The sequence below is a fragment of the Urocampus carinirostris genome, chromosome 19 (genome assembly GCF_059441175.1).
Source record: "Urocampus carinirostris isolate Australia breed hairy pipefish chromosome 19, RoL_Ucar_1.0, whole genome shotgun sequence".
Classification (NCBI taxonomy): Eukaryota; Metazoa; Chordata; class Actinopteri; order Syngnathiformes; family Syngnathidae; genus Urocampus; species Urocampus carinirostris.
This window is the reverse complement of record NC_142367.1, coordinates 23,941,036-24,085,214: the sequence shown is the minus strand read 5'-3', so window position 1 is coordinate 24,085,214 and position 144,179 is coordinate 23,941,036. Positions and strand designations below refer to the sequence as shown.

Below are 144,179 nucleotides of genomic sequence, written 5' to 3'. Positions count from 1 at the left end.
AATAAATTTTAAAAAATTAAGTATTTTTGAAGGGGCGTCGCTTTTTCGCGGATTTTCACTTTTCGCGGGTGGTTTTGGTCCCCATTAACCGCGATAACCGAGGGATTACTGTAGTAATGAATGCGTGTGTATTTATTTATTTTGAAACTATTTCCGTCCCTAGTGTATTGCAATTACGCTTCATCCCCGCTAGAGGGCCATCTCTCGCTGCTCATTGACTTAAAGGGGACGTTTGATGGCCAGCCCCTCTACTTTTTAGGGAGAGTAGGGGGCGTCTTCAAAACATTCCGACTTGCAAACCCTTTGGAGAGTAGAAGAAGTTTATTTATTTGATGTTTTTGATGTTTTTTTGCACTCGATTGAGACTTCCCGGGGTGCACGTGTGCAGCAGCAGGATGGACGGGATTGGGATGTGCCTTTGGATGATTTTGGGAATAACTGGAGCTCTTGGTAAGGTTCCATTTTGGAAACTTGATTTAACATAAAAGACGCCATCTTTTGGTTAAAATCATCTGTACAGTTTCTTTTGTTGCACGTGCAAGTATGTGTAATTCTTAGACGCGCTCAAATAAACTCATCCTTTTTCATCTTTTCGGGGGGGTTCGCCTTGGCTATTGGACTTTCCGTATTTCCCCCGTTTTCTGTCAGGACCAGAACGGAAACAGGACCCAATTGGGTAACGTTTACCACAGGTTTTATTGAAGGGAAAGAGGAAGGGCTGCGCCCATGATTTGGTGTTCGCTAGGACTGCTCTCGTACACAGTTTGTGATCTGAACACGGTGTCAGAGACGGAAAACAGGTCGATAGCCGGGACAGGAGAGCAAAAACGTGGTCGGGGTCAGAAACAGGTCGATAGCCGGGAAATGAGAGCAAGAACATGGTTGGGGTCAGAAACGGGTCGTAAGCCAGGACGGGAGAGCAGACGCGGTCGAAATCAAAAAGAGGTCGCAAGTCGGGACAGGAGAGCAGATGTGGTCGGAATCAAAACGGGAGGTAGCCGGAGACAAACGGCAGCAAAAAACGGGACAGGTGGGATTCAGGGTTGAAAAAGGCTTGCCTTGTATCAACAGAGGTTCGCAGACGGACTGACAACAGGGGACAGACAGGACTGGGAGTGGGTTTACATAGGGACAGGGAGCCAATCAGAACATGCGGCGGTTGGCGCCAAATGAGCTGGCATAGGTAAGTGACACATTGATGATGCGTGTGCACGTACGTGCATTTCTTAGATGTACTCAAATAATTCTTAATTTTTCATCTTTCTTGGAGTTTGGGTTGACATCTGGAGTCTACTTGAAGCAGATGTGGTCGGGATCAAAACGGGTCGTAAGTCAGGACGGGAGTGCAGACGTGGTCGGAATCAAAACAGGTCGTAGCAGGAGACCGACAGGAGCAAAAACGGGACAGGTGGGAGTCAGGGTCGGAAAAAGCTTGCCTAGTATACACTGAGGGTCGGAAACGGACTGAAAACAGGGGACAGACAGGACTGGGTTCAAATAGGGACAGGGAGCCAATCAGAATCCGCAGCGGTTGGCGCCAAAGGAGCGGGCACAGGTGAGTCAGATCAGGGATCATGACACATTGATGATACGTGTGCGCGTACGTGCATTTCTTAGATGTATTCAAATAACTCTTCATTTTTCATCTTTCTTGGAGTTTGGGTTGGCATCGGGAGTCTACTTGAAGCTGGCCTTTTTTTTAAACTTTTTTTTACCGTAGCGAGGGACAGCGGTGTCAAGAACGGAAAAACAGGTCGATAGCCGGGACAGTGGAGCAAAAACTTGGTCGGGGTCAGAAACGGGTCGTTAGCCGGGACGGGAGAGCGGATGTGGTCGGGATCAAAACGGGTCGTAAATCAGGACGGGAGTGCAGACATGGTCAGAATCAAAACGTCGTAGCCGGAGACCGACGGGAGCAAAAACGGGACAGGTGGGAGTCAGGGTCGAAAAAGGCTTGCCTTGTATAAACAGAGGTTCACAGACGGACTGACAACAGGGACAGACACGAGTGGGTTTACATAGGGACAGGGCACCAATCAGAACCTGCGGCGGTTGGCACCAAATGAGCTGGCACAGGTAAGTGACACATTGATGATGCGTGTGCGCTTACGTGCTTTTCTTAGATGTACTCGAATAACTCTTTGCATCTGGAGTCTACTTGAAGCTGGCCTTATTTTTTTTTACCGTAGCGAGCGACAGCGGTGTCAAGAACGGAAAAACAGGTCGATAGCTGGGACAGTGGAGCAAAAACTTGGTCGGGGTCAGAAACGGGTCGTTAGCCGTGACGGGAGAGCAGACGTGGTCAGAATCAAAACGGGTTGTAGCAGGAGACAGACAGGAGCAAAAATGGGACAGGTAGGAGTCAGAGTCGAAACAGGCTTGCCTTGTATCAACAGAGGTTCGCAGACGGACTGACTACAGGGGATATACAGGAATGGGTTCAAATAGTGACAGGGAGCCAATCAGAACCCGCGGCGGTTGCCACCAAATGAGCGGGCACAGCTGAGTCACATCAATAATCATGACATCAGGTCCCATTCCTCACATGGTTAGTCTGTGCCTTGTCAAGAAACATTTTGAATATCTATTACTATTTCAAATTTTTTAATCGTATTTTAACCATTGAGTGTGTCTATTTATTAGGTGTTTAAGGTTGTTGAAATTGCTTGAAATTAGTTTTACAAATTTGATTTGAATTCTTAACACCAAACAAACTGTCAGGACCAGAACGGAGACAGGACCCACTTGCGTTGCGTTTCTCACAAATTTTATTGGAAGAAAGGGCTGTGCCCACGATCCGGTGATTGCTGGACGCGGGAAGCAGGTTGTTCTGAATGCGGAAGTGGATCTTCCGCGGCGAGGGATGGTGGTGCCAGGAACGGAAAACAGGTCAGTAGCCGGGACAGGAGAGCAAAAACGTGGTCGGGGTCGGAAACGAGTCAAAAGCCAGGAAAGGAGAGTAGACGTGGTCGGGGACAAAAAAGGTCGAAAGCCGGGATGGGAAAGTAGACGTGGTCAGGATCAGAAACGGGCCGAAGCCGGGGAACAGACGGGAGCAAAAACAGGTGGGAGTCAGGGTCGAAAAGGTTTGCCTTTGTAATGTATTCATATTTTTGCTTATCCAGGTTCGAATATATGCACATCCAGAGGTGCGAGTACATGTAAGCAGTGTTTGGCCGTGCACCCCAGCTGTGCATGGTGCGTCCAAGAGGTAGGTTGGTCCGGGTTCGATTCCCAAAAGTAAACGGGTGTTGAAATAGAAGCTGAAACGTCATTTGCTGCCTTTTACCGTCAGGAATTCGGGAGCAGGGAGGCTAGCTTGTCCCGCTGCGACCGGAAATCAAACTTGGTAGCTTCGGGCTGCGCTCCTTCGGCCGTGGAGTCTCCGAACAGCAGATTGCAGGTGATCGAGGACCGTCCTCTGAGCAGGAAGGCGGCGGGGGCCACGCAGGACGTAACCCAGATCAAACCACAGAGACTTCATATTACTCTCAGGCCTGGTAAGCTAACTCAGAAATTAGCTTTCAACAGATTAGAATTACCTTGATGGGCTTGATCGATGGTCAGTTGGTCAGTCTTGTGCAGAGGTATTGTCAAGAACCGGAACAGGATCAGGACCCAAACGCGTGACGTTTCTCACACAAGCCTTTAATTTGACGGGAAATGGGGAGTCATGCACGTTAGGCAGCAGTCTGGCGTGGAATGATAGGAAGCCAGAGGCCGACAAGATCGATACCAATTGCCTGCGTTGATATTGGACAGATGGGGTCGATACCGGACAGGAAAGGACAGACAGGATTGATATTGAAACAGGATATCGAAATTAAACTGGACAAACTAGGCGGGAACAAAACAGGAAATCGATATTAAACAGGTCAAAATAAACGGGAACAATAGCGGACAGGAAATACCAACAGGAAACAGGACCGAGTCAAAACCCACGTCTTGCGGGGCAGAGGTTTGTTGACGGACCGGCAATCGTTTTGGTTTTGCTGCGATTTACTTTCATTCATTTCTGTGCTAGTCTTTTGGAGGGGAGTACTTACTTAATCATAGTGATATTCTCTTACCCATGGGTCGGCATCCTAAAATATTGAAAGTGTCATGAACGAGAACAGGATCAGGACCCAAATGCGTGACTTTTCTCACACAAGCTTTTATTTTACGGGAAATGGGGCGGTCGTGCATGTTAGGCAGCGGTCTGGGTGGAAAGACAGGAAGCCAGAGACGGACGAGATCGATACTAATTGCCTGAATTGATATCAGACGGCTGGGGTCGATACCCGACAGGACGGGACAGACGGGATTGATATCCAAACAGGATATCAAAATAAACAAGACAAAATAGACGGGAACAAAACTGGAAACCGATATTAAAAAACGGGACAGACAGGATTGATATCAAAACTGGATATCGAAATTAAACAGGACAAACTAGACAGGAATGAAACTGGAAACGGATATTAAACAACGGGACGGACAGGGTTGATATCAAAACAGGATATCGAAAATAAACAGGACAAACTAGACGGGAACAAAACTGGAAACTGATATTGTACGATACTGATGCGAGGCACCTGAGTATGCTCCTTTGGCGCCAACTGCCTCGGACGCTGATTGGCTCCCTGTCACTTTTTGAACCCCCGCCTCCATTTTACCGGTCGTCAGTCCGTCTGCGAACCTCAGCTTACGCTAGGCAAACTTTTCAACCCTGACTCGCTCCTGTTCTGGTTCCCATCTGTTTCCTGACCCCTTCTCTGATCCTGACCACGATTTCGGCTCTCCTGTCCCGGCTACTGACCCGTTTTTTCCGCTCTCGACACCGCCACGCTCGCCACGGAAATACCACTTCCGCGTCCGAGCAACCTGCTCCCCATCACCAGAGATCTACGGATCGTGTGTACTATCCTTTCCCTTCTTCCCAATTAAACTAAGAGAAACGCATGCAAGTGGGTCCTGTCTCCGTTCCGGTCCTGACAGTTGGTTGGTCTTCAGTCGTCGGGCTGAATTAGATGTTTTAAATTGAGGAAGAGGATAACCACCTGAGGTGAGAGCCAAACTATAGGAGGGCTTTCACTTTCTGGACCTTTGATTAGGCAGGATCAGCTTTATGCCGTCGTCTTTGGTTCGGTTTTTCATCGTGCACTTTGTATCACAAGTGACTGCCTTTTTTTGAACCTCCTTCCAAGACGACGCCAAGCGCTTCACGGTGAAGGTACGCCAAGTTGAGGACTACCCGGTGGACCTCTACTACCTCATGGATCTCTCCTACTCTATGAACGACGACCTCTACCGCCTGAGGACCCTGGGAAAGGGTCTGGCTGAGGCCATGAACCGGACCACTAGTAACCTTCGCATGGGATTTGGGGCCTTTGTGGATAAGCCCATCTCCCCTTATATGTACATTTCCCCCAAAGAGGCCATCAAGAATCCTTGCTACAGGTACTTCTCAAAAACTTCTTCTACTGAGTGCATTTCCTGGACCATTGATGGTTTTTGTTCTACGAGAACAGCATCAACACCACGTGCCGGCCTCAGTTCGGCTACAAGCACGTTCTGTCCTTGACGGATAAAGTCAGTCGGTTCACCGAAGAAGTCAGGAAGCAGATGGTGTCCAGGAACCGGGACGCCCCCGAGGGAGGTTTCGACGCCATCCTTCAGGCGGCCGTCTGCAAGGTACGGATATTTGGTTTTGGGAGATTTTCGATTCATCTTTTTTCAAACTGCCACCTTGTCACGGTTGCCCTCACTTGGCCCTGCCCATTTGGCGCCAGCTGCGGCTTGTTGCCTGATTGGCTTCCCTCCTATTTAAACTCAGTGCTCTCATTCACTCTTTATCAGTCCGTCAACAAACCTTTGCGCTGGCAAGACTTGTGTTTTGACTCTGTTCGTTATCCTACTCGTATATCCAGTGTCCGGTATCGGTCCCGCCTGACTCGTCCTGTCCGGTATCTTTCTCCAGTGTCCAATATCGATCCCGCCTGTCTCCTCCTGTCCGGTATCTTTCTCCAGTGTCCAGTATCCATCCCGCCGGTCTCGTCCTGTCCGGTATCTTGCTCCCATCGCCAGTATCCGATATCGATCCGGTCTGTCTCCTCCTGTCCGGTACCTTGCTCCAATCTCTAGTATTTGATATTGATCTCGTCCCTCTCCTTCTGCCTAGTATCTTGCTCCAGTTTCCAGTATCCAATATCAATCCTGCCTGTCTCGTCCTGTTTGGTATCTTGCTCCTGTCGCCAGTATATGGTATCGATCCCGACTGTCTCCTCCTGTCCAGTACCTTGCTCCAATCTTTAGTATCTGATATTGATCTCGTCTGTCTCCTCCTGCCCGGTATCTTGCGCCAGTCTCCAGTATCCGATATCAATCCCGCCTGTCTTGTCCTGTCTGGTATCTTGCTCTAGTCTCCGGTATCCAATATCAATCTTGTCTGTCTCTTCCTGCCCGGTATGTTGCTCCAGTCTCCAGTATCCGATATACATCCCGCCTGTCTCGTCCTGTCCGGTATCTTGCTCCCGTCTCCAGTATCCGATATCAATCCCGCCTGTCTTGCCCTGTCTGGTATCTTGCTCCAGTCTCCAGTATCCAATATCGATCTCGTCCGTCTCTTCCTGCCCGGTATGTTGCTCCAGTCTCCAGTATCCGATATACATCCCGCCTGTCTCGTCCTGTCCGGTATCGTGCTCCCGTCTCCAGTATCCGATATCAATCCCGCCTGTCTCGTGCTATCCAGTATCTTGCTCCAGTCTCCAGTATCCGATATCGATCTCGTCTGTCTCCTCCTGCCCAGTGTCTTGCTCCAGTATCCGGTATCGATCCCATCTGTCTCCTCCTGTCCGGTATCTTCCTCCAGTCTCCAGTATCCGGTATCGATCCCATCTGTCTCCTCCTGTCCGGTATCTTCCTCCAGTCTCCAGTATCCGGTATCAATCCCATCTGTCTCCTCCTGTTCGGTACCTTGCTCCAATCTCTAGTATCTGATATGGATCTCGTCTGTCTCCTCCTGCCCGGTACCTTTCTCCAGTATCCGGTATCAATCCTGTTTGTCTCATCCTGTCCGGTATCTTGCTCCAGCCTTCGGCATCCGGTATCAATTCCGTTTGTCTTGTCCTGTCCGGTATCTTGCTTGCAGATATATTGTGGTTCTGAAGAAATGACATGATTCACACTGAATTTATTTTTCAATGGTACAAGAGAAATTGAAAAATTAGCTTTGAAAGTCCTTAAAAAGTGCTTGAATTTGGCCACAAAAAAGGTGTACGAACCCTGTATGGCACGACCAGAACGGAATCAGGACCCAAATGCGTAGCGTTAACCACAAGTTTATTGATAGAAAGAGGAAGGGCAAGCGAGCCGCTCACACAATCGAATCGTGATCCGAATCCGGAAGTGGATCTTCCGGAGTGGGAGATGGGGGTCTCAAGAACAGGTCGATAGCCAGGACAGGAGAGCAGAAACTGGGTGGGAATGAAAAACGGGTTGCGAGCCAGGACGGGAGAGCAAAGGTGGTCGGGGTCAAAAACAGGTAGTCGGAGACAAACGGGGAGATCAGGAACGGACGGGTGGAAAAACGGGAGTGGGACAGGCGGGAGTCAGGGTCAAAATGCTTGCCTTGTAGAAACAGAGGTTTGCTGACGGACTGACAACAGGCGAGTGAAAGGACTGGGCTGGAAAAGAACAGGAAAGCCAAACGAGCGGGCACAGGTGATCCAAATTAGTCATCACGACACTGTATACAATTTGACTGTTCCTGATCTAAAGCTATTGTCGATATTTACCCTCGGAATAAAATTTTGTCCCGCACGTCCTAATCCAGGAGCAGATCGGCTGGCGTCCAGGCGCGTCCCACCTCCTGATCTTCACCTCGGACGCCAAAACGCACGTGGCCCTGGACGGTCGTCTGGCGGGGATCGTGCAGCCCAACGACGGACGCTGCCACCTCAATTCGGCTAAAACCTACAGCATGTCTACCGTCATGGTTAGCTTGCGCCGCGTGCGCTCGTCCCTCGCTCGTCTTCACGATGAAAGAGATTCCCTTCCGTCCACAGGATTACCCGTCCCTCGCTCTCATCACGGAGAAGATGTCGGAGAACAACATCAACCTCATTTTCGCCGTCACCAACCCTGTGGTTTCTTTGTATCAGGTCAGCATGAAACGATCGTTGTGCCGTAAGGTCGCCACGATTTGGCAATGAGACGCAAAATAGGGACGGAGAAGCCATAAAGTCGAGGTTCTATTCACTATCCGGTCACGTGACTCCAATGTCTTTTCCTTATGCCTGGGTAGTGTCAAGAACCGGAACTGGATCAGGACCCAAATGCGTGACGTTTTGTCACACAAGCCTTTTATTTTACGGGAAATGGGGAGTCGTGCACGTTAGGCAGCAGTCTGACGTGGAATAATAGGAAGCCAGAGGCTGACGAGATCGATGCCAATTGCCTGAATTGATATCAGACGGCTGGGGTCGATACCCGACAGGACGGGACAGACGGGATTGATATCCAAACAGGATATCAAAATAAACAAGACAAAATAGACGGGAACAAAACTGGAAACCGATATTAAAAAACGGGACAGACAGGATTGATATCAAAACTGGATATCGAAATTAAACAGGACAAAATAGACAGGAACGAAACTGGAAACCGATATTAAAAAACGGGACGGACAGGATTGATATCAAAACTGGATATCAAAATAAACAGGACAAACTAGACGGCAACGAAACTGGAAACCGATATTAAAAAAGGGGACGGACAGGATTGATATCAAAACTGGATATCGAAATTAAACAGGACAAAATAGACAGGAACGAAACTGGAAACCGATATTAAAAAACGGGACGGACAGGATTGATATCAAAACTGGATATCGAAATTAAACAGAACAAAATAGACGGGAACGAAACTGGAAACCGATATCAAACAACGGGACGGACCGGATTGATATCAAAACTGGATATCGAAATGAAACGGGACAAACTAGACGGGAACAAAACTGGAAACCGATATTGAACAGGACCAAATAAACAGGAACTATACCGGACAGGAGTCAAAACCAGCGTCTTGCGGGGCAGAGGTACGTTGACGGACTGACAAAGGGTGAGTGAGAGTACTGAGCTTAAATAGAAGGGAAGCCATCAGTCAAAGAGCCGCAGCTGACGCCACACGGGCGGGGCCAATTGGGCGCCATGGCAACCGTGGCATTTTAATTTTTGTGGTATTTATTTTTAGTATTGTTTTGGTCTTTCCGTAGTATGTTTGTAGTATTTCTATCGTATTATTTTTGTAGTGTTCCTTTGATATTTTGTAATATTACTGTCGTTGTATTTTTGTAGTATTTCTGTTGTATTTATATTGTATTAGAGTTGTGCTGCAGTAGAATTTTTGTAGTATTTTTATAAAACGTTTTTCTTTTGGCTTCCCTCCTGTTTAAGCCCAGTGCTCTCACTCACCCTTTGTCAGTCCGTCAACGAACCTCTGCACCCGCAAAACGTGGATTTTGACTCTGTACAGTATCCTGTTTGTTTATCCTGTCCGGTATCGATCTCGTCTATTTCGTCCTGTTTTGATATCAGTCTCCGGTCGCCAGTGTCTGGTATCGTTCCCGTCTATTGTTATGTCTGATCTCTGTCTCCAATCTCCTATATCTGTTATCGATCCTGTCAGTCCCGTTCTGTCCGGCTTCCTGCTTGTGTTTCCTGTCTGGTATCGTTCCCATCTATTTTGTTGTGGTAAATATTGATCTCCGGTATCGTTCCCGGCTATTTTGTTCTGTTTGATATCATTCTCCAGTGTCTGGTAGCGGTCCTTTCTAGTCTGTCCTGTTTAATTTTGATCTCCAGTGTCTGGTATCGTTTCCGTTTATCTCGTCCTGCTTGTTTTCGGACTCCAGTCTCCAGTTCCTGATATCAAACCTGTTAGTCTGCTTTTCCTGCTTGTGTTTCCTGTCTGGTATCGTTCCTGTCTATTTTGTCCTGTTAAATATCGATCTCCAGTATTGTTCCCGGCTATTTTGTTCTGTTTGATATCATTCTCCAGTGTCTGGTAGCGTTATCATCAAGTTTGTCCTGTTAAATTTCGATCTCCAGTGTCTGGTATCGTTTCCGTCTATCTCGTCCTCCTCGTTATCAGACTCCAGCCTCTAGTGCCTGATATAAATCTTGTCTGACCCGTCCTGTCCGGTATCGACCCCGTCTGTCCGATATCTGCTCGTGCAATTGGTATCGATCTCGTCGGCCTCTGGATTCCTGTTCATGTTTAGTTTTGTAGTATTAGGATAGTTGGAGTTTTGTAGTATTTCTGCTGTCGGATTTTTGTATTAACACTATAGATTTTATGTCATGAACCGGAACAGGATCAGGACCCAAACGCGTGACGTTTCTCACACAAGCTTTTATTTTACAGGAAGTGGGGAGTCATGTATGTTAGGCAGCAGTCTGGCGTGGAACGACAGGAAGCCAGAGGCTGATGAGATCGATACCAATTGCCCGAGCAGATATTGGACAGATGGGGTTGATACCGGACAGGACGGGACAGATGGGATTGATAATGAAACAGGATATCCAAATAAAACAGGACAAACTAGACGGGAACGAAACTGGAAACCGATAATAAAAAACACGACAGACAGGATTGATATCAAAACAGGATATTGAAATCAAACAGGACAAACTAGACGGGAACGAAACTGGAAACCGATATTAAACAGGACAAAATAAACGGGAACAATACCGGACAGGAAATACCAACAGGAAACAGGACCGAGTCAAAACCCGCGTCTTGCGGGGCAGAGGTTCGTTGACGGACTGACCAAGGAAGAGTGAGAGCACTGAGCTTGAATAGAACAGTATTCACAGACACAAACTGCAAACGGAGAAGTATGGCTTCTCCGACTGGTCTGTTATTACTTAATCTCGTGCGTTCTTCAACTCCTCCAAACCTCACTGGTCTATAAAAGACATTTTTGAGCGGCACTTGGGGGGAATGGAAATTCTTCGATTTATCGCCAATGTACAATGTTCTGACTCAGCAAAATTTTGGTTCGACGCAAAAAAATAAAAAGAATTAGACAGGATTCTTGGAAATGTCAAGGTACAATGTGAAAAACACAGTACAGTAACATACCGAGTGCAATATAGCAGAAGTATTCTTGGAATTCGATGTTGCCAAATACCGTGGTAGAGAATATAGCACTGTCAAAAATCGGAACAGGATCAGGACCCAAACGCGTGACGATTTTGAAATTCAACAGGACGAACTAGACGGTAAGGAAACTGGAAACCGATATTAAAAAGGACAAAATAACCAGGAACGATATAAGACAGGAAATACCAACGGGAGACAGGACCCGATTCCAATTGCCCGAGTTGATATCGGACAGATGGGGGTCGATACCCAACAGAATGGGACAGGCAGGATTGATAATGACACAAGATATCGAAAATAAACGGGGACAAACTAGACAGGAACAAAAACTGGAGAAAATAATAAACAGGACAAAAATAGGCGAAAACTAAACTGAAAACTGATATTAAACAGGACAAAATAACCAGGAACAATATCAGACAGGAAATACCAACGGAAGACAGGACCCGATTCCAATTTCCCGAGTTGATATCGGACAGATGGGGTCGATACCGGACAGGACGGGACAGACAGGATAGATAATGAATCGGGATGTCGAAAATAAACAGGAGAAACTAGACGGGAACGAAACTGTAGATGCAAGACGTGTATCTTGACTCTGTCTGGTATCCTGCTCTTGAATCCAGTATCCCGTATCTATCCCATCTGTCCCGTCCTGTCTGGTATCTTTCTCCAGTGTCCAATATCGATCCCACCGGTCTCGTCCTGTCCGGTATCTTGCTCTCACTCATCCGTTGTCAGTCCGTCAACGAACCTCTGCACCAACACATGTGTTTTGACTCTGTCCGGTATCCTGCTTGAGTATCCTGTCCAGTATCGATCCCGTCTTTCTCGTCCTGTCTGATACCTTGCTACAATCTCCAGTATCAAGTATCGTTCCTGTCTATCGCGTCCTGTTTGATATCAGACTCCAGTCTCCAGTGTCTGGTATCGATCCCGTCTGTTTCGTCCTGTCTGATACCTTACTACAATCTGCGGTATCCCGTTTCGATCACGCCTGTCTCATCCTGTCCGATATCTTTCAACATTCTCCAGTTTCCGGTATTGATCCCGTCTGTCTCGTCCTGTCTGATATCTGTCTCCAGTCTCCTGTATCTGATATCGATCCTGTCTGTCCCGTCCTGTCCGGTATCGATCCTGTCTGTCCGGTATCTGCTTGTGTATCTGGTATTGATCCTGTCTGTCCCGTCCTGTACGGTATCGATCCTGTCTGTCTGGTATCTGCTTGTGTATCTGGTATCGATCCTCTCTGTCCTGTCCTGTCCTGTCCGGTAACGAACCTGTCGGTCTGGTATCTGCTCGTGTATCTGGTATTGATCCTGTCTGTCCCGTCCTGTCCGGTATCGATCCTGTCTGTCCGGTATCTGCTTGTGTATCTGGTATTGATCCTGTTTGTCCCGTCCTGTCCGGTATCGATCCCGTCTGTCCGGTATCTGCTTGTGTATCTGGTATTGATCCTGTCTGTCATTACGTGTCTGGTAACGAACCTGTCGGTCCGGTATCTGCTCGTGTATCTGGTATTGATCCTGTCTGTCCCGTCCTGTCGGGTATCGACCCTGTCTGTCCGGGATCTGCTCGTATATGTGGTATCGATCCTGTCTGTCATTACGTGTCTGGTAACGAACCTGTCGGTCCGGTATCTGCTTGTGTATCTGGTATTGATCCTGTCTGTCATTACGTGTCTGGTAACGAACCTGTCGGTCCGGTATCTGCTTGTGTATCTGGTATTGATCCTGTTTGTCCCGTCCTGTCCGGTATCGATCCCGTCTGTCCGGTATCTGCTTGTGTATCTGGTATTGATCCTGTCTGTCATTACGTGTCTGGTAACGAACCTGTCGGTCCGGTATCTGCTCGTGTATCTGGTATTGATCCTGTCTGTCCCGTCCTGTCGGGTATCGACCCTGTCTGTCCGGGATCTGCTCGTATATGTGGTATCGATCCTGTCTCTCCCGCCCTGTCCGGTATCGACCCAGTCTGTCCGAATCACTGGCGTTTGTGTTAACATGCATGACTGCCCCAATACCGTAAAATTAACGCTTGTGTGAGAAACATTACGCATCTGGGTCTTCCTCCTGTTCTGGTTCTGTATTTGAAACAGTCCTTTTCTTACTTTCCCCATTTTCATCGTAGAATAAAAAAGAAAACCGCCAGCACTCTTGAAATGTGTTTAATTGTGTAATATTTAGTTCTTCCTAGTGGGAAAAAAAACTTTCATTTGTTAAAAAAATCTATGTATGAAATTCGCCAACTGCTGCATTTTGTCAGGACCAGCACAAAGGGTGGACCCAATCGCGTAACGTTTACCACAAGTTTTATTGAAAGGGCTAAGACCACGATCCGGAATTCACTGGGCGCGGGAAGCAAGTCGCTCTTACACTCGGATTTTGATCCGAACACGGAAGTGGATCTTCCGTAGCGGGCGATGGCGGCGTCAGGGACGGAAAAACTGATCGGTAGCCGGGACCGGGAGAGCAATGCGTGGTCGGGGTCGGAAACGAGTCGTAAGCCAGGACGGGAGAGTAGACGTAGTTTGGATCAAAAATGGGTCGTACGCCGGGACAGCAGGCGTGGTCGGGATCAAAACAAGTCGTAGCTGGGGACAAACGGGAGCAAAAACGGAAAGGAACAATACTACCGGTAATCTGAATGAAAGATCTAATGCTTTTCTTTTTTATTCTGCTTGACTTTCCATTTCATGCGCGTAGAACTACAGCGAGCTGATTCCCGGCACGACCGTGGGAACGCTGTCCAACGACTCCGGAAACGTGATTCAACTCATCCTGAAGGCCTACGCGGTACGTTTCCATTCAAACACATTTGTGGCTTTTGTTCTCTATTTACTTTTTTTCCTTTGTTTCTTTTTTCAGTTTTTTTTCTGAATTTTTCCTTCTTTTTTTCTTTTCCTTTTTTTCCTTTTTTTTCTCAGCTTTTCACTACTTTTTCATTTTGGTATTTTTTTTCTTTTTTGTTCTATTCCCCCCCTTCCTTTAAGACACTTTGTTTCTAATTTTACATCATATTTGGTCATATAGGGATGAAAGAAGCAAAAACAACCCGAAGAGCCCTTTAGGACCCGAAAGAGCCGGTTCCTATTAGTGAGCCGAGCCGAAGAAGCCGGTTCTCGAAAAACTTTAAAAACTCACACACGCAGCTTAGAGGGAAAATTGCGCTGGCTAGATTTTCTGCAGGATGGCATGAGTTTGTTGAAGCCAACTGTCTGGACAAAACCTTTAAAGAAATCCCCTCAGAACAGAGGGTCTGGGGACGGGGGTGCGGTTTTTGGTCTCAAAACGGTTCCCTTTCTGTGTTTAACATTTGGACCTCCTGCCGCAGAAAATCCGTTCCAAGGTAGAGCTGGAAGTTCTGGGTGTCCCCGAGGAGCTGTCCCTGTCTTTTAACGCCACCTGTTTGAATGGAGAAGTCATCCCGGGGCTTAAGTCATGCTCCGGACTCAAGATCGGAGACACGGTAAGTACGAGTAAATAGTAAAACTGAGTTCCAGGGAATGGATTCATCTACCATCTGTCAACATTCAGGAACCTATGGTGCTTAGCTCTTTTCCAGACCACAGAAATGTTGACTGAGTTTGGAATCATTCCCGATTCACCATATAGAAGACTTTTTTATATTATTTATATTATTAAATTATTAAAATATATTAAATCTATTTTTATATTGTTTTCCTTATATCCTCACTGTAAAATGTGGAACTAGAGTGCCACGTCCAATTTCGTTGTCACAATATATCCCATGTTGTAACAATGACAATAAAGGTATATTCTCATCGCATCAGCTACACCGCTTATCCTCAGTAGGGTCGCGGGGGTGCCCATCCCAGCAATCATCGGGCAGTGGGCAGGGGACACCCTGAACTGGTTGCCAGCCAATCGCAGGGCACACAGGGACAGACAACTCCCTCCCTCATTCACACCTAGGGACAATTTGGACCGGCCAATTCACCTGAAATGCATGTTTTTGGAACGTGGGAGGAAACCGGAGTGCCCGGAGGAAACCCACGCAAGCACGGGGAGAACATACAAACTCCGCACAGGAAGTCTGGAGCTGGATTTGAACCCACGCAGGAGGTTCCCATGACTTGAACTGTGCCGCCGTGCTGCCCTATATTTTTATTATATTATTTATATCATTAAATTATTAAAATATATGAAATCTATTTTTATATTGTTTTCCCTATATCCTCGCTGTAAAATGTGGAACTGGAGTGCCACGTCCAATTTCGTTGTCACAATATATCCCATGTTGTAACAATGACAATAAAGGTATATTCTATTCTATTATATTGTGGGAACCATGTTATTGGTACAGTCAATCCCCTATATGTCAGGACCAGAACGGAGACAGGACCCACTTGCGTTGTGTTTCTCACAAGTTTTATTAGAAGAAAAGGAAAGGGTTGCCCCCACGATCCGGTGCAGAAGCAAGTCGCTCTGAACGCGGAAGCAGATCTTCCGTGTCGAGCAATGGCGGTGTCGGGAACGGAAAAACGGGTCAGTAGCCGGGACAAGAGAGCAAAAACGTGGTCGGAAGCGAGTCGGAAGCCAGGAATGGAGAGTAGACGTGGTCGGGGACAAAAAGAGGTCGAAAGCCGGGACGGGAGAGAAGACGTGGTCAGGATCAAAAACGGGTCGAAGCCGGGGGACAGACGGGAGCAGAAAACAGGTGGGAGTCGGGGTTGAAAAAGGCTTGCCTAGTGTTAACTGAGGTTTGCAGACTTTTGGTATTGTTCCTGTTTATTTTTGTCCCGTTTGATATCGGTTTCAATTTTCGTTCCAGTCTATTTTTGTCTTATTTGTTATTTTCTCCAGTTTGTCCTGTTTATTTTTGATTTCCCGATTCATTATCTATCCTGCCTGTCCGGTATCGACCCCATCTGTCCGATATCAACTCGGGCACTTGGTATCGATCTTGTCAGCCTCTGGCTTCCTATCATTCCACGCCAGACCGCTTCTTAACGTGCATGACTCCGCATTTCCCGTAAAATAAAAGGCTTGTGTGAGAACGTCACGCGTTTGGGTCCTGATCCTGTTCTGGTTCTTGACAATATGCAAAAAATAGAAATCAGGGAAGGGGCAAATCCTTTTTTTTTGACATAAGCGAGTTCCTTTTTCCATTTCTGGTTTCCATTTTTTGTTTCTTCCTGATTTTATCTTAGCATTCTGTTTTTTCAACTTCCTCTCCTTACCACCCCAGGTGACATTTCTGGCCTGCACACATTTCTATTTCAAAGCCTGGTTTTCTCCTTATAAGGTCATCCCACCACTGCTTGTTTTTTGGGTCTGTACCAGATGACGATGTCATGCCAAATGAGTGATTACTCCACGTGTTTCTGGAGGCATTTCTTAGTCGAAACAACATCTGCCTTCACATTTCATTATTTGAATATATCCCCTGCAGAATGAATAACATGCATGATACGAATGTTTTCATACTGAGACCTAAACTGATATAATTCGTGCTTCAAAATTCTCGAATCCCCCTAAAATAGTTATATACTTTTCGGGTTCAGATTCTTTTTTAATACAGGTTGTGTCAAGAACCGGAACAGGAGAAGGACCCAAATGCGTGACGTTTCTCACACAAGCTTTATTTTACGAGAAATGGGGCAGTCATGCACGTTAACCCAAATGCCAGTGATTCGGCGATCGTTGGGCGTGGAACGACAGGAATCCAGAGGGCGACAATATCGATACCAATTGGAGATATCAGACGGATGGGGTCGATACTGGACAGGACAGACAGGATTGATATCAGGCACAGAAGACTGGAGTCTGATAACAAGCAGGAGGAGATAGACGGAAAGGATACCAGACACTGGAGATCGAAATTAAAAAGGACAAACTAGACAGGAATGATACTGGAGATTGATATTTAATACCAAACAGGAAACACAAGCAGGAAACCGGACGGAACAGGACAGACAGGATTGATATCAGGCACAGGAGACTGGAGTCCGATAACAAGCAGGAGGAAATAGACGGAAAGGATACGAGACACTGGAGATCGAAATTAAAAAGGACAAACTAGACGGAAATGATACTGGAGATCGATATTTAATACCGGACGGCAAAACAAAGCATGCAAATCAATAAACGTACAGTAGTTGTGGATTGAAAACAACTACTTAATAGAGAAAATATTTTACTTTTAACTCACTAGAACCTACGCACCCACAGAACGTGGTTTGAGGTCACAAAACTGGTCGTAAGCCGGGACAGGAGAGCAAAAAGGTGGTCGGGATCGGAAACGAGTCGTAAGCCAGGACGGTAGAGTAGACTTAGTCAGGATCAAAAATGGGTCGTAAGCCGGGACGGTAGAGCAGACGTGTTTGGGATCAAAACGGGTCGTAGCCGGAGACAAACCGGAGCAAAAACGGGACAGGCGGGAGTCAGGGTCGAAAAAGGCTTGCCTTGTAGAAACAGAGGTTCGCTGACGGACTGACAACAGGCGAGTGAAAGGGCTAAGGGGAACCAGGTGAGTGTAATGAGTAATCATGACAGAAAACAAGTGGAAAACAAATGATAAAGGCTCTTGAAACGTAGTTGTGGATTGAAAACAACTACTTAATAGAGAAAATATTTTACTTTTAACTCACTACAAACTCCGCACCCCACATTTAATGCCACCAAAAAGAGTAGGAACCCTGTTTTATGCAAGGAAAACGCTAATTGTTCAGTTCAATTGTTAGCCCCTTGACTTTCAGTGCAGCAAACTCTGTCCAGAACTTCAGTGAGGATCTCTGAATGATTCAATGTTGATCTAAATGACTAACGATGATCAACGGAATCCAGCCGTGTGTCATCAAGTCTCTGCATAAATGCAGAGGTCTGCTTAAAGCACAAAGAGCATCACGAAGAACGAGGAACACACCGGGCAGGTCCGAGAACCTGTTGCTTCTTGACTATATATTTTGATACGCAGGTGTCCTTCAGCGTGGAGGCCAGAGCACGCGCCTGCCCCAAACAGAAGAAGAAGAAGACCTTCGTCATCAAACCGGTGGGCTTCAAAGACTCCCTTTCCATCGTCGTCACTCTGGAGTGCGACTGCAAATGCCAAAATAAGGCTCAGCCCGACAGTCCCAAGTGTCACCACGGCAACGGGACCTTCCAGTGCGGCATCTGCGCCTGCCACCCGGGGCGTTTGGGTCCGCACTGCGAGTGCGCCGAGGGCGACTACGGCCCCTCCGAACGGGACCGCTGCACGCCGTCGGAAACGGGCACCGGGTCGGGGACGGAGTCGGTTTGCAGCGGGCGCGGGGATTGCGTGTGCGGACAGTGCGTTTGCCACAGCAGCGATTTTGGCAAAGTCTGGGGGAAGCTCTGCGAGTGCGACGACTTCAACTGCCTGCGCTACAAAGGAGAAATCTGCTCCGGTAGGTACAGGTTTCCTTTTTTGCCTTTTGGGTTGGAATTTATTATCAACGTTTACCAAATTGTTCAAATTACCGTATTTTCCGCACGATAAGGCGCACCTAAAAGCCTTTCTTTTTTTCAAAAGCTGACCATAACACAGTGCGCCTTATATATGGATCAATATTAAATCGCAAGGTCTCGCAATTTACGCAACAGCCGCCGACTATGCTGGGATTTCTTTACCGGCGTTTCATTGGCTAAGCAATGTGTCAATCATCAGTTGAATGGATCGCTATTGGCTAAAGTTATTCGGAGGTCAAGGGGAGGATCCTTTTTATCATTTACAGCAGGGGTGTCAAACTCATTTGAACTCGGGGGCCACACGATAGAACAAACATTCTGTCGGAGGGCCGGACGAGTAGATTAAAGCGTAAGAAAAAGAGAGATAAAGAAATAAGAGAAAGAGGGAGGGAAAAGATGAGAGAGGGCGGGACAAAGAAAGAAAAAGAGAGAGAGAGCGTGAGAAACAAAAGAGATAAAAAGTCGTGAGAGAGGGGAAAAAGAAAGGGAGAGGAAGAAAGAAATCCAAAGAGAAATGGAAAGACAGAAGGAGAGAAAAAAGAAAAGAAAGCGCACAGGGTAGGAAGAGAGAAAGAGAACAGAGAGAAAAGGAAAAAAGGCAGTTAGAGCAAAATAATTTAAAAAGACAGAGAGAGAGAGAAAGAAACAAAGAGCAACAAAGGAAGGGAAAAAGAGACACACAGAGTGAAAGAGACAGAGACAGAGAGCGGGAGAAAAGGGGTGGAAGAGAGAGAGAGAGAGAGAGAGACAGAGACAGAGACAAAGAGAGAGAGAGAGAGATACAACTACAGCGTCTTTGTTCGAGACACCTGACTTTGGCAACATCAAGTGGACCTATTTCAACCTGCAGCTTGTTTTTCTCTTGCGCTTCTCTGAGTGTTGTCTTGCGGGCCGGATTCAATCCCTTAGCGGGCCTGATCTGGCCCACGGGCCGCCTGTTTGACACCTGTGATTTACAGGCTGGCATTGGCTTGAACGGCAAAACAAAGCCTGCAATTGGCCGAAAAAGACGTGTCAATCATCAGTTGACTCGATCACTATTGGCTAAAGTTATTCGGCGGTCAAGAGGCGGATCCTTTTTATCATTTACAGGCTGGCATTGGCTTAAACGGCAAAACAAAGCCTGCAATTGGCCGAAAAAAGATGAATGCGTATAGCACGTGGTTGACGGCATACAGAAAGCAATTTTTTACTATTTTGTATTTGTAAATATTTTATTCTCCTGGATTTACTAAACTCACAGATATAAGAGGACCACGGCTGCACATTATTATTGAACACAACGACTTCGGTGAGCTACTCCGGCTATGCATTTTCCCAGTATCTTGTTTCAGACTGAACTCGATGTTTCTGTGATAAGCGGTGCAGATAATGGATGGAATGGAGTGTCTATTTTTAAATTCAACTCAATTCCAAGTGTTTATTGTCATGTATACAGTAAAGTTGCGAGCAAAAGAGAAAATAGAAACTAAGGAATGGTTGGCATTTCTTGAATCCCAAGACTTGAACCTTCCGAATGATATTTGAAACGATGCATTTGAGTGACATCGTACGGACACCGCATCCGCTTGTGTTCTCGACACTTATTTGCGTCTTTGCAAGCTTTGGGAATGTTAAGGAAAGTTCGAATCCCGGCTCGTTCGTGTTACATGTCGAAGTATGCTTGGGTAAGACACTGAACCCCGAATACCCCCAATAAGCAGGTTAGCGCCTTACATGGCTGCAAGGCCGCTATTGGGAAATGTGGAGCACATTGTAAAGCGCTTTGGGAAGTCATTGACTTGAAAAGCGCTATAGAAATGCAGATCATTTTATTTAATTTCCACACGAGGGCAGATTTATTTTCCCTAACAATTTAAATCGAAAACAGCCGAATTAGTGACGTTGGAGTCCGTGTGAAGCCTTTTTTCTAAAGTCCTTTAGCTTTCTCCTTTCGGCCAACTTCTCCCCGCACAATGGTGTGCCGGCTCCTCCCATGGGCGTGCCAAGGAAGCCCCCTGGGCTTCACCATCTCATAGACGAGCGTCCCGATGTCTGGGATACTCAAAACAACACCGAGCCTTTCTGCGTCATCAGCGTCTGGGTGTGCCGATTATCTTATCAGCCGTATGTCCCGTTCCTGCCGTTCCTGTAAACAACATTTTCCACCAGTGTGCCCTGACCTCGCACCACAGCCCAGTCAGTGAATATCTTTTGCATTGAATGTCATTTGTATTCAATCGTATAAAATCCTTTATAGTCCAATGATGTTAGCATTAGCATCCTATTAGCATCCAATCTGTTGGATGCGTGATAGGCAGCAAACGTCACTGCGTGGCGGGAGGAAGCGAACAAATCATCAACCACGGCGGACGAAAACACGGATAAATCACACATGAATGGAAAATGAACACTTGTTTATTTTGTAACGAAAAAAATCCAACATCGCATCGCATACAACTGGATTCACAACATGAAGCTCAACTGTCAGGACCAGGACGGAGACAGGACCCACTTGCGTTACGTTTTATTGGGAAGAAAGGAAAGGGTTGCCCCCACGATCCGGTGATCGCTGGTCGCGGGAAGCAGGTCGCTCTGAACGTGGAAGTGGCACTTCCGTGGCGAGCGATGGCGGTGTCGGGAACGAAAAAAACGGGTCAGTAGCCGGGACAGGAGAGCAAAAATGTGGTCTGGCTCAGCAACGAGTCGAAAGCCAGGAGAGGAGAGGAGACGTGGTCAAGATTAAAAAAAAAAAAATAACAGATCGAAGCTGAGGAACAGACGGGAGCAAAAACAGGAGTGAGTCAGGGTCGAAAAAGCTTGCCTAGAGTAAACTGAGGTTCGCAGACGGACTTACAACAGGTGACAGAGAGGAGTGGGTTTGAATAGGGACGGGGAGCCGATCAGAGTCGGTGGCAGTTGGCGCCAAAAGATTCACATCAATAATCATGACATCAACGTCACTTTGGTAAACAAGCAGTGGAGTTCTCTCCTTCTTAAAGTCAACAATAATGACATTCAAATCACACCACACAGAGGTTTTGGGGGGACAACTCTCTACTGTTAGCATCCATGAGTACTTCCACAAACACTAAGCGTATTGTGGTTGGCGTCACTTCACATCAAGTCACATAAAAGTCACATTTATTTGTAAATCCGAACCAATTCACAAAAATACCTCAATTGATTGGCTCCCGATCAGTATTTGAACCCAGTCCTGTCTGTCCCCTGTGGTCAGTCCGTCTGCGAACCTCAGTGTATACTAGGCAAGCCTTTTTTCGACCATGACACCCACCTGTCCCTTTAGGAGTCAGGGTCGAAAAAAGGCTTGCCTAGTGTTAACTGAGGTTGGCAGACGGACTGACAAAAGGGGACAGACAGGACTGGGTTCAAATACTGATCAGGAGCCAATCAGAACGGAAGTTGGCGCCAAAAGAGCGGGCACAGCTGATCCACATCGGTAATCATGCCATTTTTCAATCATATGACTTCCTGTGCGGAGTTTGTATGTTCTCCCCGTGCTTGCGTGGGTTTCCTCCGGGCACTCCGGTTTCCTCCCACGTTCCAAAAACATGCATTTCAGTGAATTGGCCGGTCCAAATTGTCCCTAGGTGGGAATGAGCGAATGAGTTGTCTGTCCCTTGTGTGCCCTGCGATTGGCTGGCAACCAGTTCAGGGTGTCCCCTGCCCACTGCCCGGAGATGCCTGGGAGGGGCTCCAGCTCCCCCGCGACCCTAATGAGGATAAGCGGTACGGCTAATGAGATGAGATGAGATCTACATTGTGGAGGTCCAAGGTGAAATTCCAGCTACCGGCCTCCTTGTGCAGAGTTTGCATGTTCTCCCAGTGCCTTTGTGGGTTTCCTCTGGCAATTCCGGTTTTCCATCACATTACAAAGACATGCTTATCAGGTTGATTGGCTCGTCCAAATTGTCCCTAGGTGTGAAAGACTGAATGGTTGTCTGTCTCTGTGTGAAAAGGGATGAAATGGATACGGGAATTTGAAGGAGACTGCGTTTGGGTCTTTAAAAACACGCAGTCACAACCGCATATGAACTTACCACGCAGCTCATCTGCTAATAATTATAGAGCAAAAACCTGAGGATTTTCGTGCGCGAGTTTTGAAACCCGAAGCTTCCAAGCAGAACAGAAGCGGGGACTGTCTTTCAGGGAATATCATTTTGTCATTCTTTGGGGTGGGTAACTCATCTGGGGATTTTCCTTTTTTGTGTTGCATCAGACGTCGTTATGTCACTGTTTCCATTCGAAAATTCAGAATTCGAATTTTCTGTATTGACATTGATAACAAGGTAGTGTCAGAACCAGAACAGACAGTAGACCCAAACGCGTAACGTTTCACTCAAAGCTTTATTGAGGAATCGGGGACGTTAGGTGCGGGGAAACAAACGACAGCGATCCAATGCTCGCTGGGAAGGAGAAGCAGGAAGACCTCGAGATCGGAGCGTGGTCGGAGGACGGAAAGAAGTCGGGCAGTCGGGACGGGAGATCGAAGCGTGGTTGGAGGAGTGAAACAAGTTGGGCAGCCGGGACGGGCGATCGGAGCGTGGTCAGAGGATGGAAAGAAGTCAGGCAGCCGGGACGGGAGATCGAAGCGCGGTTGGAGGAGTGAAACAAGTTGGGCAGCCGGGACGGGAGATCGGAGCGTGGTCAGAGGACGGAAAGAAGTCAGGCAGCCGGGACGGGAGATCAGAATGCAGAGGAGAACGGAAACAAGTCGGGTAGTCGGGACGGGAGATCGGAGCGTGGTTGGAGGAGTGAAACAAGTTGGGAAGCCAGGACGGGAGATCGGAGCGTGGTCAGAGGACGGAAAAAAGTCAGGCAGCCGGGACGGGAGATCAGAATGCAGAGGAGAACGGAAACAAGTCGGGTAGTCGGGACGGGAGATCGGAGCGTGGTTGGAGGAGTGAAACAAGTTGGGCAGCCAGGACGGGAGATCGGAGCGTGGTCAGAGGACGGAAAGAAGTCAGGCAGCCGGGACGGGAGATCAGAATGCAGAGGAGAACGGAAACAAGTCGGGTAGTCGGGACGGGAGATCGGAGCGTGGTTGGAGGAGTGAAACAAGTTGGGCAGCCAGGACGGGAGATCGGAGCGTGGTCAGAGGACGGAAAGAAGTCAGGCAGCCGGGACGGGAGAACAGAATGCAGAGGAGAACGGAAACAAGTCGGGTAGTCGGGACGGGAGATCGGAGCGTGGTTGGAGGAGTGAAACAAGTTGGGCAGCCAGGACGGGAGATTGGAGTGTTATTGGAGGAGAGAAACAAGTTGGGCAGCTGGGATGGGGGATCAAAGCGTCGTCAGTGGACGGAAGCAAGTTGGCCAGCCAGGACAGGCGATCAGGGCGTCGTCAGAGGACAGAAACAAGTCGGGCAGCCGGGACGGGAGGTCGGTGTGTCGTCATCAGACGGAAGCAAGTCAGACAGCCGGGACGAAAGATCAGACCGTCGTCGGAGGACAGAAGCAAGTCAGGCAACCGGGACGGGAATTCGGAGCGTCGTCTTCGGACGGAAAAAAGTTGGGCAGCCGGGACGGGAGATCGGAGCTTGGTCGGAGGACCGAAACAAGTCGGGCAGCCGGGACGGGAGATCGGAGCGTGGTCAGAGGACAGAAATAAGTTGGGCAGCCAGGACAGGAGATTGGAGTGTTGTTGGAGGACAGAAACAAGTTGGGCAGCCGGGATGGGGGATCAAAGCGTCGTCATAGGACGGAAGCAAATCAGGCAGCCAAGACAGGTAAACGGGGCGTCGTCGGAGGACAGAAACAAGTAGGGCAGCAGGGACGGGAGATCGGAGTGTCGTCTTCGGACAGAAGCAAGTCGGGCAGCCGGGACGAAAGATTAGACCGTCGTCGGAGGACAGAAACAAGTCAGGCAGCCGGGACGGGAATTCGGAGCGTCGTCGGAGGACGGAAAAAAGTCGGGCAGCCGGGACGGGAGATCGGAGCGTGGTCGGAGGACGGAAACAAGTCAGGCAGCCAGGACAGGAGATCGGAGTGTCGTCGTCGGACGGAAGCAAGTCAGGCAGCCGGGACGAAAGATCAGAGCGTCAAAGGAGGACAGAAACAAGTCAGGCAGCCGGGACGGGAGTTCGGAGCGTCGCCAGAGGACAGAAAAAAGTCAGGCAGCCAGGACGGGAGATCGGAGCGTGGTCGGAGGACCGAAACAACTATGGAATGGTTCTGTAAAAAACAAACAACGGGGCTGAATCCTTTCACATCTTTTTGTGTTCAAATCCAGCTTTAAACTTCTCCGCAACAGTATCTCGGACCTGCCCGGTGTGTTCCTCGTTCTTCATGATGCTCTCTGCGCTTTAAACAGACTATCACAGTGCAGGTGCATTTATGCAGAGACTTGTTTACACACAGGTGCATTCCATTTATCAGCGTTAGTCATTTAGATCAACATTGAATCAATCTGAGATCCTCACTGAAGTTCTGGACAGAGTTTGCTGAGTCGTTTCTAGAGCAAGAATGAAAAATCTTAAGATCTCAGTGGTATGTTTGGCTTTGTTCCCCAGAGTTTACAGACACACACCATGTATACCCCAAAGCGGGCAGATCGACATGAAAATACCTTTGCGGTTACTCATAGGCCCGACGTCGCGTAAGATGCTAAAAATAATGTTTGGACTGAAAACGGGAAGAAGCTGGGACATTTTTTTCCTTAAAAGTACGAAAAAGGGGAAGAAACGTTCCAGCCGGGGGAATTGTGACCATTACAGATCGTTTGAAGGGGGTTTATGCGGTTGCCATGTTTTGTGCAGCGTCCCTCTATTGTCTAAATGGAGACAGATGGCAAAAACATCATAAAAGATGACCGGATCCACAAAAAACCTTTTTTGGGGGGGTGTGGAATGTGAAGGAAAAAAAGCTTAAATCATAAGGGCTGTATGATTTTGTAAAAAAAAAAAAGTATTTAGTGAGTATTAAGTATTAAGTAAGTATTTGCGATTTTTCAAACCAGTATTGCAATTTTTCAGCAATTTTCTTTTTTGTTTTTTTGAAAGTTCATTTTCTGTGCTTGTCTTTTGGAGGAGAGCACTTAATCATAGTGACATTTTCTTACCCATGGGTCGGCATCCTTAAATAATGGGTTGTAAGCCGGGACAGGAGAGCAGACGTGGTCGGGATCAAAAACGGGTCGTCGCCGGAGACAAACGGGGAGATCGGGAGCGGACAGTTAGACAGGAACGATAACGGACAGGGAACACAAGCAGGAAACAGGACCTATACTTAATATACTAGATTTAAGACATTTGTGTTGTATTTAGATTGTAATCTGTCATGAACCGGAACAGGATCACGTTTCTCACACAAGCCTTTAATTTTACGTCCGAACCTTCGGGACAGTAAGAAACCACAAAGATACCTTTAAACATGAGCAGATGTGCTGTAAAAACATCCTTTTCAAGGGTCAGAGTGTAATATTTAGTGCCCCCTAGTGGCTCGACCAAAAACATCAATCAGTAAAAGTAAAAAATACATGAACTATAACAATAAACGGGACAAAAATAGACGGGAACGAAACTGGAAACCAATACTAAACAGGACAAAAATAAACGGGAACAATACCAGACAGGAAAAGCCAACGGGACAGACAGGATTGATATCAAAACTGGATATCAAAATTAAACAGGACAAACTACACAGGAATGAAACTGGAAACCGATATTAAACAACAGGACAGACAGGATTGATATCAAAACAGGATATTGAAATTAAACAGGACAAACTAGACGGGAATGAAACTGGAAACCGATATTAAACAAGGGGACAGACAGGTTTGATATCAAAACAGGATATCGAAATTAAACCGGACAAACTAGACGTAAACAAAAACTGGAGAGAATAATAAACAGGACAAAAATAGACGGAACGAAACTGAAAACCGATATTTAACAGGACAAAAATAAACGGGAACAGAACCAGACAGGAAAGCCAACAAGACAGACAGGATTGATATCAAAGCAGGATATCGAAATTAAACAGGACAAACTAGACGGGAACGAAACTGGAAACTGATAATAAACAACGGGACGGACAGGTTTGATATCAAAACAGGATATTGAAATTAAACAGGACAAACTAGACGGCAACGAAACTGGAAACCAATATTAAACTACGGGACGGACAGGATTGATATCAAAACAGGATATTGAAGTTAAACAGGACAAACTAGACAGGAATGAAACTGGAAATTGATATTAAACAACGGGATAGACAGGATTGATATCACAATAGGCTATCGAAAGTAAACCGGACAACCTAGACGTAAACAAAAACTGGAGAGAATAATAAACAGGACAAAAATAGACGGGAACGAAACGGAAAACCGATATTAAACAGGACAAAAGTAAACTGGAACAGAACTAGACAGGAAAAACCAACAGGACAGACAGGATTGATATCAGAACAGGATATCGAAATTAAACAGGACAAACTAGACAGGAACGAAACTGGAAACCGATATTAAACAACGGGATGGACAGGATGGATATCAAAACAGGATATCAAAATTTAACAGGACAAACTAGACGGGAACGAAACTGGAAACCGATATTGAACAACGGGACAGACAGGAAAGATATCAAAACAGGATATCGAAATTAAACCGGACAAACTAGACGTAAACAAAAACTGGAGAGAATAATAAACAGGACAAAAATAGACGGGAACGAAACTGGAAACCGATATTAAACAGGACAAAAATAAACTCAAACAATACCGGACAGGAAAAGCTAACAGGAAGGACAGGATTTATATCAAAACAGGATATCGAAATTAAACAGGACAAACTAGACAGGAATGGAACTGGAAACCGATATTAAACAACGGGACGGACAGGATTGATATCTAAACAGGATATCGATATTAAACGGGACAAACTAGACGGGAACGAAACTGGAAATTGATATTAAACAATGGGATGGACAGGTGGGATATCAAAACAGGATATCAAAATTAAACAGGACAAACTAGACGGGAACGAAACTGGTAAGCGATATCAAACAACGGGATGGACAGGATTGATATCAAAAAAGGATATCAAAATTAAACCGGACAAACGAGACGTAAACAAAAACTGCAGAGAATGATAAACAGGACAAAAATAGACGGGAACGAAACTGGAAACTGATAACAAACAACGGGACAGACAGGGTTGATATCAAAACAGGGCATTGAAATTAAACGGGACAAACTAGACGGGAACGAAACTGGAGATCAATATTAAACAGGAGAAAATAAACAGGAACAATACCGGACAGGAAATACCAACAGGAAACAGGACCAGGTCAAAACCCATTGACGGACTGACAAAGAGTGAATGAGAGCACTGATCTTAAATAGACGGAAAGCCAATCCGTCAACGAGCCGGAGCCGGCACCACACAGGCGGGGCCAATTGGGCGCCTTGGCAACCGTGACAATAGTAATGACATGTCTTTTAGAAATGCAAACTGGTATCCCTTCGACCTGCCTTATATATTTTCTCTTCCTCTTCCAGGCCACGGCGTGTGTAACTGCGGCTTCTGCCAGTGCGCCCCCGCCTGGCAGGGAGAGAATTGCAACTGCTCCACGCGTACCGATACCTGCATGTCCCACCTGGGCTTGCTGTGCAGTGGGCGTGGCCAATGCATTTGCGGCACCTGCGAATGCACGCAACCCGGGGCCTACGGCGCCACCTGTGACAAGTGCCCCACCTGCCCCGATGCCTGCACCATGAAGAAGTATTTCACGCGTTCAAACTGGATTATAAGGCACACCCACAAAAATGAGCCTTTTGTTGTATATTTTGCATATATAAGGCAAAATTTTGTATGCAAAAAGAAAATTAATCTGTGGTGGTGAGTGCTATTAGGGCTGCTGTGCATTAAGTAATCAATAGATCACTGGTGGTACAGATGACATTAGAAAAGGCATATGTCATGATACTATTTTTACTCACTGTGCCAGATTTGCATAGTGCCTTCTGATTGGTTACACAGTCTCCCCATCTTCATTTGTGCGTCAATAACGTCGTGGTTAAATGTCATGAACCAGAACTGGATCTGGACCCAAACGCGTGACGTTTCTCACACGAGCCTTTTATTTTACGGGAAATGGGGAGTCATGCACGTTAGGCAGCAGTATGGCGTGGAATGATAGGAAGCCAGAGGCTGACGAGATACCGATTGCCCAAGCAGATATCGGACAGATGGGGTAGATACCGGAAAGGACAGGATTGATACAGAAACAGGATATCGAAATTAAACAGGACAAACTAGACGGGAACGAAAACTGGAGAAAATAATAAACAGGACAAAAATGGGCGAAAACTAAACTGAAAACCGATATTAAACTGGACAAAAATAAACTGGAACAATACAGATTGCCCGAGCAGATATCGGACAGATGGGGTTGATATGGGACAGGACGGGACCGACAGGACTGCTATAGAAACAGGATATCGAAATAAAACAGGACAAACTAGACGGGAAGGAAAACTGGAGATAATCATAAACAGGACAAAAATAGAAGGGAACGATACGAGACAGGAAACGCAGGCAGAAAACCGGACAGAGTCAAAAACCCACGTCTTGCGAGGCAGAGGTTTGTTGATGGACTGACAAAGGGAGATAGAAAGCACTGAGCTTAAATAGAAGAGAACCCAATCTGTCAACGAGCCGCAGCTGGCGCCACACGGACGGGGCCAATTGGGCGCCATGGCAACCGTGACAGTTAAATAGATATACAGTACTATGTAAGCCTGTATAGTATTTTGTTGAAATACTTTGTTTTCCCCTTTCTCTAACATTTGTGGGTGAAGAAGAGAAGAGACAGTTTAACTTATCAGAACACACTATGGTGTCGCGTCCAGAACAAAGGGTAGACCCAATCGCGTAACGATTCTCGCAAGTTTATTGAGAGAGGAAGGGCAGCTAAAGGCGGGAAGTAAGTCACTCTCGGATTGTGATCCGAATACGGAAGTGGCTCTCCCGTAGCGAGCGATGGCGGTGTCAGGGACGGAAAAACAGGTCAGTTGCCGGGACAGCGGTTGGGGTCGGAAACGAGTCGAAAACCAGGACGGGAGAGTATTCGTAGTCGGGATCAAAAATGGGTCGTAAGCCGGGATGGGGAAGCAGACGTGGTGGGGATCAAAACAGGTCGACGCCGGAGACAGACGGGAGCAAAAACGGGACAGGCGAAAGTCAGGGTCAAAAAAGGCTTGCCTTGTATAAACAGAGGTTCGCAGACGGACTGACAACAGGGGAGTGACAGGACTGGGTTTAAATAGGGACTGGGAGCCAATCAGAACCCGCAGCGGTTGGCGCCAAATGAGCGGGCACAGGTGATTCAAATCGGTAATCATGACAGTTGTAGGATACTCCCTCAAGTTCATTACAATAGACGTAGACGGGATCAAAAACAGGTCGTAACCGGAGAAAAACGCGAGTAAAAACGGGACAGGCGGGAGTCAGGGTCAAAAAAGGCTTGCTTTGTATAAACAGAGGTTTGCAGACGGACTGTCAAAAGGTGACAGACAGGAGTGGGTTTAAATAGGGAGAGGGAGCCAATCAGATTCCGAGGCAGGTGATTCACATCAGTAATCATGACATATGCAAATATTGTTTCTTGTATCGTGAGCAAAAATAATGTGATCATAAAATGCCTTTTTGTATGTCATCTGTACCACTAGTGGTCGAGTGATCAATTGCTTGCGTTTGATTCCCTTTGCATGAACTTTTTTGTGATTTTGGTCAGCAATGTTTCAAATTGGGGTTTTAGGTGTGTCTTATAGTCCAGAACGGGAACTTTTATTAGAAATTCTATTTGGAATGTCTTCATTTTCTGTGTTTTTTTCATGACAGGGAATGTGTGGAGTGTAAACATTTCAAGAGAGGCGCTCTCTTTGAGGACAACACCTGCGCTCGCATTTGCAAGGATGAGATTATCCTGATGGAGGAATTAGGTAATGGATCAAATCAATTCCAAGAAGCATCAGAATGCCTCCTTCCTGATTTCTGAGTTTTTTGCATATATATCACTCATCGAGCTTTCAGATCATCAAACCAGTTCGAATAGCACGCAGAGACAACCCAAGGAAAAACAAAATGCCGTTTTGAAATGTTGATTCTATTTATTAAGCCACAAACAGGAACAGAGCAGGAACGGAGACGGGACCCAATTGCGTTTGTTTTACTCAGTTTTTATTGAGAAGGAGAACAGGACTTGCATCCACGATCTGATGATCGTCGGAAAAGTAGGTCGATAGCCGGGACAGGAGAGCAAGAACAGTAGTGGAAGAGTAGTGGAACTTCCGTGTCGAGCGAGGGAAAACAGGTCGATGGCCAGGACGGGTGAGCAAAACTGAAACAGGTCCAGAAAAGAGGTCGGCAACAGGTATCAGGCAGGAAACAGGACAAACAGGTCGATGGCCGGGACAGAGGAGCAAAAACATAAACAGGTCCAGAAAAGAGGTCGGCAACGGGAATCAGACAGAAAACAGGGCAGGATAGAGACAGAGAGTCACAAAAAGCTTGCCTAGCTGGGAGCATAGGTTTGCAGACGATCTGACGAATTTTTTCTGGAAAACGGGAGTTTTAAAAGAGTCCAACAGCCACTCAAACGTTGATAGTAATTGGCAATGAGTCTGCAAAGGAATTTTGGCCCATTCTTCTTTGCAAAATGGTTTCAAATCAATCAAGTTGAAAGTTTTCTAGCATGATTCTGATTGGCTCCCTGTCCCTATGTAAACCCAGTCCTGTCACTCACCTGTTGTCAGTCCGTCTGCTAACCTCTGTTGATACAAGGCAAGCCTTTTTTGACCCTGACTCCTACCTGTCCTGTTTTTTACTCCCGTTTGTCTCCGGCCACGACCTGTTTTGATCACGACCATGTCTGCTCCCCCGTGCCGGCTTTCGACCCATTTCTAATCCCGACTGCGTCTACTGTCCCGTCCTGGCTTACGACTCGTTTCCGACCACGTTTTTGCTCTCCGTCCCGGCTACCAACCTGTTTTTCCGTCCCTGACACCGCCATCGCTTGCTACGGTGCGAGAGGGACTTTCTTCCCACAACCAGTGAACACCGGATCGTGGGCGCAGCTCTTCCTCTTTCTTTCAATAAAACCTGTGGTAAACGTTATGCAATTGGGTCCTGATTCTGTTCTGGTCGAGACAATATCGTCCTTAACTGTTGGCGTCATATTCTCTTTTGCCAATTCTGTGCCATTTTACACCAAATGTTACGGCTGCCATCCCCCAAAAATTTTTGACTTATCAGTCCACAGAATGTTCCTCCAAAAGTCTTGAGGATAATCAAGATGCTTTTTGGCAGATGTGAGACAAGTCTTTGTGTTCTTTTGTGACTGAAGTTGTTTTCGTTTGGGAACTTTCCCATAGATGCCATTTTTGGCTGGTGTCTTTGTAATAGTGGAGTCATCAACACAGACCTTAACTGAGGCCAGTGAGGCCTGCAGTTCTATGGGTTTTTTTCAAGGTTTTTTTTTTGTAACTTCCTGGATGAGCCATTGTTAAAGTTTTGGAGCAATCTTAATTGGTTGACCACTCCTTGATTGGACTCACCTGTGCCCGCTCATTTGCCGCCAACTGCCGCGGGTTCTGATTGGCTCCCTGTCACTATTTGAACCCAGTCCTGTCAATCCCCTGTTGTCAGTCCGTCTGTGAACCTCTGTTGATACAAGGCAAGCCTTTTTCGACCCTGACTCCCGCCTGTCCCGTTTTTTGCTGCCGTTTGTCTCCGGCTACGACCCGTTTTGATCCCGACCACATCTGCTCTCCTGTCCCGACTTGCGACCTGTTTTTGATTTCGACCGCGTCTGCTCTCCCGTCCCGGCTTACGACCCGTTTCTGACCCCGACCGTGTTCTTGCTCTACTGCCCTGGCTATCCACCTGTTTTTCCGTCCCTGACAACGCCATCGCTCGCCACAGAAGATCCACTTCCGTATTCGGATCTTAATACGACTCCGAGAGCGACTTGCTTCCCGCGTCCAGCGCTGCCCTTCCTCTTTCTTTCAATACAATTGTGAGAAAACGTGACGCGATTGGGTCTACCCTGTGTGCTGGTCGTGACACTTGAAAGGTTTTCCGGTCTTCCCAGTTTTCTCCATTTGTGGATAATGGCTCTGACAGTGGTTCGTCACAGATGCTTTGTAATTTATCAAGGGGGGCAATTACTTTTTATAAAGCGCCTTAATAAATGGAATCAACATTTGAAAATAACTTTTTGTATTTCCTTAGTTTATCTCTGTGTGAAATTCAAATTTTGTGGGTGAAAAATATGCAAAAAAGCTTAGAAATCAGAAACGGGAACGAATACTTTTTCACAGAACATGTGAGAAAGTATAAGAAGTCCAATTTTTGTCCAGTTTTTCACGACAGAAACGCGGCAAACTGCACTTACAAGGACGAGAACGACTGTGTGCAGCGTTTTCAGTACTACGAGGATTCAAGCGGAAAGTCCATCTTATATGTCGTCAAGGAGCCAGGTAACACTTCCATTCTTTGAAAATATTAAAATAAAATGTATAAATGGAATTTGAGAAATTCAACTACATTTGAAACCATTTAACATATTTTGTTTGAAAACAATATTATCCATTTCTGTCATGAACCGGAACAGGATCAGGACCCAAACGCGTGACGTTTCTCACACAAGCAAATGGTAAATGGTAAACTCCTCTTGCACTATCGGCACTATGGTATGGTAAAATACTATACGTAGCCATAATACAATACAACTTTACTTATATCTGTACATTCGAGGAAACTGTGCAGGTCAGATGTATCGACATTTCGTTCTGTATACACGTGTACTAGAATGACAATAGAGTAGATCTAAATCTGAATCTGAATCTGATTTGAGGATAATCAAGATGCTAAATGGTAAATGGACTGCATTTATAAAGCGCTTTTCAAGTCAATGAAGACTTCCCAAAAAGCTTTACAATGTGCTTCACACTTATCCATTCACTCACACACTCACACACCAATAGGGAGTCAGCCTCCAAACGTTTTGAGGATAATCAAGATGCTAAATGGTAAATGGACTGCATTTATAAAGCGCTTTTCAAGTCAATGAAGACTTCCCAAAAAGCTTTACAATGTGCTTCACACTTATCCATTCACTCACACACTCACACACCAATAGGGAGTCAGCCTCCAAACGTTTTGAGGATAATCAAGATGCTAAATGGTAAATGGACTGCATTTATAAAGCGCTTTTCAAGTCAATGAAGACTTCCCAAAGCGCTTTACAATAGGCTTCACACTTATCCATTCACTCACACACTCACACACCAATAGGGAGTCAGCCTCCAAACGATTTGAGGATAATCAAGATGTTAAATGGTAAACGGACTGCTTTTATAAAGCGCTTTTCAAGTCAATGAAGACTTGCCAAAGCGCTTTACAATGTGCTTCACACTTACCCATTTACTCACACACTCACACACCAATAGTGGCCGTGCAGCCATGCAAGGCGCCAACCTGCTTATTGGGGGCATTAGGGATTCAGTGTCTTGCCCAAGGACACTTCGACATATAACACGGAGGAGCCGGGAAGCTTTAAGCCTTATTTTACGGGAAATGGGGAGTCATGCACATAAGGCAGCAGTCTGGCGTGGAATGACAGGAAGCCAGAGCCCGACGAGATTGATACCAATTGCCTGAGTAGATATCGGACGGATGGGGTCGATACAGGACAGGACGGGACCAAAGAGGTTGATAATGAAACAGGATATCAAAATTAACAGGACAAACTAGACGGGAACGAAAACTGGAGAGAATAATAAACAAGACAAAAATATGGTTTCCAGTTTCATTTCCGTCTAGTTTGTCCTGTTTGATTTCGATACCCTGTTTTGATATTAACCCTGTCTGTCCCCTCGTTTAATGTCGGTTTCCAGTTTCGTTCCCGTCTAGTTTGTCCTGTTTGATTTCGATACCCTGTTTTGATATCAATCCTGTCCATTCCGTCGTTTGATATCGGTTTCCAGTTTCGTTCCTGTCTAGTTTGTCCTGTTTGATTTCGATAACCTGTTTTGATATCAATCCTGTCTGTCCCCTCGTTTAATGTCGGTTTCCAGTTTCGTTCCCGTCTAGTTTGTCCTGTTTGATTTCGATACCCTGTTTTGATATCAATCCTGTCTGTCCCGTTTTTTAATGTCGGTTTCCAGTTTCGTTCCCATCTAGTTTGTCCTGTTTGATTTCGATACCCTGTTTTGATATCAATCCTGTCCATTCCGTCGTTTGATATCGGTTTCCAGTTTCGTTCCTGTCTAGTTTGTCCTGTTTAATTTCCATATCCTGTTTTGATATCAATCCTGTCTGTCCCGTTGTTTAATATCAGTTTCCAGTTTCGTTCCTGTCTAATTTGTCCTGTTTAATTTCGATACCCTGTTTCAATATCAATCCTGTCCGTTCCATTGTTTGATATCGGTTTCCGGTTTCGTTCCCGTCTAGTTTTTTCCTGTTTAATTTCAACATCCTGTTTTGATATCAATCCTGTCTGTCCCGTTTTTTAATGTCGGTTTCCAGTTTCGTTCCTGTCTAGTTTGTCCTGTTTAATTTTGAAATCCAGTTTGATATCAAGCCAGTCTCTCCCGTCCTGTCCGGTATCGACCCCATCTGTCCGATATCCACTCAAGCAATTGATATCGATCAGGTCGGCCTCTGGCTTCCCGTCATTCCACGCCGGACTGCTGCCTAACGTGCATGACTCCCCATTTCCCGTAAAATAAAAGGCTTGTGTGAGAAACGTCACGCGTTTGGGTCCTGATCCTCTTCCGGTTCTTGGCATTCACACTCGATTCTTTCTTTTATGCTCCTTGAAAAATTGACTTCAAAAGTCCTTGAAAAATGCTTGAAATTGGCCATGAATGATGTGTACGAACCTGTTATAAACCTAAAAATCAGATTCAAAATAAAAAAACTTTATTTCATGTAGGTAACAACACACAAAGAACCACTGCCCTGTCATCTGCTTGTTGGGTGGTGGTAAGAAAGGATTAGGAGGTGTTTTAAGGGGCCCCCAATCGCCCCCAGAGAAAGTCTGTCCTGGGGTCTCTTGCCTCTCATAAACGCGGGAGCCTCATTTAAAATCTCCAACGGGTTTGCGCCCCGCCGAGGCGAAACCGGTCGTAAAAACGTCCCGGTCCGGCTTCTCTGGGATCTGCTGACTCCGCATGAACGGAGCTAGCTAAGCAAAAGGTGCAGTGAAGGGAACAAAATTGTTTAAAGGGACAGTGTGTGATATTAACACAACACACAGATACTGCTGGAAGTGGGAATTTCCCCACGGGGATGAAGAAAGTATCTATCTATCTATCTATCTATCTATCTATCTATCTATCTATCTATCTATCTATCTATCTAGACATCTATCTAGACATCTATCTAGACATCTATCTAGACATCTACCTATCTAGACATCTACCTATCTATCTATCTATCTATCTAGACATCTAGACATCTAGACATCTATCTATCTATCTTAGACATCTATCTACTATATCTATCTATCTATCTATCTATCTATCTAGACATCTAGACATCTAGACATCTATCTTAGACATCTATCTATCTATCTATCTATCTATCTATCTATCTATCTATCTATCTATCTATCTATCTATCTATCTATCTATCTATCTATCTATCTATCTATCTATCTAGATATCTATCTGGACCTCTATCTGGACTTCTATCTATCTATCTTTCTATCTTAGACATCTATCTACTATGTCTATCTATCTATCTATCTAGACATCTTACTATCTAGACATCTATCTATCTATCTAGACATCTATCTATCTATCTATCTATCTAGACATCTATCTATCTATCTATCTATCTAGACATCTAGACATCTATCTATCTATCTATCTTAGACATCTATCTATCTATCTATCTATCTATCTATCTATCTATCTATCTATCTATCTATCTATCTATCTATCTATCTATCTATCTATCTGGACCTCTATCTATCTATCTATCTATCTATCTGGACCTCTATCTATCTATCTATCTATCTATCTATCTATCTTTCTATCTTAGACATCTATCTACTATGTCTATCTATCTATCTATCCATCTATCTATCTATCTAGACATCTATCTATCTATCTAGACATCTATCTATCTATCTATCTATCTAGACATCTAGACATCTAGACATCTATCTATCTATCTATCTTAGACATCTATCTACTATATCTATCTATCTATCTATCTATCTATCTATCTATCTATCTATCTATCTATCTATCTATCTATCTATCTATCTATCTATCTATCTATCTGGACCTCTATCTGGACCTCTATCTATCTATCTATCTTTCTATCTTAGACATCTATCTACTATGTCTATCTATCTATCTATCTATCTATCTATCTATCCATCTATCTATCTATCTAGACATCTATCTATCTATCAAACCACTAGATGTCTCTTATTGTGGAAAGCAACCTAAACCAGTGCTTCCATGCACAAACTACAGGGACTTAAAGTGACCGGATCGCAACATTTTTCTTTGCATTTTTTCGGCAAAGAAAGAAAAAAAGAAAAGAAAAAAGTGAAACTAAGAAAAAGAAAAGAGAATAGGAAGGAGAAAAAGGAGGAAAATAATACAAAAGGTTAAAAAAACAGAAGAAAAAAGGAAAGAATAAGGAAAATGTAAGAAAAAGAAAGAAAATGGGAAAAATGAAAAGAAGAGTGAAAAGAATAAGGAGGAAATGAAACAAGAAAAATAGAGGGGAAAAGAGAAAAAAAAATGTAAAAAAAAAGTGAAACCTAGAAAAAAAAAGAAACGAAAAGGAGAATGAAAATAATAAATTAGAATAAAAAAGTAAAGAAAAAAGAAAAGGAAAACAAGAAAAAATGAACCAATCAAGTAAAAAGAAGAAAAAAACAATAATAAAAAAAGAGTACAAAGCAGAGAGTAAAAGAAAACAAAACCTGGAAAGAGAAGAAGAAAATATAATTACAAAGGCAAAAAAATAAGAATATCTGAAAAAAAGAAAAACATTGGCAAAAAAGAAAGATCAAGAAAAGGGGTAGGTCAAACAAATCAAAAGTTAGAAAAGGGACAGTTTTTGGATTTTACCCTTAGCAACAAGATGGCCGACAATCATTTTAATTAAATAGAAATTCTCCATCTATGACTGTGTTAGTTCGTGTGATTTTGATAGAAAATTAATTGTATATCAGTTCTTTTCCCCTAATCAATAACGTTTTTGAACCACTGGGTGGTGCTAAATATGACACACTGTCCCTTTAAGGGGAATCAACACTTAAAATGTAATGAGCCTTGATGGAGACGGGAAATGAGCAAAAACAAAAGCCAAACTCAAAAGTGGAGCTTTGATGTTCCTTGTAAATCGTTGCCTCTCCCTTAGGGCATCCTGGACTTCACATATGAATAAGTCACAATATCGGCGGGGGGAAAGCAAGAAAATGGATCCATGGGAAATTGTTCTGCAGAGCAAACTGGAGGGAAATTCGTGCCACAAATGTTATAATAATTCAATTGAATTGAAATGAATTGGCTTTATCCTCAATGATAACAACAAGGTAATGTCACGGTTGCCATGGCGCCCAATTAGCCACGCCCATGTGCGGCTCATTGACCGATTGGCTTCCCTTCTATTTAAGCTCAGTGCTCTCACTCACCCTTTGTCAGTCTGTCAACGAACCTCTGCCCCGCAAGATGTGGGTTCTGACTCTGTCCTGATTGCTGTTGGTATTTCCTGTCCCGTTTATTTCGTCCTGTTTAATACCGGTTTCCATTTTTGTTCTCGTCTAGTTTGTCCTGTTTAATTTCAATACCCTGTTTTGATATCAACCTGTTCGTCCCGTTGTTTAATATCGGTTTCCAGTTTTGTTCCCGTCTAGTTTGTCCTGTTTAATTTCAATACCCTGTTTTGATATCAATCCTGTCCGTCCCGTTGTTTAATATCGGTTTCCAGTTTCGTTCCTGTCTAGTTTGTCCTGTTTAATTTTGATATCCTGTTTTGATATCAACCCTGTCTGTCCCGTTGTTTTCATATCAGTTTCCAATTTCGTACCCATCTAGTTTGTCCTGTTTGATTTCGATACCCTGTTTTGATATCAATCCTGTCTGTCCTGTTGTTTAATATCGGTGTCAGTTTCGTTCCCATCTAGATTGTCCTGTTTAATTTCGATACACTGTTTTGATATTAATCATGTCTATCCCGTTGTTTAATATCGGTTTCCAGTTTCGTTCCCGTCTAGTTTGTCCTCTTTAATTTCAATACCCTGTTTTGATATCAATCCTGTTTGTCCTGTTGTTTAATATCAGTTTCCAGTTTCGTTCCCGTCTAGTTTGTCCTGTTTAATTTCGATACCCTGTTTTGATATCCATCCTGTCTGTCCCTTTATTTAATCAGTTTCCTTTTTCGTTCCCGTCTAGTTTGTCCTGAAAAATTTCGAAGTCCTGTTTTGATATCAAACCTGTCTGTCCTGTTGTTTAATATCAGTGTCAGTTTCGTTTCCATCTAGATTGTCCTGTTTAATTTCGATACACTGTTTTGATATCCATCCTGTTTGTCCCGTTGTTTAATATCGATTTCCAATTTCGTTCCCGTCTAGTTTGTCCTCTTTAATTTCAATACCCTGTTTTGATATCATCCCTGTTTGTCCCGTTGTTTAATATCGGTTTCCAATTTCGTACCCGTCTAGTTTGTCCTGTTTAATTTCGATATCGTGTTTCAATATCAATCCTGTCTGTCCCGTCCTTTCCGGTATCGACCCCATCTGTCTGATATCAATTTGGGCAATTGGTATCAATCTTGTCGATCTCTGGCTTCCTATCATTTCACTCCAGACCGCTGCCTAACGTGCATGACTCCCCATTTCCCGTAAAATAAAAGGCTTGTGTGAGAAACGTCACGCGTTTGGGTCCTGATCCTCTTCCGGTTCTTGAAAATTTGTGCACTGTGTAGCATCAAGATGCCAGACAAACATGGCGGTGACTAATGAAAGATATACACATTTCTACACCTATGATAGATAGTTCATGTATTTTTTTCTTTCACCAATTGAAGTTTTTTGTCGAGCCACTAGGGGGCACTCAATAGGTATCTTTGCGGTTTCAGATTGTCCCGAAGGTCCGGACGTTTTGGTGGTGCTGCTTTCGGTGGCGGGGGCCATTTTGTTCCTGGGTTTGGCGGCGCTGCTCATTTGGAAGCTGCTGATCACGATTCACGACAGACGGGAATTCGCCAAATTCGAAGAAGAACGGGCACGGGCCAAGTGGGACACGGTGGGTGCGCTTTTTTTGCCATTTAATCCTGATTTTTGTATATTGTTGTGAAAAAAAAGGATTAAAGGAGAGGTGTGTAAACGTTTGAGGTGACGGATGGCAAAAAGGTTCAAAAATTTCCAAAATGATTTGTGTTTTTTGCATATTTATCACTCAATGGTTTCAGATTATCCATGTCACGGTTGCCCATGGCTCATTGACAGATTAGCTTCCCTTCTGTTTAAGCTCAGTGCTCTCACTCACCCTTTGTCAGTCCGTCAACGAACCTCCGCACCCGCAAGATGTGGGTTTTGACTCCTGTTTCCTGCCCAGTATTGTTCCCGTTTTTGTCCTGTTTAATATCGATTTCCAGTTTCGTTCCCGTCTAGTTTGTCCTGTAAAATTTCGATACCCTGTTTGGATATCAATCCTGTTTGTCCCGTTGTTTAATATCGGTTTCCACTTTTGTTCCTGTCTAGTTTGTCCTGTTTAATTTTGATATCCTGTTTTGATATCCTACCTTTCCGTCCCGTTGTTTAATATCGGTTTCCAGTGTCGTTCCCGTCTAGTTTGTCCCGTTTAATTTCGATATCCTGTTTAGATATCAATCCTGTCCGTCCCGATGTTTAATATCGGTTTCCAGTTTCGTTCCTGTCTAGTTTGTCCTGTTTAATTTCAATACCCTGTTTAGATATCAATCCTGTCCGTCCCGTTGTTAAATATCGGTTTCCGGTTTCGTTCCCGTCTAGTTTTTCCCGTTTAATTTCGATATCCTGTTTTGATATCAATTCTGTCTCTCCCGTTGGGTTTTCCTGTCCGGTATTGTTCCCATTTATTTTGTCCCGTTTAATATCGGTTTCCAGTTTTGTTCCCGTCTATTTTCGTGCTGTTTATTCTTTCCAGTTTTCGTTCCCATCTAGTTTGTCCGGTTTATTTTTGATATTCTGTTTCATTATCAATCCTGTCTGTCCCGTCCTGTTGGGTATCGACCCCATTCGTCCGATATCTGCTCGTCGGCCTCTGGCTTCCCAACATTCCACGCCAGACTGCTGCCTAACGTGCATGACTCCCCATTTCCCGTAAAATAAAAGGCTTGTGTGAGTAACCTCATGCGTTTGGGTCCGGATCCTGTTCTGGTTCATGACAGATTACAATCTAAATACAACACAAATGTCTTAAATCTAGTATATTAAGTATAGCTCCTGTTTCCTGCTTGTGTTCCTTGTCCGTTATCGTTCCTGTCTAACTGTCCGCTCCCGATCTCCCCGTTTGTCTCCGGCGACGACCCGTTTTTGATCCCGACCACGTCTGCTCTCCTGTCCCGGCTTACGACCTGTTTTTGATCCCGACCATGTTTTTGCTCTCCTGTCTCGTCTATCGACCTGTTTTTCAGTCACCGCCACCTCCCGCTCCGGAAGATCCACTTCTGTTTTCGAAACAAGATCCGATTTTGGTAGAGGCTTGCTTCCCGCATCCAGCGCTGCTCTTCGTCTTTCTATCAATAAAACCTGTGGTTAACGTTACGCGATTGGGTCCTGATTCCGTTCCGGTCGTGACATTATCGACATTTCAAAACTGCATTTTGTGTTTCTTTGGGTTGTCTCTGTGATAGTACAATTGGGTCGGTGACCTGAAAGCTTTATGAGTGATAAATATGCAAAAAAAAACACAGAAATCAGGAAGAGGGCAAACACTTTTTCAGATTTTGACCCTTTTTTGTTCAGCAGGACAGTTTTAGACCCTGATGTTGTGGTTGAAAATGGTGGCTTTTTACGGTCGTGTTAAGACGCTAAAGTGGAGGGCCACACACACTTGCGGCTCCTGAGTGTCTTTTATTACTCGCACTGCCTGCTGTTAGCCACAAACACGACAGGAAGCTAGCTTGGCTTTAAATGAGCTAACGTTCGGTAGCTCTTCCTGCTAATGAGCTGCTGTTAGCCGCCGACGAAACCGCAACAATTATTTCACATTGCTCTTTTGGTCTTTGTGTCCCTTTTTTTTTTTTTTACCATTTTCTTGGGTGATCCTTCAGCGCTAGCTTACCCAATATATTAGCTCGGAGCAAAGAAAGATTTCAACATTTAAGGCAGATACTCGGACTTGGCATGGTTTGTACGGGTGCTTGAAATCCTTGAAAATGCTTGATATTTAATCTGATTTAAAAAGTGCATGAATTTTAAATGAAGTGCTTGTAAATTCTTGAATTTTAATATTCAGTTTTAAAGATTAAAAAAAGCATGCCGGACTCGTAGATAAGAGACAAAGAGAGGGGGGGTAAAAACAGGGAACTAGAGAAAGAGAGAGATACAGAGAAAGGAAGTGGGAAGAAATAGAGTAAACCGTGAAAGGTGATAACGAGAAAGACACGGGAAGAAAAAGAAGGAAGATTGACAAAAAGAGAAGAAAAAAAACAAGAAGAAAAGGGAAAGACGGTGAAAGAGAAAAAGAGCGAGAGCAAAAGAGAGAAAAGAGAAAAATGAATGAGAATAGAAGAAAAAGAGACAAATAGAGAAAGGAGGAGAAAGAGAGAGAAAAATAGAGAAAGGAAAAGAAAGGGAGAAAAGATAGAGAGAAGAGAAAAGAGAGGGGAAAAGAGAAAGAGAAAGGGAAAAAGAGAAAAAGTAGTTTGCAATAGTCTGTGGTCTGTGCAGCCCTTTGAGACTCTTTGGGATAAAGGGTGTCACAAATCAACATGACTTGACTCATCTTGAGGTTTTGGAGTTTTTCCTTGTCCTCATGTCGGTTTTAGATCAGGGGATGGTGTCATAATAGTATGTAGTTTGCAATAATCTGTGGTCTGTGCAGTCCTTTTAGACTGTCTCTTCTCAAGGTTTCTTTATCTTCCTCATGTTGAGGTTTTTGAGTTTTCCCTTGCCCTCATGTAGGTTTTAGATCGGGGGATTGTGTCATAATAGTCTGTGGTTTGCAACAATCTGTGGTCTGTGCAGCCCTTTGATACTCTTTGTGATTAAGGGCCAAACAAATAAACATGACTTGATTGGATTTTAAATCAACTGTCTTCACCGGACTTCCTGTGCGGAGTTTGCATGTTCTCCCCGTGCTTGCGTGGGTTTCCTCCGAGCACTCCGGTTTCCTCCCACATTCCAAAAACAGGCATGTCAGGTTAATTGGCCAGTCCAAATTGTCCTTAGGTGTGAATGAGCCGTCAGTTGTTTACTAATTGTAAGCAAGCTTGTCAGAGTTTGCGTGTTCTCCCCTTGCTTGCGTGGGTTTCCTCCAGGCACTCCGGTTTCCCTCCCACATTCCAAAAACATGCAAGTCAGGTTAATTGGCTGGTCCAAATTGTCCCTAGGTGTGAATGAGCGAGCGAATTCTTTGTCCCTTCGTGCCCTGTGATTGGCTGGCAACCAGTTCAGGATGTCCCCCTGCCCACTGCCCGAAGATAGCTGGGATGTGCTCCAGCACCCCCGCGACCCTACTGAGGATAAGCGGTGCAAATAATGGATGGATGGATGGATGTCTTCACGTGTGTGCTAAAGGTCAATACAAGTAAACCGCTCTTGGGGGCCCCCTGGTGGTCGTGGGGCCCTCAACAGCCTCTGAGCTTGCTTATACCCGAATGATGTGCAAATAATGATAATTGATTGTGTATTCTATTGTGTCTTTGACTTGCAGGGCCACAATCCTCTTTATAAAGGGGCCACGTCCACCTTCACGAACATCACTTACAGAGGAAAAGAATGAAAACGAAGGAAAAACCAGACTTCCACCGTGGAATTCATGTGCAGGTCTCTACTGTTCCAAAGAAATTATTCCTATTTTGTAAATACGCAGAAATGAATGTGCGGCTCTCCACCAATCATCTGTCACGAAAACGAATGTCCGGCGTCAATAAATGTTGTTTTTGTGAGAGTTCAATTCATGTTTTTAAGTTCATTTCAGGGTTTGTACGCGTGCTTGAAATCCTTGAAAATGTTTGATTTTTTATTGTCTTTTCAAAGGTTGACATTTTGGGTGAAATGTTTCAAATTTATCACTCATCTCATTGGCTACACTGCTTATCCTCTGTAGGGTCGCGGGGGTGCCGGAGCCCATCCCAGCTATCATCGGGCAGTGGGCAGGGGACACCCTGAACTGGTTGCCAGCCGATCGCAGGGCACACGGGGACAGACAACTCGCTCGCTCATTCACACCTAGGGACAATTTGGACCGGCCAATCCACCTGACATGCATGTCTTTGGAATGTGGGAGGAAACCGGCGTGCCCGGAGGAAACCCACGCAAACACGGGGAGAACATACAAACTCCGCACAGGAAGTCTGGAGCTGGATTTGAACCCACGCAGGAGGTTCCCATGACCTGAACATGCGCTAACCACTGCACCGCCGTGCTGCCCTACGTTTTTATTATATTATTTATATCATTAAATTATTAAAATATATTAAATCTATTTTTATATTGTTTTCCTTATATCCTCACTGTAAAATGTGGACCTGGAGTGCCACATCCAATTTCGTTGTCACAATATATCCCATGTTGTAACAATGACAATAAAGGTATATTCTCATCTCATCAGCTACACCGCTTATCCTGAGTAGGGTCGCGGGGGTGCTGGAGCCCATCCCAGCAATCATCGGGCAGTGGGCAGGGGACACCCTGAACTGGTTGCCAGCCAATCGCAGGGCACACGGGGACAGACAACTCGCTCGCTCATTCACACCTAGGGACAATTTGGACCGGCCAATCCACCTGACATGCATGTCTTTGGAATGTGGGAGGAAACCGGCGTGCCCGGAGGAAACCCACGCAAGCAAGGGGAGAACATACAAACTCCGCACAGTAAGGCCGGTAGCTGGTTTTGAACCCACGACCTCAGAACTGTGCCGCACACGCGCTAACCACTGCGCCGCCGTGCTGCCCTATCTTTCGAATTGTTTCTCAAAAATGATGCCAACACTGCTCTCTGGAGGCTTCGATTTGTCACAAGCCAGAAACGGAGACAGGACCCAATAGCGTTTTTTTTTTACTAACTTTTTTTGAGAAAGAGAGCAGGACTTGCTTCCAAGAGCTGATGATTGTCGGACACGGGTAGCGGATGGCAGGAAAGCTCTTCCGTGTCGAGCGGGGATAGTCATGGCTGGCAGGAAAGCTGGTCGGTAACCGGGACAGGGGAGCAAGGGCAGTAATCAAGTCCAGAAAAAAGGTCGACAACAAGTATCAGGCAGGAAACAGGGCAAAACAGGTCGTGGTCGGCAACAGGTATCAGGCAGGAAACAGGGCAAAACAGGTCGTGGTCGGTAACAGGTATCAGGCAGGAAACAGGGCAAAACAGGTCATGGTCGGCAACAGGTATCAGGCAGGAAACAGGGCAAAACAGGTCGTGGTCGGCAACAGGTATCAGGCAGGAAACAGGGCAAAACAGGTCGATGGCCGGGATGGAGGAGCAAGGGCGGTAACGAGTACAGAAAAGAGGTCGGCAACAGGTATCAGGCAGGAAACGGGCAAACTGGTCGATGGCCGGGACGGAGGAGCAAGGCAGAAACGGGTCCAGAAACAGGTCAGCAACAGGTATCAGGAAACAGAAAACAGGGCAGGAGAATGTCGGATAATGCAGAGCTTGCCTAGCTGAAAGCATAGGTTCGCAGACGGTCTGACAGCTTCCTCTTGGAGGACGGGGTTTAAAAAGAGTCCAGGAACCAATCAGCGATCAGGGCTTTTGGCGCCAATGGGGCAGTCACAGGTGCCCTGAATCAGCAATTATGACACGATTAGCCATTGCATATCTACCTTTCGGTCATTAACGGCAGCTGACATCAGTTTGTATGGTGTTGTGCTATTGAGCGCCATCGCCCCCTATGTGTATGCCGGGTACTGAAGAAATTGTGCTTTAATTTGCCATTAAACCACGAACCAATAGTAAACGACTAACTTTAATTTAAGGGAACCCGTTTAAATTCTAATATTAAAACTGGTTTCTCTAAATATTTAAATTTTTGTGGCTCTAGACCTACAGTATTTGAAGAGTTTGTTTTTGTCATGAACCGGAACAGGAGGAGAACCCAAATTCGTGACGCCAGACAGGATTGATATCAAAACAGGGTATCGAAATTAAACAGGACAAACTAGACGGGAACCGAAACTGGAAACCGATATTAAACAACGGGACAGAGAGGATTCATATCAAAACAGGATATCGAAATTAAACAGGACAAACTAGAAGGGAACGAAACTGGAAACCGATATTAAACAACGGGACGGACAGGATTGATATCAAAACAGGATATCGAAATTAAACTGGACAAACTAGACGGGAACGAAACTGGAAACCGATATTAAACAATGGGACGGACAGGATTGATATCAAAACAGGATATCAAAATTAAACAGAACAAACTAGACGGGAACGAAACTGGAAACCGATACTAAACAACGGGACGGACAGGATTGATATCAAAACAGGATATCAAAATTAAACAGAACAAACTAGACGGGAACAAAACTGGAAACCGATATTAAACAACAGGACAGACAGGATTGATATCAAAACAGGATATCTAAATTAAACGGGACAAACTAGACGGGAACGAAACTGAAAACGGATATTAAACAACGGGACAGACAGGATTGATATCAAAACACGATATCGAAATCAAACAGGACAAACTAGACAGGAACGAACTGGAGATCGATACTCAACAGGAAAACTAGACGGGAACAATACCAGACAGGAAACACAAGCAGGAAACCGGACAGAGTCAAAACCCACGTCTTGCGGGTGCAGAGGTTTGTTGACGGACTGACAAAGGGTGAGTGAGAGCACTGAGCTTAGATACACGGAAAGCCAATCTGTCAACGAGCTGCAGCTGGCGCCACACGGGCGGGGCCGATTGGGCGCCATGGCATCCGAGACAGTTTTCCTTGGTCTGTTATGGCTCTTTCAACATTTTAGGTTCCCAAAACCTGGGCTAAAAAGTCCCAAAAGAGTAAGTATTTATAGAAAAATGGATACATGATTACAGGTACAATATCACTCACAGCTCACAACCCCAGAACTGCAAAGGGACACCACTTCCTCATAGTTTCCATGGATACCAGTAGGAGGGGACGCCTCATGATGTGGCTCAGATACAGCACGTTCATCATCTGGCCGCCGTTGTTTTTCAGTGTACAACGTCATCCCACTCTTCAGAGATGAGCCTTGAAACTCAAATTTGAGGGTTTTTTGACACATTATTCAAAGCCCTGCGTGTTTTAATTTGTCGGGCGAATCTTTGGGGTTGTAAAAATGGTTTGCTCTTTGATTTTAAAGTATAAAGTGTCTTAGATTGAATATGTATTTATTTTTCAAAAAAGAAAGTTTCATAATTTACAGATTTCTCCTATCACGGGTTCTTTGTGGAACTGAGGGTTTGATATACACGTTAATTGCATTTTACTGTCATCTTCTGGCCATCATTTGCAACTGCACTGTCGGTAACTTTCGCTTAAGGGACAGTGCGTTATTTAGTGCCTCCTGGTGGTAAAAAATATACTTCATTAGAAAAAAAAACCCTATTGATTCAAATATATGAACGAGCATGTAACCACTAGGGTTGGGTAGGGTTACTTTAACTTGATTACTTTCAATGACTTTTGGATTACTCCAATACCAAATATGCTAATAAAAGACAAAAGTAACTAAATAGGAATAAAATGATGACTCGCAACACGTGGTAAGCTTTCTCTCCTGGCTTTGATCTCTGATCTCCGGCAAAACGAACATCTAATGCCACAGAAACAAAATGAAAATCAATCCAAACAGCTTACTCCCCAAGCCTGCACAAAATGGAGTCATTTCATTCATATATAGTTTCTTTTGTCTTTTATTAGCATATTTGGTATTGGAGTAATCCAAAAGTCATTGAAAGTAATCCAGTTAAAGTAATCCTACCCAATCCTGGTAACAATGACAATAAGGGTATATTCTATTCTATCTATGTAGGCTGCTTTTCAACCAAAAACGAGTGCTAAATGCACAAGGAAGAATACAAACTATGGAGACTCAAAGTGACCAAAACAACCAAATGTTACCCTCAATTTTTTGGCCTGGTTTTTCACGATCACACTGGATTTCTTTTGGGAAAAAAAATTCAAACTTGGCTATAAACAAGGTGTACGAACCCTGGAATTGGTAATCCAGGCGGTAAAAAAAGTACTTTTTAAAAGAAGTACCTACAAACTAAGTATTTTGTTTCCAGTTTTTGCGCCCGACACTGTTCACCAACCAGGGTTGGGTAGGGTTACTTTAACTGGATTACTTTCAATGACTTTTGGATTACTCCGATACCAAATATGCTAATAAAAGACAAAAGAAACTAAATATGAATCAAATGATGACTCACAACACGTGGTAAGCTTTCTCTCCTGGCTTTGATCTCTTTGATCTCCGGCAAAACTCACTTGCCAACATCATTTTTGCCGTTCCATGTATTCCGTTACTCCCCAAGCCTGCACAAAATGGAGTTATTTTATTCATATTTAGTTTCTTTTGTCTTTTATTAGCATATTTAGTATTGGAGTAATCCAAAAGTCATTGAAAGTAATCCAGTTCAAGTAACCCTACCCAACCTTGATGATTTGCTTAAGATGACTTTATCAGCAGCGAGGAAGCCAAAGCTCCCCTCGGTGCCCAGCGGCGTCTCACTCTGCTAGGTTTCCCAACCGCTCACAAATGACTTTTAACTCCATTCCTCGTTGAAATAGCCTTTAATCTAAGATAGAGGAGACATTCGGAGAAAGGTTCGGTGATGTGAAAACGAATCTACGGCGACAAATCCATTCCCCGCTTGGGCAAGCGAGACGCCGCGACACCCCGGGGATCACGGCCCCCTCGCCCGGATGACATAGAATAGAATATACCCTTACTGTCATTGTTACCAGCTAGCGGATGCTAAGCTAAACGGAAGAAATGTCTATTGGATATTTGAAGGTTTTGGAAAAAAATGGCTATTTGGATTTATGGGTTTTGAAGAGCGTCCCGGACCTGTTTGAGGTGCTGATGGTGTCAGGTGAGAGACAACTGGACGGCTAATGCTAACATTGTCATGCTAATTAGCTCACGTTAACTCGTCAACATGTCCTTGTCACGATATCAAAGAGTTTTTTTGGACTTTTTTTGGACTATTCTTCAGCTTATTTTTGTCGAATTACGAGTTTTTGTTTTGGGGAGTTCGTCTCCGACAGTCAACACGTCAATTTAACATTCTAGAGCAAGTACAGTATTTTTAACGGTGTTTGACATAAAGGGACAGTGTGTTTATAATAATGCCTCCGAATGGTACAAATAAACTTTTATTCAGTAAATAAAAAAACTCATTGATCTGAATACTAGGCAAAAATACATGAACTATTGCACCAATGTTCATCCATCCATCCTTTATCGGCACTGCTTATCCTCAGTAGGGTCGCGGGGGTGCTGGAGCCCATCCCAGCCATCCTCGGGCAGTGGGCAGTGGACACCCTGAACTGGTTGCCAGCCAATCACAGGGCACACAGGGACAAACAATTCACTCGCTCATTCACACCTAGGGACAATTTGGACTGGCCAATTAACCTGACATGCATGTTTTTGGAATGTGGGAGGAAACCGGAGTGCCCGGAGGAAACACACGCAAGTACAGGGAGAACATGCAAACTCCATACAGGAGGTTCCATCTCATGACCTCAGAACTATACTCGCTCGCTCATTCCCATCTCGGGACAATTTGGACCGGCCATTTAACCTGACATGCATGTTTGTGGAATGTGGGAGGAAACCGGAGTGCCCGGAGGAAACACACGCAAGTACAGGGAGAACATGCAAACTCCACACAGGAGGTTCGATCTCATGACCTCAGAACTATACTCGCTCGCTCATTCCCATCTAGGGACAATTTGGACCGGCCAAATAACCTGACATGCATGTTTTTGGAATGTGGGAGGAAACCGGAGTGCCCGGAGGAAACACACGCAAGTACAGGGAGAACATGCAAACTCCATACAGGAGGTTCCATCTCATGACCTCAGAACTATACTCGCTCGCTCATTCCCATCTAGGGACAATTTGGACCGGCCAAATAACCTGACATGCATGTTTTTGGAATGTGGGAGGAAACCGGAGTGCCCGGAGGAAACACACGCAAGTACAGGGAGAACATGCAAACTCCATACAGGAGGTTCCATCTCATGACCTCAGAACTATACTCGCTCGCTCATTCCCATCTCGGGACAATTTGGACCGGCCATTTAACCTGACATGCATGTTTGTGGAATGTGGGAGGAAACCGGAGTGCCCGGAGGAAACACACGCAAGTACAGGGAGAACATGCAAACTCCACACAGGAGGTTCGATCTCATGACCTCAGAACTATACTCGCTCGCTCATTCCCATCTAGGGACAATTTGGACCGGCCAAATAACCTGACATGCATGTTTTTGGAATGTGGGAGGAAACCGGAGTGCCCGGAGGAAACACACGCAAGTACAGGGAGAACATGCAAACTCCATACAGGAGGTTCCATCTCATGACCTCAGAACTATACTCGCTCGCTCATTCCCATCTCGGGACAATTTGGACCGGCCATTTAACCTGACATGCATGTTTGTGGAATGTGGGAGGAAACCGGAGTGCCCGGAGGAAACACACGCAAGTACAGGGAGAACATGCAAACTCCACACAGGAGGTTCGATCTCATGACCTCAGAACTATACTCGCTCGCTCATTCCCATCTAGGGACAATTTGGACCGGCCAAATAACCTGACATGCATGTTTTTGGAATGTGGGAGGAAACCGGAGTGCCCGGAGGAAACACACGCAAGTACAGGGAGAACATGCAAACTCCATACAGGAGGTTCCATCTCATGACCTCAGAACTATACTCGCTCGCTCATTCCCATCTCGGGACAATTTGGACCGGCCATTTAACCTGACATGCATGTTTGTGGAATGTGGGAGGAAACCGGAGTGCCCGGAGGAAACACACGCAAGTACAGGGAGAACATGCAAACTCCACACAGGAGGTTCGATCTCATGACCTCAGAACTATACTCGCTCATTCCCATCTAGGGACAATTTGGACCGGCCAAATAACCTGACATGCATGTTTTTGGAATGTGGGAGGAAACCGGAGTGCCCGGAGGAAACACACGCAAGTACAGGGAGAACATGCAAACTCCATACAGGAGGTTCCATCTCATGACCTCAGAACTATACTCGCTCGCTCATTCCCATCTCGGGACAATTTGGACCGGCCATTTAACCTGACATGCATGTTTGTGGAATGTGGGAGGAAACCGGAGTGCCCGGAGGAAACACACGCAAGTACAGGGAGAACATGCAAACTCCACACAGGAGGTTCGATCTCATGACCTCAGAACTATACTCGCTCGCTCATTCCCATCTAGGGACAATTTGGACCGGCCAAATAACCTGACATGCATGTTTTTGGAATGTGGGAGGAAACCGGAGTGCCCGGAGGAAACACACGCAAGTACAGGGAGAACATGCAAACTCCATACAGGAGGTTCCATCTCATGACCTCAGAACTATACTCGCTCGCTCATTCCCATCTCGGGACAATTTGGACCGGCCATTTAACCTGACATGCATGTTTGTGGAATGTGGGAGGAAACCGGAGTGCCCGGAGGAAACACACGCAAGTACAGGGAGAACATGCAAACTCCACACAGCAGGTTCAACCTCATGACCTCAAAACTGTGCCGCACACGATTGAACCACTGCTCCACCGTGCTGCCCACCAATGTTCATTTTTTTAAATAAAATATATATTGGTCCGAAAACTGATTTCTTTTACATAGTAGAATTTATACCTATGGTGGTCTGGCATCTTGCTGTGCTCTCTGGTTTTTGTACTTTTGAGACATTACTGTGCCATCTAGAGGCCAATTATTACACTCAGGGGCTGTGTCAAGGAGCACAGCGTAGCAGCAGGTTGTTAGACAAACATGGAGTAGACCTTAAATTAAAAAACATCGTATTAAATGAAAGTGTTTTTTTGTACCACCAGGAGGCAATAGATATTACACACTGTCCCTTTAAGGCACAGGTGTCAAACAGGCGGCCCGTGGGTCAGATCCAGGCCCGCTAAGGGATTGAATCCGGCCCGCGAGACAACACTCAGAGAAGCGCAAGAGAAAAACAAGCTGCAGGTTGAAATATGTCCACTTGATGTTGCCATGGCCAGGTTTCTCTCACAAAGACACTGTACTTGTATTTCTTTCTTTCTTTTCCACTCCTTTTCCCCCGCTCTTTCACTCTCTGTGTCTCTCTTTTTCTCTTCCTTTGTTGCTCTTTGCCTCTTTCCCTCTCCGTGTCTTTTAACCTCTTTTGCTCTAACTTCCTTTTTTCCTTTTCTCTCTTCCTACCCTTTGCGCTTTCTTTTCTCTTTTCTCTCCTTCTGTCTTTCTATTTCTCTTTGGATCTTTTTTCTCCCTCTCCCTTTCTTTTCCCCCTCTCTCACGACTTTTTATCTTTTGTTTCTCACGGTCTCTCTCTCCCTCTCTCTTTTTTTTTTCTTTGTCCCGCCCTCTCTCCTTTTCACTCCCTCTTTCTCTTATTTCTTTATCTCTTTTTCTTGAATCTACTAGTCCGGCCCCCGAGAGAATGTTTGTTCTATCGTGTGGCCCCCAGAGTTAAAATGCGTTTGACACCCCTGCTTTAAGGACACACCATTCCAGTCTGATGACAAATTGCGACCCAAATCATTCAACAAATTCCACTTATCATTCGTCATTTTTCCCCCAAAACTACTTCACATACTATATATATATTTTCCGTAGCACTATTTTAAATACTCTATATCAGGGGTGTCAAACTCATTTGTACTCGGGGGCCACACAATAGAACAAACATTCTGTCGGGGGCCGGACTAGTAGATTAAAGAGAAAGAAAAAGAGATAAAGAAATAAAAGAAAGAGGGAGGGAAAAGGAGAGAGGACAGGACAAAGAGAGGGAGAGAGCGTGAGAAACAAAAGATAAAAAGTCGTGAGAGAGGGGGAAAAAAGGGAGAGGAAGAAAGAAATCCAAAGAGAAAGAGAAAGGCAGAAGGGGAGAAAAAAGAAAAGAAAGCACGAAGAGTAGGAAGAGAGAAAATAGAGAAAAGGAAAAAAGGAAGTTAGAGCAAAAGAGGTTAAAAGACACAGAGAAAGACAAAGAGCAGGGTGGAAAAAAAAGAGAGAGAGAGAAATACAAGTAGTGTCTCTGTGAGAGGCACCTGGCTTTGGCAACATCAAGTTGACATAGTTGACAACCTGCAGTTTGTTTTTCTCTTGCGCTTCTCTGAGTGTTGTTTCGCGGGCCGGATTCTATCCCTCAGCGGGCCTGATCTGGCCCGCGGGCCGCCTGTTTGACACCTGTGCTCTATATCAACACGTTATATTGGGTATTTTTGTATTCTATATCTTTTATTTTATTATTTTATTTTTCAACACAAGGATAATGCTGGAAGTGTGAATTTCCCTACAGGGATAAATAAAGTATTTATCTATCTATCTATACATCTATAATCTATACATACATCTATACTGTTAGGAATTAAATATTAAAATGTACCGTTTACCAAATTGTTCGAATGAGTTATCTGACTCTATTAACCAAACACAACCTTCATTCTTGATGTGAAAAGACGGACAAGAGACCGTCGTTTCCACACGGGGTCAGATTTAATTTCTTAAACAATTTAGCTAAGTGAACTCCATCGGATATTAGCCGAATTAGTGTCTCTCGCGTCTCCGTCAAGCCTCCTCTCTCGGTCTTTTTTTTTTCCCTCGACCCACCTCTCTCCGCAAGCTGGCGTGCCGGCCCCTCCCATGGGCGTGCCACTGAAAGCCCCCACGCGGGGTCCATCCCTTCGCCGGGATGTCTGGAGAAACTCAAAACAACACAGAGCGTTTATCAAAACAATGCCCGATGTCCTTCGTCAGAGTCCTGTTATCAAAATTCCCCAGCCCAAAAATTCCGCATTTGGAACAGCGTGACCTGAAGCCCACTCAGTGAAAATCTTGCACTCGATAAATGTCTCTTGTATTTAATCGTATAAAGTCCTTCATAGTAAAATGTATAAAATCTTTCAATACATACATACATACATAGTCACTCTCACATTTGCTAACACTGCACATTGCTAGCATCTCGGACAAGTTGTTTAATGGGACAGGGCATTCAAATGTTTGTCACGTTTCCTTCCGTTTGTGCTCCGAAGGCGTGATGGAAGGCCTCCACAGCCAGGCTCTGTGCTTGGACCCCCGCAGGCAGGAATTGCTGGAAGCTCGATTCACCGGAGGTGGCGTGGCCAAGGTCAGTAGGGCTGTCGCCAATATTTTTCACATTCCCGATGACCGTCCCCCCCCACGCCCCCTTGTTACCAACCTTGACTGGAATGGCGAGGAAGTGGCGTCCCAATGGCGTTACAATGTGCTTCACACTTACCCATCACACACACACTCACACACCAATAGCGGAGTCAGCCTCCAAATTTTTTGAGGATAATCAAGATGCTAAATGGTAAATGAACTGCTTTTCTATAGCGCTTTTCAAGTCAATGAAGAGCTCCCAAAGCGCTTTACAATGTGCTTCACACTTACCCATTCACACACACACTCACACACCAATAGCGGAGTCAGCCTCCAAACGTTTTGAGGATAATCAAGATGCTAAATGGTAAATGGACTGCATTAATATAGCGCTTTTCAAGTCATTGAAGACCTGCCAAAGCGCTTTACAATGTGCTTCACACTTACCCATTCACACACACACACTCGCACACCAATAGCGGAGTCAGCCTCCAAATTTTTTGAGGATAATCAAGATGCTAAATGGTAAATGGACTGCATTTATATAGCACTTTTCAAGTCACTGCAGACCTCCCAAAGCAATTTACAATGTGCTTCACACTCACCCATTCACACACACACACACACACACACAAGGTTAAGTTAGACTTTGAAGATGGCGGCGCGCATGGCCGCTGAGGCTCACAGCTCTTCAGCTCATCTTAAGTCAAGTCAAGTCAAGTCATTTTTATTTGTATAGCCCTTAATCACAATTAGTCTCTAAGGGCTTCACAAGTTATTACATATAGGAAGTTTAGGTTATTCGTATGCTATAGAGTAAAAGTGAGTTTTAAGCTTAGATTTAAACATTTCCACTGAGGTTGCAGATCGGATCTCAGGGGGAAGAGCATTCCACAACACCGGTGCCCGGATGGAGAACGCTCTCGAACCAGCGGAACACTTCTTGGCTCTTGGGATCACCAGAAGACCGGCGCTCTCGGAACGAAGGCTTCGGGCCGGGACATAGGGGGAGATCAGATCTGAAAGATAAGAGGGGGAAAGTCCATGTATGATTTTGTATAATAGGAGAACCTTAAAATCGCATCTTAGGCTAACAGGGAGCCAATGCAGGTTAGCCAAAATTGGAGTGATGTGATCGTACTTTTTTGTCCTTGTTAAAAGCCTCGCTGAATGTTGAATGTTGACAATACATGTGTATTATTTGCTATTGCAACATCTAATGCAGCCTTGTCATTCTGGATTGGGGATGACCTCATGTGCTGTCCCTTCTCAAGGTTTCTTTATTTTCCTCATGTTGAGGTTTTTGAGTTTTTACTTGCCCTCATGTTGGTTTTAGATCAGGGGATGGTGTCATATTAGTCTGTAGTCTGTGATGGTCTGTGCAACTTTTTGAGACGGTCCCTTCTCAAGGTTTTCTTCATTTTCCTCGAGTTGAGGTTTTTGAGATTTTCCTTGCCCTCATGTAAGTTTTAGATCAGGGGATGGTGTCATAATAGTCTGTGGTTTGCAATCATCTGTGGTCTGTGCAGCCCTTTGAGACTGTCCCCTCTCAAGGTTTCTTCATTTTCCTCATGTTGAGGTTTTTTTCCTTGCCCTCGTGTAGGTTTTAGATCAGGGGATGGTGTCATAATAGTCCGTGGTTTGCAATGATCTGTGATCTGTGCAGTCCTTTGAGACTCCTTCTGATTAAAGACCAAACAAATAAACTTGACTCATTATTGTGCCTGTTCTTGAAGCTTATATTCACAGAACTCTCCGTAGACCCCCTTGCGTTTCTCTAAAATATTTCACTCTGGAAAGCAGAGGGTCTGAGTCAATGCCAGGCATCTGGAATACTCCAAGACAAAAACACTGCAGTCATTCTCATGGGTTTGCTGAAGGACATTCTTATTGATTGACACGGTAACCGCTAACCACTTTCGTATTTTGGATACATTTAGGGTCTAAACGGAGCGACAGCAGTAATCCCCCCAACAAATAGAAAAAGCGGTCTGCAAAGGTTGTTTCAAGAATGCAGAGAATATAGAATAGAATAGACCTTTATTGTCATTGTTACAAAATGGGTTAACATATTGTGACAACGAAATTGGGCATGGCACTCCAGTTTCACATATTCACAGTGAGGATAAAGAAACCAAGAAGATAAAGGAACAGAGAAGATAAAGTTATAAAACAAGATGGATAAGGTTATAGTTGTAATTTACACAATATTTACACAAAGAAATGTCGTCTTGTAGGATGTTACATACAGTTTGGTATCCTAATACAGTTTGGTATCATAAGGGTTGAGCAATATGCATTTGGTGCAAAAATAGTCAACATTGTGCAAGAAACATAGGCATGAGTACCATTTTACATTAGTATGAGGTAGTGGGAGTTTTCAGTTTTTTGTGCGGTGTGTGTTTAGGGTGGTAATGGCTCTGGGGAAGAAACTGTCTCTGAGTCTGTTTTTGTTTTGTGTGACCTGTAGCGCTTGCCGGAAGGCAGCAGGTCAAAGAGGTGGTGAGAAAAGTCCTCGATGTTGTTTTCTGCTCTGCTGAGGTAGCGAGAGCAAGCAATGTCCTCCAGACTGGGCAGAGAGCAACCGACGATTTTCTGGGCTGTTTTGATGACCCTCTGGAGCGTTTTCCTGTCTCTTGCCGGCATACCACACCGTGCAGTATGTTAGAATGCTCTCCACTGTGGTTTTGTAAAAGGACACCTGCAGCTGCTGTTTTAGATGATTTTTCCTGAGCACTCTCCGAAAATGGAGTCGCTGCTGGGCCTTCCCTACCACCGCTCTGGTGTTTGCAGACCAGGAGATGTGCACAGGTGGTAATGAAAGGAGCTAATACAACTCATCTCAAGCAGCATTTGCAGTCAAGTCTATTGGTACAATTCGCCATAACGGATTATATTACACGTTACTTTGCTACCGAAATGTTTCCGTTCAATACGATATACAAACTGGCGTTGAATGACATGCTGTACGACACAGGCGTCAAACAGGCGGCCCGCGGCCCAGATCAGGCCCGCTAAGGGATTGAATCCGGCCCGCGAGACAACACTCAGAGAAGCGCAAGAGAAAAACAAGCTGCAGGTTGAAATATGTCAACTTGAGGTTGCCAAAGCCAGGTGCCTCCAACAAAGAAACTGTATTTATTTATTTTCTCTCTCTCTCTCTCTCTCCTTTCTCAGTCATTTTTCTCTGTCTCTGTTGCTCTCTATAGCTCCCTCTTATTTTCTTTTCCACCCCTTTTCTCCCAATCTGTCTGTCTCTTCCACTCTCTGTGTCTTTCTTTTTCTCTTCCTTTGTTTCTCTTTGTCTCTTTCTCTCTCTGTGTCTTTCAACCTCTTATGCTCTAACTTCCTTTTTTCCTTTTCTCTCTTAATACCCTTCGTGCTTCCTTTTCTTTTTTCTCTCCTTCTGTCTTTCTATTTCTCTTCGGTTTTCTTTGTTCCTCTCCCTTTCTTTTCCCCCTCTCTCACGACTTTTTATCTTTTGTTTCTCACGCTCTCTCCCTCTCTCTCTTTTTCTTTCTTTGTCCCGCCCTCTCTCCTTTTCCCTCCCTCTTTCTGTTATTTCTTTATCTCTCTTTTTCTTTCTCTTTAATCTACTCGTCCGGGCCCCGAGAGAATGTTTGTTCTATCGTGTGGCCCCCGAGTTAAAATGAGTTTGACACCCCTCCTGTACGACCACGCACCAGGAAAACCAATCCGAAGTTTACAACTTTATATTCAAGTTGATGTCAGGGTACGGAGTTTAGGCTGTGCAATTGTTTTTTTTACAGTTTCTAAGAGAAACTGTACGTTTACTTAGTTACATACCCCTTTTTAGTATTTACCAGTTTTTGTTTTCAAAGCCTAAAAACTTCAATAAAAGAGACATTTGTTTGCTGCTGTTAGCTCCATTCACTTTAAATGTCTTGAAATCTGAAAACTCTTAAAGCGAGAGTAGTTTTTCTCATTTGTGCACTTTGTTCAATTTTGCACGTTATTACTGAACAGGTGAGTCAAAGAACTTCAAACCTGTTACCAGTGTCTGAAACTCATGACAAAAAGTTACGGGACACCGTAATTCTGAAAAGTTGCCAGCCCCATTTTTCCCAACTTGAAGCACAATAAGACGACTCATCGCAAAAAAAACACACTGTTGCAAAGTATTAGGAATTGATCATCGGAATATAGAACAGAACAACACTTTAAAATTAAGTTTATTATAAAGCCACTTATAACATTCATTGCATGCAATGTTTGCGTTGGATCGTCTGCTACAAGCCACGTCAACTCCTCTTTCCACGATGCTTTTAATGTATGTTTACGTTTTGTAGCGTCATCAAGTTTGTTGGCTTCTTTTGAACATTCCTTCTGGGGTTTTGGCTTGAGTCCAAACCACTTCTCCATTTTTCTTGTGTTCACTTCGCGTCTACTTTGGAAAATGAAATGCCTTATAAGGCTCGGGAAAGTTCGGAAGCAGGAAGTTATTCGATGCAGGCCTCTGATTGGCTGCCGAGTATGCAAATCGCCAAATGAACCGAAATTTCCAAATTGGAGGAAGATTTCGAAATCGGAATAAAGCAAACATTTGATTTGAAAAAAAATATTTAGCTTTTTTTCATTTTTTTTTTTTTCTTGAAAAAGTTGAGACATTTTGTTGTACACCCGACGTAAAAGATGCACGTCCTGGGCGTCCGGGCTTACGTCATTTCACACACTACTATTACCTCCCCTGTGCATTTTTCCTCAAAATGTTTTAACCTAACAGGCTGAAATCCTACACTGTTGCAGTTGTTTCAATAAAAGGAACAGAATGTTAAGTTAATCATGATTTCTTAACCATGACATTTCTCTTCTTTATTAAGGTGTACTGTATATGTGATATTAAGCTAACATTATCATAGCATACAATCCAGAGGGTTTTTATTTTTTTATAGTTGATAATCATCAATCGTGGTTATTTATGCTCAATTAATCGTCTCCAGAAAGAGAGAAGGAAATTAAATGTTTTTTAGATTAAGTGTTTGGGGAGTATGTTAGGAGTGACAAGATTCGATAGATTTGAGAAATGAAATTGTGAGAGACAGAACTGGAGTAGTAGTGGAACTGATGGTGTAGATAAGAGAGTACTCGGTTGGTTTGGACACATGGAGAGGATGGATGAGGAGAAAATGTTGAAGAGGATCTACAGAGCAGAAGTCAATGGAAGGAGATCGAGAGGAAGGCCGCCATTGACGTGGATGGATGGTGTTATGAGTGCACTGCAGGAAAGAGGTCTAAATATAATGGAAGCTCGAGCTCTTGTTGGTGATAGTAATGAGTGGAGAGGTGTTGTGAAAGGATAGTGGGATGTTTGGACGTGTTCTAAGGGATGGGCAGTGCACCTGTATGATGCGGCGGGGGTAAACCAGCGAAAGCTGTCGGGGCTTGCTGTTGGACAAAAGAGTGTGTCGTGTCACCCTGACCTGAGTGACATGGCCGCTTTCTCGTGTCCTGTTTCATCTGGAGGGACGAAAGCATGACCGACTCGACTTGTTTGGGTGTTTGGACATTTGGGTTGGCCATGGTCCAAAATGTTTGTGTGTGTCTGTTGCTACTTTTTCCCTCTTTTTTTTTTCCTTGTTTTTGTATGTGTCTGTCTCGCTGTCGGTCACCCCTCTCGAGTGATATGACCAGGGTAGATAGGTAAATAGAAATCCAGTGGACTCAATACCCCCGAAGATGTAAAATTCCGTTCCGTCCGTGACGTTCTAAGAATACACGGATGACGAACGGATATCCTGTCTTGTCCTGTGTTCTGCTTTCCAGATCAACAGCGAATCATCCAGCCAGTCTCTTTGCAGCGTGGGGTCCCTTAGCGACAAGGAAGTGGAGGTTTGTTGCACCGATGGATCACCGACTGCCTCACTTTAAATTTGGAAGCTTTTTCGGCCAATCGTCTCTCGGAAAATATTTAACGGTGTTGTCGTCGGGTAGATAAAAATACAGTGCCTAGCTAAAGCATTAATTTCCCAGGAGCTTTTTGACCTATTCCCACATTTTAGGCTTCAAACTCGCAGTCTAAAACAGTTTCTTAGAGTCAACAGCATGTGAGACACAATCATGTAGGTGTTGCAAATATATTGGCCCCGCTGTTCTCTCAGCTCATCCAACTGACTCCAGAAATACCCTGATGATTTCTGAATAATCTAACGACGACCTGAACAAGAGACCGGCATTTCCCTACGGGGGCAGATTTAATTTCTTAAACAGTTTAACTAAGTTAGCTCCATCGAATATGGCTGAATTAGTGTCGCTCGAGTTTCTGTCAAGCCTCCCCTCTTGTTCTTCCGCTTCCTTCTCTCGGCCCACATTTTTCCGTAAGCTGGTGTGCCAGCTCCTCCCATGGGCATGCCAGGAAAGCCCCCACGTGGGGTCCACGATCTCGGAGAAGAGCGTCGCGAGCGTTTCTACGTCATCAGGTCCTTGTTCTCCAAACAGTAATACTACAAAACACTACAGTAATACTACAACTATTTTACAGTAAAACTAATACAGTAAGACTATACTAAGGTAAATCACCAGAGAACCACAGAAATAATATGGTTATACTACAAAAATTTAGTCCTAAAAATATTACATATTTGCGCGTGTGCGGCACAGTCCTGAGATCATAAGATCGAACCCTCCTGTGTGGAGTTTGCATGTTCTCCCTGTGCTTGCCTAAGTTTCCTCCGGGCACTCCGGTTTCCTCCCACATTCCAAAAACATGCATATCAGGTTGATTGGCCGGTCTAAATTGTCCCTAGGTGTGAATGGGCGAGCTGCCCGAAGATAGCTGGGATGGGCTCCAGCACCCCCGCGACCCTACTGAGGATAAGCGGTGCAAATAATGGATGGATGGATGGATATTGTTAAGATCCACAAATATCCAAATTCCCATAGGATTAACCATGACTTGAACAGTATTTTGTTCCTTGTTCTCAGTCCAAGCATGAGAAGAGAACATGCCGGGATAAGAGCATGCAGGAGCGCCTGCGTTTAGGCCACTTCACCACCGTCCGACACGGCGCTTCCTTCAGCGAGCAGTGGGCCGACGGCATCGCCTTTCAGAATCTTATCAAGTAAGCTCACAAGTGATTGGATTTCTCATTGCAAATACAGGACCTTCCAAGAGATTCGTGTAACCGAGAACAGGATTTGTACGGGTGCTTGAAATCCTTGAAAATGCTCGAAATTGATTGAAAAGTGCTTACATTGTGAGCAAAAGGCTCTTAAATGCTCTAAATTGTTGCCATGTTTCTTATCAAGTTGGCCTATAGATGACGCCGACACTGCTCTTGGGTGACTTTGCTTTGCCATTGTATTTCTCCTTCCCTCGTGATTAACGGCAGCTGCCATTAGTTTGTACAAATTTGTCCTAGGGAGCAGCATCGCTCACCATGAGTTGCAACCAAGAGGACAGGTGCATGCTGCACCAAAACAGGGCACAAGCAAATGTGTACTGTATTTTAGTTTGCGACTTGTAGTCCCGTGGGACTAATCTGTAAAATGATTGACACATTTTCACACTCAACCGCAAGAGGGCGCTCTACACCTGTGTTGATATTTTCAACATTGCCCTGTTGTGCTGACAAATGCATACATCCATACCCTTACAAAAAATTTTTTTCAAACATGTTTATTTATGTAGTTTAACATGTTATATTGTACATGTGTTTCCTTAAATCATATATATTGTTGTGAGATACTGAGTTGCTCGACATGAATGAGGTTTATTATAAAAAAAGTTAAAAAATGAAGTCGCTTGAACGTTCAATGTAGATGGAAGATATACATGCAAATATAATTAAGTAGAATAATACATTTTCTTATTCAAATTATGAATTCATTTTCTGCATTCAATTATTGTTGGTAATATAAATTTCTTTAGCTTTTGAATGTTTCTTCTGGGGCTGAGGTTTTGGCTTGATTCCTATCCACTTCTCCATTTTTCTTGCATTTTCCGTGCGTCTACTTTGAAAAATGATATGCAAATGCACGACCTTATAACGCTCGGGAAAGTCCGGAAGCAGGAAGTTATGCGATGCGGGCTGCTGATAGGCCGCCGAGTATGCAAATTGCAAAACGAACCGAAATTTCCAAACCTGATAAAGATTTCGAAATCGGAATAAAGCAAACGTTTGAATTGAAAAGACAGACACTGCTTATAGTCCAGAAATTACGGTAATACTGCAAGGATTACGTATTAATTATGGACATTTATTATAAGCCATGCAAAAGATGAAGGTAGCGTTTCTCAGTGATCAATTGTAAGAGTAATAAAAACTTCCTACAACTGAAAATGCAAGAAACATATTGCATTTTTACCCAACTATATGGGCAGAGATTCGTCTGAAAAATAAATATATTCACGATTTATAAGTTGATGGATGCACACGAAATATAAAAAATGCCATATGTATAGGGTGCAGGAAGTGCAGTTTGCTGTGTTTTACGGAAACGTGGCTCACGTCTAGCATTCTGGACGCTAACGTGGAGCTACCCGGTTTTAGTGTCGTTAGGGCAGACAGAGACACAAAAGCCTGCGGAAAGGAGGTGGACTCGCTATCTACGTGAACACGAGGTGGTTTAACCCCTGGCTTGTAAACACAAAGATTTCCATCTGCTGCAGGGATGTCGAACTTTTGGCCTAGCGTGTGATGTCATTCACTCCGCTGTTGCTAAACTACAACACAGCACCCTGACGCCATCCTGTTAATCTGTTAATAAACAACAAGATAGACTGCTGGAAGTGTGAATTTTCCTACTGGGTAGATATATTTGTAGCTCTGCCAAATTCAGGAATCACACCAGATCTATTCATATAATGGTACTGGATAAATTGCTAAATGGGCTTTAAAAGTCTTTAAAAATGGTTTAAATATATGAAAATCCTGAAAGCAGCAAAGAGGGGAAAACTCCACTTACCTATTGAGCTTATCGATGATCTGTCTAGGCAGCAGGAGCGCATCAACTCTCAGCGCGAGGACATGGAGAGGCAGAGGAAACTCCTGGGGAAAAGGAAACCGCCCCCCGCGACTCAAATGCCGCCCCCCAGCACCGAGCACAACAAACGAAAGAGCAGAAGCAACGGCCAGGAAAACGAAACGCAAGTCTTGACACAGATTTATTGTATTTTGGAATCTGTGTTGCGACAAATACCGTATATCCCATTATATTATTCTCACGTTGCGTCAATTTTACATCCCAGGCTGACTCTAGCAGAGTACCATGAGCAAGAAGAGATCTTCAAACTCCGAATTGGGCATCTGAAGAAGGTAAATCATCTCCTCCTTTTAAAAATCAAGGCGTTAAAGAATCGTCACGACGCATTTGTGAATCTTGCAGGAAGAGGCAGAGAACCAGGCCGAGCTGGAACGGTTGGAGAGAGTTCGGAATTTGCACATACGGGAGCTGAAGAGAATTCACCATGAAGACAATTCTCAGTACGTGCCGTCAGATATATCGAGATGTCAAGTATTATTTTACGCAGTGTCTGAAACTCGTGAGAAAAAGTTAGCGGACACCCATTTTTCACAACCTGAAACACAATAAGACGACTCATCGCAAAAAAAACAACAGTTTCATAGTATTAAGGATTGATCATCAGAATATATATAACAGAACAACACTTTAAAATGAAGTTTATTATAAATCTACTTATAACAATCATGGCATGTTTTCCACCTGCCATCAGTATGTCCCTGTATTTACTCATCTTCTGTGTTATGATTTAAATACATAAATTATCATGAATGTATGACTCGATACATGTATTCTGCTTGTTAACAATAAAGAAAATAGTACTACTGGACACATTTTTGCTCACTGATGTTATTTTGACTGTTATGCACATTTTACACCATTGTCACTATTACCCAATCATGTTGCTGTTCTTCCACACCCTTTAGGGCTAATCTGATTTTTGTAACATAGAAGAGATATATACCGGAGCCATATCCCCCTAGTGCACGGGTGTCAAACAGGCGGCCCGCGGGCTGGATCAGGCCCGCTCAGGGATTGTATCCGGCCCACGAGGCAACGCAGAGGGAAGCGCAAGAGAAAAATGAGCTGCGAGTTGAAATATGTCCACTTGATGTTGCCAAAGTCAGGTGCCTCTCACCAACGCTGTACTTGTACTCTGTCTCTCTCTCCTCTCCTTTTCTCTCTCTCTCCTTTTCTCTCTATCTCTCTCTCTTTCACTCTCTCTGTCTCTTTCTTTGTTCATCTGTCTCTTTCTTTCTGTGTGTCTTTTTACCTTATTTTGCTCTCTTCCTTTTTCCTTTTCTCTTTTCTGTCTCTCTCGTTTGTTTTTCCCTTCTCTTTTTCTCCCTTTCTTTCTCTACTCTTTCTCTTTTCTTTCCTCTCTTTCTCTCTTACTATTTTTCTTTGGATTTCCTTCACTCCCTTTTCCCCCCTCTCTACTATTTCTTATTATCTCTTTTGTTTCTCACATTCTCTCTCTCTTTCCTCTCTCTCTCTTTCTTTGTCCCATCCGCTCTCTTTTCAGCTTCCCCTTTTTCTTATTTTTCTCTCTCTCTCTTTCTTTCTCTCTAATCTACTAGTCCGGCCCCCGAGAGAATGTTTGTTGTATCATGTGGCCCTCGAGTTAAAATGAGTTTGACACCACTGCCCTAGTGGGAGGTGGCTAGAGTCAAGAACACATTAACATTTCTGACTCTTTCTGGGAGATTGATACAGAGGAGGGGATTCCCAGCCCTCTCGCTCAACCCAACTGATGTGTTGGGAGTCATTAGGTGACCAAACCCCCCAAGCAGGGAGGCAATGAGTGCCGTATTTTCCGCACTATAAGGCGCACCGGGTTATAGGGCGCTACAATGGGAAAGTGGACAAAACAGTCGGATGGTTCAGTCCAACTTCTTACCCCCTTAACATTCCCAAAGCTCGCAAAGACGCAAATACGTGTCGAGAACACGTGCGGATGCGGTGTCCGTACGATGTCACTCAAATGCATCGTTCCATCATTCGGAAGGTTCAGGTCTTGGGATTCAAGAAATGCCAACCATTCCTTAGTTTCTATTTTCTTTTTCGCTCGCAACTTTACTGTGCATATGACAATAAACACTTGGAATTGAGTTGAATTTAAAAATAGACACTCCATTCCATCCATTATCTGCACCGCTTATCACAGAAACATCGAGTTCAGTCTGAAACAAGATACAGGGACAATATAAAACCCGGAGTAGCTCACCAAAGTCGTTGTGTTCATAATAATGTGCAGCCAATGTCCTCTTATATCCGTAAGTGCAGTGAATCCAGGAGAATATTTACAAATACAGAATAGAAAAAATGCTTTCTGTGTGCCGTCAGCCACGTGCTATACGCATTCATCTTTTTCGGCCAATTGCAGGCTTTGTTTTGCCGTTTAAGCCAATGCCAGCCTGTAAATGATAAAAAGGATCCGCCCCTTGACCTCCGATTAACTTTAGACAATAGTGATCGATTCAACTGATGATTGACACATTGGTTAGCCAATGTAACGCTGGTAAATAAATCCCAGCATACACCGCGGACTACTTGGCGTTCGGGGGAAAATCTAGTCGGCGGCTGCAAGTTAGTTGGAAAACTTAATGTTGATCCATAAATAAGGCGGACTGTATTATAAGGCGCATGGTCAGCTTTTGAAAAAAATAAAGGCTTTTAGGTGCGCCTTATAGTGCGGAAAATACGGTACCAATGTTGTAAGCCTAGGTATGACTCGGCCGAGGCTTGAACCTGCAACCTCCCAGTCTCGGGGCGGTCGCCCTACCCCCACCGAACATAGAAGATATAATGAAAAGAAAGGGCTCAGGAGAGGCCTTTTGGAACAGTCCTCTCCTGTTCTCCTTGCAAGCTCAGAATGCATTGTTTTTTTCTTCTTGTTTAAAGGACTTTAAAACTATAAACATAACAAGAGTTCCTTAATGGTTTGTACCCTAACCCCAAATTCGTTTGGCTGCAGATTCAAAGATCACCCCACACTCAACGACCGATATCTGCTGTTACATCTACTTGGGAGAGGAGGCTTCAGTGAAGTTTACAAGGTGGAGCGGGCCATCTTTTATGATATCACTGCATTCAAATCGTCATACCCGAGCTTTCTATTTATTTTCCCACGGCAGGCTTTCGATTTAACGGAGCAAAGATATGTCGCGGTTAAAATCCATCAGCTGAACAAGAGCTGGCGTGAGGAAAAGAAGCAGAACTATCACAAGTAAGTCAAAAGCGGCCATTTTGGAGGAATTTCATTTGTTGGTGTTTAATTTGAACGCAAAAAAGTACACATACGTGTTGCCTTTCGAGAAACTTTGCTGTCCAAGTACTATCATAAGTACTCCTGTTGGTTGGTTGGATCCCTTAACCACTTGGGTTGTAGGGGCACCATTTCCTGTGGTGTGTCTTGGGCAAGTACAACCTGGTGGCGCCCATTCCTTACACCCGGTCCCAAACTGGGGACATTTCGAGTGTTAGGCGAATGTGCTGACCACTGCACTACCAAAACAGAGCAATTAACCTTATATAGTAGGCGCTACAGGTCCTTCAAAACAAGGACAAACGGGCTCGGAGGACGCTTCTTCCCCAGGGCCATCACCCCCCTAAACGAGAGCACAAAACTGTGACAACATATCTTGTGACTTATTTTGTTTACTTTTTTTTCTCTTTTTGTTGTTGCTAAATTAAACTGTGAAACAATATAAACTATTGCACGAAACTGAAATTATATATGTGTTAATTCCATTGGGTTTTTGAAATTGCTGCTGCTAAATGTTTTTGCACTATTGTTACAATGCACTCTTCTTTTTCATTGCCTTCTTATTATAACATAGGACAGTTTTCTAAGCACTTTAATTTTTTAATGAGGTCATGAGATCGGACCTCCTGTGTGGAGTTTGCATGTTCTCCCCGTGCTTGCGTGGGTTTCCTCCGGGCACTCCAGTTTCCTCCCACATTCCTAAAAACATACATGTCAGGTTAATTGGCCGGTCCAAATTGTCCCGAGGTGTGAATGAGCGAGCGAATTGTCTGTCCCTGTGATTGGCTGGCAACCAGTTGAGGGTCTCCCCTGCCCACTGCCCGAAGATAGCTGGGATGGGCTCCAGCACCCCCGCGACCCTACTGAGGATAAGTGGTGCAGATAATGAATGAATGAATTATTTTTCTTTTCACTTTATTTATTTATCCACTTATTTTCTGATTCTGCAGCTCTTTCTGTTCCATTGATGAAACGGTCCATTTGGTTTGCGATGCGATGATGCAATTTTCAATTAAAAATAAGACGTAAGATAACATTTTATAAAACCGGACTTTGCATCCTCTGCCTTACCGAAGTGGTACGACAACGGAATTGTGTGCACTCTTATTTGCATTGATTTAAATCACATGACCCAACGAATCGCTGATATAGTGAGTTGCCAACGCTTTTAATAATGGATTTTAATTGAATTTATCGATTAGTTGTTGCAGCTCTTGATTACATTCTAATTCTACTCTAACTTTATGACTTGCATTCAATTACACCCACGATTCACAGTGCTCGCGTGCTTCTTTTTGTTTTTCAGGCACGCCTATCGAGAGTATCGAATCCACAAAGAACTCGATCACCCTCGCATCGTCAAACTGTTCGACTACTTCTCGCTCGACACGGACTCGTAAGTTGTCACAGGAACATGATTCCGATTTTTTATTTTGGAACTTTTATTCCGAAGATAGATAGATAGATGGATACTTTATCCATCCCCGAAGGGAAATTCACACTTCCAGCAGTATCCTTGTGTTGAAAAATAAAATCATAAAATAAAGATGTATACAAAAAATACTCAATATAATGTTTGCTATAGAGAGCAGGTGTAAAACAGGCGGCCCGCGGGCCAGATCAGGCCCGCTAAGGGATTGAATCCGGCCCGCGAGACAACACTCAGAGAAGCGCAAGAGAAAAACAAGCTGCAGGTTGAAATATGTCCGCTTGATGTTGCCAAAGCCAGGTGCCTTGAACAAAGACACTGTACTTGTATTTATTTTTCTTTCTCTCTCTCTCTCACTCTTTTCCACCTCTTTTCTCCCACTCTCTGTCTCTGTCACTTTCATTCTCTGTGTCTGTCTTTTTCTCTTCCTTTGTTGCTCTTTGTCTCTTTCTCTCTCTGGGTCTTTTTAACTTCTTTTGCTCTCACTTTCTTTTTTCCTTTTCTCTCTTTTCTCTTTCTCTCTTCCTACCCTTCGTGCTTTCTTTTCTCTCCTTCTGTCTTTCTATTTCTCTTTGGATTTATTTCTTCCTCTCCCTTTCTTTTCCCCCTGTCACGACTCTTTATCTTTTGTCTCTCAAGCTCTCTCCCTCTCCCTCTTTCTTTGTCCCGCCCCCTCTCCTTTTCCCTCCCTCTTTCTCTTATTTCTTTATCTCTTTTTCTTTCTCCTTAATCTACTAGTCCGGCCCCTGACAGAATGTTTGCTCGAGTTAAAATGAGTTTGACACCCCTGCTATAGTGTATTTAAATAGTGCTACAGAAACTCCTCACTAATAAAAATAGGGTAATATGCAAATGTAAGGGTTGGGTTTAATGTGGGCTTTTACTCCCCCGGGTGGAGTTCAAGAGCCTCATGGCATGAGGAAGAAATGATCATGCCACCTTGGTTTCCTCTTGTGTGACCAAATTGTTTAGTTGCTTACCCAGAATAGGATTTGATTCCACTATTGCTTATGACCGCATTAGACATACAGCAGTTTCCTATAATTAAGAAATTGATGAGGATTTAAAGCAACATTTTATATTATTAAGTACTTCCTAGTGGTACTAAAAAACGTAATTTGTTTAAAAAAACATTTGAATAAGATATAATACAATAACTTTCATATATGTATTTTTTAAAAACTCGAAGGTTGAGGAATTGGTAGGTATTTTAGATATCATGAGGCTCACCTCGAGGGAGTTGACATGATTGTTGGCCGTCTTGCTGCTACAGGTAACCAATATTCAAAAACCTTGCAAAAGGCTGAGATAAAAATGAAGAATATTGTGTTTTTTGGTTCCGTACTTTGTAATTATTGGTTAAATGTGTACTTGGAAATTTGTTTTATTATTTTGTTTTTAAACCTATTATTTGATATTGTTATTATTATTCATTAGTTATTATTTTGTTAAATTATCGGTAAAACATGACTCATTCTTGTGGTCTAAATCATATTTATTTTTTATTATTTTTGTGTTTTTAATTTGTTTTTGTTTTTTATTTATTTGCTTCTGCTTTTCTATTGTTTTATTTTTAAGTTATTTATTACTTTATTTATTTTTACACGCGTTTATTATTTTTCTGTGTATTATTTCTATAGATCGCAGGTTCGATTCCCGGCTCCTCCGTGTTATATGTTGAAGTGTCCTTGGGCAAGACACTGAATCCCTAATGCCCCCAATAAGCAGGTCGGCGCCTTGCATGGCTGCTATTGGTGTGTGAGTGTGTGTGTGTGTGTGTGTGTGTGTGTGTGTGTGTGTGTGAATGGGTCAGTGTGAAGCACATTGTAAAGTGCTTTGGGAGGTCTTCATTGACTTGAAAAGCGCTATAGAAATGCAGACCATTTACCATTTAGCATCTTGATTATCCTCAAAACGTTTGGAGGCTGACTCCCTATTGGTGTATGAGTGTGTGTGTGAATGGGTAAGTGTGAAGCACATTGTAAAGCGCTTTGGGAGGTCTTCATTGACTTGAAAAGCGCTATAGAAATGCAGACTATTTACCATTCATTCTTCCTTGTCCTTTTTATCTCTTGGTTTTGGTTACACTACACATTACAGCGACCTCTAGTGGTCAAATAATATACACTGACCCTTGAAATGAAATAAAACAAACTAAATAGAAACCTCAAATGAACACATTAATGCAAAATCATTAGATTAATTATTTGTGCCAGCTACAGTCGGTCTCTTTTTCATACATTGCTTGAAGGTTCTGCACTGTGTTGGAGTATTGCGAAGGCAACGACCTGGATTTCTACCTGAAACAAAACAAGCTGTTGACCGAGAAAGAAGGCCGTTCTGTCGTCATGCAAATCGTCAACGCGCTCAAGTATCTCAATCAGATCCGCCCGCCCATCATCCACTATGACCTCAAACCAGGTATTCGAACTCACCCCACGAATGCGTGAATTGGTGCTCCACGATTCACCAAAATCGAATCGATATTGCAATGTGACTCAGTGCGAATGTGTCATCGCAAGACACTGCGTTTATAGTTCCATGTTTGTGAGCGATGAAGTGTTTGGCCAACCAGAAATGTCAGAGTTGGGGTTTTAACGACACAGGCCAATCAGAGGCAAGTATGTGTTGGGTGGGCGTGACTGTGATAGGCTGGTGTATGCTGTCCATCAAACAGCCGGGCGGATAACTGTTCACCAAAACAAACACGACAGCGAGTCGCTTTAGCGGCGAGTTACAATTGAAACTGAATTGATCAATTAAATCGGAGGAAAGTCCGAAGCGGGTGCTACGTGGATTGTTATCACCTCCGGTAATCGACTAAAGCGGCGTCAGGAGAGAAAGCAATAGAAAGGCTGCAAGTCCGGTCTACTTTACAGCTGGGTTCTCTTAAGACCGCCTTTGTAGCATTTTCATTTGACTCGCAGGGTCTCCTGAAAATGCGCTGCCGTGCCGTTTAAACAGCTCTTACTTTCTTAACCTTTTCACGGTGTTGTTTTTTTTTCTGGCAGTGCCTTTGATATTCTATTCTTTGAAAACTGCCTCGGTCTCTTGGCAAAAATTATTTATCTATCTATCTACCTTGGTCATATCCCTCAAGAGGGGTGACCGACAGCACACTCTTCTCTTCAACAGCAGGGCCCGACAGCTTTTGCTGGTTTACCCCTGCCGCATCATACAGGTGCCCTGCCCATCCCTTAGAACACATCCAAACATCCCACTATTCCTTTACAACACCTCCACTCATTCCTATCACCAACAAAAGCTCTAGCTTCCACAATATTTCGACCTCTTTCCTGCAGTGCACTGGCAAATTAAGTAGGCCACATATCATTAATTTCACGACAGAGACTGCAGGCCAGTAAAAATTTGATCACGGGCTGTAACCGGCCCCCAGGCTGGACTTTGGACATGCCTGTACTAGGTACTTGCATCAAATGAGGAATCTAAATGTAAATAATGGTCAGCAGACACTAAACCTGACAAAGCTTTCCAGAAGAGGGCGCCGTTAGATAGATAGATGGATGGATGGATAGATACTTTATCCATCCCCGTAGTGAAATTCACACTTCCAGCAGTATCCTTGTGTTGAATAATAAAATAAAAAAATAGCCAATATAACGTTTTGCTATAGAGTATTTCAACAGTGCTGCTGAAAATACACAATGTAATAAAAATAGCGTAGTATGCAAATGTGGGGGTGGGGTTTCATGTGGGCCGTTACTCCCCCGGGTGGAGTTAAATAGCCTCATGGCATGAAGAAGAAATGATCTTCTCAGTCTGTCCATGGAGCCAAGATTAAAGCATTTCACTATAATTAAGTACTCACAGAAAATGCACTTTTCTTTTAAAATCCAAAATTGCATCGAAATTGCAATAAGCCGACCGGTTTGAAAAATCCCATTTGGGTTTTCCCAAAATCGTGCAGTCCTAGCGTCAATTTTCTTGTCTTTCTCTTGCATCAATCCCTTGCTCTTTTTCTCCCGTTTCAGGAAACATTCTGCTGGTGAACGGCTCCGCTTGCGGCGAGATCAAGATCACCGATTTCGGCCTGTCCAAGATCATGGACGAGGACAGCTATAGTCCCTCTGACGGCATGGAGCTGACCTCCCAGGGAGCGGGAACATACTGGTACTAGAAGGGCTCTCACAACTATAACATATTCGACTAATCGTGAATATTTTTCATTTCCGATTATAGTCTTTTTTTTTTTTATGCAAGGGAATCAAAGGGACATTGATCTGCTCTGCTGCTGTATTCACTTCAAGTGTGTGCGTTGAAATTGGAGTACTGTAAATTCCGGACTATAAGCCGCTACCTTTTCCCCAAACGTTCAACCCCGCGGCTTATTCAGTGATGCGGCCAATTTATGTCATTCTTCTAACGGCGGCCAGCGGCGCAGGCACATGACGCAGCTTTCATGCTAAATGCAATCGAGCAGTCCGATAAAGAAGGAAATAGAGCTACTGCACGTAAACTTTACTTTGAATAAGGGAGCGTGGGACGACGTCTATGTGACATAGTCTCGTCCCCATACTGGGGTAGACTACTTTGACGACGCCAGTTGTAAGTAGGAAGATGAGGAAGGTTTACCGTGATTACTGCAGATACGGTATTTTTTTTTTAACACAACCGTTTACGGTGTTGCGAGCGTGTTGCTAGTAGCGTTTTGCTACCCTTCACAGGCACAGTTTGAGATCAAAGTTATAATATTATTATTAAAGTTTTGAAAACTCTCTCGGTGTACCGTCTTTCTTTGTAAATATGAGTAACCACGTATAATATGTATTTGCAACTGTATATTTTTGTAATGTATTTATTTTAGAAACTTATTCTGATATTTTTTGCACAAGCAAATGAGAAAGAAGGGGCGGGGCAAACGCGGGCTGACGGGAAGTGGAGTAAAGGTGAGACGTGTTTGTGGACGCGGCCGACAATAGTGGATATATATTTTTCCCAACCTTACCTTTGGAAATATACACTTTTTTCCTTGGATTACTTTCAACGGGCACCCGGACTCTGCAGGTCTGCATAAAACCTTAAGTACCGGTATCATTTTCCGTTCAGTTTGCCGGCTGTGATGTTTGGACTGTGTCGAGTATCGGTTAATTTTGTGTTTGAGTTGCATTTTTGCTATGTGGGCGCATGCGGTTAATATACAGGTGTGGCTTGTGTATGTACAAAATCGGTTTTCCTCCCGAAATGTGGTGGGTGCGGCTTATAATCAGGTGCACTCTATAGTCTGGAATTTACGGTAGTTTTTCTCATTTGTGGGCCTCATTTTTCGCACGTTATGACTAAAAAGTCGAGACAAAGACCTTTTGAAATGTTACCTCACCTGTGCCAGGTTTTAACCTAACAGGCTAATTCCGCATCGTTGCAGTTGTTTTAATAAAAGGAACAGAATGTTAAGTTAATCGTGATTTCTTAACCATGACATTGCTCTTCTTTATTAAGGTGTACAGTATTTGTAATATTAAGCTGATGTTATCGTAGCATATAATACAGAGGGGAAAATAATCTACAACATATTCGTCAATGGTGATTAGTTCTGTGACAATTAATCGACTCCAGAAATTCCTAGACATCCCCAGGTACTCTCTATTACTGCCATACTTACCCCTTTTTATCCTCCAAAAACGTGCAATTAGAACCATACACAGGGTAGGATATCAGGATCATACTCATATTTTATTCCTGCAGCCAAAATTATTAAAATTGGATGATTTAGTACAATTTTTCTCTTCACAACTGCTATTTAAGGTCAACAAAAACCTAATGCCAGAAAACATCCAAAAATGATTCACTCGGAAAGAGGGAAGTTATAATTTAAGGGGCTGTTGTAAATTCATAATCCCAAAGGTGAGAACCACCAGGAAAAGTATGTGTGTGTCTGTGTGCGGAGTCAAACTTTGGAACAATTTAAAACACAAGATCAAACAAAGTCCAACTATTCATGTGTTCAAATTTAAATACAAAAAAAAACATTACTGGCGGAATGCAGAGATGAAGTAAATGGGGTATGAGTGTAACGGGTGTAATAATAACTTTTATTTTATTGAAATTCCTGCTAAAATATGTGTATAGTTTTTGGTAAATGTCCTGCAATGCTGAGTCCAACAGTGCCATCTGCTGGTATGGGGTGGGGTTTGGTTTTGGCTTCTAACATGTGACCAGGAGGCGGGGTTTTGTCAGTTTAACCAGAGTACTACAAAGGTAAGACATATCTTTTGGTGCTCCACAAAATAAGTTAATTTTAAACATTATAACCCCAGCTGACAAATCTCTCACCATGCATAGTAATGTGATTGATATTGTCAAGCTGTTTTGATTTATTTTCGTTTTGTTTCTGTTTTACTAAATATTAATTCCCCTTGTAGAGATCAAAGAGATCAAACCCAGCAGAAAAAGCTAATGTTGTGACTCATCCATTTGCAGGTAAATTGTACCCATTTTTATACTCATTATTGTTTTTATTCCTATTTTTTCATATACATTAAAAAAGGATGATGTTGGTTAAAATTCAGAGTAAAGAAAAACATGTTGAATTCATTGTAAACGTTAAAAATCCACTATACGATCTCTTGTTAAAAGTATCTTGTTAAAATGCAAAGATTTATAAATGTATTGTGATATTCTAAAATGTATTTTCTGTAAAGTGAAAAGACAGCTCTTTGATATGCTTTGTTGTCAGTTTAACCAGAGTACTACAAAGAGATCAAAGAGATCAAACCCAGCAGAAAAAGCTAATGTTGTGACTCATCCATTTGCAGAACTGTAATAATAAAAACCTCATCATCCAGTCCAGCGTGAATGTGGATCTTTGGTGGGACACGTACAACGCGGTTACATTGGTGCCGTGACCCGTGACTTCTATCAAACTCGCCGAACCGAGGACTGTCCTACCTGCCACATGAGCTCACAGTATTTGAAATTTTAGTTACATGAGCGATATTGTTTAGCTCATTACAGTGCAGTGTCACAGTGATACGAAGGCTGCTGATTTATTTTGTGATTTTGACTTATTTACATTTTTTTCTGTTAATCTTTGAAACATGTTTAATCAGAGCAATGTGTTAGCTCCACAATTTGACACACCTATTCACTTTGGCAGGGGCAGGGGCATGGTTACCCCCATCCCCTCTGATAATAGTTCTACCCCAGGTGGTGCGACACATAGAGTAGAGGCAAGTTCCAGTGTGAGCACCCATAATGCAGCTGACCAACATGCTAGCCTACCTTCACCTCAGGTCAGACCCACATCTACGCCAAATTCCGCGAGTGAAATTTCTGAGGGTTTAGCTGATCACATGACAAATATTATTCAGGAGATAGGACATAAATTGGCTGATAGCATATTCTCAAATATACAGTCACATAATATAGTAGCTCCTAACGCTGCTGCCACACAAGATGAAGCAAACAGATTGAGTCAGGTGGTAACGCAGAGAAAGGTTAAGGAACCGCCGTCATTTATTGGGGATGGCTCAGACTCAATAACAATACATGAGTGGGAAGATCTAATGAGGACATTTATAAAAAGGAGTGATGTGAAACTTGAAGAGCAAGCAGAGGAAATCCTTATACATTTGAGAGGAAAAGCTAAAGATGTAGTTAGGTTTAGCATTAGAAACAGTAATATAGACGTCTATACCCGCCCTGACATGATTTATAGTCTTCTCAGGAAATACTTTAGCTGTACCAAGTACTCTGCTGTCCCTTTAGCTGACTTTTATTCAACTTTGCCCAAAGACCAGGAAGACCCCTATGACTACTGGCTGAGACTAAACAGAGCAGCTGACCTTGCCTCTGAGTGCTTGAGAGAGCAGGGCAAAACATTTGACAACCCTGAAATAGAGGTTACTCGCATATTTATTAGGAACTGCCCATGCAAGGAACTGGCACTCACTTACAGATCAAAAACCATCGAAAAGTGGTCAGCATGTGAGGTACTAGAGGTGCTGAATGAATACCACGCTGAGAAGAGCTACAAAGCAGATTCCCTACAACAACCTGCGAATAGAGCGGAAATTGCCGTACACAAAGCTGAGGTGAACCATGGTCCAACCCTCGTGCACGAGCCACCTCAGACTTCGAGCCCACAGTATGTCTCTCTAACGGACGTTATTAGTATGTTGGAGAAAGTTCTGATACGTGTTACCTCGAACCAGTTTCAAGAGAGAGGGGGAGCTCCAACCAGGCGACCTGGAGCCAGAATAAATGGTTTCACTGCCAAGCCATGTATCATTTGCAAAGAAGTCGAACACAGTGCTCTCTCTCATTGCCGAGACAAAAACCTTTGCTTTCACTGCCATGCCCCAGGGCATTCTCGACGTGATTGTCCAGTGACGAAAGTTGTCCCGCTGCCTCAGGGAAACTAACTGATCTGCGCTTAGGGGAGAACAGTGCAGATCAACTGAGTATACCTCCCACCACTAATGTGAAGCCTGACATGCAAGACAATAAATCAATTTATGAGTTGTATAGCAACAAGATACCTCCATCGAAGAAGCTGATCTTTCAGGGGTTTCAGAGAATAGCGGAGACTGACGAACTGTTTTACACACCTGTACTTGTGCAAGAAGGCCCCACTTTCAGAGCGCTGTTGGACAGCGGGTCGATGGCTTGTACAGTAAGTGAGGACACAGCTAAGTACCTCCTGCAGCAATTCCCTGATATGATGAGTTACACGGCCGATGATTATGTCATTGTAGGCTGCGGTGGACACCAAGTTTCTCCCAGAGATATGTACGACATTCACGTCACAGTTTACGGGTGCCAAATGATAATACCAGTAATGGTGGTGCCAGGCCAGACAGAACAGATGATCCTTGGTAGCAATGCCATCAAATATATTTTGACTCAATTGAAAAGTACTGATGGCTATTGGAGATTAGTTTCCACTCCTGACAACGGTCTGTCCGATAACCACAGTCAATTCCTGTCAATGCTTTCCAACACAGAGAGATGGAGAGGTGATTGCATTCCAGACAAGGTAGGGACAGTAAAGATCAAGAGTTGCGTGACGCTGAATCCACGGACCGAGTACGTTATTTGGGGCAAGTTACCTGAGTTGGCCGGGGCATCAGCGGGCAGCACAGTGGTCGTTGAGCCAACCCAATCTAAGGCTGCGCCCAGACAAGTCCTTGTCGGACGAGTTGTTACTCCACTCTGGGGAGATGGATGGGTGCCTGTTAAAGTCTTTAATCCCACGGACAGAGTTGTGGTGCTGAGAAGAAACAGGAAAATTGCAGATGTGTCTCCTTGTATCGCAGCGGAAGACCTGCCCAATGCAGAGGAGGTCAAGTGCAACGTGCAGAGTGTACAGAGCAAAGAGGTCCGACCCAGGTCAGAAGAGGACATGATGCGTGCATTGGAAGCTCTGGGACTGCAAGACATTGACCTGAAGTCATGTGAGGTTTCGCTGCAGTGTAAAGACAAGCTCCTTCATATCATCGAACAATTCGAGTCAATCTTTTCTCGCCATAAGATGGACTGTGGAGAGGCCAAAGAGTTTGTACATCGTATCCACCTTGTTGATGATAAGCCGTTCCGTCTACCCTACAGACGTATACCACCAAGTCAGTATGAAAAACTGAGGACGACTCTGAACGAGATGGAAGAGAAAGGAATTATTCAGAAGTCGACTAGCGACTATGCATCTGCGCTTGTTCTCATATGGAAGCGGAATGGAGAACTAAGGGTATGTACTGATTTCAGAAGGCTTAATGCAAGAACCATAAAGGATGCCTACCCACTACCGCATCAAGCTGATGCTTTGGCCGCACTTGGGGGAAATGCCTTTTTCTCCACAATGGATCTGACGTCAGGCTACTACAATGTCCCCTTGCACCCTGACGACAAAAAGTACACGGCATTCTCCTCACCATTCGGCCTTCACGAGTACAACCGGCTCCCTCAGGGACTTTGCAACAGCCCAGCAACATTTATGAGGATGATGATGTCAATATTTGGTGATCAGAATTTCATGAGCCTATTATGTTACCTCGACGATCTGATGGTGTTTGCCCCCACAGAGGAAGTTGCACTCCAACGCCTGCAGATGGTGTTTACTCGCCTTAAGGAACACAACCTCAAGCTCGCACCCAAAAAGTGTTTTTTCCTCAGACGGACTGTGAAATTTCTTGGGCATGTCATCAGTGAGGATGGAATTCGGACTGACCCCGAGAAAGTGAGAGCGATAAATGACGTACAAGTCACTGATCTAATGGAGTCGGATGGCAAGACGCCATGCCCTAGTAAAATCAGATCTTTTCTAGGCATGGTGATGTATTTCCAAAGCTTCATTGAAGCATGTTCTGCGAAGGCAAAACCTCTGTTCAGGCTCACATCTGAATCTGGTGACAAGCATAAGCGCAAGAGAGCCCGCAAGAAAGGTCAAGTGAAGCTGACGCCTGCAGATTGGTCCGATGCATGCCAGAACGCCTTTGAAACACTGAAGCACGACCTCGTGACAGGTGTCACTCTGGCCCACCCAGATTTTGATGCGCCGTTTATTCTGGCTGTCGACGCATCCTTTGATGGGATTGGAGCAGTCCTGTCACAGCTGCCACCTGGTGGAAAAGTAGCCAGACCAGTCGCCTTTGCAAGTAAGACGCTCTCTCGCTCCCAGCTCAACTACCCTGCACACAGGCTCGAATTTCTTGCCTTGAAATGGGCGGTATGTGATAAATTCAGCCATTGGTTGAAAGGAAGACACTTTACCACGTGGACCGACAATAACCCACTTACATACATTTTGACCAAACCAAGACTTGATGCGTGTGAACAGCGGTGGGTAGCGAAGCTAGCTGCATACAATTTTGACCTGAAGTACATTCCCGGACCAAAGAACATCGTAGCCGACGCTCTGAGCCGTGAGCCATTTGTACGGTCATGTGTGGGTCATCGCCTTGTTACCGAGCCCTATACTTCGCTCTTGGACCAAGTCAACAGGGTGAACAACAGTACTGTGCAAGAGGTGTTCAGAGTATCCAACAATTGTCACGCTGTTGTAGACGAGAGTGCTGGGACATCAGACGAGTCAGTAAAAAGGGCAATTCCATCAGGCTCCAATGGTTCTGTGACATCAGAAGAGGTTGCTGCTGTCTTCAGTGCTCAGTCCACTGGTGGCGTGGGTCAAGTGATGGGAACAGACGCCAACTTCAATCTTCTGCAGAAGGGAGATCAGTCAACGGCACTCCCACAGAGTCAGCTTGTTGGTTTACAAGAACAGGACAACACAATAAGCAGGACCATGTACTTTGTGCATAGACACAAGAGACCTACCAGGCGTGAGAGAGCTGTCGAGTCGCCTAGTGTGATGAAACTACTGAAGCATTGGAGCAGACTCACCATACAGAATGGCATGCTCTACAAAATAAGGAAAGATCCTCACATGGCCAAGAAAATCTTCCAGTTTGTGGTGCCTGATTCATTGAAACAGAAAGTCCTTCAAGGTTTACATGACTCAGCAGGTCACCAAGGCCAGAACCGTACTTTGTCTCTGGTGCGGCAACGATTCTTCTGGAATGGCATGGAACGTGATGTTGTGAATTATGTCAAATCCTGTCAGCGCTGTGTAGTAGGGAAAACACCGGAACCACACAACCGTGCACCACTCAAGAACATAGTCACCTCTGAGCCTATGGAGTTGGTCTGTATAGACTTTTGGACTGCTGAGCAAGAGAACAAGTCTGTAGATGTCCTGGTCGTAACTGATCATTTCTCCAAGATGGCGCACGCCTTCCCTTGCAGAAATCAAACCGCCAAACAAGTTGCTCGCCGTCTGTGGCAGGATTTCTTCCTTGTCTATGGTTTCCCACGGCGTATCCACTCTGATCAGGGAGCTAATTTTGAGAGCAAACTGATCAAAGAGCTTCTAGAGATGGCAGGGGTGCAGAAATCCCATACCACTCCGTACCACCCCATGGGAAATGGCATCGCAGAACGATTCAACCGAACATTGGGAGATATGATCAGAACCCTTCCCCCTCAGCCCAAAGCAAAGTGGCCACAAATGCTGCAGCAGCTCACATTCTGCTATAACTGCACAGAGCATGAGACAACAGGGTTTGCACCGTTTTACCTAGTGTTTGGTAGGATCCCTCGTCTCCCTGTCGATGTCATGTTTCAACATGCTAATACCAATGATGCTGTTGTCAGCTACTCTGACTTTGTACGCCATCTGAAGAAAGATCTACATGAAGCTGCTCAGATTGTACAGAGGAATACTCTCAGAGAACAGACTCGTCATGCCAAGCTGTACAACCGTAGGGCCAAAGGATCACCTCTCGTCGTGGGAGACCGGGTGTTGATCGCCAACAGAGGTGTCCCGGGGAAACGCAAAGTTGCAGACAAGTGGGAGTCAACCCCGTATGAAGTCATATCAGTCAAGCCTGATCTCAATGTCTACAGAGTCAAGGATTGTCTGACGGGCAAAGAGAAGGTAGTTCACAGGAATTTGCTGCTCTCTGTTAGCTTCTTGCCCTGTGAGGATGATCTGGCCAGCGAATCTGAACACTCAGAGTCTGACGCTGCTATGCATGGAAGTGATGTATGCCCTGATTTACCTGACGCGGTTGAAGACAGTGATGTCCGTACAGTAAACTGGGTGATACAGGCAGGTGAAGAGCAAGTTCATCCAGAGGTAGAGGATAACTCACTAGACAGCAGATCTGATGCCCAGTCCGACTCTCGCAGTGTTGATACATCCAGCCGAGGAAGTCAGCACATCCCCGAACAAGATGTTGACCATACTTCAAGTGACAATACGGAAAGCCCATCACAGTGCTCTGAAAACATGATCCCTTTGGGTATGGGTCTCCCAGACGAGACCCCATTGAACACTGACCATCTGGACGCAGACTCCCCTGATACTGACTGTTTAGACTTGACTGCCCCAGACCTTCAAGCTCAGGTTATTTGTGCTCAACCTAACCGTTATGGTCTTAGGGTCCGCCAGTCCATCAGGCCTCCTAGTCGTCTTATTTGTCAGATGAATGACCATGTGGTAGGTGACAATCATCTGTCCGCAATATCTGCAAGTTCCTAGTTTAAGTTCAGTAGAGATGCACTTTCAGTTTGAGTAACAAAGCTTGAGTAAGAAACAAGAATTGTGCCTATGTGAGCACTTACAACTACAGGAACAATGTTTGATATTTCAGAGATGTAACAGGCATCTTTGAGTCTGTGCTTAGTTAGGAGTTTGCTCGCCTCCTTTCTTTTCACACTCCTTTTTGGGAGAGTTTTAGAACTGACATGCACTTCAGTTTGTTCCTTGTAATACTGTACCAGTTTTCGTGTCCTCTTTTTCATCAGTATTTGCCTTTTTGGCATGTGATTTTTTTTCTTTTTAGTGTAGCACTCCCATATTTAGCAGAATTTCAGGGGGGTGTATGTAACGGGTGTAATAATAACTTTTATTTTATTGAAATTCCTGCTAAAATATGTGTATAGTTTTTGGTAAATGTCCTGCAATGCTGAGTCCAACAGTGCCATCTGCTGGTATGGGGTGGGGTTTGGTTTTGGCTTCTAACATGTGACCAGGAGGCGGGGTTTTGTCAGTTTAACCAGAGTACTACAAAGGTAAGACATATCTTTTGGTGCTCCACAAAATAAGTTAATTTTAAACATTATAACCCCAGCTGACAAATCTCTCACCATGCATAGTAATGTGATTGATATTGTCAAGCTGTTTTGATTTATTTTCGTTTTGTTTCTGTTTTACTAAATATTAATTCCCCTTGTAGAGATCAAAGAGATCAAACCCAGCAGAAAAAGCTAATGTTGTGACTCATCCATTTGCAGGTAAATTGTACCCATTTTTATACTCATTATTGTTTTTATTCCTATTTTTTCATATACATTAAAAAAGGATGATGTTGGTTAAAATTCAGAGTAAAGAAAAACATGTTGAATTCATTGTAAACGTTAAAAATCCACTATACGATCTCTTGTTAAAAGTATCTTGTTAAAATGCAAAGATTTATAAATGTATTGTGATATTCTAAAATGTATTTTCTGTAAAGTGAAAAGACAGCTCTTTGATATGCTTTGTTGTCAGTTTAACCAGAGTACTACAAAGAGATCAAAGAGATCAAACCCAGCAGAAAAAGCTAATGTTGTGACTCATCCATTTGCAGAACTGTAATAATAAAAACCTCATCATCCAGTCCAGCGTGAATGTGGATCTTTGGTGGGACACGTACAACGCGGTTACATGAGTGATATCAGACATTGGGAATACTGCGTTTGCAACTATAGTTAACCTTGTTGTTATTGTTACTATTATTATATCATAACTGTTATTATTTCTATTTTTGTTATTATCATTGGTGTCTCAATGATATTTAGTAACTAGTAGCATTATAACGTTTATAGATGGGTACTACGATGATTAGTGTATAAAATATGTGACTATTGTTATTATTATAATTATTGAAATCCGACTTATGTAATGTGTGTATCCTTGAAATTGTGTTGTAACAATAGAGGAGTTATCTATAGAATGTAATTAATAGGGAAGATGAACATTATTTTTGTCCTGTTTTTATTTAATAATGTACGAAATCAAGTTTTCAGTCATTCATTCATACTAGGCTCGGACAAAGCAAGGAAGCATGGCCGTTAAGAGTTTTAAAATCCATGTGCTGTATCACCGGCAGGTACCTTCCTCCCGAGTGCTTTGTGGTCGGCGAGGAGCCTCCTAAAATATCCAACAAAGTCGACGTTTGGTCGCTCGGGGTCATCTTCTATCAGAGCTTATATGGACGCAAGGTAAGATAGATAGATAGATACTTTCTTCATCTCCGTAGGGAAATTCACACTTCCAGCAGAGTCTTTGTGTTTAAAAAAAAAAAGATATAGAATACAAAAAAAACCAATACAGCATGTTAATAAAGAGCGTTTAAATAGTGATACGAAAAATACACACTAATAAAAATAGGGTAATATGCAAATGTGGGGGTGGGGTTTCATGTGGGCTTTTCCTCCCCCGGGTGGAGTTAAAGAGCCTCATGGCATGAGGGAGAAATGATCTCCTCAGTCTGTCCTCTGAACAAGACTGAGGAAGTCCGCTGGGAATCAGTTCAAATCATGTTACAATAAAAATAATTGGCGGGTCTGATACAATTCACAGCTTCCAAATACTTTGAATCTTCCGTAGTTTACTAGGCCAGTTTATAGGAAATGAAGAAAAACACAGTTTCTGTGAAATAAAAACAAAACATTTCAGTATTTGGGAGTTTTGACAATTTCAAGGAAAAAAAGGAGCATTTTAAGGTAGTTTTGGTTTTGGGATTAACACATTAATGATGGATATTGCGAATATTTGTCTAAATTGATACTGAATGAGTTAAAAAAAAAATTAATTTGGAACATCACTCCAAAATTCCTACAAGTTCTTCCTAATTTAATTTCCCCCTCAGTCTCAAAGGGCTGCACAGACCACAGATTATTGCAAACCACAGACTATTATGACGCCATCCCCTGATCTAAACCTACATGAGGGCAAGGAAAAACTCAAAAACATCAACATGAGGAAAATGAAGAAACCTTGAGAAGGGACAATCTCAAAGGGCTGCACTGACCACAGACTATTATGACACCATCCCCTGATCTAAAACCTACAAGAGGGCAAGGAAAAACTCAAAAACCTCAAGTCAAGTCATCTTTATTTGTGACGCCCTAAATCACAAAGAGTCTCAAAGGGCTGCACAGACCACAGATGATTGCATACTACAGACTATTATGACACCATCCCCTGATCTAAAACCTACAAGAGGGCAAGGAAAAACTCAAAAACCTCAAGTCAAGTCATCTTTATTTGTGACGCCCTAAATCACAAAGAGTCTCAAAGGGCTGCACCGACCACAGATGATTGCAAACTACAGACTATTATGACACCATCCCCTGATCTAAAACCTACATGAGGGCAAGGAGAAACTCAAAAACCTCAACATGAGAAAAATGAAGAAACCTTGAGAAGGGGCAGTCTCAAAGGGCTGCACTGACCACAGACTATTATGACACCATCCCCTGATCTAAAACCTACAAGAGGGCAAGGAAAAACTCAAAAACCTCAAGTCAAGTCAAGTCCTCTTTATTTGTGACACCCTAAATCACAAAGAGTCTCAAAGGGCTGCACAGACCACAGATGATTGCAAACTACATACTATTATGACACCATCCCCTGATCTAAAACCTACATGAGGGCAAGGGAACACTCAAAAACCTCAACATGAGGAAGATGAAGAAACCTTGAGAAGGGACAGTCTCAAAGGGCTGCACTGACCACAGACTATTATGACACCATCCCCTGATCTAAAACCTATATGAGGGCAAGGGAAAAACCCAACTTCAGTATGAGGAAAATGAAGAAACATTGAGAAGGGACAGTCTCAAAGGGCTGCACAGACCACAGATCATTGCAAACTACAGACTATTATGACACCATCCCCTGATCTAAAACCTACAAGAGGGCAAGGAAAAACTCAAAAACCTCAAGTCAAGTCAAGTCAAGTCCTCTTTATTTGTGACACCCTAAATCACAAAGAGTCTCAAAGGGCTGCACAGACCACAGATGATTGCAAACTACATACTATTATGACACCATCCCCTGATCTAAAACCTACATGAGGGCAAGGGAACACTCAAAAACCTCAACATGAGGAAGATGAAGAAACCTTGAGAAGGGACAGTCTCAAAGGGCTGCACTGACCACAGACTATTATGACACCATCCCCTGATCTAAAACCTATATGAGGGCAAGGGAAAAACCCAACTTCAGTATGAGGAAAATGAAGAAACATTGAGAAGGGACAGTCTCAAAGGGCTGCACAGACCACAGATCATTGCAAACTAGACTATTATGACACCATCCCCTGATCTAAAACCTATATGAGGGCAAATAATGCACAGATATTGTCAACATAAAATAAGGGTTATTCATATGCAATAGAATAGAAGTGTGTTTTAAGCCTAGATTTAAAAAAAATTCCACTGAAGTTGCAGATCGAATCTTGGGGGGAAGAGCATTCCACCCTCATTATGTTTAATTTGTTTATCGCTCAGGATGACTTTTTATCTTTTTCCATTCTCTATCTTTGTTTTCTCAGCCATTTGGTCACAACCAATCCCAGCAAGACATTCTCCAAGAGAACACCATACTCAAAGCTACCGAGGTGCAGTTCCCCCCAAAACCTGTTGTCACCCAAGAAGCAAAGGTATGCCGCTCAATCGTAATGAATTTCCTTCCCGTACACACAGTCCCTTCCTCTTATCCCTTTCAGACCTTCATCCGTCGCTGCCTAGCTTATCACAAGGAGGAACGGGCGGACGTGTTCCAGTTATCTCGGGAACCTTACTTGATGCCCGCCATACGAAAAACTATCGGAGGGAACGGCAGCGCCCTCGGCAATGCCGGCCCTTCGCCCGCTGCTCTTCCTTTCCCCTCCACTTCCAGCTGCTATGGAAACAGCGCCTCCAACTGAAGTCAGAAATAGAAGTTCACACTGATTAAGCATTCGTTTCCTGAAAGTGTCACCAGAGCTGCTTAAGTCGGTCGAAAGTGTCACAAAATCAGTTCGCCCGTATACGGTGGTACCTCTACTTTTGAATAGAATTGGTTCTAGCAGCGACGGTTGTAAAGTGAAACATGTTTTCCCATTGAAATGAATGGAAACGTGAATAATCCGTTCCAAGGTCATCAAATGCAAACAAACCCCATTAAATTAACTGCAGCTGCTATGCGGGTACACTAAATCTTCAGTCAATGTTCATAAATAGACCACATAGTATAAATAAAACAAGATATAAGGCTAAAGAAATGCTTTTGTTTCCTTCAATGGTGAGGGGAGCCCCGTCTCTCTGTTTCTCCAGTTTTTTGCAAGACCCTTAGCTGGAATCAAATATCGCTGTAAAGTTTAAAGGTGTACTGTAAGCAACGGCTGCAACCAATACATTAATGGACTAAACCATTTGGCAATTCCATGCAGGGCTCGTGTAACAAAGTCAATTTTTGGCTACGGAAGCATTTGTAAAATGGGTCCATCGTAAAACGATGTACTACTGTCATAAAAAACCTTTCTTTTAAATACTCGTAGGTTGAGAAATGTCTCAATTCGAGGGAAATGACAAAATTGTCGGGCAACTTTCTGCCATGGGTATCTGAAAAGAACAAAATGCTCATGAAAAAATTGGTGTGTTTTAGTCTCTTTGAGTCGCTGTAGTTTGTATTCTTCCCTGTGCTTTTTAGCACTCGGTTTCATGTGACAATACAGCGACATGATTTCAAATAATACACGCTTTCCCTTTAATATAGCGTATTTTCCCCATTATTAGGTGCACTGGATGATAAAAAACAAGCACAAATTATAGATAGATGGAATTAAAACTTCATTGAGAACTAGGGTTGCATTAAAAATACATTTAAATTAAAATAATTGATTTTATAAAACATAAATTATCATTATGAAATCTGAGTTTACCCCTCAAATTAATTTTTGCAGCAAAACATTAATATGTTACTCACAAGAAGCACTCCAAAACCACTCTGTATGTTTCTCAAAGGCAGAACAGTTACTGGGAGAAAAGAAGAGAAAGAGACTTTTTCTGACCATTAAAACCGTTACCCTTATCCACTGTATTCTCCGGTACTCAAGGCTCACCTGATTAGAATGTGCACTCTCAAATTTTTGGACAATGTTGTAGATTTTAGGTGCACCGAAAATACAACCACAGATTGGGGAAACACAACTAAGCGGAACTTTGATGTTTTGAATGATCAATTGTCAAATTTTGTCTTAGAAAAGTATGAAAATGTATTTCCTTTCAGGGCTCCAATTGATGACATTTTCAGGAAACGATCAGGCCTTCACGAATCCTTCCAGTCATTTTAAGTGGGCTGTATAAAGAAACGAATTCCGACATTTGTGGGCTAAAGCACCTTTTGCACAAGGAACATTTGGATTAGTTTGCCGTAGCACAATTTCCTCGATGCCTGTGACGACAAACGTGCAAAAGAGACTTGCATATAATGCGTCGGTTCTATGAAATGGATTTTAAAGCACGCGTTGCAAGTATTAAACTCCTCCTGTGATTGAAAGGACTTGCGATTGTCACCAAACCAGGTGGAAGCCATGAGACGATTTAGACATGTGCTGGCAAGACGCCTTGCTCTAAATAATGGGGATACAAGGAGGAGTGAGGGGCTTCTGTGAGTGAATGAGTGTTGTGAAAAGAGAGAATTCTATTATGTAACCAATAAATAAAGCGGTGATCTCGTTCTTTGAGCACCAACACGTAAGAGACTAAAGGATTTTTATACATTTGACTATAAAGGGTTTTATACGATTGACTAATGCAATGAAGATTTTCACTGAGTGGGCTTTAGTTCAATGTACAAGGTCAGGGCAGGCTGTTCAAGTCAAGTCATTTTTATTTGAATTGCCCTTAATCACAAAGTGTCTCAAAGGGCTGCTGTTCGAAATGCATAATATTTTGTCTAGGGAATTTTGGTAACAGGACTGTGACGGAGGACGGCAGGCGTTGATTTGAGAAGCCAGACATCAAGGCGCTGTGTTGCGAGAACGATGGGCGCAAACAATTCCTTGGCACGCCCATGGGAGGAGCCGGCACACCATTATGCGGGGAGAAGATGGCCAACAGGAGAAAGCTAAAGGACTTCAAAAAAAGGCTTCCCAGAGACTCCAACGTCGCTACTTCGGCCGTTTTCGATGGAGTACACTTAGTTACATTTTTAGGGAAAATAAATCGGCCCCCGTGTGGAATGTCTGCTTTCCTGTTTATCTTTTCCTTCAAGAAACGAGCGGTGAATGTAGGTTGTATTTGGTTAATAGAGTCAGATAACTCATTTGAACAATTTGGTAAACGCTACACTTTTGATAATTAATTCCCAACGAGACGTATAATTTACTGTTCAGATTTACATATCATCCAGTACATGCGATTTGATTTCATTTTACTTTATTTTTAAGCGCACATTAGTCCTCTTCATGACCGGGCTACCTGTGCCAGCGCAACAACTGACAGGCATGTCTTGGAGGTGCCGAAACGCTTGAAATTGTTGCCATGTTTCACAACACGTCTGCTTAAGAAGGATGCAAAAAAAAACGACGAAAGGGAAATGGTTCTGAGTTCATGTTTTACATCCAAGTCCAGGTGAAATAATCTCAAAAACAAGCAATACATTTTCTCCGGTCACGTTTCCTGTCACCCATTCTCTCTTTTTCTTTTGAGTTTATTTGTTGTAGAACTGCGATGTGACCCAGGCCAATCCCCACTTGAGGTTGGTGAGCATGAACTTGAGCGCTTTGGTCCACTGTTCCTCGGAGTTGAACTGCGTCTTTATGGAGTACGAGCCGCCGCTGCCGCCCGTGTCCTCGATCTTGCCCTTCTCCACGTCCATCCTGACGCGTCGTGCACACAAAAAGTACTTGGATTAGGACGGTTGCTTGCCTTGAGGTGCTGCTGTTTCGGTTAGCCAGGGGTTTTCCCGTAAGTACGATTGTGTCGTCACAAGACACTGCGTTTATGGTTCCATGTTTGTGATTTTAGACTTTTACGCACTGGACACTTTTAAAGTCAAACAACAACACAAAATTCACAAAAATGCAAAACATCTAGCCATCCATTATCTGCGGCGCTTATTCTCAGTAGAGTCGCGGGGGTGCCGGAGCCCATCCCAGCTATCTTCCGGCAGTGGGCAGGGGACACCCTAAACTGGTTGCCAGCCAGTCTCAGGGCACAACTCACTCAATCATTCACACTTAGGGACAATTTGGACCGGCCAATTAACCTGACATGCATGTTTTTGGAATGTGGGAGGAAACCGGAGTGCCGGGAGGAAATCCACGCAAGCACAGGGAGAACATGCAAACTGTCAAGCTTGCTTACTATTAGTAAACAGCTGATGGCTCATTCACACCTAGTGACAATTTGGACCGGCCAATTCACCTGACATGCATGTTTTTGGAATGTGGGAGGAAACTGGAGTGCCTGGAGGAAATCCACGCAAGCACGGGAAGAACATGCAAACTCTGTCAAGCTTGCTTACTATTAGTAAACAGCTGATGGCTCATTCACACCTAGGGACAATTTGGACCGGCCAATTCACCTGACATGCATGTTTTTGAAATGTGGGAGGAAAACCGGAGTGCATGGAGGACACCCACGCAAGCACGGGGAGAACATGCAAACTCCACACAGGAGGTTCGATCTCATGACCTCAGAACTGTGCCGCACACACGCTAACCACTGCGCTGCCGTGCTGCAAAACACTGCGTTTATAGTTCCATGTTTGTGATTTTAGACTTTTGAGCACTGAACAGTTTTAAAGTCAAAAAACACTACATCTACAAAAATGCAAAACTAATAAAATATAAATCAAAAATATTAACTCTTCAATGCTAGAAATAAATGATAAAATGCCAAAAGAAATAACCATTTACAATTCTATTTGAACTAATTTAGACACAGATCCTCTGAAAAACACAATATGTTTTATGCCTTGTCTTGCAATTAATATGATATGGTCCAGACAGCTTCTTTTTAGTTGTGCTTGGTCTAGGTTAGCCCTGTTAGCAGCCGGCTAGCTGACCTGCCCGCCGTTCTTATTGTTAATATTCCTGGCTGGGTTTGTGTTTGCTCGCGGTTATCTTGGCTGCTGACTGCATGTTTTCGGTCAGCCTGCCTCCCAGTTTTTCTTCTGCCAATCATTCCCAGTTCTGTATAGCAGTTGGCTAGCCTGCCATTTTTTTCCACATTTTGTACGTTTTAGAATTTGGGAATCCCTTTAAGGGGAAAATCCGTTCGAGATACAAGAAGTTTTAGAAAAGAGTAAATTCAGTGAGGCCACCTAACCTGTAGGGAAGACAGAAGCCGGTGTCTCCTTTTTCCACCTCGTCTTTGAACTGCTGTACACAATCCAGGAACGCCACCATGGCGTGGTCGAACTTATTGTCCCAGAAGAACCTCAAACCGCCTGAACAGTAGAGCGGAAGTTCCTGAAAGAATAGATGTTTACTATTACTCAATGGAGGCGATACTAGAGGAAACATGTACCAGGTTTTATTTTACCTTAGACTTGTCTGTAAGAGACTCCAAGTAGGAATGGTTTCCATAGGGCACAAGGCGATATCTAAGTAACGAAAACAATCTTGAAAAAAACTGTCTTTATAGCTATTGTCATGTCAGTGTTTTCCACAGAATATTGTGGGACCCCGGTGGGTGGACAGTGTACTTTTAATTCATTTCAACTTTTTATACAGTGATTACCTCTACTTACAAATGTTTCAGGTAGCAAAGTACCTGAACAAGAAAATATTGCCTCTAGTTACAAAGGCCTTTCAGGATACAAAGTCAAAAATACTGTTCCCAGAGTTCTACCAGGCAACACGGGGCATACGCGTGAATCCCGGCATGCTCTTCGTGTCCCCTTCACGCTCTGTTAACCGTCTAGTGCTCATGTGTCAAACAGGCGGCCCGCGGGCCAGATCAGACCCGGTAAGGGATTGAATCCGGCCCGCGAGACAACACCCAGAGAAGCGCAAGAGAAAAACAAGCTGCAGGTTGAAATATGTCCACTTGATGTTGCCAAAAGACACTGTACTTTTATTTTTCTTTTCTTTCTCTCTCTCTTTCTTTTTCACCCCTTTTCTCCCACTCTGTCTCTTTCACTCTCTGTGTCTCTTCCTCTGTTGCTCTTTCTCTCTCTGTCTTTTAACCTCTTTTGCTCTAACTTCCTTTTTTCCTTTTCTCTTTCTCTCTTCATACCCTTTGCACTTCCTTTTCTCTTTTCTCTGCTTCGGTCCTTCTATTTCTCTTTGGATTTCTTTCTTCCTCTCCCTTTCTTTTCCCCCTCTCTCACGACTTTATCTTTTGTTTCTCACGCTCTCTCCCTCTCATTTTTTTTGTCCCACTCTCTCTCCTTTACTCTCCCTCTTTCTCTTATTTCTTTATCTCTTTTTCTTTCTCTTTAATCTACTAGTCCGGCCCCCGACAGAATGTTTGTTCTATTGTGTGGCCCCCGAGTTCAAATGAGTTTGACACCCCTGGTCTAGTGTATGGTACCACTACGAAGAGCTATCATTCACAATGGACCCCGTGAAAGACGGGGAGAAAAGAAGAGGAAGAGACTTTTTCTGGGCATCAAAACAAAGCAAAAGACAATAGAGAGGTATGAAGACAAACACCTTTATCTCTTTTTTTGTTTCACCTATCTTTTCATCCCTCCCTCTTGTTCTCTCCTTTATTTCCTTGTTTTTTACTATCTCACCCATTTTCTTGCCTTCTCTTTTTTTCTCCATTTCTTTGTCCCACTCTCAATATCTCTTTCTCTTTTTGATCTCTTACCACTTTTTTTCTTTTTTCACTCTTGTTTGATATTTCCCTTCATCCCTTTTCTCTTTCTATTCATTGTTAGCTTTTAATTTTTGTATTTTTTGATGTTTTTCTCTCCCTTGGTTTTTATATCTCCCACTAGTTCTCATTCTTTATTTTTTTCTTTTTCTCCAATTTCCTTTCTCACCCTCTCGTCCTCTCTTCTTCATCTCTTTCTTCCTGTCTTTTTCCTTTTCTTTCTGATTTCCCCCATTATCTATTTCTAATCTACAAGTCCGGTGACGGTGGGTTTTTTTTTCTACCATGCGGCCCCCACCCAAGCTCAAATGAGTTTGAGACCCCTCCATCCAGAAAACAGGGAACAGAGTAGAAAGACAAACGGAAAGAAGACGAGTCCATCAGGTCAGGGTGAGCCCAAACTTTTGAACGGCCGATTAAATATTTCCTCCTAACCTGTGAAATCGCAGCCCCATTTTGTTGGCGAGCGCGTGCAGCAGCAGGACGGTCTGCCCCCATGCGGCGTTGATCTCGTTCCACTCTACCGGCACGCTGGGGAGTCGACCCAGGCGGAAGTTGTTGATGGTGCCGAACTGGCCGCTGTGCCTGCGACCGGTTAAAAACCAGCAAAACCAGTTAAGTATTCACCAGGGGGCCACGTGTCGTCAACGTCTTAGCCAAACTACCAGATTTTAAACCAAACTATTATTTTAGTCATGGATTGGTCACTAGATGTGCAGCACGGCGGCGCAGTAATTAGCGCTTGTGCGACACAGTTCATTAAAAAGAGCCGGCTCTCAAACGGCTCACTTGCTTTGATGATCGATATTACGAATTATGTTGTATAAAGACGTTACGAAAAAAAGGAAGTATAAAAGGGGAAAATGAAAAAAGACAGGTTTGTGGTTATCCCTTTAATCGCTATATTACCAACAATAATTTGATGCAGAAAATGAATTCATAATTTGATGATTAAAACTGAATGAATATATAGATTTATATTATATATTTGTCGCCGATTTACAATTTCAACCTGGATAAGACTACATTTTGGGGAGCCATAGATCTCTGTTGGGACCCATAGATTTTTGAGCATGCGAGTCCCCGGGACCAATCACTTTTCACAGCTCATATGAACACTGCTGTTGGATTCACCGGACTTTAGTAAATCGAAAATGCTCCAAAATTTTACACGTTTTGGTACACGTCACTGAAGATGGCACAGTCATTTCTGTACCTTACTCCTCGGGACAGACACTCTATTGGACATGAGAGACGAGAGCTTATATTCGCGAAGAGCAGGGTTGGGTAGGGTTACTTGAACTGGATTCCTTTCAATGACTTTTGGATGACTCCAATACCAAATATGCTCATCAAAGACAAAAGAAACTAAATATGAATAAAATGATGACTCACAACACGTGGTAAGCTTTCTCTCCTGTCTTTGATCTCCGGCAAAACGAACATCAAATGCGACAGAAACAAAATAAAAATCAATCCAAACAGCTTGCCAACCTCATTTTTGCCGTTCCATGTATTCTGTTACTCCCCAAGCCTGCATAAAATGTAGTCATTTTATTCATATTTACCGTATTTTCCGCACTATAAGGCGCACCGGGTTATAGGGCGCACCCCCAAAAAATAGTTTTTGGTCCTATATTTGACATACATAAGGCGCACCGGATTATAAGGCGTTACAATGGGAACGTGGACAAAACAGTCGGATAGTTCAGTCCAACTTATTACCCGCTTAACATTCCCAAAGCTAGCAAAGACGCAAGTACGAGTCGAGAACACGTGCGGATGCGGTGTCCGTACGATGTCACTCAAATGCATCGTTCCAAATATCATTCGGAAGGTTAGAGTCTTGGGATTCAAGAAATGCCAACCATTCCTTAGTTTCTATTTTCTTTTTCGCTCGCAACTTTACTGTGCATATGACAATAAACACTTGGAATTGAGTTTCATTTAAAAAAAGACCCATCACAGCAACATCTAGATCACTCTGAAACAAGATACTGAGAAAATATATAGCCGGAGTAGCTCACCGAAGTCGTTGTGTTCAATAATAATGTGCAACCATGGTCCTCTTATATCCGTGAGTGTAGTAAATGCAGGAGAGAAAAATATTTACAAATACAGTACAGAATAGTAAAATACTGTTTTCTCTATGCCGTCAACCGTCAAATGTGAACTTGCTATTCACATTCATCTATTGTTCTCGATTGATTGTTCTCAGCTCAGGGATGCTGCTGGAAATGTGAATTTCCCTTCGGGGATGAACAAAGTATCTATCTATCTATCTATCTATCTATCTATCTTTTTTGGCCAATTGCAGGCTTTGTTTTGCCGTTTAAGCCAATGGCAGCCTGTAAATGATCAAAAGGATCCGCCCCTTTTACCTCCGAATAACTTTAGCCAATAGTGATCGATTCAAATGATGATTGACACATTGGTTAGCCAATGAAACGCCGGTAAATAAATCCCAGCATACACCGCGGACTACCTGGCGTTCGGAGGAAAATCTAGTCGACGGCTGCTTGCATTAGTTGCAAGACTTTGCGACTTAATATTGATCCATAAATAAGGCGCACTGTATTATAAGGCGCACGGTCGGATTTTGAAAAAAATAAAGGCTTTTAGGTGCGCCTTATAGTGCGGAAAATACGGTAGGGACTTTTGTCTTTTATTAGCATATTTGGTATTGGAGTAATCCAAAAGTCATTGAAAGTAATCCAGTTAAAGTAACCCTACCCAACCCTGGCGAAGAGATGCCTCACTCTGTTGGAAAAACACGACCGGCGACAATGGAATCGATCGTCTACTATTCCCACGATGGAATTCGGTCGAGAAGGTTCGGCTCATGGTTTGGGTCCTACCAGATATGAAAAGTGGCGTTGAAGACGTTGGTCTTCTTGAGTCGATCCAGTTGGATTTGGCAGTAACGCATTTGGTTGTCCACGCTCTTCAGTTCGTCGTCCAGCTCCAGCTGTTGCCGCTTGAACTCGCTGTACTCCTTCTGGTACCTGGACACAAAATCCAGGAGATGTCTCCCTAAGGCAGGGGTGTCAAACTCACACGATAGAACAAATATTCTGTCAGGGGCCGGACGAGTAGATTAGAGAGAAAGAAAAAGAGAGATAAAGAAATAAGAGAAAGGGAGGGAAAAGGAGAGGGTGGGACAAAGAAAGAAAAAGAGAGGGAGAGAGCGTGAGAAACAAAAGATAAAAAGTCGTGAGAGAGGGGGAAAAGAAAGGGAGAGGGAGAAAAAAAATCCAAAGAGAAAAGAAAGCGCGAAGAGTAGGAAGAGAGAAAGAGAGAAAAGGAAGTTAGAGCAAAAGAGGTTAAAAGACACAGAGAGAAAAAAGCAACAAAGGAAGAGAAAAAGAGACACAGAGAGTGAAAGAGACAGAGTGGGAGAAAAGGGGTGGAAAAGAAAGAGAGAAAGAAATACAAGTACAGTGTCTTTGTTCAAGGCACTTGGCTTTGACATATTTCAACCTGCAGCTTGTTTTTCTCTTGCGCTTCTCTCACTTGTCTCGTGGGCCGGATCTGGCCCGCGGGCCGCCTGTTTGACACCTGTGCCTTAAGGGAAGTAGTACCGTAAAACTAGGCTAGGGGCCGCTACTTTTACAACATTGCCGTTTTAGTGGGGGGGGGTTTTCGAAGTGGCGCGGAGGAAAACAGCGAGCTGCTCTTTTCCACACCAGACCACTGATGATAAAGGTAAGATTGAGGAGATAACGGCGGTGAAAGTAGATATCTAATTCAGGGATCAGAATGGAGATTTTCATTTTCAGCTGAAATAGCCAGGGTCCAGGAATAAAGCAGGGCCAGTCCAAAAGTTTGACATCCCTGCGGCAGATGGAAATATTTTCTTTGTGAAAATCCAGGGATACACCACCTCGTGTTAGCAAGTCCGCCTCCTCTCCGATTTCCTCCGGCTTTTGTGTCTCTGTATAGCGGCGTTGAAGCCGGATAGCTCCAGGTGGCTACACGTTAGCGTCCGGAATGCTAAACGTGAGCCACGTTTCCGCAAAACACAGCAACTGCGCGTCCTGTGCGCTTCGATGTTTTCCACCAGCACTCGATGATCGTATTTGGTCGCGAGTTCGCATTTACCATGATTACAGATGGTACCGAAGACTTATAACGCCGCTAGCCGCTTCGCTAGCTTCGGCTCTTCTTCCACGATAGGCTCCTTCATCACGCCGGCACGAGAATTCTTCAGGGCAAGGAGTTGATTCCTTGATTAGACGCATTTTTGTGTGCTAAAACCCATGTCCATAGGATAGAAGTAATCCATAGTGTAGTTGAAAAAACACCGAAGATAGGAGCAGACAATAAAACTATAGGGCAGCTGCTGGAAAAGGCAGCCGCTCGTGGCAGCGCCGCTTTGAAGATATAGTTAAGATAGTTAAATACTTTAAGAAAATAAATCTGTCCCTGTGTGAAAAAGCCTGTCTCTTGTCAATATGTTTCCCTAAAATTAAGAAAAGAGCACGCATTGTTAGGAGAATAAAGTTTGTGTTTGGTTAATGGAGTCAGATAACTCATTGGAACAATTTGTATTATTGTTTTTTCCTTAACAACACTCACCGGAGTTCCTCCATCTCCAGTTTGTGCCCCAGCCCCCGGCTCTGAATGAGTTCCTGAGCCACGGCGGCCCTCTCCTCCTCCACGGCCTCCAGTTGCCGCACCAAGGCCGTTTCTTCCTCCTTGAGATGTTCCAAGTCGCCCAGAAGCGTCTCCTCGTCCTCCACCTGCAGCTGCGACAAGAGCTCCAGGCATTGCCTGGACGCAAGACCGCCAGAGTGGGACATCCCTTCAACGCAGTGACCCAAAAAATCTAGACACGCAGCCTTCAAATCGGCTGTCTGCCCAGTTAGGAGAATACTGCCAGATTGCGCTACTACAAAAGCCACGAATGTTATAAAGGACTCCTCTCACCTGGCCCTCTGTGACAGGTACCTCCTAACACTGTCTTTTTCTTTCTCTTTCTTTCCCTCTGTCTTTCTCTTCACCTTTTCCCCTTTTGATCCCTCTCTTCTTTTTGTCACTATCTAAAAAAATTCTCAACTCACGTTTTTCTCTTTTTTCTTCTTTCTTGGCTTTGCTCTTACTCCATTTGTTTCACTATGTATTCCACTCTTGATCGCCCTTTCTTTTGCTCTCTTTCCTTTTCTCTTTCTTTCCCTCTGTCTTTCTCTTCACCTTTTTCCCTTTTGATCCCTCTCTTCTTTTTGTCACTAAGAAAAATTTTTAAAGCACGTTTTTCTCTTTTTTTTCTTCTTTCTTGGCTTTGTCTCTTTCTCTTCATTAGTTTCACTTTGTCTTCCACTCTTGATCGCCCTTTCTTTTGCTCTCTTTCCCTTTCTCTTTCTTTTCCCCTTTTGATCCCTCTCTTCTTTTTGTCACTATCTAAAAAAAAATTTTAACTCACGTTTTTTTTTTTTTTCTTTTTTGGCTTTGTCTCTATTCTTCATTTGTTTCACTTTGTCTTCCACTCTTGATCGCCCTTTCTTTTGCTCTCTTTCCCTTTCTCTTTCTTTCCCTGTCTTTCTCATCACCTTTTCCCCTTTTGATCTTTCTCTTCTTTCTTGTTGTCACTATCTTTTAATCTTTTTTTTCACTCGTTTTTCTCTTTTATATATCTTGTTTTCTTTTTCTGTCCCTTGCTCCTTCTGTCTTTGTCTCTTTCTCTTCATTTATTTATTTCACTGTCTTCCACTCTTGCTCGCTCTTTCCTTTGCTCTCTTTCCATTTCTTTTCCTCTGTCTTTCATCTTTTCCCGTTTTGATCTTTCTCTTCTTTCTTGTTGTCACTATTTTTTCACTCTTGTTTTTCTCTTTTTTAATTTCTTGTTTTCTTTTTCTGTCCCTTGTTCCTTATTTCTTTGGCTTTGTCTCTTGCTCTTCATTTGTTTAACTATCTTCCACACTTGCTCGCCCTTTCCTTTGCTCTCTTTCCCTTTCCCTTTCTCTTTCTTTCCCTCTGTCTTTCACTTTTTCCTGTCTTGATCTCTTTCTTCTTTTTTGTTGTCACTATATTTTTTTGTACTCTTGTTTTTCTCTTTTTTATTTCTTGTTTTCTTTTTCTGTCCCTTGTTCCTTCTGTCTTTGGCTTTGTCTCTTTCTCCATTTATTTATTTCACTGTCTTCCACTCTTGCTCGCTCTTTCCTTTGCTCTCTTTCCCTTTCTTTCCCTCTGTCTTTCATCTTTTCCCGTTTTGATCTTTCTCTTCTTTCTTGTTGTCACTATTTTTTCACTCTTGTTTTTCTCTTTTTTAATTTCTTGTTTTCTTTTTCTGTCCCTTGCTCCTTCTGTCTTTGGCTTTGTCTCTTTCTCTTCATTTATTTATTTCACTGTCTTCCACTCTTGCTCGCTCTTTCCTTTGCTCTCTATCCCTTTCTCTTTCTTTCCCTCTGTCTTTCACCTTTCCCGTTTTGATCTCTTTCTTCTTTTTTGTTGTCACTATATTTTTTTTGTACTCTTGTTTTTCTCTTTTTTTATTTCTTGTTTTCGTTTTCTGTCCCTTGTTCCTTCTTTCTTTGGCTCTTTCTCCATTTGTTTCACTATGTCTTCCACCCTTGATCACCCTTTCTTTTGCCCTCTTTCCCTTTCTCTTTCCCTCTGTCTTTCTCTTCACCTTTTCTTGTTTTGATCTCTTTCTCTTTCTTGTTTTCACTATCTTTTCATCTTTTTCACTCTTGTTTTTCTCTTTATTTGTTTTCTTTTTCTGTACCCTGTTCCTTCTTTCTTTGGCTTTCTTTTCTTTCTTTCTTTTTCCCTCACTCTTTTGCTATTTTTGTCTCACTTTCATCCTCTCTCACTCTCTTTCTCAGTTTGTCTCTATTTCACACTCTTTCTTTTGCTCTCTTTCTTCCTTCCCTCCCTCTGTACTTCTCCCCCTCATTTGTCTCTTTAATATATTAGTCTAACCTGCGTGAGAGTGTCTTTTTTTAAGCGTGTCCCCAGAAATCAAACCAATTGGACACTCCTGACTTAAGACCCAAACGACTTTCCACGCACTACCTTGTGTATATTTATGTACATTCTTTTTATCTTATGCTTCTCGGTTGAGTCTTAATCTTTGACTCCATTGTTGCGGACGACCACCGAGACCACGGCGGCGGCCATCACTCACTTGTAATTCTGACATTCGTTCTCCGTGATGTTGAGTTGCGTGTCCAAGTGGTCCAGAAGCGTGTCGGTACATTCCTCGCACAGGGGATGGTCCACGTCCGTCTGGCCGGACATGATATCGAACAGGTCGCTCGTCACCTGCCGACCAAAAAGGAGACGGACGGGATGAGTCGGGGTTCCTACGCCTTTTCCTGGCCGAATTCAAGCACTTTCAAGGCCAATTTTTCCAGTACCTTCCAGAAGAAGACATCTAATTCCAATCACGAGAACATTTTTGTTGTTGTTGTTGACTGATGACTAAAACAAAGTCGCTATCTTGCTGCTAGCGCATACTTTTTGCTATTTTGCGCTGTTCCTATGTAGGATCTACGACACAGGTGTCAAACAGCCGGCCCGCAAGACAACAGTGAGAGAAGCGCAAGAGGAAAATGAGCTGTGGTTTGAAATATTTCCACCAGATGTCACCAAAGCCAGGTAACACTTGCAAAACAATTGTGGTAGTATTTCTCCATTTCTCTCGGACTCACTTTTTTATTTATTCCTCCCTCTTTTTCTTTCTCATGTTCACTCTCTTTTTTCTCTTTTCTCTATTCCTCTCTCACTCTCTAACTCTTTCTGTCTTGCCCTCTTTCTATTTTCTCTCTCTAATTTACACTTGAATTCTCTTTCTTTCTATTTTTCTTTCTTTCTCACCCTTTCTTTCCCTTTTTCGACCTCTCTCTCTCTCACCTCACTTTGACTCTTTTTCTTTCTGTCGTTTCACTTCTCTTATTCTTTTTATCCTTCTCTTTTTTTCAATTTCTTTTTCTCTTTATATTCATTTCCCCCTTCTTCTCCATTCATTTCTCTATTCTGCTCTCTCTTTTTCTCTCACTGTTATTCTGTCTCCCTATCTGTTTATCGCTCTCTCTTTCCCTCCCACTTATTCTCCTTCTCTCTTTCTCTTAAACTTACTAGTCCGGCCCCCGTGTGATTTTTTTTTTTATAGCATTTGTGGCCCCCAGCTAAAACAAGTATGACACCCCTGATCTACGATCTTTTGGTGTCCATGGGCTGCTATAAACTGACATGAATTCCGCCATGCTGAGGAACAAAGAAAGAGACAGAGAGTGAGAGAGAGAGTGAGAGAAAAGAGGAGAGAGAGAAAAAAAAAATACAAGTACAGCGTTTATGAGAGGTACCTGGCTTTGGCAACATCACGTGGACATATTTCAACTTGCAGCTCATTTTTCTCTTGCGCTTCCCTCAGCGTTGCCTCGCGGGCCCGATACAATCCCTCACCGGGCCTGATCCGGCCCGCGGGCCGCCTGTTTGACACCCCTGGTTTATGGCAATGGCAACAATTTCAAGCGTTTTCAAATATTTCATCCAAAATGCAATTTCCTGACCTCGAAAACATCATTGAATTTCAAGCATTTTGATGGATTTCAAGCACTCGTACGAACCCCAGTTATCATAACCGGATCTGAGTATTTAGTCACCTTGAGTCTTCGGCTTAGATTTTCCATGGTGCCCCCGTCCGAAGCGTCCCCGATCAGAGTAAAGCTGTTGGCGCTCTCTGTGGACATCATCCTGATGACAAATAAAAAAACCTTAATTCTTGATGAGACTTAAAATTGGAAAAATATCTTGGTGGGCAAACTATGGCCTGTGGGCCACATCCGTCGGGCTATTGAATTCATCCCCCCAGATAAAAATGTTAACTATAATGATAATTATCAATGAGTTTTGAGCCTTTTTTGCATAGTGCAACCTGAATACTAAACCTGTGATGGGTTAGGGTTAAACTTACACTTGCCCGCGTCCTAGACGCATCATTTTTGCTGGGGACTCATCGTCTCAAATCAACGTCCGTCCCCGGGACGCAACTTTTTCGACACAAAATTGTCATTATTACCCGATTACATTTTAAAAAAACAAAGATTTACCGCACTCCAAACTTTTCGTCAGGCAGGTCCGCCATTGTTGTTTTGGTCTCGCGGTTCGAGTTTTAGTCTGCATGCCGATCTCGAGTTGTGTAGTGAAAGTCCGTCTCTTTTTAGAGAACCGGCTTTTTCGGCTCAATTAATTCAAGAGAGCCGGCTCTCCAACGGCTCACTTGCTTTGATGCATTATGTTACGAATTATTATGTTGTATACAGAAGTTAAGGGGGCAGCACGGCGGTGCAGTGGTTAGCGTGTGTGCGGCACAGTTCTAAGGTCTTGGGAATCTCCTGTGTGGGTTCAAATCCAGCTACCAGTCTACCTGTGCGGAGTTTGTATGTTCTCCCCGTGTTTGCGTGGGTTTTCCTCCGGGCACTCCGGTTTCCTCCCACAAAGACATGCATTTCAGGTGAATTGGCCCAAATTGTCCCTAGGTGGGAATGAGCGAGTGAGTTGTCTGTCCCTGTGTGCCCTGCGATTGGCTGGCAACCAGTTCAGGGTGTCCCCTGCCCACTGCCCGAAGATAGCTGGGATGGGCTCCAGCACCCCCGCAACCCTACTGAGGATAAGGGGTGCAGCTAGTGAGATGAGATGAGACAGAGGTTAAGAAAAAAGGGAAGAATGAAAGGAGAAAATGAAAAAAAGACAGGTTTGTGGTTATCCCTTTAATCGGAAAATTACCAACAATGATTTGATGCAGAAAATGAATTCATAATTTGATGATTAAAACTGAATGAATATATAGATTTATATGATATATTTGTCACCGATTTACAATTTCAACCTTGATAACTCTAAATTTTGGGGACCCATAGATCTCTGTTGGGACCCATAGATTTTTGAGCATGCGAGTCACTTTTCAGAGGTAAAATGAACACTGTGTATTGGATCGAGAGACTGTAGATTTGGGAGATACAAAAAAAGGCAACACCGTTTAATCATTTTCCCCCTCTTAGTGCTTCAGTCTAATATTTAGAACCCAATACGGCCCGGCACTCCGAAAGCTTTGCCCACCACACGATGCTTACCGTGCAGGAGGGATGTATTTCCTTGACACGCCATCTTGCTTGTTTTCATCAAAAGTCTCCTGAAATTCATTTGATTTAATATCAGGCGTCAAAATCAATACTGTACTTTCATATCACCTCAGTTGTTGCGTCTCCTTCGCCACATTCCGGGGGTTTACTGGGCGTGACGGTCACCAATGGAGCTGAGGGAAGTGGAGCAGGAATTCGGTTTAATATTTTAGTGTAGCCAAGTACAGGGCTCGTACACCTTTTCATTTCATTTTTCATTATCTGCACTGCTTATCCTCTGTAGGGTTGCGGGGGCGCTGGAGCCCATCCCAGCCATCTTCGGGCAGTGGGCAGGGGACACCCTGAACTGGTTGCCAGCCAATCAGAGGGCACACAGGGACAGACGATTCACTCGCTCATTCACACCTAGGGACAATTTGGACCGGCCGATTAACCTGACATGCATGTTTTTGGAATGTGGGAGGAAACCCACGCAAGCACAGGGAGAACATGCAAACTCCGCACAAGGGGTTCGATCTCATGACCCGCTGTGCTGCCCTCATACGCCTTTTACATGGCAAAATTCAAGCCGCTTTAAAGATTTTCAATTTCTTTGGTACCATTCAGAGGAAAAACCTGATGTGCATCAAGCCACACAGTGTTTTACATATGCAATTTTTAATCTTGTGTGTGTATTTAACCAGACATATGATCTTAAGATTAAATAATTGCTAATATAATTGTTCTTTTCCAGCACGACAGTGCAGTGGTTTGCGCTTGTGCGGTACAGTTCTGAGGTCATGAGATCGAACCTTCCTGTGTGGAGTTTGCATGTTCTCCCCGTGCTTGCGTGGGTTTCCTCCCACATTCCAAAAACATGCATGTCAGGTTCATTGGCCAGTCCAAATTGTTCCTAGGTGTGAATGAGCGAGCGAATTGTCTGTCCCTGTGTGCCATGTGACTGGCTGGCAAGCAGTTGAGGGTGTCCCTTGCCCATTGCCCACTGGGATGGGCTCCAGCACCCCCGCGACCCTACTGTGGATAAGCGGTGCATATAATGGATGGATGGATAATTGGTTTTAAGACACATCTCTCATATAGGCTACAAGTGACCATAGCTTACATTTTCAGTTGCAGGAAGGTCTTTATGTTACAATTTACTACTGGGCAAAGCTACCTTCATTTTTTGCATGGCCCATAAAAAATATCCATAATACATATGTAATCCTTGCACTAATACACATTTCATAGTGCCCTGTTTAATTGTAGCATGCATCTGTCCCATAGGGGGCGATGATGCTTCATAGGATAATGCCATTTAAACTAATGCTAGCCGCAGTTAATCATGAAGAATATATACAATAACAATGCCAAGCCACTTTAGAGCAGTGCCAGTGACATTTTTGTTAAGACTTTCTGCGAAACATGACAACAATTTCAAGCATATACAAGCACTTCGCCCCAAAATCAATCCTTGAAAACACAACCATAACATATGAGTACAGTGGAACCTGGGTTTTCGAACGCCTCTCAGTTCGAACAAATCGGTTCTCGACCAAAAATTTCGAGAAATTCTTGCTTCGCTTTTCGTTCAAAAAATCGGAGTTCGAACGCCGGTACGCTAGGGTGCGATGCTGAGCGGCGTACGGCTGTAGATCGTGTAGATTGCCCCCACCCCTCGTGAAGAACTGTTATGACGTGCGCGCGCACTTCTTTTTGCTTTCGCTTTAGATATCGGTGAACGGAGTGTTTTAGCCCCTAATTATGCCTCGGAAGAAGGTCGGTGCAAGCAGCAAAGTTGCTACAGGTGAAAAAAGAAGAGTAGTGCGTACAACAATTGCATTTAAGAAAGAAATAATAGCAAAATATGAAGAAGGTGTGCGAGTTTCCCTTCTTTCGAGGGAATAGAGCATGGCTTCTGCAGACCTTCACAAAGGTAAGAAATCCTATTCATAATTCTTTTATTTTCTTTATCCTTTAACCGTTCACCACTTTTTGTGGAGACCCGGGTGCTGAATGACGTGTAAACGACCTGATATTTTTAGTTGTACACGTTCATGTTAGCGTAATCTTTCGTACGGAAGATTACGCTAACGCGAACGTACGATTAGCCTGGGTTAGCTTCATGTTTACGTTCATGGTACGCATTCACGGATTAAAACGATTTTACATTACTTTTAATGGGAACAACGATTTTTGGTGATCGAACAAATCGGTTTTCGAACAGGGTTCTGGAACGGATTATGGTCGAGAACCGAGGTTCCACTGTATTTTCAACGATTTCAAGCACCCTGTGCAAACCCCGTAAGTATGTTTTAAAGAACTACAGATTCATACCGATCAGTTCGTGGATGGTGACCCGGTCCAGTACATTGAAGGACGTGTCGAGTTTGAGAGGCTGGCAGCAACGTTGGCAAACGAAGCTAACCTGCATCGTCGTGCTGGAGCTTTTGGAAGCCTCCATCCTCCACTAAAAGCACAACCGAGAGAGAGAGAAAACGGTTAAAGTGTTGGAAATCCTACATCGGAACACCCTTGATATTTTTTGGAGCGGTTACAATTACCAAGCGCACGCTAAGGTTAGCTCGTAGCTATCGCTAAGTAGGTCGGAAACTATTGCTGGTTACCTTGCAGGAATTTCAATTCTGATTCCTCGGGTTTGATTCAATTGCTGATAAGTTTGCCGCAGAAATGAAAAATGGAAATAAAGAGAAGATCGATTTGCATGACGGTCGCACTTTCTCCTTTCACTTCCTTGTTGATGTTTACGCTTTCTTCTTCGTCATATTAAAACACACAGGGAAGGGAGAGGGTGCCCCCTGTCCTACACCTCGCAATGGCGGAATAACAAAATACAGATGCCGGGAAAAATATTTTAACGGGGAATGGACTAGTTACTAGTCACTAGCAGGGTTGGGTAGGGTTACTTTAACAGGATTACTTTCAATGACTTCTGGATTACTCCTATACCAAATATGCTATTAAAAGACAAAAGAAACTAAATATGAATACTATTACTAAATTTTGTGCAGGCTCGGGGAGTAACGGAATACATGGAACGGCAAAAATTATGTTGGCAAGCTGTTTGGATTGATTTTCATTTTGTTTCTGTCGCATTTAATGTTAGTTTTGCCGGAGATTAAAGAGATCAAAGCCAAGAGAGAAAGCTTACCACGTGCTGTGAGTCATCATTTTATTTTGTCTTTTATTAGCCTATTTGGTATTGGAGTAATCCAAAAGTCATTGAAAGTAATCCAGTTCAAGTAACCCTACCCAACCCTGGTCACTAATAGGTTAAATATAAAGAGAAGAAGGGAGAAGCAAAGATGGAAAAAGAAAGAGAAAAAAAAGAATAAATGGGAGGGAGAGATATAAGGGGAATCAGGAAAAAAATAAGGAAAATAAATTAAAAAATAATCAAAAATGGAGCAAATGGGGTAAAAGAGAGAAATGAGGGAAAATCAACTAAATTTAAAAAAGTGTAAAGAAAAAAAATGGAAGAATCGAGAAGAAGGAAACAAAAATTAATGAAAAAAAACAAGAAAAGGTGACTAGAAAATTGGGGAACAAAAGAAGGAAAAAGGAAATATAAAAAGGGGAAAAAGAAGATAAAAAAGACGGGGTTTTATGCACCTGTAGCAGCAAAATGGCGGACAACAATGTGAGATTTCTCGAGGTAATGCTCGCGTAATGTCAAATAAATGTACATTCATCATCCAACGAGTATGTAAAAGTCATTTTATTTTTGTTTATTATTTAAATCAGCATTGTTTTTCATTAACTAAGTTTCTGTTTACCACTACGATGTACTAAACGCCGGTTTAAACCCTGAATTTCCGCCTTTCTCCGCTAGATGGAGTCAAAACAGAACACTACTCTTCAACAATTCACCGAAGAAGAAAATAAATCTTTTGCGGGAAAACTGAAGCAGAAGACGACGGAAAAGAAGGTAAAGACTTCGAAAATGTACGTCGAAATGTGAAGCGGTAACATAGTAGTACAATATACTCGTAGTAGTACTAGAATAGTACACAATTTTGAGTTGTCATTTCGTTTCAGTCATTTTCTTTAGTACAGTTTTAGCAGCCAAGTTTTCGACACTTATTAAATCCCAATAGTTACATGACAACAGCAACCAAACAGTGACGTCATTTAACGGAGACATTTATCAAATACTTATTTTGTTTTTTTTATAGATGTATAACAAAAATGTCGAATCTGCCAAAGACGTCGAAGTTAAAAAAGGGATTTCTGCTCTGTGGGATACCCTTCAATGTCCCATATGGTACGTAGCATCGAAATTCATGAATATTAATTACATTATGTGAATTGTCAATATACATGTGTCTTATTATTTGAATTTTTCATAAACAGTTTGGATTTGTTGACTCAACCTGTTTCCACCAAGTGTGACCATCAGTTTTGCAAGTACGTATACTATTGCTGATAAAACTTTGAATGTCAGAAAATCGGTCTCTGATTTCAATTGTAATCCCTTGGTCACGTTACATATAGAGTTTGTTGTGTAATTGTCATTGCACCACCATTTTGAAGTGGTATAATTGTGTACCTGTCCCACCAAAGATCCACATTCACGGTGGACTGGAAGTTGAGGTTTTTATTACAGTTTTTGCAGATGAAATGAGTCACAACATTAGCTTCTCTGCTGGCTTTGATCTCTATAAGGGGAATTAACATTTTAGCACAACAGAAACAAAATGAAAATAAATCCAAACAGCTTGACAACATCAATCACAATACTGTGCATGTTGAGAGATTTGTCAGCTGTGGTTATAATGTTTAAGATTAACTTCTTTTGTTGAGCACCAAAAGATGTGTCTTACTGTTGGCAGCTGGCTCTGTAGACTGCCAATAAAAACCCGCCTTCCGGTCACATGTCAAAAGCCAAAACAAACCCCACCCCATTCCAGCAGGTGGCACTGTTGGACTCATCATTGCAGGACACTTACACACATTTCAGCAGGAATTTCTATAAAACAAAAGTTATTATTACACCTGTTACATAATCATTAAATCAATATTCACAAGATCTTTAATTATTGGTCAGGGCTTGAAAAGTTCATAAGGGTGTGGAGGAAATACCGTATTTATTTGTGTATAACCCTTTTTTCTTTTAATTAAAGATCCCTATGAAACGTTGTTTGACCCTTTCTCAGCTCAAACTCAGTATTGAAAGTGTCAAACGTTGTTGAATACATTCAGCTATGATTCATATCTTTTATATAGCGCTTTTCAAGTCAATGAAGACCTCCCAAAGCGCTTTACAATGTGCTTCACACTTTCCCTTTTACACACACTAACCAGTAGCAGCAACAACCTGGTCATCAGGGGCATTAGGGATCCAGTGTCTTGCACACGGACACTTCGACATATAACTCGGAGGAGCCGGGAATCGAACCTGCGACCTCTTGATCCCGAGACAACCTCCTGAGCGACTGCCGCTACTTCCAATGAATTCATTGACATTTTCAACGTATATTTCATGTCCTTCAAAGTCCAATTAGTCTTCAGATAAACCAAAGAGTTGCTTTTTTTGCGTAAATTTAATACCTTCAAAGATGACTTTCTCTTTTCTCCATTCTCTAACATTTATCTCTGGTACCGTGAAAAAAAAAGTTGGATAATAAGATGATACCTAATGCGCGTTACACACAAACAAATACAGCACTCCTGCCCGCATGAACTAAACTGATTTTGATTCAAATGCTTCAACTCAAACGCCTGATTCACTCTGGGAAATTTCACAATAGCCCCTACCCACCTCGAAACATTTTCTCCTTGGATCAATCAATACACGTAGAGGTCCTGCAGGCAATAGCGGACACAATCTGCACTGTCATCAACACCAGTAAGCAGCAAAATCCAAACAAGAGCACAATTTCCTTTGACTGAGCAGGAAGGAAAACTTCAACCCTCCAGGAAGACTCAGGGGGGCCTTCTCACATCTGCAAGGGACTGGCAGCTCCTGGTGGACGTAGGGAAGCAATGGCAATTCCCAGACATCATCCCGGCTACAACACTCCAGCTGGACATGGTGCTGATGTTTGGAGCCAGCAAGCAAGTGGTGCTCCCTGAGCTGACGTTCCCCTGGAAGGACCGGATGGGTGAAGCTCGGGGAGGAGGAGGGCTAAGTATGCCCATCTTGTAGCTGAATGTCGGAGGAATGGGTGGAGTGCCCGCTCTGAGCCCGTTGAAGTGGCCTGCAGGCAAATATGTGTCCTGGGGCTCCTTGGGATTTGTGGATTGCACAGGTGAAGAGCCGTTAATAACGTCCTGGGAGCAGCTTAAAAGGCTTGCTCTGATGACCTTGGAAGAGCTACTGATGGTGTGTCCAGGTTGCACCATAAGGTATATTGGCTGGGTTTGACAGGGGCAGCCAAGAAGAAAGCCATTAAATCCGCTAGCGAAGCTGCAGAAAAAGCCACCAGGTGGCTTTGGCTCAAAAGGGCAGATCCGTGGACTGCTACTGGGACGCAAGTTGAGGCCTGATCAACCTCGGCTGGGTCACCTGGGCGAGAGTGTCTGATGCGAGATCCGAAACACTCAATGAACCCAGGATACATCACTAATAATGCGTCCCAGTTGCATCCTGGAGATGTTTCTTTCAAGTGTGTAACACGTAGGTCACCCTTTTGGACCTAAAGGCGAGAGATTTTCATGCCTAAGTAATTGAAATGAAATGAAATGATCTGCATTTATATAGCGCTTTTCAAGTCAATGACTTCCCAAAGCGCTTTACAATGTGCTCCACATTTATTGTTATTAGGTATTAGGGGTTCAGTGTCTTACCCAAGGACACTTCGACATGTAACACGGACGAGCCGGGATTCGAACTGGGATCCCTTGATCCCAAGACGAGCGCTATACCTCCTGAGCTACTGCCGCCCAAGCTTGCCGCCCAATTGAATAACATTTTCCGGCTGACCACCAAACAAAAACTATGTCCAATATATGATATGATTATAATCAATAATCAACAAAATGGTAATCAGGAACTGCTTTGAAATTGCAAACGAAGTAGTATGTTTTTATTTTCACCTTAGGTGTTGTATGCTGAAGCTGCTGGACAAAACTAAACTCAGCCGAGCTGACTGTCCTGTGTGTAAAGAGAAGATAACCAAGAGGTTTGCCATAGTCACAGTAGCATGTCTTAGGCTAGGTTTACACTGCAGGAAAATCTTTTTTTGTTGGGGTTTTTTGCACAAAAGTGACCCGTATCTGATCTGTTAGTCTGTCTGAACGGCACATATCAGGATTTTGTCACACCTGACCCAGGTCACTTGTATATGTGGCCATAAATCCGATACATATCATCGTTTGGAATGCAGCTGCTGTGTTAACACTCATTCATGCCACCTGCACTGCAACTCTGCACCCACTTTTCTCTGGTCAGACATTGTTACCACTGCCCAACAAATCGCCACTCAAAATCCCTGCTCTCTTCTTTTTCATCTTCTATTTAAGTTGATCAAGTTGTGCATGTTCTACCACCGGTAGCATGATAACTTTAAGATTGCTGTGTATGCTCCGCTTTTACTTTCGTGAGTACTTCTGCAAACACTGAATTGCGTGTGTGAAACGGGCCGTCACATATAAATCACATTGAGTTGCAAACGTGATATATCTCACAAAAAATCGTCATTGAGCAATAAACTGCAGTGTGAACCTAGCCTTAAATGCTTTGGTCTTTTTTCACGTCGACCTGGCCTCAAATAGTACCTCGAAACGGATATTTACAGAAGCTTGCAGGAGAGTCCGGGTTTCCAGGGACTTGTCAAGGGACTGCAAAATATGATCCAGGCATATGAACTTGACACTGGTACAAACTGTAAGTATGTTTCAGTTGTTATTTTTACCTAAATCAACTTGAAAAATGAGACCTGATGGACTTTTCACGAACAGACTTCACTGGATTGCCCCGTAAAACACGAAGAACTGGGTGAGTGTATTTGAAAATCACATTATTTCTCGTTAAATGTCACTGGTAGTGGTTGTTAACAACTACTACTGATCTATTTCAGTCTAGGCAGAGTCACTGATAATAAACAGGTTGATGGATCACCTGACAAAGTAGAAGGTGTTGAAAACAGTCTTCCGAGTTCTCATACATCATTAAAAGCAGGTATGGTGTGAACAATAGTTGGACTTGGTTTCATACACGAGATTTCACAAAAAAATGAACAATAAATGCCCGTGGTTGGTTTTTTTTTTCCCCTTATGTGTTTAGCCCTTAATGAGTTTGCAAGAGTCATGGGATTTGAAGATTCGAATTCCTTGATAGCAGAAGGCATTGTTCGAGATGGTTCTCTTCCAAGTTCACCATCTGTGGAATTGATAGAGGCACCTGTCACAGCATCGAGACTCACAACTAGAAGGAAAATGCAAAGGGACCAAGTTGTGCCGGCTTGTTTAGGCAAACCATCTCAGACCCAATTTTCTGAGCAGGAGCAAAAAACGGATGAAGATCAGATCTTGGAGAAAAAGAAGAAACAAAGTAAAGAAAAGGTCACAGAGTGGCTCGTAAAGGTTCCTATTGAGAAGGGCTGTGAGCTGGAGGTCCCCACAGATTTTGTGCACCTTTCAGAGATTTGGGACGGCTCCACTTCGAAGCTGGATGTTGAGACATTTACAAAAGACAGGAAGGTGGACACACCTCTTGAGGATCAGGTTTTTGGGGTTACTTATACACGAAAGCGAAAAGTTAAACCACGCGCAAGCATCAAATCGCCCAGTAAGCGATCCAAACAGAAAAAGACACCTGCTGTCTTGAACAAAAGCCCTGACATGAAGAATGGACCTAAAGAACTAGGAAATTGTGAGGCTCATGAGAAGAATCTCAAAAATGATGAGCTGATGCCCCTCGAGACCATTGAACCAGCACGCAACTCGTTGAATAAGTCTCATAGCTCTTTACAACAGCTCGACTCGGTGAAAAGTTCAGCACCAAAAAAGGCAGAGAAGCTGATAAGTCCTTCAGAAAGGGGCAAGTCCACCAGAGCTGCAAAACGTTTGGTACTTGTTGGAGTTCAAAACGCAGACACAGTTCCGGCAATTAATGTTTGGCCAGAGGCAGTTCAGGTACATATTGAGAACTACCCAAGCAGCGAGGACCAGGAGCCGGTAGTCACGGCGGGCACACGAAGATCCAGGAGGGTTCACTTGTCTCTCCAGAATTTCAGACAGGAAACTCCCTCAAAATGTTCTACACGAAAAGTGGCCCAAAAAGTAAAAAATGACGTTAAAGATCGTAAGGCCTCTGACCCTTCAGATGCCAAGGCTTGCAAGAGTAATGGGTGCGTGTATGACAAAGACATCTGTGCAATTGAAGACACCGAGATCTCTCATCAGGAGAATCTTCCAGCACAAGTTCCTCCCACTGAAAATGAAACGGGTCCAGATCCTCACACGCCTATCGGCCTGAATTCCGGGAGTCTTTTTGGAGCGGCCGCGGAAGTGCCCGCTCCATTTTCGATCCAGAGCCCCCCGGCGGTCAGGGATGAGGACAGCGAGATGGACACAGACCAGCTCCTCAGGAGCTTCAAGGCCACCAAAAGGAAGTCCTTCCGCCTCGCTCGCTTGAGCGGGAAGAGAATTCGGAGTGAAGATGAAGAACCTGTCCCCAGCCAGGATAAGAGAAGATCAGGGATTCAGCGATCTGACAACGCAACTTGCAGCGATTTGATCCCGCCGACTGATTCTCCCGATGGAAAAAAGGACGTCCATGTTGCAGCTGCTCCCGTTCACCCCCAAAATAGTGTCAGCAGCCCCCTGAGTCCAAACAAAGCGCTAACGCGTGCAACCGAAAGCCCCGTGGTATCTTTGGTACCTCAAATTGGGGATTCCGGACTCTGTTTTCATGAGCGACGGAATATTTCAGAGAGTCTTTTTGAATCTGTCACAAGGGAGTCCCCCAGGAACCCCGCCTCCACGAGAAACTCTCCATCTCCTCCCCTAAACACCGAAGGTTCCTTGACTCCAGACGGCCTCGGAGTAGAGCCGGGCCAGGCGCCCCGTGAAACCCAGACGAGCGTCCAGTCGTCTGTCCTAAGCAACCCCGTCCGCAGGTCGCAAAGAAGTCGGCGCCTGCAGTATTCGTCGGAATCTTCCGGCAGCGCCATTGAGAAGTTGCCCACCCTGGCGCAAATTTCCCACGAGTTCCCTCCTAATTTGGACTCCGCCCAAGAAGCCATTAAGGATACCCAGCATGAAGGCCATGATGTTGCGGTGCGAGGCGAGACTCCAGACTGCGTTCCTGCCAGCCAAGCGTCGGTGGACTTGTTTGATTCGCCGGATGAATGTAAATGGATTTGGTTTTATAGTTACAGAACTTCTAGTTGTTCTTGGATTGTCCATGAGGATGTCTTTTTAATTTTTTAACGGACTAATTTTCAGCGGCTATGCCAGAGATGGAACCATCTGCATCCGCTGAGTCTTCACAATTTGATACCGAGGTTCTTGTTACACAGGTAAAAAAATATATTTATTTTTTCCTTCTCATTTTCGAAAGGGACAGTGTATCCGATATCTCCACCATGATACCAAAACACTTTGCTAATATAATTGATAACAGATTTTAATACCACTAATACATAAAATGTTCCACCCCTCGAAAATATCTCAACAATTACACTCGGCTCTAAAATTGTGCAAAATTAAGAGGAAATTCACCTTGTTCTGGCACTAGACTAAAGTCTTTACTAGTATGAACCTTAGTCACTTGAGAACTTGTACTTTAGGCTGGTACCGGCACTGATATGATACCAAGTATTGGTACTCATCAATCAAACTATTTTTATATAAACTTTTTCTTAACTTTTACCTCATCATTATTATCACAACGATTCAATACCACTCATATTCCTAGAATTTTCACTCAAATTACACCAAGTTAATGCCAATTTTCTTTGGTTCTAAATGCAAACGTGTACTTGATTATAAATTAGCAACATTTTTGGCCACTGTTTTAAAAATCCGTGCTTGAGAAAAAGTTATCATGTGGACGTTATTGGGAAAACAAAAATGTTCCTTAAATATGCGTTTACCCTCCTTTAGCAATTCCAGTCCAACTTTGTTAGCGATAGAAAGCGTTTCCCTCTGCCTTTAGATAAGTCGCAGGTGCTTCTTTTTTGTAACACAGCATTTTGTGGACAAGATGGCTGTTACAGAAGCTTAAAACGGAAAAGATTTGCACATCTTCAGCTCCAGCTTACAGATAAGGTGTCACACCAACAGACCCCGTTTTGGCTGTACATCGCTGAGGAATACTTTTTAAATGGAATCTCGTTTAATAATGTATTTTCGCTGTTGACACATTTTGTGATCAAACCCACAGAATAAACTGTAATCACCCCAAAACAACAGTCAAGCGCACAGAGCAATTTGATTGGGTAGGGGTGGACAGAAGAATGCACACATAGCATGCATCCCTCTCTCGCTCACATTCTGTGGTGATTGGAAGTACATCCGTGAACTTTCGCAGTTTTTTTTGTCACATTTTAATAAAAGGAAAAAAAAAGAAAAATGAGCATCAACAATCTTAAGAACCGTATTTTCCGCACTATAGGGCGCACCCCCAAAAAAATAGTTTTTGGTCCTATATTTGATATACATAAGACGCACCGGATTATAAGGCGCTACAATGGGAACGTGGACAAAACAGTCCGATAGTTCAGTCAAACTTATTACCCACTTAACATTCCCAAAGCTTGCAAGGACGCAAATACGTGTCGAGAACACGTGCGGATGCGGTGTCCGTACGATGTCACTCAAATGCATCGTTCCAAATATCATTCGGAAGGTTAAAGTCTTGGGATTCAAGAAATGGCAACCATTCCTTATTTTCTATTTTCTTTTTCGCTCGCAACTTTACTGTGCATATGACAATAAACACTTGGAATTGAGTTTAATTAAAAAAAAGACACATCACAGAAACATCGATATCACTCTGAAACAAGATACTGGGAAAATATATAGCCGGAGTAGCTCACGGAAGTCGTTGTGTTCAATAATCATGTGCAACCATGGTCCTCTTATATCAGTTAGTGTAGTAAATCCAGGAGAGTAAAATATTTACAACTACAGTACAGAATAGTAAAATACTGTTTACTCTATGCCGTAGTTCTACCCAACATGCTATTCACATTCATCTTTTTCGGCCAATTGCAGGCTTTGTTTTGTCCCTTTAGCCTATGCAAGCCTGTAAATGATAAAAAGGATCCGCCCCCTTTACATCCGAATAACGAGCCAATAGTGATCGATTCAACTGATGATTGACACATTGGTTAGCCAATGAAACGCCGGTATATAAATCCCAGCATACAACGCGGACTGCTTGGCGTTCGGGGGGAAATCTAGTCGGCGGCTGCTTGCATTAGTTGCAAGACTTTGCGACTTAATATTGATCCATATATAAGGCGCACTGTATTATAAGGCGCATGGTCAGCTTTTGAAAAGAATAAAGACTTTTAGGTGCGCCTTGTAGTGCGGAAAATACGGTAACTGAGGGAGGGAGACAAGTTTAAAGTGGTACATTTGTTAGTACTGGGCACAGGCTCTGGCATTATTATTATCTCATGAATTTTATCAAATCATATAATGTCACAGAGTGAGATCAAATATGCTGAAAATCAGCTTCTGTCTGGAGAGCAGGTTTGGCGGTTTTGCGGAATTTGGTCTTGAAAAATATGGCGTGGCCCTCTCAAAACTATTATTGCTATTATGGCTCTGGGACAAAAAGGTTCCCGACCCTTGCTCTACACCTACATGATAAATCGTTTGCGATTGTTTGGTGGATGCATTATTCAGCTTGTCCTGCAGAGGGCAGTGTCCTCAATGTTCTCGATAGACATTCTGTCATCTCCAGAATGACTGATGTTTTAGTTCTGTTCACGAATGAAAAAAAATCATCCCTCTCAGCAAGTTTTAAATTGCATTTTATTTACATTGGATACAGAGAAGATGATGCTCGTTTCCTTCATCCATCATCCTGCATCCTTGTCATCTGTCCAGTGTCATGCCTCAGTAAATCTAGATTCATATCCCACTCTACTGCAAATACACTTTGACTTCATCAGGCACGTATACTAACCTGACAAAGTAATGCATTAAAAATAAGCCATTTTTAGTCGCTCCATTTTGTACCCGCCCCCGCTGATTGACACTTGTTATTGTGCATGCGTGGAGTAAAGGTTGCATTCCTCACTTTTGCTTCTCCTCCTCCTTTGTTCCGTTAATGGTGAAGGCTTCTTTTGTTTGTGTTTTTCACAGCAAAAGCTGGAAATGAAGCAGGAGCTGGTGAGGCTTGAGAAATTGATGGCACTGGTGACTGAGGTACTCCAGGAGAAGGAGGCTAATCCTACTGCTACTGTTTGTAAGATTTAATTTGCAACGATTTGCAAACTTTTTGTTTTTAGATTCAAGGGTGGAATTTCTATTCGTCTGATGGGCTTTATATTACAGCCCAACCAATATGGATTGTTGTTTCCTGGGTGGTCAGGAAAAAAAAGGTTACTATGGACTGCCCAGTTACCAGTATTCCAAAATGTTCAATGCTTAAAAGAAGAAGAGAAAGAATCATTGTGTTTCAAAGTTTTATAATGAATTTAAACGAGTTTTGTTAAAATATTTGAGACCATTTTAAGTGATGTCGATTTTTCAACAAAGATATGAAAGTCTCAAGTGATGCAATGCGTATTGAATGATTCATACAATACAGGGTTGGGTAGGGTTACTTTAACTTACTTTCAATGACTTTTGGATGACTCCAATACCAAATATGCTAATAAAAGACAAAAGAAACCAAATATGAATAAAATGATGACTCACAACACGTGGTAAGCTTTCTCTCCTGGCTTTGATCTCCAGCAAAACTAACATAAAATGCGAGAGAAACAAAATGAAAATCAATCCAAACAGCTTGCCAACATCATTTTTGCCGTTCCATGTATTCCGTTACTCCCCAAGCCTGCAGAAAATTGAGTCATTTGATTCCTATTTAGTTTCTTTTGTCTTTTATTAGCGTATTTGGTATTGGAGTAATCCAAAAGTCATTGAAAGTAATCCAGTTAAAGTAACCCTACGCAACCCTGTGTATGACGTGATCAAAGTTTCGAAAGAAAATGGATCATCCCCATTGGGTTAAAGTAAGTATTGTCACATGCCACTTCCCTTCAATGCCGAGGTTTGACTCCTCTATGAAGAGCGGAACAGAAAACAATGGCAACCAGATGATAAAGGTGCTGTATGTGAGGTAACACGGAAACAGGTACTATCTGTTTCATGTAGGGGAACAAACCCCAACCCCAAAACAGTCTGGAGAAGATGGGCGCCACATGACACACCACATGAAATGTTGCCACTACAACCTTAGATCCGTGAGCAAGAAAAGAAACTCAAAATATAATAAGTAGCTGCTATTGGTGCAAGTCGGTGCATTCAGATTACTTTAACTTTGTCTAACTTATTCTATTCCAATAATTTAGGCCTAAAAAGTCTGTTATTCCTCCATTAGTTTTCTCCGATGTTTGAAGTTTATTAAGAGGACGATTATATACAGCAGCAAAATAATCAGTCGGCCCTTAGTGTTGTAGTGGTTACGCAAAGCCATGTCACTGTATATTATTGAAATCGTTATAGATGAACTTTAAAACATGATTTTGTAATATGTTAACATAGAATTTGTTTGTGTTTGTTGTTTTGTACAGGCGTGGAGAAATCAGGTCCTTGTAACCCGGATGAAAACTGTGATCTCGACAGGTTAGTAGTCAAGTCACATTTAGTTGTGACGCCCTTAATCACAAAAACTGCACAGGATTACAATGTCAGGCGATGGGCCTGATCTTAAACCAACATGTGGGCAAGGAAAAACTCAAAACCTCAGCGTGAGGAAAAAGGAAACCTTGAGAAGGGGCCTCACAAGTGGTAATCCCCCTTCCAGGATGACCAGGGTGGAATAGATTTAACATTGAGTCACAGTAGACAAAAATTATAAACATCAATAAAAGAGAACATTAAGTAACAGTTGAAATTTGTCCGGAAAGTGCTTGTGCAAATGCACTGCCTGAATGTCAGGAGTGCTTATTTTAAATGAATTTAAAAAAAAGAAGAATATTATGATGAAGTTATTTATTTTCTGTAATGCAATTAAAAATGTCATACACACTGAATTATTCCAAGCTTTTTATTTTATTATTGCTGATTAAAGCTTAGAGCCTACTAGTCTACTCTTTCATTTTATTCAAATATTTTGAGATGGGATATTCGAGTTTTTGTCATAATCAGCAATATTAAAACAATAAATGAATTACGATGTTTAGGCTGATTTGAAATGAATCCAGAATGGATGACAGTTTTTCATTAATTACAGAAAATAAAGAATTTTATCACAATATTCCATTTTCTAAGGCATTCCTGTATTGTTTCCCAAGAAGTAAATGGTATACAAAAATGGATTGACACAGTGCCGTTACGGTTTTCGGACACTGTTGCTGTTGATTTTTTTTTGCAGCAAAATTCAAACGGGTTCTTTAAATCACTATTGCACTATGTTTGAATGGGGATCATTGCACGTAGGTAACTGGCATAAAGGGTGTTCAACAGAAACTAAGGATGAGAAATTTAAAATATTCCAGTCTTCGAGGAGAATCTTAAGGGCAAACTTAATTCGGCAATGCAGCACAAGGATTGTAGAAACGGACACTAGACTACCGAAAAGTTCAGAGATGGTCAAATGATTGAATTTTCCTTCGTTTTGAGTTAACTATAGAAACTGCATGTATGTGCTTGTCTAAAATGCTATCCCCTTTATCTATAACAGCTCCCACTGAGGTAGTCAGCTGCTCGTTCGTCCGGTAGGCGAATAATCTTGCCCTTTTTGCTCCAGAGAGATTAAAAAAGTAAAATGCCATTGCTACCTTTATCAGACTATCATTTCAGAGCGCTTAGAGGGGAACTTGTGTTCCTTCGGTAATCTATCGCTCCCACTTGACTGCAGCCCCTCTCCCTCCCGCAACCTGGAAGCTCTAGCCCCGAGGGCTTTTAAGTGCTCTCCTCCGAGCGAAGTGGAGCCGGCGGTTGATATCGTGAAAGGGGCTCAGAGAGATGAGCTTGTCGTGGAAATGGAAAAAGCCGGCGGAAAAGCGCACAGCAGAAATAATTGCAACCACACTCGGGGTTGATATATTTCTGTGTTTTACTCTTGTCTTGTGAAACGTGAAACATGCAGTCATTATCTTACTTAGCCATCAGTCTCAATTACCACAATATTATCGTATTTTCCGCACTCTAAGATGCACCGTTTTAAGGCACAACCCCGAAAAGTAGTCTTGTGATATATTGTTTTTATAATAAGGCAGATTTAATTCAAACTACCGTAAGAACTTGGGTTGCTTAAGTAATGAATGTTTTATGCTTATTCCATAGAACATAAATTAACATGACGTCTAGTTTTATTACTCAAATTATATAATCTATCTATTTACCTTGGTCATATTCCTCTAGAGGGGTGACCGACAGCAAGAGAAACACATGCAATAACAAAGAAAATTTAGAAAAAAGTAGCAAAACACAAACATTTGACCATGGCCAACCCAAATGCCCAAACACCCAAACAAGTTGGGCACCTCGGCACCTAAGTCAGTCATGCTTTCGTCCCTCCAGATGGAACGGGACACAAGAAAGCGGCCATGTCACTCGGGTCAGGGTGACACAACACACTCTTCTGTCTGACAGCTTTCGCTGGTTTACCCCCGCCGCATCATACGGGTGCCCTGCCCATCCTTTAGAACGTGTCCGAACATCCCACTATCCTTTAAAACACTTCTCCACTCATTCCTATCACCAACAATTATATATAATTATAATGATAATTATATATAATTCTACAATACTTTCCTAAATTGTTATCGTGCTGTCCTCATTTTTTTTCCTTTTATACTTCCTTTTTTTCTTACCTTATTTATACAACATAATTCGTAATATCAATCATCAAAGCAAGTGAGCCGTTGGAGAGCCGGCTCTTTTTAATGAGTTGAGCCAAAAAAGCCGGTTCTCTAAAAAAAGACGGACTTCCTTTCACTACACAACGAGATTTCGTTGGCTGAGATCGGTGTGCAGACGAAAACTCGAACCGCGAGACCAAAACAACAATGGCGGATCTGCGTGACGAAAAGTTTGGAGTGCAGTAAATCTTTGTTAAAGAAAGTAATCGGGTAATAATGACAATTTTGTGGCAAAAAGGTTGCGTCCCGGGGACGCACGTTGATTTGAGACGATGCGTCCCCAGCAAAAATGATGCGTCTAGAACGGGCAACACTGAAAAGGGCAACTCAAAGACCACTCTATATGCTTCTCAAAGGCAGGTTAGTTAGTGTATGCAGTATCATTTAATTGTAACTATGCATTTCCAATTTTTCTGCACAACTGGATTATAAGACGCACTTTTAAATCTCTGGCCAATTTGGGGTCCTTTTAAGTGCACCTTTATCGTCCATATAATACAGTAGTGTGATTCAATCCCCGTTATATTTGAAAACTGCCTCTTTATTTTGCAGGGAAAATCTTGCAGAAGAGAATAGAGAACAGCTACCTCGGTCCACAGAGGAAATTTGTAAGGCCATTGTCTCACTTGCTTTTGCTCATTACTTGACACCATAATTTCTCCATTGTTCCGTTCAGCAGCTGGGCAAAGTGGCGTCCATTTAAATCCAGCCTTCAACGACAAAGAGAACGAAGCTCCCAGGAGAGTCAGCCGCGGGGCCAAAATGGTGCTGGTGTCGTCGGGATTGCCCCCTGCTGGGCAGGTGAATGCATACTGAGCCGGCAAGACTGCAATTAAGACTCTTTAGGGCAACGTTTGCCTATCATACCTGTCCATCTTGCAGATGGCGGTGAGGAAGTTTGCAAAGAGAGTGGGCGCACGTGTGGTTTCCCAGGTGACCGCAGAAGTAACTCATGTTGTCATGTGCACAGGTATGCTTTTACATTTTTACTTACAGAGAAAGTTATGACAAAACTGAAATCGATATTCAGTGTACATCTACCATGTTTATTTGGCACTGGTTTTGGTTTTCGGTAGACAATACTGTGCCATCTAGTTGTCAAATATTACACAATTTACCTTTAAATCGATGTGATCACTTTTTCACGATAATTACGTACTAAATCCTAATTCCACACACTAAATCCTCATTCCACACGGACAGTTTTTCAAATAAATTGAGGCCATTTTTAGTGGATAGTATTTAGAAAAGATTGTCAAAATTCGTAGGTGTCATTGTTGTGGATAAACTGTAAGTCAACTTTGAGCTGACAACAGAACTGATAAGAAACATCTGGCAGGATGCCATGAAGCGATGTTGATACAAGAAATCACAAGTTACTGACTAATCGAGTCTAATCCGGGAAAAACATTACGTAATCACGAAAACACAGTATAAAAAGCCTAGCGTCTCTCAGACGGACTTTAAACCATTCCCAGTTCGAATCCCGGCTTGTCCGTGTTACATGCCGAAGTGTCCTTGGGTAAGACACTGAACCCCCAATAAGCAGGTTAGCGCCTTACATGGCTGCACAGATCACGGCCGCTATTGGGAACTGTGAAGCACAATGTAAAGCGCATTGGCAAGTCATTAACTTGAAAAGCGCTATATAAATGCAGATCATTTCATTTAAACGTGGGTGAATGTTGCTGAATAAAGAGCGTTCCCTTTCTGCCATATCTCGTCTCTGCGTATATTTTAGGCGACGCCCAACGACGTCCTCTCCAAAATCATTTTCTATTTAAGATTTTGTACACTGACACCCTTCCGTGTATTTGTCTCGCAAACATTGTCCTTTTGTCAGTTTGCCTTAAGCAGGTCAATAATAGAGATGCCAAAAAGATGATCTTTAAACGGAGAGCCTTGTTATAAGGTTCTGCCAAAGTTGGGCAATAAGTATTGAAAAGTTAAATTAGTCGAATCTGTTGGGGTTTTAGCACTTTTTAGGTTCACTTTTGGACTGAATTTTCATTACTTTTTCTGAGTAGCTTGTGTTTTGGTCGCTGCAAGCTTCAATAAACCAGTCATTGTGCGTGCCCTGGCCCTTTGGATTGAATTAATAAACCGCTTCACTAAAAGGAATCCGATCGAGCGACGGCTCTTTCGGCTTTCTTGTTGAAGCAAAAGAACATGTTCTTTTCTTTGCTGTTTTGCGCAGCCCCTTAACCAAAGTCTTCTGGAGATAAGCCGCCGACCTCCTTCTCTTGCTCGTCGCTAATTACCCTCCCTGATAGATTCTTTTTTAATTTGCTGTCTCCGAAGCGCCGCGTTTCAACAAGGCTCTCATTTCCCCAGCAACCACAAAACAGGGAGCGCTTAGCCTTCTGATCCGCGCTGGTTTGAAGTTTCTGCAAAACAAAAAAAATATGCCGGTTGTATTTTTTCAACTTTGAGTACAAATTAATTCACTATTACTTGGGGATGACTGCATTCAGGGTTCATACGGGTGCTTGAAATCCTTAGAAAGGCTTGAATTTTAATGTTCAGGGTTCGTGAGAGGGCTTGAAATCTTTGAAAATGCTTGAATTTTAATGTTGTGTTTTTAAGGTCAGGGAAAATGCTTGAATTTTGGGTGAAGTGCTTGAAAATGCTTGAAATTGTTACTATTTTCATGTTTCATGGCAGTTTGACTTGATAGACCACACTTAAATAATAAAAAATATAATTGTGTGCATAAAAATGACACAGATGGTGGCTACGATTGTCATTATTGGGTTGTCATGTGAAACGTTACTTCAGGCAGGTTTATCAGACTAGTCATTGGAATTCTGAGAATTCTTTTTCAAAAATATATATTTGCGATGTACTCAGGGTCTAAAAATCACATGTCTTGATAAATGCACACACAAGATTAGAAATCACATGTGAGAATTGCATATACCGTATATGTATGTAGCTCTGAAAAATAACATGATGGACACTGGATTTATTTGCTAAAATGATAATCAAGGAATTCAAAAATTGGATCTGAAAGTATTTAAAAATTGCTCGAATTTGGCCATGAAAAGGGTGTACAAACCCTGTTTATTCTATGCTAAGATCCTGTACTTAACATGAAAGAAATACAAACTCATGCTGTTTCATTTTCCTCTACCAGATGAAAACCTCGTATGTGAGCGAACCCTTAAATACTTCCTTGGAATTGCAGGCAGGAAATGGGTGGTGAGCTTCCAGTGTAAGTAACTTTTTTTTCTTTTACTCACTCAAATCAAGATGTATTTATATAGCACTTTTCAGACAACAAATTGCAACTCAAAGTGCTTTATAAACACATTCTATGTACAAGGAGAACATCAAATCCCCCCTTTTTACCCACTTAATCATGGAACACCAAATACACACACACACAATGGTTGAAATGAAATAACTAATACATACAAATAAATAAATCAAATTGTTGCTAGGCACAGACTAACCATGCGAGGAAAGGGACTTGATCTATTACAGAGATATCGAACTCATTTTAGTTTGAGGGGCACATGGTAGAAAAAACATTTTCACTTTGGCTGGAGCCAAAGCTCGAGCCTTAGCTGTAGGGATGGAGGTCTTTTTGGAGGCTCACAATTAAATCCTGATTCAGGGATTACAGATTTGAGCAGGTTATTTTCCGTCAAATTTTTCCTTCACTAAGATTTATTCTCTTGTAGTGTTTATCATCTATGCATTTAAAGAAATTGCATAGTTATGTGTTTTTAATTTTCTATTTATTACTTGCTTGATTTATTCTTGCTTTATTGTTGTGTGGTACTCTGTATACAGCGACCTTGAGTGTCCTGAAGGTGTTTTGAAGTAGAATGTATTATTATTATCTATCAGGACCAGAACGGAAACAGGACCCACTTGCGTGATGTTTACCACAAGTTTTAATTGAAAGAGAGAGGAAGGGCGGCGCCCATGATCCGGTGTTCTCTGGGCGCTCTCGTACTCAGCTTGTGATCTGAGCACGGAAGTGGATCTTCCGTAGCGAGCGATGGCAGTGTCAGGGGTAGAAAACTGGTCAGTAGCCGAGACTGAGAGAGCAAGACGTGGTCGGAAACGAGTCGGAAGCTGGGACGGGAGAGCAGACGTGGTCGGAATCAAAAACGGGTCGTAAGTCGGGACAGGAGAGCAGACGGAATCAAAACACGTCGTAGCGGGAGACAAAAAGGAGCAAAAAATGGGACAGGCGTGAGTCAGGTTAAAAAAAAAGGCTAACCTTGTAGTTGCAGAGGTTCGCAGACGGACTGACCACAGGGGATTGACAGGACTGGGTTCAAATACTGACAGGGAGCCAATCAGAACCCGCAGCATTTATGATTAAGTCTTTCTGCTTATTTTTTTAAAGTTTTTCAAAGTTTATAACCTGAAAATGGGAACTTATTGCTAGATTTCTTATCTATTATTATAAAAGGAGCTAAAGCTTCTTTAAAGTTTTCAAAGACGACCCGGTGCTTTTTAAACATATTTTGTATTTGTTTGTTTGCCTTAAACAGCGTGTCAGTGAGTTTTATTTTAGATAAAATAACATCAGAATGGGTTTCCTCAATGTTCTCTGGTGGGTTGATGGTTTTTAGCAAATTCAGCTACAGTGGGTGCTTTGCGACTATCGCTGGCTTTGGCGACATCCAGTGGACATGTTTAAGTCATTTTTTGACTTGTTGCAGCTCATTTTTCTCTTGTTCTTCTCTCAGCATTGTTCGCAGGCCACCAGTTTGACACGTGTGATATATAGTGACGCCACACCTGCCTCAATGCCACATTTACTGAACAATGTCTCATTTGCCTTCTCCCAGGGATTTCCGAATGCTTCAAACAGAAGAAACTTCTGGACGAGGTACATTTTCCCCCGTGTTACGTTTCCGTGTCGAATCAATGCGCTTGACGAAGCTTTCCACCCAGTTACCCGCCGTGCTTCTCATGCATTATTCCTTATCCATTTACTTTCGCATTCCCGGCATCTGCTCATTATGAAAGCAAAATGGTGTGCTTGGAATGTTCTCTGTACAGATCAGTATGTTCTCTTTCACGCAGAGCTTGTTTGAAGTCAAAGGTGACGTGGTGAACGGGTCCAATCATCTCGGCCCAGAGAGAGCTCGTAAAACCTGTGGTGATGATGTGAGTGGAATATAATTGTCAAGTCGTATTTATTTGTATTGTCCTTAATCACATGACGTCTCGAAGGGCTGTGCAGAATACGGACTACTTTTACACCATCCACTGACAGATTTCTTCTTGGCTCTTGGGATCACTAGTAGACCAGCGTTTTCCGAGCGTGGGTTCAGAGCTGGAACATAGGGGGAAATTAAATCTGAAAGATACGAGGGAGCAAGTCCATGCATGATTTTGTATACCACCAACAGAACCTTGAAATCACATCTTGAGCTAACAGGGAGCCAATGCAGGTTAGGTAAAATCGGGGTCATATGATCATACTTTCTTGTCTTGGTTAATAGCCTCGCTGCAGCATTTTGTACCAGCTGAAGGCTCTTGATTTTGGACTCCGGGAGACCGGAGAGTAGTGCGTCACAGTCATCGAGACGGGAGGTAACAAACGCATGAATCATAATCCCCGCATCCGACTGAGACGGCATAGGGCGAATTCAAGCAATGTTGCGAAGATGAAAAAAAGCTGTTCTAGTAATATTCCCGTGTGTTTGAAAGGACAGATCGGGGTCAAATATGACACCTACATTTTTGACTGAGTCACTCTGGGTGATATTACATTTGTCAATGTTCAGAGACGTTTTTGAGAACAAGTCACGGCATTTAGATGGACCAATAACTTGCATTTCGGTCTTTTCAGAGTTAAGGTCCAAGAAGTTGAGTGACATCCATTATTTTATCTCAGTGAGGCAGGCCTTCAAATTTCCACAGTTTAGTGTGGCAAATTCCTCCATCAGAAGATATAGTTGAGTGTCATCTGCGTAGCAATGAAAACTGATATTATAGTTGCGAATAATATCACCTCATGGAAACATGTAAATGCTGAAAAGAAGGGGGCCGAGTACTGAACCCTGCGGAACACCACAGGTGACACTAAAGGGCTCGGATGTCATTTCATGTCATTTGTTCTTGGCTCCTGGGATCACTAGTAGACCAGCATTTTCCGAGTGAAGGTTCCGAGCTGAAACATTGAATCTGAAAGATATGAGGGTGAAGGTTCATGTGCAATTTTTTATACTACCAACGAAACCTAAAAATCACATTTTAAGCTATCAGGGAGCCAATGCAGGTGAGCTAAAATCAGGGCAATGTGATCAAACTTAATTGTCTTAGTTAAAAGCCTCGCTGCAGCATTTTGTACCAGCTGAAGGCTCTTGATTTTGGACTTTGGGAGACCAGAGAGTAGCATTTGAGACGGGAGGGAACAAAAACTTGGAACTATAATCTCTGCGTCCAAGTAGGACAGCATAGGGCGAATATTTGTAAATATTTTTGTATTGGGTACTACTTTCAAGATCTGTTTCAGTGGTATGTTTTGAGTCACTATTAAAAGGATTCGTCAAATAATGGGATAGTATTTTGTTTTCATGAAATTTAGCATAAGACAAATGATACGAATGCAAGAAAAATGGGTACAATGAAAAGTACATATTTTATTGAACATAGTGCATATATGTACAAATATCACGAGTAAATGTCCTATCCGTAACCAATTAGGCACAGTGCTCAATCAGTTGAAACATAAATCCATGATGAAATATCTGGCATTTTTTTAGGGACTGGGAAATAAAAATAAAATGAATTAAAAATGATCATCCCTGTAAACCTGTACTTCTCAGTTATTTTCTGTCATGTCCCCTTTGGAAGATATGTTTATACGTGTCACTGGGTTTTCAGATTTGCAATGATTTCTTGTTCCAAAGGCTCATGTCCCTTTTAAACAACAAAAATACCCATTTATTTGCACTTTTTAAAAGACTATCTTATACATTTGCAGGTGTATACTATTGATTCACATGTATTTTTGTGTCTTGTTATTTGACAAATAACTTGAATGGTAATGTTGATACGTGTCACTGGGTTTTCAGATTTGCAATGATTTTTTTGTTCCAAAAGCTGAGGTCCATTAAACAACAAAAGTGCCTTTTTTGCACTTTATTAAAAACGTATATATTTGTAGGTGTATAGCCTACATCTGTATGTATTTTATTTAATTGACACGGATTATTTTTATTGATTAATTCTGTAAAATATATATTTTTTGTGCACTATTTCCTTATTTGTCCACAAAATTTCCATATTTGAATAAAGAAGACTAAATTAATCATGTGTTTTTTTATACGATCAATCAATAAAAAATAAAAAATCTGACGAATAAATTAGTTAAATAATCATTAGTTGCAGCCCTTATTTCATATACCGTAAATTCCGGACTATAAGCCGCTACCTTTTTCAACCCTGCGGCTTACTCAGTGATGCGGCCAATTTATGTCATTTTTCTAACGGCCGCTAGCGGCGCTCGAGTGTTGCTACCATTAACTGCCCTTCAAAGTTATATTATTATTATTAAAGCTTTGAAAACTCTCTGGGTGTACCGTCTTTCTTTGTAAATATGTGTAACCCATGTATAATATGTATTTGCAACTGTATATTTTTGTCATGTATTTATTTGTATTTATTTTAGACACTCATTCTGATATGTTTTGAACGGGTGAACAAAAAATGAGGGGCGGAACAAACGCGGTGTGCCGAGTTTAAGTGAGGACCGCTAAAGGTGAGGGACAGACAAGGAAAGAAGAGGGGGTAAAAATTTGGTTAAAGAAAAAGGTGTTGCGTGAGTAAATGTGTTCATCTGATATTTTTCCCACCCTTACCTTTGGAAATATACACTTTTTTCCTTGGATTACTTTCAACGGGACCCGGACTCTGCAGGTCTGCATCAAACTTTAAGTACCGTTCATTTTGCCGGCTGTGATTTTTGGACTGTGGACTTTAATGAAGGACATTTAGTTTCAATCGCGGGACTTGAAGTCGGGTTTGGGTTAATTTTGTGTCTGTGTTACATGTTTAAATGTGGGCGCATGCGGCTTATATACGGGTGCGGCTTGTGTATGTACAAAATCGGTTTTCCTCTTAAAATGTGTTGGGTGCGGCTTATAATCAGGTGCGCTCTATAGTCCGTAATTTATGGTACAGTTGTCAGGCACAGTCTGGTATAACTCTTAAGATCTCTTTTACAGCAAAATATATGCATATAAATTGTAGAATGCATATCTTCAAAACCGTATTCGCTTGAATGTTACCGAGGCGAGTCAGACTCCGTTTAATTCAACTGCCAGACATACTCCATAAATGATCGGGTGTCACCGAGCGACTGCCACGATATGCAAGGTCTACTTTGAAAACTTTGCAAGTAGTCTTTTGAATGCCCATATCCAGGCTGAAATGGTCCCAAACTTTTCAAGTTTATTTGATGGTACCGCTCGACAGATACACCGTAGTAGCCATACATAATCATCCATCCGGCTAACAGCCACCACGTTGAGGCTCTGCGTATTAAATAAATGTTCCTGCCTATTACCTGACACTCCAATATGTCCTGAAGGACATTAGTGTTGTCTAAATTAAAAATCTGCAACTGAGAGACATTCATCATACATCCCCTGTGGTTGAGGATTATAAACGTGGTTGAATTATTTTTCCCTTCCGACAATGAAGGGAAGTCCTACCGCACGCTGTGTGACTTATGTGGCAAGGAAGCAGTTTAACTCAAGCCAAGTAAGACGACCCTGAAAGCGGCAAAGTGCTCACTCACTGGTCCATTGGCTGTTTTCGATTTTCCTTGTTTTTCCAGCAAAAACAGTACCAGTTTTAAGCCAATTATTTCTTCTTTACCAAATGTAATGATGACCTTTTTCTTTGCAGCTCCTCATGAAAGACTACGCAATCTGCTTACAGGGACCTTTTACAAACATGACAACAGGTAAATACACGTAAATGGCGTGTCACATCACCCTATTTACAACCCTGATTCAATATCGGTTTAGAGTGTTTGAAAATGCTCCTGTTCTCATTTAAATGTCAAGGTATCATTTTCAGTTGGCTTTCACTAATCCGTTCTTTTCACTAGTTCTGCCTCATGCCTTGAGGCTCTTTAATTCCACCCGGGGAGTAAAGGCCCACATTAAACCTCAACCCTGCATTTCCATATTACCCTATTTTTATGACGGTGTGTATTTTATGTAGCACTATTTAAATACTCTATAGCAAAATGTTATATTGGGTATTTTTGTATTCTATATTTTTTATTATTTGCTGGGGGATGAATAAAGTATCTATCGATTTATCTATCTCTGTCTGTCGGTCGATGGTGTCGGTCGGTTGATGGTGTCGGTCGGTCGAGGGGATCGTTCGATCTATGGTATTGTTTTTTGTATCGGTTTATCCATCGATCAATCGATCTATGGTATCGGTTTATCCATCCATCGATCGATCGCTCTATGGTATCGGTCTGTCTATCGATCGATCGATCTATGGTATCGGTCGATCGATCGATCTATGGTATCGGTCTATTGTATCGATCGATCTATGGTATCGGTCTAGCTATGGTATTGGTCGATCGATCGATCGATCAATCTATGGTATCGGTCTGCCTATCTAAGACATGAAATTTGTTCAATCTACATTTGTTGACTTTGTATTTGCCTTTTAGCATAACTGGTATTGTATATACCGCAGCCGTAGCCCCCTAGTGAACGCCCCCTAAAGTCAAGAACACGCTCACATTCTTGACTCTTACTGAATGATTGATAAAAAGGAGGGGATTCCCACCCCCTTCGCCCAACCCAACCGTTGTGTCGTTGGGTGACCAAACCTCCTAGTGCCGAGCGGCAAGCAGGGAAGCAACGGGTACCGAGGTTGTAAGTCTTAGGTATGAGGCTCGAACCGGCGACCCCCCAGTCTCAGAGGCGGGCGCCTTCCCCTCAAGGCCACCGAGCCGAAACAGCCTAACTTGTGGTTTCGGTTATTCTAAGTGGTCGATGCACGTAACTGATTTTTTCATTACACTCTTAATGAAATGAATGCTGCTAATGTGGTTAGGTCGCACTAGAGATGCTAGCATTAGCAACTAGCACTGCTAGCACAGAGTCGCACTTGCTGTGCAACAAACTGGGCTTCCAAGGTATAACATTTACCAGTACTCTGTGGTGGTTCTACACTAAATTACTCTCTGGATGAGACCACCTCCACCTCCAAATTATCATTGCAGCCTCCGTCAAGCTCTTTTTGTTGCGCTCGCAGCATGTGAAATTCCTTTTACGTCTTTTTGGGGGTTAGGTTTGACATTTGGAATGCATTCTATTCTTTCCTCACGATTTTCATCCGAAAATAAAAGACAACCGCGAGCACTATATCAAACTCTCACTGAAAACGTTTATTTTAAACAATAAATGTACAAGTGAAGTTATGGGTGAAACCCTTGTTCTTATTTTGTTTATATGAACGGGAATGCAAAAACAAGCAAACGCCAGGCTGATAGAATATTGGATTGGGCTGCTTGGATTGGTTGGTGGTCGAGAGCTGCAGTGCACAATTTGTCCGCCAGGGGGTGTAAGATATCCTATCGAAGCAGATGTTTATCGATTTTGTTGGTATTTATTAGGGGTACCTTGACATAAAACCTAGCTAAAGACACTCACAGAGGCCTAAGGTACAACTGAGTACATTTTCCTGATTAAAAAAAACGTGTCTTTGCCATGCTGGTGTGCACTGTTGCTTCCAGAATGGTAAGCAACTCCTGCAGGCCATGCCTTAGGCATCTCTGCTGCCCAGCTAACTTCAAACCAGCTTCCCTCTCATTATTATTGTGCTCATTGTGCTCAGCACCCTATTAATGACTTCATTCTAATTCAATTTAATACAACCAAGCGACATGTTTGTTTAGAATGGATAATTTATGACAGACATTTCAGCTTTTACCAGTGACTTATGATTGTTTTTTTTCCTCCGATGCCGTCTATAGCAGTCGCTCGTGCGAATGCTAATAGACGCCGGCGCTAAGCTGAAATGCCAGAGGAGAAAATAATGAAACGAGGGCTGGCACGCTGGCACACCACTCCTCACCCTCCGCCAACCGTTTCCTAGCGTCAGAAGCGACTGCGGCGTCGCTTCCGTCAATTGCAATTTGCATTCTAATGTTTTAACGCGGCTTTTGTTTGTTTGTTTTTTCGTCTCTTAGAGGAAATGGAATGGATGGTGCAGTTGTGCGGAGCCACCGTGGCCGAAGACCCTCTGCAGCTCGGGAGTAAAAGAGTGAGAGCATCATGGAGAAAATGACATGGGATGTGTGTTGCAATGCTCGAAACGTTTCAGATGTTTAAACTATTTTCCGGACCATAAGTTACTTGGAGTATAAGTTCCACCAGCCAAAAGAGGCGGAGTTTGTATGTTCTCCCCGTGCTTGAGTGGGTTTCCTCCGGGCACTCCGGTTTCCTCCCACATTCCAAAAACATGCATTTCAGGTGAATTGGCAGGTTCAAAAGCAGTTCAGGGTGTCCCCTTTCCGATGATTGCTGGGATGGGCTCCAGCACCCCCGCGACCCGACTGAGTATAAGCCGTGCAGCTAATGAGATGAGATGAAATGAAATTATCTGCATTTTTATCAATGACTTCCCAAAGCGCTTTACAATGTGCTCCACATTTCCCAATAGCGGCCTTGTATTGCAGCCATGTAAGACCTGCTTATTGGGGGTATTAGGGGTTCAGTGTCTTACCCAAGGACACTTCGACATGTAACACAGACAAGCCGGGATTTGAACTGGGATCCCTTGATCCCAAGACGAGCGCTCTACCCCCTGAGCTACTGCCGCCCCTAAGTCTGATTTTTTTTTGGGGGGGGGAAATGTATTCTAAAAAAAAATCCAACACGAGTAGTCAAGTTTATATGTATATCCCTTAATCACAAGAAGTCTCAAAGGGCTGTAAAGACTACATACTACTATTACACCATCCCCTGATCTAAAACCTTCATGAGGACAAGGAAAAACTCAAAAACCTCAGCATGAGGAAAAAAGGAACCTTTAGAAGGGGCTGCACATGAGGTAGTCATCTTGAAAGGCAAATTCAAATAAAAAAATAGAATGAAGAACATAAATAATATGCTTACCATGCATCAGTCTCCCTCCAAATCATTAAATCCAATAAGGTCTTCATATTCTGTGTCAATTTTACCGGTTAACAACTCCCTGAACTCAGTTTAGCCGCTTCCCCTTCCATATGGCTTACGTCAGATTTATCGTCACCTCCGCTCTTTGCTAACTCCGAACTTTCTTTCTGCTGCTCAGTGACCATTTTCGGCTCCATATTTCACTGTTTGCCGCTTGTAATCTTCAGAATATTATTCTCTTTTCGGTGACATTTTTGTTCAGCCCCTTTCAGGGTTGTGCCGAAAAATCTTCTCTCCACAACATGGCATGGTTAAAATAATAAACATAGGCCTAGAGCAGGGGTGTCGAACTCATTTTAACTCGGGGGCCACACGATAGAACAAACATTCTGTCGGGGGCCGGACTAGTAGATTCAAGAGAAAGAAAAAGAGATAAAGAAATAAGAGAAAGAGAAATACAAGTGCAGTGTCTTTATAAGAGGCACCTGGCTTTGGCAATATCAAATTGACTTATTTCAACCTGCAGCTTGTTTTTCCCTTGCGCTTCTCTGAGTGTTGCCTTGCGGGCCGGATTCAATCCCTTAGCGGGCCTGTTTGACACCTGTGGCCTAGAGCACCCCCTTGTGGTTGAGTGTGAAAATTACATGTGAAATGATAGACCGGTAATTCAATTCTCAAACTCCATGATATATTAATGTTATAATAATTTTATATATAAGTTGCACCTGGAGTATAAATCACACCCCCTGGCCAGGCTATGAAATTTTTTTTGATTTATAGTCCGGAATATACGGTACATGCCATTTTAAGTATGTTATCTTAGTTCATGATATCTTGTTTCTTAAGAAAACATAACCGGAATAATATTCTTATCTCTCTAGCAGGTAGATCATTTTCCATCATTTTTGGAAAATCTACCATAATTAATAAAAAGTACTACAAATTAGCAAAATGACCTTCATTTCTATAAGAAGTTGGGTCAAAATAACCCAAGTTGCGGTCAAAAAGGACTAGTCCAATAGTCAGGTTCAATTTGACCGAATGTTGTTTTGCAGAAGAAAATGTCATTTCTTTTATCGTTGCCCCTCCCTAAGAAGTTTTTAAAACAACCTGCTTCCATTTTATACATTTGATTTATGAAAACAAAACAAAAACCTCCATATTCTGTAACGTTTTGTACAAGATAATGTGGCCCTAAAAATTGGACATATTTTTCTTTTGAAATACTGAATTGAGTTCATGTTATATTAAAACGGTCTGGGTCATTTTGTCGAGTGCACCCAGAATTAGGTCGTTTTGCGTAAAACGACCCAGAAAAATGATCGAGTAAGTGAGTTGGTCCCATTTTGTCTCTTTAGAGTGTGTAAATAGCAGATGGGAGTTCGTTTTGCTTATTTGAAGTATGACATCTTCTATTTTAACGAAAAAAAAAGTTGAAGTGTCTTAGAACTGGAAAGATGATTCTAAAAAGGTTGCCGTTTTCCGCCATTGGGGTAAGATTTTATTTTTTGCATAATCTCTGACCTGATAGGTAAATACCTTTTTGTTAATCCCCAAATCATTTTATATTGCCACTTTGTTCAGAGGGGTGCTTTAAATCCCTGAAAATACTTGAATTTTAATGTGTTTTTAAGGATTGAAAAGTGCTTGAATTTTGGGTGAAGTGCTTGTAAAAGCTTGATTGGGGGTTTCTGACTCCATAGACGAAGAAAAATAATTGAAAGACGAAAAGAGACATTTTTTCGAGCTTGTCTAATAAATCCACCATGAATGAGATGATTGAGGCTGCAATGACGACATAAGCCTGAAGGTCGCAGCAGAGTGTAACAAAGTTCTAAATTCCGTACTGCTAAGTAAACCTTTAGAAAAATGTACTATCTTTGGCTTCCACCCACATTAATTACATCGTTAGTGTTGGTTGGATCAAAAACAATAATCACCACAATTAATCCACAATTAATTTCTATAATTAACAATATAAAAATGTAAAATGTATTCATTTGCAATAATAGCTTAAAATTGGCGTTAATCATTTTCACAAGATACAAAGAATATCTTATATAAATTCAAATAAAATCTCTTAAACCTTTTTACAGTATACATTACAATTTCACCAAAACTTCCATGACAAATCTTTCACTTAAACCAAAAACTAACAATATTTTTTAGTTGAATGAATCAATAAAAATATCAATACAACCAACATGACTTAGATCACCTTAAAACAAAATTGCACATAATTTCAACAGGGCTGCTGAATTGAATCGTACGTACTATCCTGTTTTTGTGCCAGAATGACGAACTAATGTTATGGTAACGGCTAATTACTCCGCCTTCCACTTTAGCCTGATTTTTATGCTCTCAATCAATCACGAACATTCATTCTTGATTAACGAACTCATGTTATGATAAGAGCTAATCTATCAGTCTCCACCTGAAGGTGCTTCCCTAAAACAAATAAACTACACTTTAAACGCTATCACTTAATCATACACAAACTTTTCCACCACAGACTTTTTACAATCTCAATATTATCAGTTGTCTTGATTCACAGGCATGACAATGAGTGAATTAGCTGCCATTCTAAAGTTATTCCACCCTCAGTCACTTATCCAATCAGAAGGCATGGGGTGGGTAGCGTCCAATGAAAGAGGAGCAGGAGGCTCTACGGCATCTGAGCCTAGATAGTCCAGTTTTAAATATATTTAATCGGCCCATCTAACAAATAAAAATGGAGATAGATATCTTTAAATTCCCAAAGATAATCAGCCGACTGCTACGATCCCTGTAAGATGTGCCAATTGGTATTGTCTTTTCAATGCTTCTATGAGTGTACGGTTCATATACACTATGCTTTATTATCTAAACCAAGCATAACCCTGCACAATGTATGTGTCAGGAAAGCACTTGGCCCCTGCCAACAACGCAATGGTGATTACTATTCATGAACCCCTCCAGCTCGCTCTGCAGTCGAGCTTTTAGCATGCGAGTGCTAAGGAAATGAAGGTTCGGATGATCACCGAGCTGTGTCAATGTGTTTATTTGTCTAAGTCTGTTTTGCTTTCACAGAAGCCCCATCAGCTGGTCATCGTTCAGCCTGGATCAGAGCCAGGCTTTTACAACAGTAAGTTTCTAACAACTACCGTATTTTCCACACGATAAGGCACAGGTGTCAAACTCCAGCCCGCGGGCCACATTTGGCCCCGGCGTACAATTATATCCGGTCCAGGAAATAATTTTGTATACATCTATTATAATGGATGAAACGCTGATAACTTTAAAACTATACTCCGATATTAAAAACCACAATGACCGAGAAAATGATGTTAACTGACATTGCCGGTAAACCCGTGTGTCTTATTTGTTGGAGATTTTGTGGCCGTCATTAAAAAATTTAATGTAAAACGGCACTACAAGACAAAACTTCAGAGTAAGCTGAAAAACTTGAATCCAGAGAAAGGATACAGAAAGTTGAAGAGTTCAAGAAGAATATGAAGATGTTTTTCACCAAAGCAAATTCCCAAAGTGAAAAGCACAAATTTTATTTATATTTCCGTTTTTTTACATTTTCAATTTGTATGGTTTTGACAGGAGATATTTTTATGGAGAGCAACAATTTTTAATTCATTTAATGTTTGTTTATTCTGGAATGATATTCCTGACTGTTTTAAATTCATATTTATTCGTTTATTTATTTAAAAAAAGAAAGTGTATTCAATAAATATTTATCCTGTTCGGCCCGCGACCAAAGGTACGGTTGGAGTTCTGGCCCTCTGTATTATTGAGTTTGACACACTGCTATAAGGCTTACCATATTATCAGGCGCACCCACAAAAAGTAGTCTTTTGGAATATTTTTTCATATGTAATGTGCGTCAAATAGGGCAGTGCGATTTTGGAAAAAACGTAATTGTGATTTTTCACACCAATTATGCAATTTCGATATGATAGTTCTGTTTTTGTGAGTACAGACGCTCTCCTACTTACGACCATTCAACTTACGAAAAACGGTAGATACATTTTTGGGGGATGTCGAAAAATATCCGGATATTGCTGTAAGTTAGATTTTTTTATTATGTCAACCTTTTTCCGAGTACAGGACATGACTGCAGTGCTTCTTTTTGCCACTACGGGTGAGAGGTCACCCAGTATCCATTCAGAAAAAGAAATCCTCTTCCTAGTTCGTGTGTAAACATACTATACTCTATCTCCTGCGCGCTAAGAACTTTGACATTTTTATTGTTTAATATCATGGTTGGTGAAAAGGATAGGCGAGCCGTTTTATTCGAAAACGAAAGTGGAATAAGAAAGATTGATGCGGTTGAGAAAATGTTTGTATCGCTTTTTTTCGGGCAGTTTTAACTTTTGAAGCCTATCTTCCAAAAGTAATTTAAACTCAACTTTATTAATCTTTATAGAGCATATTAGTTTAGGAAATGTTTATTTTTCAGTTCCAAAACGATAAAGGTTACTTTTACAAGCCTTAAGCATACTCATATAAACCTTCAACGTATATTCCATACAAAATGTTGCACTGAAGCAACTTGCTAACAAATTTGGAACCTATATTGTTCGTAAGTAGGGCAGCGTCTGTACTTAATCATCGTGGCATGCTTTATACTTAGGAAAACAGCGCCCTCTTTTGGGAAGCTTTGTTAGAGTGTTTGCTGACCATTATTTACTTTTTGAATCCCCCGTGTGTGGCATCTATTGCACGCCGAAACACAAAATATTTGTTAAGAATAAATAAGATACACTATGAATTCAAATGTTGGTTAAAGTGTTGTCATAATTAAATTTTCAATATCCTGTATAACAATTAATAAAGTAAAATGACTTTGCTTTGTAAGTTCGTTTGCCCTCGTTATTTACACATGATGATTAAAAAAATACAAATACAAAGTAAAACATGTACAAGGCTTGTAATCTTCATCAAATCTAGGCTAAAAAACAACTTTAAGTCTATTTTATTTTAGTCAACCCTGTTGTATTTTATTGTCTATATTGACCTTTATTATTTTAATTTTTTTACTTATCGCTTTTCTTATCTACTGTAAAGCACGTTGGTACACGGAAAGGACTTCTAAATGACATGCTATAAGTACATTTAAATTAATTAACAGCCGATTATGATAAACTTTACAGGTCTTGAAGAAAACGTCACGGTTGTGAGTCGCGGTTGGTTGCTGGACACGGTGGCCACCTACACCCTTCAAGGATACGACAAATACTTAACAAGCTAAGGACATTTTACTACTACTTTGTTTCATACATAAATATATACCCTGTAAAAAGTGTTTCAATTAAAATAAGAAAGGTAAACTACAATAATAAATGGTAATGCAAAAATGGAACAGAATGGTCTGGGTTTTCAGTCTCCAAGGTCTGCACCGGCCACGGAAATGTAAATAGTAGTTTGTAATTGTTTTGATTGTTGTCAAGCAGTCAAAACAGCTAGGAGATATTTTTTGCATTTTCTTCCACTACCACGGCCAGTTCAAATTCGCTTTTTAATCAGTCCGCTCCAAAAAGTGCTATTTGTTGTAAAGAAGACTTTTTTAACTCTACAGTTCATCTTTCACTTGTGCAAATATTCATTACAAATATCATGCTCACACGTACCCACACACGGTAACATTCAACCTGCCCTTGAACGGGTATTATAGGTTGCATTTTAAAGTGTGCTCCAATAAAAGATTTATAATCAAACCCTAATTATCAGTAAACACATCAGGCTTGGCGATGTCCTCGAGACTGGGCAGACAGCAGCCAATGATCTTTTGGTCACTGTTGATGATTCTCTGTATGTTTTGTCGTGTTTCCTTTTTTGGGGGGTAGCATATTTTAAAGCCCAGGAAGAAAAATGACTGCTTATTCCAGGCGGCATTAGCGAGGTAGAGCACTCGTCTTGGGATCAAGAGGTTGCAGGTTTGATTCCCCGCTCCTCCGTGTTATATGTCAAAGTGTCCTTGGGCAAGATACTAAATCCCTAATTCCCCCAATAAGCAGATAGGTGCCTTGCATGGCTAGTGGTGTGTGAGTGTGTGTGTGAATTGGTAAGTGTGAAGCACATTGTAGAGCGCTTTGGGAGGTCTTCATTGACTTGAAAAGCACTATTTAAATACAGTCCATTTACCATTTAGCATCTTGATTATCCTCAAAATGTTTGGAGGCTGACTCCCTATTGGTGTGTGAGTGTGTGTCAATGGGTAAGTGTGAAGCACATTGTTAAGCGCTTTGGGAAGTCTTCAGTGACTTGAAAAGCGCTATAGAAATGCAGACCATTTAGCATCTTGATTATCCTCAAAACGTTTGGAGGCTGACTTCCTATTGGTGTGTGAGTGTGTGTGTCAATGGGTAAGTGTGAAGCACATTGTAAAGCGCTTTGGGAAGTCTTCATTGACTTGAAAAGCGCTATAGAAATGCAGACCATTTAGCATTTAGCCTCTTGATTATCCTCAAAACGTTTGGAGGCTGACTCCCTATTGGTGTGAGTGTGTGTGTGAATGGGTAAGTGTGAAGCACATTGTAAAGCGCTTTGGGGGGTCTTCATTGACTTGAAAAGCACTATATAAATACAGTCCATTTACCATTTAGCATCTTGATTATCCTCAAAATGTTTGGAGGCTGACTCCCTATTGGTGTGTGAGTGTGAGTGTCATTGGGTAAGTGTGAAGCACATTGTAAAGCGCTTTGGGAGGTCTTCAGTGACTTAAAAAACGCTATAGAAATGCAGAACATTTACCATTTCGAACATAAAGATTATTTAAAGGAGTTAATATATTCTTCCAAGTTGTCTCGAACAACAGCTGGCAGAAAAGAGCGCGTACGGGTAAAATTCAAAAGTGGAATGTCAGCACGTCTCCTCGGAGGCCTTTTAAATGCCAGATGTGTCGGTGCCAGGATGCTGCTGCCTTCCAGTCAGCTGGTTTTTGTTTCTCCTTTTTTTTTTTTCTTTACAAGCCTCATTCAGTCGCTCCACTTTGAATGGAGCGTGGATTCGCTTTCCCCCTTTATTCGTCCAGAAGGAATGTTGCGCCTGTCTCTTTTCAATGAGCCCAATCACAGAGGTTGTTTACAGTGCTCGGACGGCCTGTTGGTGGTCACGAGATTGTCTCTCTTTAAGTGAATTACGACTGTGTGCGGCTTTGTGGTCGAATAGTCCTGCTCGTTAGGCGTCCCGACACGCGTGATGCTGTTCCTGAGGAGTAGGCGGAAATAACAGCTTTTTCGGTGCAATGCTGTGCTGTACTGTCATGCACTTTCCGGACAAATTTTCAACATGTTACCTAGTGTTTACTATGTTTGTGTACTGTAATGCTAAATGTAATTCACCCTGGTCATCCTGAAAGGGGGATTACCACTTGTGACGTCCCTTCTCAAGGTTTCTCTTTTTCCTCACGCTGAGGTTTTGAGTTGTTCCTTGCCCGCGTGTTGGTTTAAGATCAGGTCATTGTGTCATTGTCATCCTGTGCAGTCCTTTGAGACATTTTTGTGATTAAGGGCGTCATAAATAAATGTGACTTGACGTGTTACTAAAAAAACAAGGCTGCTATCAATGACAATAAAGACTTTTACCGGTAAACAACTCCTCTCGCTCAGGTGGTAGACGAAAGCTACATTTTTGTCACGGTCTACGTTGAATTTATCACAGACCTAGACTGCCTCAACATGAGGAAAATGAAAAACCTTGAGAAGGGACCGCACATGAGGTCATCCCTCTTCCAGGATGACCAGGTTCTTGACTCTTGGCTCTCACTAGAGATTTTATTTTTTCTTCTAGCATATTGCAAAAATCATTCTTCACATGAAGAGAGAAAAATCAAAATACAGCACACTTTACCATCAATTCTGTGCTCACGGTCACCTCATTGATTTTCTTCAATGCATCTCCTGTGTGAACGCGACAAGCGTTCCCGCATGCGCAGAAGAGGACATTTGACGTCACACACAATGCGTTTATTGTTTGCGGAAGTATTCTTGGATGCTAAAGCGTATGTAGCAATTTGAAGGTTATTGCATTACCTGAGGCCAAACGTAGTTGTAAATGGTCTGCATTTCTATAGCGCTTTTCAAGTCAATGAAAACCTCCCAAAGCGCTTTACAATTTGCTTCACACTTACCCATTCACACACTCACTAACACACCGGTAGGGAGTCGGCCTCCAAACGTTTTGAGGATAATCAAGATGCTAAATGGTAAATGGACTGCATTTCTATAGCGCTTTTCAAGTCAATGAAGAGCTCCCAAAGGGCTTTACAATGTGCTTCACACTTACCCATTCACTCACACACCAATAGGGGGTCAGCCATGCAAGGCGCCTACCTGCTTATTGGGGGCATTAGGGATTCAGAGTTTTGCCCAAGGACACTTCCACATATAACATGGAGGAGCCGGGAATCGAACCTGTGACCTCTTGATCATGAGACGAGCGCTCTACCTCCTGAGCTAATGCCGCCCTACTTCTCTCCTTTATTTCCTTGTTTTTTCCTCTATCTCACCCTTTTTCCTGATTTGTCTTTTTTCCTCCATTTCTCTATCTGTCTCACCCGTTCTCTCTTCTTGATCTATTACCACTTTTTATCCTTTATTCTCTTGTTTGATCTTTCACCTCTTATCTCTTTTCTCTCTTGTTGTTAATTGTTAGCTCTTTATTTTTTTATTTTTTGATGTTTCTCTCTCTCCCTTTCTTTTTATAACTCCCACTCGTTCTCATTCTTTATTTTTTTATTTTTATCCAATTTCCTTTCTCACCCACTTGTCCTCTCTTTATCTCTTTTTTCCTGTCTTTTCCCTTTCTGTTTTCCCCTTTATCTATTTCTAATCAACAAGTTTGGCCCCGGTGACAGTGTTTTTTTTTTTCTAAAACATCACTTTCCCTCCATTGAATGCTTTCTGTTTTTTCGTCCGCTATGGTGTGTGGATTTTTACGCGGACGAACATGGAAACTGATGAAAACTTGGTTCGCAAGTGGAGGAATCTAAAAATCAAAGTCAAGAAAACACAGCTGAACTTCCACGGAAATAAGGAGAGGTTGGAGGAAAGACTTTGAGCAAAGCACGACAGTAGAAGAAGACTTTTCAGACCCTGTTGTGCGTAAGGCAAGCCGCAGCAGAGGGCACCCGTGCCCTATAGTGCGGTGCGCCCTGTGTATGAGCAATTGTTCTCGTTGAGCGCTTTCCAATGAAATGCATTGTGCTTTTCGTCAGTCACGCGGAGTCTTAGCGTGATTTTCATTAACTATCGCAATCAAATGAGATCTAGCGGAGTAGTCCAATTGGAAAATCCGTCGACTGAGGAAAGTGTTTTCCCGTTAGAAAATCGAAGAGGAAATTTATTGTTGCGTCTCGGCTCCGACTGTCGGAGATGTTCTTTCGACCTCATTCGTTTTCATGTATTTTTAATCTGCTCAATTGTACGCAGTGTTTAAATGGCCCTTTGCATTTTTGATGAGTTTTCCCTCCCCCTTTCCGAGTAACCATTACATCGGTGTCATGTCCTTGGTCACAGGCTTCAATGCCGAGCTTTCTTAAAGGGACAGTCTGTTATATTTAGCGCAAAGGGCACCCAGTTTGAGATGCATTTCTTAAATAGTAACATGTCAATTATCAGAAGGAGGAGTAAATAGACAATCTTTTTACTAGAAGGTTTGCAGGCACCTCAGCTGTCCTTAGGGGACGCTTGATTTAGTGCCTCCTAGTGGTACAAAAAAACCTTTCATCCAGAAAACAGTGTTGAATAAATAGAGTGAAGAATCCATGCAAGGCATTACCTGCTTATCGAGGATATCGGAGGTTCAGTGTCTTGCCCAAGGACACTTCCGTATTTAACTAGGAAGAACCTGGAATCACTCCATCCCTTAGAACTGGGGTGTCAAACTCATTTTAACTCTGGGGCCACACGATCGAACAAACATTCTGTCGGGGGCCGGACTAGTAGATTAAAGAGAAAGAAAAAGAGAGATAAAAAAATAAGAGAAAGAGGGAGGGAAAAAGAGAGAGGGCGGGACAAAGAAAGAAAAAGAGAGAGGGGGAGAGAGCGTGAGAAACAAAAGAGATAAAAAGTCGTGAGAAAGAAATCCAAAGAGAAATAGAAAGACAGGAGAGAAAAGAAAGCGCGAAGGTTAGGAAGAGAGAAAGAGAAAAGGAAAAAGAAGTTGAATAAGTTGAAAAGACACAGAGAGAGAAAGAGACAGAGACAGAGAGTGGGAGAAAAGGGGTGGAAAAGAGAGAGATAAATACAAGTACAGTGTCTTTGTTCGAGGCACCTGGCTTTGGCAACATCAAGTTGACATATTTCAATCTGCAGCTTGTTTTTCTCTTGCGCTTCTCTGAGTGTTGTCTCGCCTGAATTATTTATCTATTTATTTATTTTCAACCTGCGTGTGGCACATTTTTATGAGTTCATGTATTCCTGCTACTTATTCAAATCAATATATATATATATATATATATATATATATGTAATAAATTGGGTTTTTTTACCACTAGGAAGTGTTAATACACAAATTCTCCTTATATTAAATTAAAGTTTTATAGCCTTCGTGCGGTGGTCTCAAACTCAAGATGATAGTAAGAGGCCGCAAACTTTATATGAAAGTTAAAAACACAGCGGGTTATTTTCCACTAGATGTCGCTGTTTTCGGTTGTGCCAACAAAAAAAGTGCTAGATGCACGATGGAAGAGAAAATACGGAAACTCAGTGATCAGATCGCACCTTATTATGTTTGAAAAGAAGAGGCAAAATAAAATAAAAAAGGAATAAAAAAGGAGATAGAAAAAAAAAGAAAAGGGGAATGAAAAAAAGAGACAAAGAAAACATGAAAAGTGATGTTTTTTTCTCAGTAATTTATTTCTTTTCTTCCCTTTTCTTTCTTTTTCCCCAATTTTCTTTTTTTTTTCCTTTTTCCCTGTACATTTTTTTTTGCCTTTTTTATATTCCTCCCTCTTTTTTATCCTCCCCCCCAAAAAAAATATTTATTAATAATAATAATTTCCTTTGTATTGTCATTCTTTGTAACAATGTACACAGAACGAAATGTCGATACACCTGACCCGTTGTAGCGAGCCGATGCAGCCGCAGCCAACAGAGGGCGCCGCCATTTTACCAATTAGGTATGACTCGGCCGAGGCGCGAACCAGCGACCTCCCAGTCTCAAAGCGGGCACACTACCATCTAGGCTACTGAGCTGGTTTATGCCGCCTTTCTGTCTTTCTTTAAGAAAGGCTCAGTAAAAATGGGAAGATAAAACCTGCCTTTTGCGCATTTTCACTCACCCTAGTTTGTAGTCTTCCTTGTACTTGTTTTTGGATGCCCGACACATGACAGCTCATCTAGTAGACTCCTATAACACACTGTCCCTTTAAGAACAGCAGACAGTCTTTATCAGCGCTTTTTTGTGGAAAATCCTATTTTGGCCCAATCCTCAACTCAATTGAGTTTGAGACCCCTGCCCCAGTGTGAATTAGTTGACCACAAGATGGCGCTGTATTGTCTAACGCGAAGGAAAACCAGTGCCACAGAGCACAGCATAGCAGCAAGATGCCAGACAAACATAGTGGCGACTTCAAGGTAGGGATTCCACTATGTCAAAGAAATGCAAATTTCTCCACCTCTATTTCTTTATTCAAAGAACATTAGTAAAATAGTCCATGTATTTTTGCCTGGTAATCAAATCAATGTTTGTTTTGCTGCTGAAGGAACATTTTTGTACCACTAGGAGGCAGGAACTAAGTAAATATACCTTGTCCCTTTAAAGTTACTTCAATTTGACTTTAGCCATTGAAGGTGTTTTAAGTTAACGCTCTGAGAGCACCATTGATTTATATTTTTATGATTTAACAATTTCAGTACTCATTTCTTACATTTTTAGAGTCACTCCGGTAATAGTCACAAATGTTGGAAATATCGTAAGTAGTTTGCCAACAGATCTACCGTAAATTCCGGACGATAGAGCGCACCTGATTATAAGCCGCACCCACCACATTTTAAGAGGAAAACCGATTTTGTACATACACAAGCCGCACCTGTATATAAGCCGCATGCGCCCACATTTAAACATGTAACACAAACAGAATTAACCCAAACCCGACTTCAAGTCCCGCGATTGAAATTAAATGTCCTTCCTTAAAGTCCACAGTCCAAAAATCACAGCCGGCAAAATGAATGGAAAATAATACCGGTACTTAAGGTTTGATGGAGACCTGCAGATTCCGGGTCCCGTTGAAAGTAATCCAAGGGAAAAAGTGTATATTTCCAAAGGTAAGGGTGGGAAAAATATATCAGATGAACACATTTACTCACGCAACTCCTTTTTCTTTCACCAACTTTTTACCCCCGCGTCTTTCCTTGTCTGTCCCTCACCTTTAGCGGTCCCCACTTAAACTGTGCCTGTGACAGGGCAGTTAATGGTCGCAACACTCGAGCGCCGCTGGCGGCCGTTAGAAAAATGACATCAATTGGCCGCAACACTGAATAAGCCGCAGGATTGAAAGTCAGGGAAAAAAGTAGCGGCTTATAGTCCGGAATTTACAGTACTTATTTTTCCTTTATTCGTCGACAAGTCTTCGGCCAATGTCATTTCACCCTACATGGTTTCAAGAAAAGCAAAGCGCCTTTGATTGTCTCCATTAAGCTCAAAGGCGATTTCATCACCTGGTAAAAATAATTCATACGGCCCCAAAGGGCTTCAATAGCCTTCTTCTTTTCCAGTGTGTAGACGCTTCACTGTTGCCACAGCAACGCTCAACGCAACAGCCTGCAACCTGAGGAAGGTAGTGCTCCCTCCTCCCTCTAATAGAAAAGCTTTTTGAGGATTCTCATAAGGGATTTTCATGGACTTCCTTGTTATAGTCTCCGAACAGTCTCCAGGTTACATGTTTATGACATACAATGCCGTGAAAAAGTATTTGCTCCTTCCTGATTTCTATGTTTTTGCATATTTATCACTCACTGAGGCCCCTGAGTCTAATAGCAAGTTGGGCCACCTTTTGTAGCGATAACTGAAATCAAATGTTTCAATAATTGGTCTTTCACAAGGCTGTGGAGGACATTAGGCCCACTCTTCTTTGCAAGATTGTTTTAAATCCGCCGGATTGAAGGGTTTTCTAGCATGAACTGCCTGCTAAGGTCACACCACAGCAGCTTAATTGTATTTTAATTTGGAATTTGACTTGGTCACTCCAGAAGCTTTTTTTTGTAGGCCATTCAGATGTGCACTAGCTGGTGTCTTTTGGATTGTTGTCGCCTGCATTATTCCAAAGCGCTTGAGATAAAGGGCACAGATTCTCTTTCAAGATCTTTTGGTAACCACCAGAATTCTGCCAACAACAGAAAGTCGTCCTGGCTCTGAGGCAGCAAAGCAGCCCCAGACCATCACACTCCCACCACCATTCTTTACAGTTTGGCACCATGATGATATTGTCAAATGTAACGGCTGCCACCTTCCAAAGTTCCATGTTTGACTCCATCCACAGAACGTTTCTCCAAAAGTCGTGAGGATAATCAAGATGCTTTTTGGCAAATGTGAGACGACTCTTTGTGTTCTTTTGTGACAGCAATAGTTTCCGCCTAGGAACTCTCCCATGGATGCCATTTTTGACCCGTGTCTTTCTTCCAGTGAAGTCATAAACACTGACCATAACTGAGACCAGAGAGGCCTGCAGTTCCCTGGATGTTTTTCCAGGTTCTGTTGTTGACAGAATAATGAATCCAGGCTTTTACATCAGTTCATACCCTCAAACTGTCATGATAACCGATGTGATGCAC

At 42.8% G+C, this 144,179-nt stretch overlaps 4 protein-coding genes across 9 annotated transcripts in view; 3 read left to right on the top strand and 1 right to left on the bottom strand.

Annotated features, from left to right (window-relative positions):
* The window catches only part of LOC148347816 (integrin beta-3-like), an 83,797-nt gene extending 40,062 nt beyond the window's left edge, over positions 1 to 43,735 (top strand). For 2 of the 4 annotated variants that reach the window (XM_088324207.1, XM_088324206.1), the window contains 14 exons: positions 3,126 to 3,211; positions 3,296 to 3,500; positions 5,190 to 5,442; positions 5,514 to 5,676; positions 7,817 to 7,978; positions 8,049 to 8,144; positions 13,854 to 13,943; positions 14,482 to 14,616; positions 18,088 to 18,538; positions 28,097 to 28,319; positions 30,441 to 30,541; positions 32,960 to 33,079; positions 39,711 to 39,877; positions 43,493 to 43,735. In XM_088324207.1, coding sequence (XP_088180333.1) covers positions 3,126 to 3,211; positions 3,296 to 3,500; positions 5,190 to 5,442; positions 5,514 to 5,676; positions 7,817 to 7,978; positions 8,049 to 8,144; positions 13,854 to 13,943; positions 14,482 to 14,616; positions 18,088 to 18,538; positions 28,097 to 28,319; positions 30,441 to 30,541; positions 32,960 to 33,079; positions 39,711 to 39,877; positions 43,493 to 43,561 — 2,321 coding nt within the window. In that variant the 3' untranslated portion in view covers positions 43,562 to 43,735. Of the gene's footprint in view, positions 451 to 3,125; positions 3,212 to 3,295; positions 3,501 to 5,189; positions 5,443 to 5,513; positions 5,677 to 7,816; positions 7,979 to 8,048; positions 8,145 to 13,853; positions 13,944 to 14,481; positions 14,617 to 18,087; positions 18,539 to 28,096; positions 28,320 to 30,440; positions 30,542 to 32,959; positions 33,080 to 39,710; positions 39,878 to 43,492 lie in introns of all 4 variants that reach the window. The other 2 variants (XM_088324205.1, XM_088324204.1) reach the window with 2 other exon arrangements.
* Positions 43,736 to 48,384: 4,649 nt separating this feature from the next.
* LOC148347815 (serine/threonine-protein kinase tousled-like 2) lies at positions 48,385 to 87,130 on the top strand. Its single transcript, XM_088324389.1, has 15 exons — positions 48,385 to 48,863; positions 54,055 to 54,149; positions 59,930 to 59,995; positions 61,088 to 61,224; positions 63,099 to 63,251; positions 63,354 to 63,420; positions 63,491 to 63,588; positions 66,105 to 66,186; positions 66,265 to 66,356; positions 67,702 to 67,791; positions 70,076 to 70,245; positions 71,817 to 71,955; positions 82,491 to 82,602; positions 84,942 to 85,049; positions 85,116 to 87,130. Exons 1-15 carry the CDS (start codon positions 48,764 to 48,766, stop codon positions 85,314 to 85,316), a joined length of 1,710 nt encoding a protein of 569 aa, XP_088180515.1. The 5' UTR covers positions 48,385 to 48,763; the 3' UTR covers positions 85,317 to 87,130.
* Positions 87,131 to 87,793: 663 nt separating this feature from the next.
* Positions 87,794 to 104,063, bottom strand: becn1 (beclin 1, autophagy related). The gene is made up of 12 exons (XM_088324390.1): positions 103,895 to 104,063; positions 103,605 to 103,737; positions 101,397 to 101,461; positions 101,280 to 101,338; positions 99,810 to 99,900; positions 98,330 to 98,466; positions 95,782 to 95,976; positions 94,062 to 94,208; positions 91,639 to 91,788; positions 89,923 to 89,983; positions 89,707 to 89,849; positions 87,794 to 88,253 (listed from the first exon to the last, which is right to left on the bottom strand). The coding sequence occupies exons 2-12, from the start codon at positions 103,729 to 103,731 to the stop codon at positions 88,085 to 88,087; spliced, it is 1,344 nt and encodes a 447-aa protein (XP_088180516.1). The 5' UTR covers positions 103,732 to 103,737; positions 103,895 to 104,063; the 3' UTR covers positions 87,794 to 88,084.
* Positions 104,064 to 105,413: 1,350 nt separating this feature from the next.
* Positions 105,414 to 135,760, top strand: LOC148347813 (uncharacterized). Of its 3 annotated transcripts, none has more exons than XM_088324079.1 (20): positions 105,414 to 105,552; positions 105,642 to 105,695; positions 108,332 to 108,412; positions 109,028 to 109,116; positions 109,191 to 109,227; positions 109,310 to 109,410; positions 109,516 to 111,585; positions 111,681 to 111,754; positions 114,555 to 114,657; positions 115,991 to 116,042; positions 118,838 to 118,893; positions 118,965 to 119,086; positions 119,168 to 119,255; positions 121,422 to 121,499; positions 123,097 to 123,137; positions 123,335 to 123,418; positions 127,172 to 127,229; positions 129,486 to 129,559; positions 133,483 to 133,537; positions 135,558 to 135,760. In XM_088324079.1, the coding sequence occupies exons 1-20, from the start codon at positions 105,464 to 105,466 to the stop codon at positions 135,653 to 135,655; spliced, it is 3,504 nt and encodes a 1,167-aa protein (XP_088180205.1). In that variant the 5' UTR covers positions 105,414 to 105,463; the 3' UTR covers positions 135,656 to 135,760. The 3 variants fall into 3 exon arrangements, with proteins under 3 accessions (XP_088180205.1, XP_088180204.1, XP_088180206.1); XM_088324078.1 differs by having other exon boundaries at positions 118,962 to 119,086; XM_088324080.1 differs by lacking the exon at positions 129,486 to 129,559 and having other exon boundaries at positions 118,962 to 119,086; positions 135,558 to 135,725.
* The last annotated feature ends 8,419 nt before the right edge of the window (positions 135,761 to 144,179 follow it).

Coding starts and splice junctions, on each gene's coding strand:
- becn1 (XM_088324390.1), bottom strand. CDS start 103,731: ATGGAGGCTTCCAAAAGCTCCAGCACGACGATGCAGGTTAGCTTCGTT. Junction 101,462..103,604: donor CACCATCCACGAACTGATCG/GTATGAATCTGT, acceptor CACTTCCCTCAG/CTCCATTGGTGACCGTCACG. Junction 98,467..99,809: donor ATCTAAGCCGAAGACTCAAG/GTGACTAAATAC, acceptor TTTGGTCGGCAG/GTGACGAGCGACCTGTTCGA.
- LOC148347815 (XM_088324389.1), top strand. CDS start 48,764: ATGTCTATTGGATATTTGAAGGTTTTGGAAAAAAATGGCTATTTGGAT. Junction 61,225..63,098: donor GCCTTTCAGAATCTTATCAA/GTAAGCTCACAA, acceptor TGATCTGTCTAG/GCAGCAGGAGCGCATCAACT. Junction 66,187..66,264: donor GCTTCAGTGAAGTTTACAAG/GTGGAGCGGGCC, acceptor TTCCCACGGCAG/GCTTTCGATTTAACGGAGCA.
- LOC148347813 (XM_088324078.1), top strand. CDS start 105,464: ATGTATAACAAAAATGTCGAATCTGCCAAAGACGTCGAAGTTAAAAAA. Junction 108,413..109,027: donor AAAGAGAAGATAACCAAGAG/GTTTGCCATAGT, acceptor GGATATTTACAG/AAGCTTGCAGGAGAGTCCGG. Junction 123,138..123,334: donor AGAAGAAACTTCTGGACGAG/GTACATTTTCCC, acceptor TCTTTCACGCAG/AGCTTGTTTGAAGTCAAAGG.